Source organism: Rhinolophus hipposideros (genome assembly GCF_964194185.1).
Source record: "Rhinolophus hipposideros genome assembly, chromosome: 24".
Classification (NCBI taxonomy): domain Eukaryota; kingdom Metazoa; phylum Chordata; class Mammalia; order Chiroptera; family Rhinolophidae; genus Rhinolophus; species Rhinolophus hipposideros.
The window spans coordinates 4,468,022-4,607,705 of record NC_138070.1 but is presented as its reverse complement, the minus strand read 5'-3'; the positions used below and the strand labels follow the sequence as shown (position 1 = coordinate 4,607,705).

The following is a 139,684-nucleotide window of genomic DNA, read 5'->3' as shown; positions in this document are numbered from 1 at the left end:
TGAAACGTCAGCCCCTGGCAATATGAAAGAGCATAGATCATTAGGAATATACGACATTTAGGGAAGTGCCAACTGGATGGGGGGGCGGGGCACGGACAGCCAGAGCGTCTGTTGCTCCGACAGGATTTTAGTGCCCGTCTCCAGCGGCACTAAAGCTCACACACCACAACTGAAACAATCTAAGTGAAGCATAATGCAGGCTGTATTTAAACCTAACAGTGAATGCCTTCAAAACGCAGCCACGCTTTCTAGTCGCCACAAAATATCCCCTCAGGCTTGAAGAAGCCTTGCTCTGCAATTTAAAACACTTCCCTTTGCCAATTTGAAAAAAAAAAAAAGCCTCTGGTTCAGGTTGAGAGATTCTATGCTGTAAAAGGCCTGTTCCATTTACCGTCTCATCCTAGACCTATTGAGACACATAATCATTTTGATCATAAAAAGGTAAAACGTTTCTTAGGCTAATGGCCAGTAACAATTCACTTAAAGTTCTTGAAATAAGACCCCGTTCACTTGGCAGGATGATCTAGTATTAACGACTATCAGTAGTCTTTCTGAAAAGAGAGCACGGCAAATGATTAGTGTTTGCACTTATTCTATCGGGCACTGAGTACGGGCTGTGTTAAGGCACCACCATCTCACATCAACACAGCGACACATCAACTCCATGAAATAAACATAATCACATTAACCTTCCCCAGCAGACGCTCAGAGAGGTGAAGTGACTTGCCTGGGACCACACAACTGGGAGTGGCCAAGGTCAGCCCTGAGCGTATGATGTCAAAGCCTGAATGTTACTTTAACACCGCATCCTAAATGTTCCATTTGGTCAAGAGCGGACAGTTCACAAAGTATTTCCCTCTGCTGCGTTTTATAACCACCCCAAGGTAAACCAACGCACAACAATAACAGCTGAGTGAAACTATCGTAGCCAAAATTTCCGTTGTCGCATTGTACTCCTTCCTTCAGAAGCACACTGCACATGACCGGGGCAACAGGATTTGTGGAGTGTGACCGTGGCGGGGTGAGCTGCCTGGCTAAGGTATTCTGGTCTTCACATTCAGTTTCCTTGTTTTACTTAAAAGCACTACACCCCAAAGAACAAACTACTGCTGAGTTATTAACTTGAACTATGTGGTCCAATCAAGTGGAGCCAGTCAGCCCTCAGTATTTGTATAGAGGACTCTGGTATGAAGGTCACCTTTACTAAAAAAAAAAAAAAAGTCCTGCTAGATTAATTTGCCTTGCCCCTTATGTAATAACCTCCAGTTTCCTAGATAGAGGAAACAAATGAAGATGCCCTCACAGCCTCCATCAGCAGAATTACTTGTCTCTTGCCACAATCTTCCCTCCACCAAAAGGCAGTTTCTTTCCATTAATGTTCCACCAATACAATTACAGCACGCTGTTGTTACTGAAACGGGGTAGTCACATATAGTAAAATAACTTGCAGTGTTACACATTAGAAAAATACACCTATCATTTTGTTATTATACCAGAAAGATGCCTGCTGGCAATCAACACAAGGTTTCCTGGCAACCAAAAAAGCAGAGAAACTAAGCAAAGATTTTCTTTCTTTGGAGACACGAAACTCTCATTCAGTCCAGAAAGATGGATTTTGTCACTTATTATTCTCTAAAATAGAAAGTGCCACATGGAGACCATAAATGGGGTAAATTGCATCTCGGAGCCGCGTTATATGTGCCAAGTTACAAGCCAGTGAATACAAGGGGTGTATTTAATGGAAAGACTGATACCATCTTACTACAGTGGCCTCTCTGTAGCTCGGGACAATGATCTGTTGAGGGTTTTCCAGAGATTTTGAATGTGCAACCTCCAGACAAGCCCCATTTTAAGGGGGCTGGCTCAGTGCTGAATAATCCCTCCTCCGAATGAAAGCCAAAAGCCCCCACACAGGCTTCTGGGTGAGACGCGCAGCCACAGAGGCGTGGGAAGGCTCAGACTTCAGAGACAAAGGAGCAGGAGTGGTAGGTGGGCCGGAAGGGCTGGGATGAGCCTGGGTCCATCTGCCTGGAGAAGACCCAGACCCATAGGATCCGACTTTCAGAGAAAGTTCAGAAGGTTGGCAGAGAGGAAGAAAAGGGAGCACAGCACACGGATGAGGCTAGTTACCCCGAGAGCAAAGCAGCCAGAAGGAAGGGAGGTAACCTGACGGGGCGGGCACGCGTCTCCCGCCCTCTACTATCAAGGTGGGGGGGGGGGTTGTTGGCTGTCAACCTCCAACCCCCAGTGTATCTTCTCCCAAAAGGCAGCCCCAGGAACTCTCCTTGTCCCCCAGGGGTGTGGGACACAGCGGGGCAAAGCCCCCGTACTAGAATCCCACATTCCCTTCTTCCAGGGAAGGGCTACTCACGGAGAACGGGACCCTGGCAGCACCCTTAGGCACACCCCCAAGACCAGCGAGAGGTGCCCCCTGGACTAACTGTTAAGGCCACTTCCCACTGAAGTCAGGGGCAGCAGTGGGGGGCCCCTGGCCTCGGGATCCCTCGGACACACGGACACGAGTCACGTGCTGCGCCCAGAGCCGGCTACAGGCGCTCGGCCCCCACGCCCGTCTGGGAAGCCCCCACATGCTGTCCTCAACCTCACATCCAGCTCGTCCACTCGGCCCCTCGACACCCACTCTCAGACCCCAACAACTGCCTCGCCTCCCCGGACCCCTCCGCCTGCCCCCTCGCGCCCCCGGCCCCGCCCAGCCCTCGCCCGCCGCCCCTCACTCCGCTGTGTCAGCCCCAGTCCCCCACTGCGGTCCCCTCGCCCCCAGCCTCAGGCCCCCAGTTCCGTCCGCGCCCCCAGACTCCGCCGCAGCCGTGTCCGCCGCAAACGCCCACCGCGGCTCTCTGGCGTCCGCTCCACCCTCAGCCTCGGGTCCTCGGCCCCCAGAGCCCGTCTCAGGACACACTCAGCCCCCCAAGCATCTCCAAGGACGCTTTCCCCCCGCTCAGACCCAGTGTCGCTCCCCTCGCCCCCGACCCGTCTCCAGCGCCCCCGTTTCCCGTCCCAGCCCCCTCAACCCAACTTGGGGCACCTCCAGCTGGCCGCCGGCCCCCGGCCCCGCGCGCCCCCTCGAGGCCCCGCCGCCGCCGCGAGCCCCGCTCGGCTCACCTCCTCCATCTTCTGCACCATCTCCGTCAGCTGCCCCTCGTCCTCCAGCAGCTCGTTGAGCTGCACCAGCGACAGCCCGGCGAACCGAGCTTCGCTCCCGGAGCCCGCCATCTCCCCGTCGCCGCCGCCGCCGCCGCCGCCGCTCTGGCCGCCAGGCTCCGCAGACCGGAAGCACCGCCTTCAAGGCCCGCCCCCTGCGGGGGGGCACGTGACGCCAGCCCTGGGGCGTGACGTCATCCCCGCGCGGGCGGGCGCATGCGGCCTAGTGGGCTGGGCAGTTGGGGTACCCGGGCCGGGAGGTGTCTCAGGGCACCCTGGGGGCTTCCAAGGGGAGGGACTTAGGGACAGACTTGTGACGCCGCAGTTGGCGGTGATGAGGTCACTGCGGCCCAGGAACGTGTGCCATGATGTCATAAGAGCCTTTTCCTCCAAAGAAATGCTGAGATCCAAAGAAAGTAGGCAGAGGTCGGGAAGTTACTGCCGCCTACGTCCAGCCGGGCCCGCAGAACCCCGAAGAAGGGGGCTCTACGAGGAAACAACTTTAGGTTGCCGACCTGCCGAGTCATTCCTTAAATATTTACTGAGACCTACTGTGGGGACGGGGCATTGGGGGCACGGTTCCGAATAGAACAGCAAGGAGGCCTGCCTATACGGAGCTAGGAGACTGACAACAACAAGTCAGATGGTTGCAAATTGAGAGAGGTCAGAGACGGAAGTGAAGGCTGAAATCGGAGGATAATGGCGAAGGCGTTCTTTAAAGAGAGGAGTAAAAGAGGCACCTCTCAGAGGAGGTGACAGCTGAGCAGAGCTAACGGACGAGAAGGCAGGAGCCAGCCACCGGCCTTGGCTGAAGCCGGGGGCGCAAGACGAGCACGTGCAAAGGCCCCGAGGCAGGACTGGCGTGGCTCCCTCAAAGAACGGGCAGAAAGCCGGACGGCTGGAGCATCGTGGACAAGTGGCCCCTTTGCACCAACTCAGAGGAAGGCGCCCAGACGTCCACGGAGGCCAAACTCTGCTCTTTCAGAAATGACACAGTTTAGGGTGCAATTGCTCAGTCTCCCCAGCTCTCTAGGGGATGGTCAGGATCTAGCTCAGTTTTCTCGAGATTCAGGAGTCTGGGAACTCATTATCTTGCTTTGGAATCTGCCACCGTTCTAGTTGAAAGCAACCTGAGTCTGAGGTTAACCACTACAGGCCCCCCCACCCCCCAATTTTACACGTAAAGAAACTGAGGCCCTCGGAGGAGGAAGTTTTTGGGTTTTTTCCAAAATCAAGTCATTGGCAGGTCTCCCGGCTCCCAGTCTCGCATCCACCATGCTGGCATCATACCACACTGAGCTTGTCGCATAACCCAGACTGAACAGTCGAGGCATTCAGTAAACTCTTATTGGCTGACTGGTGAGCTCTGTGTATGAAGACGATGCGTCTGCTCCCCCATCTGTACAACATAAGGTCTGAGTTGTCTGCCCACACATTAGACTGGGCTCCACTGACCCATTCTCTCTCCTCCTGACCCCTCGTGACTAAGGGCACACATTTGTCGAAAAATGAGAAAAGTTGGAGGAAGCATTTCATGTTACCTGTAAACAAAAGGGTTTTATGAGTTCACGTGGAACACTCGATAGTTTTCTTCATTTGAACTTGTTACATACTTGGTGAAAAAAGGTGGTTTTGAGGAAGAAAGACCACAAGAAAAAGAGGAAGTAGGAAGTCAAATTTATGGTCAGGATCCAGCTCAGTTTTTTTCCTTTCTCTCCAGGAAAAAAGAATGGAGGATAATAGCTACATTTCCAGAAAATTCTCACCAAATTGACAATAACAGCTATGTTTCCAGGAAATTTCACCTATGAGGCTTAAGATGTCCAGAACGTCTTACAGTCCCCACAGAAGGGGAGAATAAGGTTAGGAGCTGGAGAGCTCTAGGTTAGAGAGGGATGAAGTGCCTTAGCCAAGAACACACACCGTGGACAAGCCGGGTTCTGAATGGCACAACTGTATATGGTGAGCTCAAATACCACTCAAGTGCTCGGTGGAAACGAGGTTCACAACTCAGCTTAGCCCAGTCCTTTTATGACTCTGCTCAAACCTGTTTTCTGCCGCCAACCTATTCAAGCACACGCCACTTCCTTTGTCAAACAGGGCAAACCACAGAAATATCTTGTTTTTTGCTGTTCTAAACACTCCTTGTTGGCTCTTAAAAGTGATTGTAAGAAGGAAAGACACATCAGAAAAATCCTTTCATTGGTGTCAAACCCATTGATTTTAATACGTGGGTGGACTTGTACATTTGTTTCTCTTTTTTCTGGTTGATTGGTAACTGTATTTGGGTTTCTCTGTGCACCTACGTCTGTCTGTAACTTTTGCAGGTTTACTGAGGTTTTGCTCTGGTTAATCAAGGGTAATATATTTATGTGCCAGGGCTTCTGTCTCAATGGGAGCATTGTTACCCCAGAAATGAATATCCTGTTACACAACATCAGGAATTGTTTGGAAAGCACACTTCAAAAAAAAGAAGAAAAAAGAAATACATAACCTTCGCATAGCTGAACCTTAAAATCTTCTAGCCTTGAGATTAGAATTCTTTCTCTCTGATGCAAGTTCGTGGAATTACTCATAAATGTTTTCCAGTTTGAAGAGCTGGGAGAAAACGTGTTGACCTGGTAGCCATAGCATATGCTATGGGGAGCTATGTGTGGGCAGGGGAGGAATTACTTCCCAAGGTGACAGGTGGAACAGCTACGCCTCTCTCAGGACGCACAGCCTGATGTCACCACCATTCTCATTGCCGTCTACTGATATCTAAACACCCAGCATTACTTAAGCACCAGTCATCCAGAAGAAAAATACCATTTTAGACACACCCTTCTTGGGAGAGTGAGAGAAGGTGTAAAAATATAGAGCAGTATTTTTAAAATTATAATATTTAAGGTCGATATTATTTTGGTGTCTTATAAAGGTGGAAATGCAGGAAGCTTGATTATTTTGATTTGAGGTTTGGTTCTTTTGGTTTTTGGATTTTTTTTTCTCCCATTTGGATTTAATAAACTATTTAAAGCATGAGAGAGGGAGAGAGAGGGAGAGAGAGAGAGAGAGAGAGAGAGAGAGAGAGAGAGAGAAAATATAACAAATCCTCATGTACTCACCAGTTTAAGGAATAAACATCACAGACATAAGTGAAGCCCCTTGTATCCTTTCTCCTCAATCTCATTTCCTTTCTCCCTCTCCAGAGATTAGCTACTATCCTATTTAATCATTTTACCATGTACATCCATAAACTTAAGAAAAATATTATATATACAGATACCTTTGTGCTACTTGCTTTTTTGGGTCAACATTAAGGTTCCAAAATATATCCTTGGTGATTCATTTAGTTTGAAACATTCTTTTTCTATAACTGTCAAGTGTTCCATTTTATATATATATGACCATTTAAAAAATCCTTTCCTTTGTTGTAGGAGGTCAGGGCATTACATCTCCAACTTTACAGGATATTGCCAAACTGCTCTCCAAAGTAGTACCAATGGTTTTTGTTTTTGTCGTTTTCTTGTGATAAAATGTATGTAATGTAAAATTTACCATCTTAACCATTTTTAAGTGCACAGTTCAGTGCCATTAATTCCATACACGTTGTTGTGCAGCCATCACCACCATCCATCTCCAAAATAGAAACTCTGTACTAACTAAGCAATAACTTCCATTTCCCCCGCCTCCAGGCCCTGGTAACTACCATTCTACTTTCTGTCTATAAATTTGACTACTCTAGGTACCTCACATACGTGGAATCATGCAGTATTTCTACCTTTGTGACTGGCTTATGTCACTTCCCTGTCTTCAAGGTTCATCCACGTCATCGTATATGTCCAAATATTTTTCTTTTAAAGGGTAAATAGTATTCCACTGTACATATGGACCACATTTTGTTTATTCATCTGCCGGTAAATATTCGGGCTGTTTCTACATTTTGGCTATGGCGAATAATGCTGCTGTGAACATGGGCGTACAAATATCTGTTTGAGTCCTTGCTTTCAGTTCTTTCGGCTGTATATCCAGAAGAGGAATTGCTGGATTATATGATAACTTCAACTTTTTGAGGAACCACCAAACTATTTTCTGTGCAGCTGCACCATTTTACATGCCCACCAGCCACGCACAAGGGTTCCAATTTCTCCATGTCCACATCAAACTTTTTGTTTTCTGTTTTATTTTGTGTGTGTTTTTTAATATAACAGCCATCCTGGTTCTTTGTTTCTTTATTTTTTTAAAAAAAACATTAGTGTTCCTTGTGTCAAAAAAGTGAATTTTGAAAGATGTGCATTATCTCATTTTTCAGGTCAGGTGCAAGATGTCTGAAAAATTCCAGAAACCAATTATTACCCATAAAGAGTAACTTTTCTTTATCCCTATAATCGAGGAAGTAGGATATAAAGAAAGTTTTGGATGAGTAGAGAAACAAATGTATGCGTATAAAGGATGTGGCTAATTGTTCCTGCAACAAAGGTCTTTGTGGATTAAGAAAGAGAATTTGAAAACAATGAAAGAAATGGGAAACAGATGGTGTGAGAGATCTGAAAGTCCCCGGGGGCAGCGGGCAGCGGGCCTTCTGGTAGTCACACCCTCCAGTAGCCTCTTCTGTGGGACCCGGGCTGGTCCGTGTGATCACTAACTAGAACATGGAGGAAGTGATGGCACATCATTTCCAAGAGTAGGCTTCTATTTTGCACGCTCCCTCTCTCACAGGACCAGCTCTGGGGGAAGCCAGCTGTCAGATCATGACAGTCAAGCAGCTTAGGAAGAAGTGTGACTCCAGAACTGAGCCCTGCCAACCACCAGCCCCAGTCGAGCCTCAGACGACTACAACCCGGAGCCAGAACCTCTGAACAGCTCAGAACAGCTGAGCTGCTGTTCGATGCCAGACATTCCGAAACTATGCAAGATGATGTTTGCGGTTGGTAAGCTAAGTTTGGGTGTATTTTGCATTCAACAACAGATACCTCATGCTATACCCGCAGAGGGGTCATTGGAGGGGAGAGTGAGTAAATGACTATTATTAGAATTTCAATGACCAACCTGAGGGGAATGGTTAAGTAAGCTGTGGTAATTTTGATCCGTGGTATATTTTTAACCAATTAAAATAAGAAGCAAAGACTATGAAGCAACATAGAAAAACCAATAGGAGTTCATATTAAGGTACAAAGGCAAAATACAAGTGCGTGTGTGCGTGTGTGTGTGTGTGTGTGTGTACTGAGATTATAACCATCCACAAGTCATGTCTATATATAAACAAAAAGTAGAGACACAAAGTCTTTAAGTTGTTGGTGGTCAGGACAGTAGATAAAATTCTTTTATTTCTGTTAAGGTTAAAACGAGGCTTGTGAATTTTCACTAAAATAAAAGGATGAAAACTGATGTAGATTCATTTTAGCAGCTGCTGACCACCTCAGGAAAAAAATATTGAACATTAGTGCTAAGACCAAAATAGTCATCAAAAAAACAAAACCAAAAAACAAAAACAAAAAATCCCCTCCTTAAACCCTAAGTTCATATACTGAGCAAACCCACAAAAAGTAAAAATGTGTTGGAGCATATCCCATGAAACAGGAGTACAAGCTTTCACAGCCTGATTTCCTTTAAACTCCCTACTTTCATGTTGCTGAAATTTTACTCTTCTTACTAATTACTTAAAAGAAGAGAGTTTCTTAAATGTTCGCTTTGCTTTTTGTATCTCTCACCAAAAACAGTTCTGTTTTCCACCATTATTTCCAATAAAAACAAGAGGTGATAGAACCATTTTTTCCTCTTTAGCTGATCGACCAACCCCATTTCACAGGGAGTCTCATCTGTAAGATTACTTAACTTTTGCTTCCCTGAAGAGCAATTTCACAGGTCGTCCCTTGAGAGGACCCCAAATGTTTTCAAATCCCAAAACTTTGTTTTCATCATCAAAATAGCCTTCCGAAAGTGATCCTTCAATATTTTGGCCTGTTTCGTACAGCCATGAACAGTCTGTTCTGTGCTTGTATTTGTTGCAGGAAGCCCGACAACTTCAAGAATATTAAGTTCGCGCACCAAGAAATTAACTCAGCTCTAAATTTCACTTCCAGGCCTGACAAAGTCTGCAAAAGCTAACATCTGAGCAGTGGTTATGACAGCCGAGTTGACTTACACGTAGGTAAAACTAGACTAACGTGATTTCCAGGCACTGGGCTTGCAAGCTCTCTAGGGAGAAACTGAAACTTTCTCAAGGTGGTATTTTAAAAAGAACCTTAATAGGGCTTCGGTTTTTCTTTTCTTTCTTTCTTTTTCTTGTTTTGTTTTAGAAGTAATTTGCATCTTTCATTTCTCAACTGGGTGACATTATTCTCTATACCTTTTGGCAAAGCTGACGTATTTCGGATCAAAACCCTACAGATTAACATTCAAATACTTAAAAATATTTGTTTGTCCAAATAGAAAAGACATAAGCAAGCTGAAATGTTAAAGCCGAATCCAGTTTATCTGATATCCCAGGGGTAACCACAATGAACAGTTGTTTCTCTTTCTAGAAGTCTTCTAAGTCTAGATAAACATGCATATATGTCAATTTTCCTTTAGCAGCCCCAGGGTCTTACTGCTCGGTAATTGGCGGTTCAGTACTTCTAACTCCACTGAATTCTTTTTCACTGCTACATGGTACTCTAGGGTGTCTGCCTGGGGAATTTGGTTTCCCGTTGTCCGTGCTGTATGAAGCAACGAACACTCTTGAGTACACTTCTCTGCGTACCTCTGTGAACACATATGTAGGATAATTTCCTCAAAATGGAATTGAACCACTTCATTTTTTTAACAGATTTTGTTTTTTTCAGATGTTTTAGATTTACCGAAAAATAGAGCAGAGAGTTCAGAAAGTGCCCAAATAACCTACCCCTCCCCCCTCACCACACCACAGTTCCTGTTATTCACATTTTACAGTAGTATGGTCCACTTGCCCCAATTAATGAACCAATATCAATGCATTATTATTCATTAAGGTCTAAGCTTTATTCAGATGTCCTCAGCGCTCCCCCCAGTGCCCCCTTTCTGTCCCAGGGTCGCGTCCAGGACACCATGTTACCATCTGTCGTCCTGTCACATGTCTCCTTCGGCTCCTCTTGGCTGGGGCGAGTCCTCAGATGTTCTTGTGTTTGGTGAGCTGGCCGGAGCTCAGGCGCACTGGTCGGGGACTTTCCAGGTTGCTGTCGGTGGGAATTTGTCTGGTGTTCTTCTCGTGACCTGACTGGGGTTGTGGGTTTCGGGAAGAAGGCCACAGAGGCAAAATGCCACTTTCTATCAAGAGGATATGGTACCAAACTTGGTTCATCACTGCGGATGTTGGTCTGGACCACCTGTGGAGATATGTCTGCCAGGCATCTCCCTGGACGGTCACTCTTTTCCCCTTTCCAGACCCTTGTCTTTGGAAGGTCACTAGGCACAGCCCACACCTAGAGAGTGTTCTCCTCAGTTTTTAATTTTTAAAAGTCATACAATGGTAGTAAATTAAATTCAAACAGCAAAGAAAGAGGTAAAACAAAAACCATTGTTAGTAGCTTCTTGTGTTGCCTTCCTGGAATTTTTTTCAATGCATATTCAAGCAACTGTGTTCGTATCCACCCTCCCACCCACTCAAAGCAAGAGGGATCATATTCGGCTTACAGGGAATGTGTCATTTTGAAATCATGTTGCTAAAGAAGATAAATCAACGGACTCCTTCAACACATTATTTCACCCTCAGACCGTTACAAAAACCCTGGACACTCCCTCAGCAGACACTGCCTAAGTTAACATTTCCTTGGTTCAGACTGAAAATAGTTTGAGTTGGGTGTTTTTCTTTTAATTCCACGCAGTTTTGTGTTTGTTTTTTTTAAGTAAAGATTCTTCTCAGCAGAAGGTGTTAATTCAGGCACTAAATCTGGAACCTTCGTATCACTGTGAAATTTTGCCTGTCTCATCTGAGGCAGAAAACGTGTGAAGATGGGAGTGCATCTTGCTCACACCTCGCCACCCTTGAGCCGGCTGCACGTGCTGATGGCATGACACCATCTCACATGCGGCTCACCCCCCACCTCCCCACCCTCAGGCTCCCAGCTTGTGTTTCCAGACACCCACCTAGTTCACTCTCTTCTTTCAGGAGGGGCTGCCTTATCTGATCGACCCCCAAGTCTGCTCCCTCCTCCCAAGGCTCTCCCCTTTTATTTATACTATTTGTGTCCTGTTTAATCGCACTATTTAATTAAAATAAGACTATATAAATAATTGCACCAGGAACGCATGAATCCATCTGTATTAGTTTCCTACGGGCTGCTTTAACAAACCATCACAAGCTCAAGCCGATTTATTCTCGTACCATTCTGGACGTCCGGAATCGGACCCCTCATGTGAGTCCTGGCAGCACCGGTGCCGTCTGGAGGCTGCGAGGGCCAGGATCTGTTTCCTTGCCTTTCTGGCAACTTCTAGACGCCATGGCAGTCCTTAGCTGGGGGCTCCCTTCCATTTTCAAAGCACTTCACTGGGAGCCCTGCTTCCATCACATGTTCTCTCTAACTCCAACCCCCCTTATAAGGACCCTTTGATTCCACTGGGCCCACTGGCTAACCCGGGCCACTCCCATCTGGGGACCCTTAACCGAGTCACCCCTGCCATGCCCCTTCTGCCACATGAGGCAACACCAAATGGTGCTGGGGATTTGAGTGTAGATTTTCTTGCGGTTCTTATTCGGCCGGCTACACCATCCCCCTTTAAAACAAAATAAATCACAACCTAAGATCCCCTTTGACCATCGAACTCCATCTATCCTTTCTCCCAGAAGTGACCACTTGTAGCTCTCCTTGGGGTGTATTTTTTCCAGGTCATTTTTGTTTGTTAACTTATGTACATATAAATACATAGCATATTTAGGTTTTGGGGTTTTTTTTGTGGATTATTTTTGTAGAAAGAAAAATCCCAAACTCAAATGGCAACATATTATGCAACATCTTTCTTTCGCTGTGTTGAGATCCATCTCTATTAATAGAGAGCTAGTTCAGCTACCACTTTTAAAAAATACTTGTGTATGGTAGGAAACTATACATAACATAAAATTTACCATTTTAACCATTTTTAAATCGGCATTAAGTACATTCCCATGATTGTGCCGCCATCACCACCATCTGTCTGCACAACATTTCATCACCCCACACTGAAACTTGGTCCCCATTACACAACACCCCCGTTTCCCCAACCCCCCAGGCCCTGGCAGCCTCTATTCTACTTTCTGTCTCTCTGAATTTGCCTGTTCTGTGTAGTTCCCATCGGTGGAATCACACAATATGTGTGCTTTTGTGACTGGCTTCTCACTTCACGTAATGTTTTCAAGGTTCGTCCACGTGGTAACGTGTCATCAGGCCGGGCAGACCTCAGGGATATGGCGCTTCTGTTCCACCTCAACAAAGCCAGTGGTAATCTTTTGGCCGGTGGAGGGCCTCGTCTTCAATGTGTGGAAAACGCAGCACCTGTGGAGCACAATAAAGCGAGGGGGCCCGTGCTTCACCTGGCAGCCCACTGCTCCATTCCCTCTCCACCAACCTAGAGCTGTTCGCGTTCTCTCTTGCAAGTCACCTGAAACCTTTCCCACCTGGGTTTATCTGTCCTTGCCAATTAACTGCAAACTCCTAGGATCAGGAAAACCAGACAACTGTGCCCTGCAGAGTCTGTTGGCACATTTTGTACCCAACAGGAACTTGATTCGAGGTGGCAGGCGATGACGTGTGGTTTCAATGAAAAGAAACTGCCTGGTCTGGATCACCAGAGAACCTGGGTCCTGGCAATCGCATCAGGGAGCAAATTACTTTGCTTCTTGGACCTCTGTTTTCCTATCTGGAAAATGGGGCTAATTCCTGTCTCAGGTCCTTCACTATAGACATAAGGCATTATATGTCTAGAAAAACATGCACGGTGTGGATCGTACCACCTTGACAAGCCAGCCCCTGGCAGCCTGGTCTGGGTGGTGTATGGTCCCCTGACGCTGCTGGTGGGGGCACCAAGAGAGAATGACAACAGGAACCTTTTCTAACCCTGTTTCCTTCTTCCCTCTCGGACAGACGGAAGGGTACTGGGTGGTTTTTCTGCGTTTGAAATGTTTCCTTTTGTTCCAGGAGAGAAAGACTGCTAAGCAGGTTTAGCCATTCCTCTTCCCTGAGGGGAAAGTTCTGGAGACTCTGGGGTTGCAGGCTGGGCTTGTCACAGCTCAGTAGCTGGGCAGCAGCCTGTCTATTTTAAACCTCGCTGATAACTAGGGAGACAGGGCACGACAACAAAGGCTGAACAGTGGGTGAAGGACATCTGGCACAAGAGTTGGCCAGCTGACAGACTTTCAGCTACAAGCATTGGTTCCCACTGTGTACAAAGCCTGGGAGAGAAGGTGGGGGCTTCCCACCCTCTGCTGTTGCCCACATTTAAGGGGGAGGGAAGGGGCAGGTCACACTTATCACAGAATCTTTCATTTACTGACTCATTCAGCAAATATTTGGCCTCTTCAAATCTGTAGGTTGACATCTCTTCATCAGTTCTGGATAATTCCCAGCCAATTATCTCATAACATGGTTCTTCCTCCCCATTCTCTCCAGCCTCTCTGTCTGAAACTCCAAATATATAATAAAACTTCTCATGCAAGCTTCACATTTTCATTTTCTCTCCTAGGTATTGTCTTTTTTTTTTTTTTTGTCTTGTCTCTCTGTGTTGCATTCTGGATAATTTCTTCTGATATCTCACTAATTCTTCTGCTATGTTCAATCTTCTGCCAAATGCACAAGTGAGGGTTTTTTTGTTGTTATTCTTTTTAATTCTAGAAGTTCCTCTTTTGTTCTTTGTCAAATCTGCTATGTTGCTTTTTATAGCTTCCTATTCCTTGTAAGCATTTTCAAGCTGGATGATGATTTTTTAAAACAGGAAAATCATAGCTGTTTTCAAGTCCTGCGTTGGATAATTCCAGTGTCTGAGCTCGATGTTTCTGCTGGTTCTTGCTCACGGTGCCCTTTTTCCTTGTGGGCCAGGTTTTCTTCAAATGCGTGTTGGTCATTGTCCTTGGAAAGTTATTTGGGAGGATTCTGTGAGGCCTAGCATGAATGATCATCCTTTGAAGATTTGTTTTTGCTTCCGCCAGACTTTCCAGGCTCCACCAGCCAGGGCTACCTCAGAGCAAGTGCCCAGCGTCAGTTCCCTGCACCCAGTTGAAGTGTGTCCATGGGTGAGTGGGCCTGTGATCACAGCTTCTCAGGAATTGTCTCTTCCTGTTCCTTTTCTTCTCCAGCTTGCTCAGCGCCAACACAGACTTTTTTACCGTCCCCTGGGGTTGGGGTTGGGGAGTCCCTCAGCGGCGTCCTGGTAAATGTTTGGCAATTGGCTGCCAGGGAGAAGAGGCCCTGACTTGAAGCACCACTTCCTGTCATATAGACGCTCCCCCCACGGTGGGTTTCAATCTGCCAGTGTGAGGTCACGAGCGTGGAGTTTGGAAGGCACGATGGCCCCTCGCGAGCCTCTATGGGCTCCAGCACGTCACGTTTGCTGCTGGTTCGTCTTGGCTGCTCTCTTTATAGGGCCACTACACTCACTGCAATCCGAGAATGTGGGGTGGCAAATGCCTTCGGGGACAAAAAAGGCTTTGGCGAATGCTTCTGGGGTTCAGAGTTTCTCCAGGATCTGTCCTGGATCCCCCCAGGGAAGTGACATTTGAGCTGAGAGAAAAGAAGCCAGCCAGGACAGGACTGAGGGGAAGGGAGTGCCGAGGGGAGAGCCTTGCACAGGCCCGGAGGTGGGGACAAAGTCGGCATGTTTGGGACAAAGACAGAGGCCAGTGGCTGGAGTGTGCTGAGTGAGGGGGATTGCCTCTCTAGGAGGTGGGGTGGTCAGCTTTATTCCAAGGACAGGAGAAGTCGTCACAGGGTCTGAGCCAGAGGAGTGAGAGGACCTGACTTATAGTTTTAATCATCTTCACGGCTCCCCACTCCCCGGATGGAGGCTGTACACAGAGGCTTCCTCCCAGAGAGGACAGTATGGAAAGTGGGGAAAAGAGTGACTTCACAGTGGACAAACCCCACCGCCACGGCAATCAAGGTCATCAGCAGTGGTGATGAATCATGTTGACAGTATGTACCTTTGACATGACATGATGAACATGGCATTTTGTCTCCCGCCTTCCTCCTCAAATCCCACAACCCCATTTAGGTCACGAGAAGAACACCAGACAAATTCCCACCGACAGCAACCTGGAAAGTCCCCGGCCAGTGCGCCTGAGCTCCGGCCAGCTCACCAAACACAAGAACATCTGAGGACTCGCCCCAGCCAAGAGGAGCCATAGGAGACATGGTGACAGGACGACAGTCGGTAACATGGTGTCCTGGACGCGACCCTGGGACAGAAAGGGGGCACTGGGGGGAGCGCTGAGGACATCTGAATAAAGCTTAGACCTTAATGAATAATAATGTATCGATATTGGTTCATTAATTGGGGCAAGTGGACCATATTACCTGCGGCGGGGGAGGGGCTGGGGGGACTAGGAACCCTGTACCACCTTTGTCGTTACTCAGTAAATCTAACACTGTTCTAAAAAAGACAGTCGTTACACAAGAAAGATCTCGCGGGATGCTGTGTGGAGAGTGGATCAGAAGGGTGGCGCAAGATGGGAGCTGGGAGAAGATTATTGGCGCAGCCTGGAGGTGATACGTGGGTCTCGGGGCAAAGACGAAGAAATAGAAGCTGACTCAGCACGTCGAGCTGAGAGTCACACCGGTCTCGCCAAGAGATAAATTGTAGGGGCTACAGAAAGGGAAGGGCCAGGTATGCGCTCAGATACAGGGACTTGAGCAACCGGCAGATGGTGTCATTAACTCAAAAGGACTTGACTGTGAGAAAAACAGGTTTGGGAGGAAAATCTCCAGAGGCTGCACTTCCGCCACGATGAGTCCGAGGTGACTTTGGGACATCAGAAGGGAGATATCAGGTAGGCAGGGAGATGCATGAATTTGTCTGGGTTAGGGTTACCCTGTTTCCCTGAAAATAAGACCCAGCCGGACCATCAGCTCTAATGCATCTTTTGGAGCAAAAATTAAGACCCAGTATTACATTTATTAATTATATTATATTATATTATATTATACCCAATCTTATATTAATTTTTGCTCCAAAAGACACATTAGAGCTGATGGTCTGGCTAGGTCTTATTTTCGGGGAAACACGGTACAGCACCTACTATGAGCAAGTGGTACACCTACTATATGGGGACCCCGGTCCTGCCTTTAAGAAGCTTCCAGTATGTTTGAAGAGCAAGCAACACACACACCAGAGAAGCAGTGACAGGTCAAGTCAGTAAGGATGGAGGAGACCGGCGGGGGTAGTGAGAAATCAGGGGCGTCTGCCTGGAGGCGGTGGGGCACAAAGGATGTCCCCTAATCATCTACCTTCCTGTTCTGGGAAAGCTTGTCCTTGACCACAGCCACTGGCACATCAATCAGTTCCGGCTCCCAGCCAGGCTCCCATTTGGAAAAAGCCTTCCCTTTCTCGAGGCCATTGTCCTGAAAAACCGGATAATTGAGGGTCAGAGGTCAGGGAACGCACATCTGGCCGCTGACCGCTGACTGGGTCTTACATAACTGCCCTGAGTCAGTTCCCGGGTCATGGAATCTCTAAGTACCCTGGGTGTGTCCTGTATGGGTCTGGGGCCAGAGAGGTGAGGGCCTCTTGTGCTTTTCCATTGCTGCCCCAAAGCCCTGTGGGACTGGCAGCTTTGCCACAGGTGGAACATAGAATTTTTTGAAATGTTTCCCAGAGCACTCCGCACTCCATGGGCCCCTTCAGTTATAGGAAACAGCAGGAGCTGAACAAGGGGTTGAGGGAAGGCCTGATGACGATTGCTACACCCCTCTGGCAGGCTGCATCTCCTCATCCACAGAGTGGGATGAGCCCAGGCCCCCCCGTCCTCGGGTGGGGCGTGGACTGCGCCTGCTGCCTCTCTTGGCCCTGTCCAATCCTGTATGTTCCCACACAGAGCCACAAGGATGGGTCATGTCACAACCTGATCAAAACCCTGCAACGCTCTCCAGTCTTCATGGAGTAAGTCAAACACCTTCCTGGAAGCTACAGACCTGTCCCTGTTCTCTCCCTCCCTCCTTCCCTTCTCCTCCTTCTGTCCCAGTGCCTGTTTCCAAGCTTCTGCCTGTGCGTGGCCTATGCACTTGCCACTCCTTTGCATGGATCAAACTTTTCCCTTTCCTTTTTTTTTAATGAGGTGAAATTCACATAGCAATTAACCACTGTAAATACAAATTCACTGGTGTTCGTGTATTCACAATGTTAAGCAAACACCAAGTCTCTTGAGTTTCAAAACTTTCTCATCAGCCCATAAAAACACCTCTTACCCATTAAAGCAGTCCCTCCCCTCCCCACACCCTGCGACCCTCCAACCTGCTTTCTGTCTGGAGATGTGTCTATTCTGGATGTATCACATAAAAGGAGGCCTGTAGATGTGGCCTTTTGTGTCTGGTTCCTTTTACTGCCACAGTGTTTTGCAGGTTCATCCACATTGCAGCATGTCTCAGACCTTTTTCCTTTTTATGGTGGAATGAAGAGTCTGCCGTAGGCATGGACCACACTTGGTTTATCCGTTCATTCGTTGATGGACATGTGGGCTGTTTCCACCTTTAGGCTATTGTGCACAGAGCTGCTACAAACATTCGCGTACAAGTTTCTGCGTGGAGATATGTTCTCCTTTTGGGGGTCTACACTTAGGTTTGGGGACCGCTGGGTCACATGGCAATTCCACATTTAGGTTCTGGAGGACCCACCACACCAGCCCTTCCTCCTCACTCAGCCCTCAGCTCAGATGTCACTTTTCAGATCACCGTGGCTCAAAGAGCACCCCTCTCCCAAATCACTGTCTTTTCACCATGTGGGGTTCATGGTCCCTTAGAACAGAGGCGACCCGTATGTCTTCTTTTCCGTGGTGACCCACAGCGTCGCACAGTGCCTGGTACACTGTGGGCTCTCAGCACGCGAGAATCTCTGCTGAATGCTGCATCTCAGGTAAGGAGCTGCAACAGCAGGACATCTTAGGTTGCTGTTGGGACTGCCCAGGGATGACTCAGCTCTTAAGAGGACTGCTTCCTCCTGGCCTGAGGGAAGAACAGAAACGGGGAGGGATATCGCTGCTGTTCTGTTTCTCGATCCTTCCCTGAGTGACTCAGCACAGATGTCTCTTCAGCAATCCTCAACTCCTCAGGCTGGAACAAGTAATTTTTAGTGACTTATGGCACAGGAACCACAACAACAGAGAAGACGACGGTGGAAAAGAATTTGGGTGGGGAATCAGAGGCACACATCAGCTGTAGTCAGCCAAGTGCAGTGGTTAAGGGCTCCAGTGTGGGGTTCAGGGGTTCGGGCTGCCAGCTTTGTCATTTATCTGTATGACTTCTTGCAGATTACTCAATCTCGTTTTTCTTTTTTAGAAAAATAGGGTTAATAGTAGTAGCTCCCTCATTAGCTTGTGAGGCTCCAAAGGGTTAATACATAAAGTGGTTAGATCAGGGCTTGGAGCACTGAAAATGTTTTTTCCCCAGAACAATCATCCATCTCGGTGCTAGTACCTGCAGGCTGGTCACTCAGCCCAGTAAGGAGATAATAAATGTGCTTTTCAAAAGTTAAAGGAAAATTGTGAATGAATTTAATGCCCCTGGGTAGTACAATTCAAAATGATTAAAAGGGTCAATTTTATGTTATGTGTATTTTACCACAATTAAAAAAAATCAAACATGAAACAATTAAACAACCTCTTTCTGAGCCCCCTGCAGAAAAACAGAAAAACAAACCCCAAAAAAAACTCCCTAAAACTAAAGAATTTTTCTGCATTATTATTTGAAATTATAATGGCTCTCCTACCTGGGGCCAGAAATAACTTAGCTCAGCAGTAATGGCTGTGTGGATGCTGGATTCTAGAGTCCCTGCTCTGTGGTATTTTCTAGCATTTCAGGCCCAGGAGGAAGGCAGGGTTAGAGAAGAGGTTCTCCGGGAGGGTGGAGGATGAGGTGCCCCCAGAGACCGCTCAGATCCCAGAGAGCTCCTTGGCAGAAGCTGTTTTCAGTAACTTCTGTTTTCAGTAAACAGGAGTCAGACAGCTAGCTGCTTTCCATCTTGCCCCAGGATGTCTTCCCAGGACCCATCATGCTCATCCCGGGAAGGTTGGTTTCGTGGGTATGGAGTCTTTCATTCCGCCACCCCCTGGGGGAAATTTTAATGCCCATGAATGTGCATAAAATAATATAACAACCCACAGATGTTCACCGCTCAGAATCCACCATTGTCAACGTTTCCTTCTATTGGCTCTGAATCTACTTGTTCCTAACGAAAGAGTAAAGCATTGCACAAGTGTGTCTGCCCCTCGGTCTCCAATCACGAGTGACAAACTCCAACAAGAATGGAGTGTGTAGCCTCTCAGCCTAGTTTTAAACTTTACACACGTGTTTACATATCCAAGAAATATATTTGATATTCTTTTCTTGGTATTCACAAATTAACTGCATCGTAATATGCTATCATCTTGCAGTGTGCTTTGTTTCTTGTTTTTATGTCTTTGAGATCTTTGCATGTTCATACATGTATAGATCCAATGTATGCCTTTTCCGCCCACATAATAGTCCACCGTATGTCCTGTACCAAACGTTTAAAAACCAAATTACAGACATGTTTGCAAGTGTAGTCCAGTCGTGCTACAAACATCCAGAGTAATTGCTCCACAGCAGTGTTTTTCAAGCTGCCTGAGGCATTCATGGGTCATGAAATCATTTTTTTTCTCTTAGAAAATGTAGGACGTTTTAAAGTTAAATACTTTAATTTTCTTTGAGAAGCTTTTGGTGCGCGTGCGCGCATGTTAGGGAGGTAATGTTTTTCTTACTAAGGACTCCAATGAAAACAAGGTGTTTTTTTAAAAAAAATTTTTTATTGGGGGAGGGGCACAAGACTTTATTGGGGAACAGTGTGTACTTCCAGGACTTTTTTTTCCCCCAAAAAAATCTTTTATTGGGGGAGGGGCACAAGACTTTATTGGGGAACAGTGTGTACTTCCAGGACTTTTTTTTTCCCCAAGTCAAGTAGTTGTCCTTTCAGTCTTAGCTGTGGAGGGTGCAACTCAGCTCCAGGTCCAGTTGCCGTTGCTAGTTGCAGGGGCGCAGCCCACCATCCCTTGGGAGAGTCAAGGAATCGAACTGGCAACCTTGTAGTTGAGAGCCCATGTGGGAATCAAACCGGCAGCCTTCGGAGTTAGGAGCACGGAGCTCCAACCACCTGAGCCACTGAGCTGGCCTGAAAACAAGGCTTTAAAAAACGCTCCTTTCCCAGCAATTCTAACCAAGAGAATTAGACAGACCCACCAAAACTTGTACACAAAATAACATAGAAGCTCTATTCACAACAGCCAAAAGGTGGAAGCAACCAAAATGCCCAACAACAGATGAATGGATGAACACACTGGGCTCTGTCTGTACAACAGAATATTATTCCACCATAATAAAGGAGCCTGACACAGGTTCCAACATGGATGAACCTTGAAAACATCATGCTAAGGGAAAGAAGCCAGACACAAAAGGCCACATGCTATATGATAATATTTCCATGAAATGTCCAGAATAGGCAGCTCCATAGAGACAGAAAGCAGATGATTGGTTGCCAGGGACTGAGGTAAAGAGAAATGGGGAGTGACCGTAATGGGTACGATTTCCTTTTGGGGTAGTAAGAATGTTCTGGAACTAGGTATGATGATAGTCTCACAACACTGACTGTACTAAAAGCCACTGGATATACATATAAGCCATTCTATGCTTTAAAATGGGTTGAATGGTGAATTTTATGTTCTGTGAATTTTACCTCAATTTAAAAAAAAAAAAAGAACCACTCCTCTCAGGTATCTGAAGAGCAGAAATGCGGGTCATAGACTTTGCTCATCTCAACGTTTTTACTTGACGTGGCAAGCTGCTCTCCAACGTGGTTGTGCAATCTGCATTCTCCCAGCATCTCCCCGCGGCCACACCAGCACTTCGTACCCAAGAGAAAAACAACTGAGAGAATAATGCAGAACTGAATCGTGGGTATAAACTAGAGGTTCACATCCCAGAGGCCCAAGGAGTTGTTTTGTTTGGCCTGTTTGTATTTTTCTAAGTTTAAATTAGATGCCTACAGTTAAAATGGGGAGATTACAAAATGTGGTTTGCCAACTTCCTTTGAAAAATTTGGAAACAAACAAACACAAAAATTGGGAAACTGGGCCCCATTTAGTCACATTTCCTTGTGGTAACAGCTGGCTGAGCTGAGCAGCAGGTACCCCCTTTAAAGGAAGAACGAGGTCTCCCCGTCACTGCAGTCCCTACCGCTCCCTGATTTCTTACAGCTGGTCCCCTTTACACACTTATGTCCCCCTCAGGCCTGTGTGCACCCACCCTCTGAGTGCACCCACCCCAGTGTACAGCTTGGAGCTCTGGGGTGTGAATGGGGGCTCAGCCTCCAGGTGAATATCCTGGTACATACACAACTGTACCAAGTAGCCCTGATGAAGAGGAGGAAGACAGATGGATTTCTGAGCCCATTAGCTATGGATGCTTCCTGAGGTAGGGAAGGTCTTAGCCAGATTTGGGGAGAAAACCAGATTTCGGGGCTTGAGGGGAAGGTGGAGTCAGAGCCCTGGCACAGCCACCCTGCAATGGGCTGGGAACACGCCGTGGGGGGACCATCATTCCTGCCACTCAGGTGAGGATGCTCGGCCTCAAAGGGCCCGCCTTCAGGGTCCTCTTTACCTCTGCAGCAGAGGAGCAGCCTCTGGAGGTCCTGGGTTTCTGTCCCCGGAGCTGTCAGCTCTGTGACCCCAAATCAGATTAGCAGACACCCTCTGGGTCAGAGTCCGCTGAGGCCAGCCACTTCCCATCTGCTGTTGCCTAACGTACTAATTCAGCTTCAGGGACCAGGTTGGAAGAGGGAGGGGCAGCGGGAGGGGGGGGTTGCCTGAGTGGTGAGACACGCCCAGGGAGCCAGTCTGGGGTGGGCATGAAAGTGCTGGTTACAGAATTCTCTGAGCCCCTCCCCCAGGTGCCAAAGACGCAGCTCTGGGGACAGGCACCCCAGGCCCCTGCCTTCAGCTGGCACCGCTACCTAGGACCAACTCCGTGATACGCAGGGCCTGGTGCACAGTGAAAATGCCAGGCCCCTTGTTCAAAAACTAAGAACTTCAAGACGGTGGCCGCAGAGCATAAACCGAGCGTGGGGACCTTCTGAGCACAGAGCCCAGTGGGACAGTGTGGGTGGCACGCCCGTGACGTGGGTTCTGCCTGTGTCCTCTCCCTGCTCCTGGACCCTCACAGCAGGACAGACCCTCCTCTAGGTCCCCGCAGCCCCCAGGCTCGTCTCCATTCTGTCTCGTGTTTTCCTGTCTGTCCCCGCAGCCAAGCCGACCATGCGTCGTCTGAGCTCCCACCCAACTGCAACAGCTGCCCAGCGCGGTGTCTGGGACCGAGGAAGGCAGTCATATTTGCTAAATCAATGGTAACGGAGAAAACAGCAGCTTTACAAAATTCATGGCTGTCCACTTCACACCCACTAAGTTGGCTATAATTTGAAAAAAATAAATAAAAACAGAAAATAGCAAGTGTCGGTGAGGATGTGGAGAAACTGAAACCCTAATACTTTGCTGGTGGGAGTGCAAATGGTGCAGCTACCATGGAAAACAGCTTGGGGGGTCCTCAAAACATGAAACAAGGAGTTACCATCTGACCCAAGCAATTCGTCTCCTAGGGGTACACCCAAAAGAATTAAAAACACATGTCCGTAGAAAAACATGAATGTCCATAGCAGCACTCTGCCTAATAACCAAAGGGTGGAGACAACCCAAGTGTCCATCAATGGATGAAGGATAAACAGAATGTGGGTTGTCCCGGAGGTGGAATATTACTCAACCACAAAAAGGAACAAAGCAGGGCCGGCCCGGTGGCTCAGGCGGTTGGAGCTCCATGCTCCTAACTCCAAAGGCTACTGGTTCGATTCTCACATGGGCCAGTGCGCTCTCAACCACAAGGTTGCCAGTTCAATTCCTCGAGTCCCCCAAGGGATGGTGGGCAGTGGCCCCTGCACTAAGATTGAACACGGCACCTTGAGCTGAGCTGCTGCTGAGCTCCCAGATGGTTCAGTAGGTTGGAGCGCATCCTCTCAACCACAAGGTTGCCGGTTTGACTCCCACAAGGGATGATGGGCTGCGCCCCCTGCAACTAGCAATGGCACCTGGACCTGGAGCTGAGCTGCGCCCTCCACAACTAAGACTGAAAGGACAACTTAACTTGGAAAAAAGTCCTGGAAGTACACACTGTTCCCCAATAAAGTCCTGTTCCCCTTCCCCAATAAAATCTAAAAAAAGAAAAAAGAAAAGGAACAAAGCGCTGACACACACTATACAACATAACGCTGAGTGTAAAAAGCCAGACACAAAGGATACGCAGTGTGTGATCGCATTGATATGAAGTGTCCGGAACAGGCAAATGATAGAGACAGAAAGCAGATGGGTGGCTGCCTGGGGCTGGGTGGGGGGCAGGGACTGGACGGTGACTGTCCATGGGGGTGCCGTTTGGGGGGATGATGGAAATATCCTGCAAGTACATAATGGTGAGAGTCGCACTACTGTGAATGAACTAAATGTCACAAACGGTAAATTTCACGTTATGTGTATTTTACCACAATAAAAACAATTTTAAAAACAAACGAGCGTGGTGCCCTTAGTTGGATCCTGGAACTGAAAAAGGACATTCGTGTAAAGCTTGGAACTTTTCCCTGCCAGCGTTGGCTTCTTAGTTGTGACAAATGTGCCACGGTCACGTGAGATGCTAATATAAGGGGAAACTGGGCGAGGGTTATAGAGAGGAACTTTTCTGTAAATCTAAAATGATTCCAAATAAAAAATGTATTTTGAAAAACCATATCTGCCTTCTAGCATGGTCTTTGGAACCACTCTGGGTTTGCACACTGGGGACGTGGAGCTGACTCTGACGAGAGAGACGAAGAAACATCCGGGATCCCCAGCCTGGGAGGGGAGGGATGAGGTGGAGAGATAAGCAGATGGAAGGGGGAAAAGAGGAGGCGGGGCTAGCATGGGTTGGGTTGGGGGCTTCCTGAACAGGAATGTCCAGCGTAGACATTACAAACTGGTGACCCGCAGGCTGAACTCTGCCTGGAGATGTGTTTTCTTGACCCTCCATTTCGTAAGAATCATTTGAGCCAGTCTATAGAAAGCAGTTGGCCTCACATTAACATTGGAATTTCCAACTTCTCTGGAAACATCTGAAGATCTGCTAACCCACCTTCCAGCATGGCCCCAAGGGGCGGGAGCCAAGTCCCAGCCCAGCTTTAAGCTGAGCTCTCCTGTTGGCCACCATCCCCACCAATTACTATTGTCACCAATTACTGACACTGAGCCTTGGTTGCCATTTATCCTCAGGCTTGCACCATATTCTATTTTTGATGGGACAGAAAGATCTCTCTGCACCATGTCAAAAGTGGCAAAGCAAAAGAGAAACCCAGAGCTTTGTCTCGTTTCTCTAACAGCTGGCTGGCCGCACTCACGCTGCCTGCCTGGTTCCTGCAGGCACTTAGGTCTGAGAACTCATCTAATACTTGATCTGTATCTTTGTTGCAATGTCAGCATGCCTTCCCCAACCCACGCCCTTCAATCTTCACCCTGACACAGGTGTTCTGTGCTTGGGGTCCTGCATACATGTGCCTTTTGGGTGTGAACGCTGGTTATATCCTTTACTAGCTGGGTGGTCTTGGGCAAGTCACTTAACTTCTCTGTGACTCAGTTTCCTCATCTGTAAAGTGGGCATAACATTGTATGTAATCTTTGAAGAGTTTTATGAGGATTAAGTTGACATAGTTCATGCAAAGTGTATAGACCTGTGCCTGGTCTATACAGAGCAAACAAGGCAGAAAAAATTTCAGGGGGGTGACAAGTGCTGTGATGATGACAGATCAAGGTGCCTGGGGGAATCTCAACATTCATGACTTGTCGAGGAGGAGGGGACACGTGAACTGAGAGGAATGAGGAGGAACCATTTGGAAACCAAATGGAAGGAACAGTGTGTCAGGCAGAAGGAACAGCCAGTGTAAAGGTTCAGAGGCAAGAATGAGCTTCACTTGCTGAAGGACCAGAAGAAAGAAGGCCGGTGTGGCTGGAGTAGAGCAACTGAGGCTCAAAATGTGAGGATGAAAGGTAGGCAGGGGCCCTGTGGCCACGGGGAAGTGTTTGGATTTGATGCACTGAGATGCTGTGGGAGGGGTTTCTGCAGCCAAAGGAAGAAACTGATTGACAAAGGAACAAATGTACGTGGCAGCAGGCCAGTCCAGCCCAAAGTCTCTACTTTGTTTCATAACCCCTTTCCCAACCAAGCTGGACCCTTCTGGCCCTCGCAGCATTTAATCCCTCACCCCTATAACCAAGCAGGAAGTCTTGAGGTGGCCCTGAGCCAAGGCAGTGGTCGCAGAGAAGGGAGAGAGCAACGGATGAAAAGCCACATGGATGAAGGCTGCAAGTGACTCCCTGAAAGAGACCCACGTCAATCCCGGAAACTGTGAATGGGGCCTTATTTGGGAAAAGGCTCTTTGTAAATGTGATTCAGGATCTCATGATGAGATCATCCTGGATTATCCACATGGGTCCTAGATCCAGGGACAAATGTCCTCATAAGAGAAAGGCAGAGGGAGACTAGAGAGACAGAGTCACAGAGAAAGCCACGGACACGGAGGCTGACACTGGAGTGATGTGGCTACAAGCTGAGGGACACCAGAAGCCACCAGAAGCTGGAAGAGACAAGGCAGGACCTTCCTCCAGAGCCTCCAGAGGAGCCCGGCCCTGCCGACACCTTGCTGTGGGACTTCTGGCTCCAGAACTCTGAGACAATAAGTGCCTGTTTTAAGCTACCCGGTTTGTGGTCATTTGTTATGGCAGCCCAGGAAACGAATCCACCCTCCTCCCAAGGGCCCCCAGCTCCCCAGACAGGGTCCAATTTCTCTTTCCATCCTTGCAGCACATCCCCTTTCCCAGGTAAGGACACAGAAGCCCAGAGAAGGGAAATTCAGTGGGGAAACCACGTACAGCTGGCTTTTTTCCTTCTGGCTGGGTCTAGCTAACCTGTGTATTTTGTCAAGTTTTTGCAGCATTTAAAAAACATGATTTTTGTATATTATGGAATGGTGCAAGCATAGTAAAAGAGTCTAGATAACATAATACCCCACAACTTTCTAGTCCCTATTTTTGTGGGTTCAGCCTGTGGGGTCTTGGCTGTGTGGCGGAGGATAAAGCAATTAACCTCTCTGAGTTTTGGATTCCTCAATTTTAAAAAGGGGAGAAAGCTGGCTGTTGTGAGGATTAAACGAAAACGGACACTGAGTCCCTGATGCCTCCAGATTCCACCTGGAAGCCTAACCTGGGCCCGAGCACACTCTTGCTGTGGGACCCAGCTCTAAGGCTCATACTGACTTCTTCAGGGAGGGAACCAGAGGGTCCTGCATAGATAAGATGCTCAAGGCAGATCCAAGCCCCAGACGGGAAGCAGGGGACCCAGCGGGCCACAGGCTGGGTCTTGGGCCTCAGTTTGCTTGGTAGGGAAATGGGCACATGGCTGACGTTGAGCTGGCATATGCAAGTGACTGGAACAGTAGTTAAAATACTGAAACACTTCCCTACCAGTTGGTAAAAAGCCACTGCCCCAGCCCTCTCCCCGGGACCCCAGACTTCTGCACAACGCAGTGAGTACAAAGAATCAGCACAGAGGTCTTCCCCTGCCCAGTCCTAAGCTTCTCTTCTGATCGAGCTGTTCTCCTGGGTACTAGTTCTCAGCTCCATGGGCGGGAGTGAGTGTGGGGTGCCTTGTCCTTGATGGAAAAGAACAGGTGGCATTTGCTGGGTCTCAGCTTTCCTGGGAGGCACAGAGGTCTTAGAGGAGAGAGGCCTCTATTGCCCAGCTCAAGGCTGGTGGAGACAGACAGCAGATGTGAACGTCTGTGCCAGAGATCCCGGGGACATGAAGCGCACCGATGGGGGCTGCCAGACACTGGGGGTAGGGCCGAGACCACACGAAGTCTCTCCACCACTGCCCCAGGCAGGGTCTGATGGAAAAAACCTAACAGGTGATGGGGCAGATGGCCCAAGAAGAGGTCAGAGGTCAAGGGTCAGAGGTAGTACACTTTATTGACCGGGTTCTCCCAATATCTCACAACCTCCTACAAAGCCAGCCCCTGGGCTTTGCCACCATCCCATGCACCGATTAGGGAGGAGAATGCATCTCCCAAACAGCCAAAGGGCCTCAGAACAGCAGAGGGGCAGAGGTGGGGGTGGGGAAGGGGGTTGCCAGCGGGGAGGGTGTGGGGAGAGGAGCTAAAGCTGGGTGTTGGGCCGGGGGCACCCCGAGGCTCCACCAGGCCTCGCCAGCCCCTCACTCCCCTAGTTAAGGTTCGTAGTGGTTCACAGTGAGACTGGCTTAGATTTGTCAGGGCAGCAGGGCCTCCCCCTCTCCCTGCCCACCCTGGGCCAGACTCACGAAGCTGGGCAGAGGGAGAGACAGAAAGTCCCCTTCCCATGTCCTCCCTCGGAGTCAGGGAAGCCCCTTCTCTCGAGGGGCAAAGGGCAGAGGCCCTGACCTCCCCCAGGCTGTTAGGAAGGGCCATTCACTCCTGGCCCAGAAGTTTCCAGAACATCTCAGGGACCTTGCTCACCATTACTCCCAATTAAAAAAATGTTTTTGTAATCTAGGAGTTGACTAGAGCCCATCAAACCAAGCAGTAAAAAACCTGGTAAGATCTTGGTTTAAAAAAGTAGTCTACCTTCTCTTAGAAGCCTTGAGAGACCAGATGGAGAGACCAGGGCTGTCTCCACTGCCCAGACTGGAGGGAGTGGCTCATGGCGGCAGGGGGCTGGTGGTGGCCCTGGGAACGGGGTGGGAACCAGGGGCAAGATGCAGGAAGCAGTGACATGTGGTTACATGGCAGGTCGCCCTCCAGAGCTGTGGGCCTGGGCTCGCAGGGCAGCCGGTGGGGGCTGCCCCCATGGGGACATGTGCCAGGAGGGCGCCAGAGCCTGTGTCCCACCGGGAGAGGAAGGGCCGACAGTCAGGCCTTGTGACAGCCGCTGGCCGACGGCTCGTTGTGGCCGGCCGTGCAGTCCGAGGAGGGCTCGAGCCCCAACATCTGCCGCTGCACTAGCCTGGCGTAGAGGCCGCCCTGGGCCAGCAGCTGCTGGTGTGTGCCCTGCTGCACCACGCGGCCCTTGTCCAGCACCACGATGAGGTGTGCCCGCTCCACCGTGCTCAGCCGGTGCGCAATGATGAGCACCGTGTGTTTCTGCAGGCTGCCGTGGATGGCCTGCTGGATCTGGGGAGACAGGGGGCCGGCTCACGGGCGCTGCCTCGGACACTCAGACACACACATGCACACGCATGCACGCACACGTGCACGCACACACACACATGCACACGCACACACATGCACATGCACACACACCCACACGCGCACGCACGCCCCATCGCTGCTGGCTGCCCAGCTCTCCCACCTCCTAGGGGAAGCACCTGGCAAGTGACAGACGGGCCCTAGCCTGGTCGTCTTCTGGTCTTCCTGCTCCGTCCTCTAACCTTGGCCTAGGTTGACGGTTGCACCATCAGCCCCAAAGCTCACACCAGAACAAAACCATGCCCCTCAATTCTTCATCTTTCCCTTAGGGCTTGACTCCGACTCTGGCAAACCCTGGAGGCCGCGTGTCCCCAGCTTACCTCACTCTGTCCCATCTCTCCACCCGATCACCATTACTTCTCACCTGGACGCTGCGACCTGCCTGCCCTGCTCCCTGTTCTCTTCCCCACACAGATTTAAACATTTGTAATCAGTTCTCATCGAACTCCTGCTCCAAGCCCTCCAATAACTTCTTGTCCTACTTCAGATAAAATCCAAACCGCTGGGGGAGTTTTAGGGTCGTGAAACGAATCTGTGTCTATGACGGTGGGAGCACGGCATGCTGCATTTGTCAAAAGCCGTAAAACGCACGACACAGTCACTGACCTCCAATGTCAACCATAGACTCTAGCTAGTAATAAGGCATTCTCATTGGTTCATCAGTTGAAACTAATGCACAACACCAATGCAAGACGCTACCCATAAGGGAGGCTGTGGGAGGGGAGGGGATATATGGGAACTCTGTACTTTCTGTTCAATGACCTAAAACTTCTTTGAAAAATTAAATGTATTAATTGCAAAGAAAAAGTCCAAAGCCCTGACTAGGCCCTGAGGAGCTGGCGTCTCCCTCTGACTCTGCCCTCGCTTCCCACTGTCCTTCGGGCTTGGCTATGAACCTGCTCTGGGCCTCATCACCCACTGCGCCTCTTCCTGGGGTGCCCATACCCCAGAACTCCCCACGGCTGTCTTGTTTTCTTTCGGGTCTCAAACCAAATGGCCCCTGGTGACCCTGGCTCTACTGGTGAGGACTGCAAACTCTGGGCGCACATGACTCCATCCAAACCCTGCACTAGGCAGCCATATGCCAGCAGGGTATCTATAGCACATGGCCTTGTCCCTAGGATGACCCAGCCCCCCTAAATGCTCAGGAGAATCGACTGTTTGTTCTAGCCAACACCTGACAGCAGGCCCCTGGCCCCCCTCTCTTAGAGCATTTACTTAAAAGGGCTTGTAGTTCTAAATCCTTCCTCCGTCCCTTTTAGATATATGTATGAATCTCCTAAAATTCAGGGGGGGCTTTCTCAAGGACCTGGAAGCCATTCCTTTGCAATGTCATCATCAGGAAGGAGGGGGTATCCGGGTCTCTGTGGGAGGACAGAATTCTAACTTCAACAGCTGCCAGGAGCAGACCCAGCTGGATCAATCCATTCACACTGACCAACCCTTTGTAAGTTTTCCCCCGAGTCCACTCTCTCCCCCTCCTTACGCCCTCATTCTCCCTTTAAAGATACCCAACCCCGCTGCATGGACTGCAGCAGAGCTCAGCTCTTTCCCTCCTGTCAGTGGTTACTGAATAAAATCTGTTTTTCCAGCTTTAACTAATGTCCGGCTGTGTTTCTCTTTGACGACGGTCACCCCTCTCAATCTCCCTGTCACATGATTGTTTCATTTTCTACGGGGCAGAGGCCACGGGTTGAACTCATGCTTGGGTCCGTTTGGTGTCTGTCTTCCCCCTGGAATGAAGCACCATGGGGGCAGAGGTCAGCCTGCCAAGGTAACCCCAGCGCCTGGAACAGTGCCGGGTACCTGGGAGGAGCGCAGTAAACACCGGCACCATAAATGAATCAATCCATAGAGAGACTGAGGTACAAATACGTGACCGGACCCTCTTTACCAGTGAAAATGAGACGCTGAGAGGGGAAGGGACCGGCTCAAGTTATGCGCTGCAGCACAGAGCTTCTGCTCCGCGTCTCCTGACTCTAACCCTGTATCGTGTCATCTCAGCTCACTGAGAGCCAGGAAGCCGGGCCCAGAACGCCCAGACCCTGGGCGGCGTCTCCCCCAGCTCCCCGCCCTCAATACTGGCACACCGCAGTCTAGGAAGCTGAAGTCTGGGAGGGCCGCTGTGCCATTCCCAAGTCCTGCCCAGGCCTGTCCGCTGGGCCGAGGGGCTCGGGGCCCCCCCGAGATGCTCCCTGCTGTAGCATCACCCGCCACCCGCAACTCACCAGGTACTCGCTCTCTGCGTCCAGAGCACTCGTGGCTTCGTCCAGGATGAGGACAGGTGGGTTCCGTACCAGAGCCCGGGCCATGGCCACCCGCTGCTTCTGGCCGCCTGACAGCTGGGCACCCTTCTCCCCCGTCTCTGCGTGGCAGAGGCACAGGGGCAAGTGAGTGGGAGGTGCGACCGGGGCAGCCCTCGGGGTGAGCGAGAAGCCCCCTTCCTCTGCCTGTCCCTGCTGCCATGGGAGCTGTACTCTCGTGAAAGTGTGGTTAAAAGGGCCATCAGCGGAGACTAGCAACAGTTCGAAAACTCATGAAAGGGTGCTCTCCGCTCCTGTTCAGAAGAGGCGTGCAGATTACGACTAATGCAATGGGTACCAAGGTACCAATTTTTACCCATTGAGTTGGCAAAAATCCAAATGTTTGATGATGCACTGTACTGGTGTGGCTGTGGGGACAGCTTCCTGGGGCACGCAAAGTTGGGACGGTCCCTAAGGCCCCCAGTCATGGGCGGCAGTACCTCCACCTCTGTGTCTGTTGGCTTGGACTAGGCAAGCCTATGGATCCCAATTACAAATGCACAACCCTTGTGCCAGGAAATCCACCTCTGTCATTTTCCCTGCGGGTCATTTCCCATCCTCAGTGACGCAGGCACTATTGGTGGTGTGTGACTCACAGCACTGTTATTGCAAAAAACAACAAAGATGAAAAACCTACTCAAATGTCCACAATAGGAAAGTGAACAAATATATTATTTATTAAGTAAGTTAATCGAAAGCCTATGCACTGGAATACCATGCAGCAGTTAAAAAAGAACACAAAAACCAAAGTAAGTAGAAGGAAGGAAATAATAAAAATCAAGGAACTATAAAGATCAGGGTGGAAATAAACAAAATGGAGACTAAAACAGCAATAGAAAAGATCAATGACACTAAGAGCTAGTTTTTTGAAAAAATAAACAAAATTGATAAACCTTTAGCCAGACTCATAAAGAAAAAAAGAGAGAACCCAAGTAAATTAAATCAGAAATGCAAGAGAAGCTACAAATGACACCACAGCAATACAAAGGACAATTCAAGAATACAATTACTGTGACAAAAACTGCAACAACCCAGGAGAAAAGGATAAATTTCTAGAAGTATACAACCTCCCAGGACTGAAACAGGAAGAAACTGAAAATCTGAACAGACAGATTACTAGCCACGAAATTGAAGCAGAAATCAAAAAAATTCCCAACAAACTAAAGCCCAGGACCAGAGAGCTTCACAGGTGAATTCCACCAAACATTTCGAGAAAAATTAATACCGATCCTTCTCAAACAATTCCAAACAATCGAAGAGGAAGGAATGCTTTCAAACTCATTCTACAAAGCCAGCATTACCCTGATACCAAATCCAGACAAAGACACTACAAAAAAAGAAAATTACAGGCCAATATCCCTGATGAATAAATGCAAAAATTCCCAACAAAATATTGGCCAACTGGATTCAACAGTACATTACCAGGGTTATACACCAGGACCAAGCGGGATTTATCCCAGGCATGCAAGGATGGTTCGACAGCCACAGATCAGTGTGACACACCACAACAAAATCCAAGATAAAAATCATATGATCATCTCAACAGATACAGGAAAAGCATTTGACCAAAAAGTACAAGGAAGCTCTCTGGGCACCAACATAAAGATCACTAAGATTCTGTGTTAAGTTTAAAAAGTTAGGTGCAGAATATAAGGTGCTGTTTCTGTTTTTGTAAAAGGGTGGGAGGAAATAAAAACATATGTTTATATTTGCATAAAGAATCTCCAAAAGGACATGTAAGAAATGAAGAAAAGAAGTTTTAGTGGAGGCAGGAGGAAACTGGGGGTGGAAGAAAGGGATGGAATAAAACTTCACTGTATATCATTTTATGTATTTTTTAGTTTTAAACCATGTGAATAGCCCCTTTTCAAGAGCTAACATTTTAACGTATATTAAATATAATAAAACATATAAATTACTATGTTGTTAAACTTATCAAATGAAAATATTAATTTGTTAATCTAAAATTGAGTAAAGTAATTAATACAATACATATATATTCTTTTTAAATCATAATGTTTTGGAACTTAATAGAGATGGTGGTTGTACTCATACAGGATCGTGAATGTACTCAATGCCACTGAATTGTTCACTTGAAAATGGTTATATTTACGTAATGTGAACTTCACCTGAAATAATAAAGGGCAGCTGACAGAGGGCAATGCATAACTCAGAGGGTCGCATCCTTGAGGGTGCAGCACTGGGCACGGTGGAGGTGACGTGCCTGGGCTTGGTACCTGTATTGTAGCCGTTCTGAAGCTCCATGATGAAGCCATGGGCATTTGCCTTCTGAGCAGCTTCCACCACCATCTCGAAGGGCACGGTGGGCAGGCCGTAGGAGATGTTGTCTGTGATGGACCGGGCGAAAAGCACTGGCTCCTGGCTCACCAGGGAGATCTGCGGAAGAGGAGGAATGGGGCATGAGAGGCCAGGAACGCGTCCAGCCAGCTGCCACCAGGAATCTCGCCAGCCCCGGGCCCAGCTGACGCCAAGGGTCTCGGGTCTGAAATCTGATCAGGGCCTGTGCCTGGCAGCTGCATTCAGCTGTCTGTCTTCCTTGCAAACAAGGGAGTCCACTTTCTGCACAAGCCCTCGGCCTCCCTGGACCAACAGACTAGGGCCTGCCAAGCTCGCCGCCCTGGGCTAAGCCAAGTTCCCTGACCTCCAAGAGAGCTCGCTGTCTGCCCTGTCCTAGAAAAAAGAAGAGAACGTGAAAGAGACGGTAGCGTGCAGCTCTGTGGGTAAGTCTGTCGGTGCCGGCATGCAAGAGGCCGCAGCAGGCCCCAGACCACAAAGAGAACAATTTAAAGGAGCTGCTGTCCGATGGCCCCAGTAATAGGAATTTGGCCTGCAAAAATAATATTATGGAGGGATAGCATTACAACATTGTAAATAGCAAAAAAAATTTTTTAAATTAAGAAAATAAAAGCAATAATTTAGTTGCCCATAAATTGGGGATTGGTTAAATAATTACAGCACATCCATAAAATCAAATTCACACACACGCGCACACACACACGCATGATTCTATTTTTGTTTAAAAAAACTATGTATGTGCCTATATATAGCGATATATTTATAGAAAGAAACAAGTTGGAAGAGATACTTACTAAACTGCTAACACTGGTCACTTTCATGGGAGTGGAATTCAAAAGGTGAGGTGGAGGGGAAGGAACTCTTTGTCTTAGTTATAAAGTTTTCTGAATATATGGGAACATGATTACACTGTTGCATTTTACTGTTTTGAAAATTAAAATTTTCAAAACCTGGGGGTCACACACCTGAAACAAGTTCTCAGCCACCTACCCCTGGTTATACCCACATGGGGGGGCAGATTTTACAACCTGTGGCCTTCTGCCAACCATCTAGAATTTGCCTGAGAGTTCTAGAATCTCTGTGCCAACCCTCAGGCTCTCCCATAATTTACTGTATGTTGATGATGTAAATGGTGCGGCCCTAATAGTTGGTGTTTGTTGTGCAGTGTACAACCTGAACCACCATACAGGGTATCTCTGTTCTTATGCCAGCACAGGATCTGGTGTTGAAGGCTCCTTTTCTGAAAGGATTACACAGAACCGTATGGTCCTATAAGTACTGGAGATGATTTAGCTGTGGACCCACTGGAACTCTCATCCACTGCTAGTGGAATGTAAAGTGGTACGACCATCCTCGGGGCAGAAACTGTTGTGGCAGAAACCACTAAAGTTGGGGCTAGACTTCCACTCTAGGAGAACATACCTGTGTGCACCAGGAAACGGACAAAATTGTCCACGTCAGTATTGCTGGTAACAATAAAAACCAGGAAATAACCCAAATATCCATTAAGGGCAGAATGCGGAAATAGATGGTGACATGTTTACACAGTGGATTATAATCTAGCAAAGAAAGCGAAGGAAAGACAAGCAGCCTCCACCGGATGACTCAGACAGTGCGAGTGGAAGAAGCAAGACCCAGAAGGGTACCGCGTTATGATGCCAGCCAGAAGTTCAAAACTAGGCAAAACACAGCTGTGCCCCCTGGGGAAGTACAGAGAGATGGTGAGATGAAAGAAAAGCAAGAAAATGATGAGCATAAAGGTTGGGCGAGATGTTGCTTCTGGGGGGATGTCTGGGGCACTGGAACATTCTGCTTCTTGACGCTGGTGATAATTCTTGGACGTACATGTATTTTAGGCTCTGCACTGCATCTGTGCTACAGCTCGCAAGAGAAAAGCGTAGACAAAGAGCGGAGCAGGGTAGCAAAGGCCCACCACATACCACTCGGTGCAGGAACTTGTGGTCATAGGCACTGATGGGCTTTCCGTCCAGCAGCACACGGCCCTCCTCCAGCGGGTAGAAGTTCTCCAGGATGTTGACACAGGAGCTCTTCCCACTACCTGAAGGGCCCACGAGCGCAGTCACTTTTCCTGGGGACAGGCTGAAGGACACGTTCTGCAAGGGACACGCACACATGAATGGTATGGGGCCACTGGCCCAGATGCTTTGGCCACAGACATAGGTGGGTACCCTCCCCAGCCCGCCCTGTGCCCCTTTGCCATGGTTGAGCACTGCCGGCTCCCTGAATGCTCTCTTTTCTAGGATCTGGCAGTTGTTTTATACTTGTTTCCTTTGCCTGGAGTGTTCTTTCTGCAGACAGCCACCTAATTGGCTCTTGCTTCTTGTTCAGGTCTCAGCTCAAATGTCACCTCCTCTGAGAAGGCCTCCTTGACTCCACCCCTAAAACTACAGCCCTCTGCTACTGGTGTTTCCCCGAAAATGAGACCTAGCCGGACCATCAGCTCTAATGCATCTTTTGGAGCAAAAATTAATATAAGACCCTGTATTATGTTATATTATATCATATCATATCACATCATATCACATCATACCCGGTCTTACAGTAAAATAAGACCGGGTCTTATATTAATTTTTGCTCCAAAAGATGCATTAGAGTTGATAGTCGGCTAGGTCTTATTTTTGGGGAAACACGGTAGTAATCTGTCTTCCCGACCGGAACCCAGACTCCCTGAGAATAGGGATTCTGTCTTACGTGTCCCTGGTGTTCATGGCCTGGCATGCAGGTGTGAAAGCCGGCATGAGGGAAAGGGTGACCTGGGCAGAGCCCCCGCCTCACCTGCAGGACCTTCGTGTGGGGCCGAGTGCGGTAGGTGAAGGTCACGTTCTCAAAGTCCACGCGGCCCTCCAGGTGGTCAGGGGCCAAATTCCCATCATGCACCATGGTTGGCTGCCGGTCAATGAACTCAAACACCTTCTCAGCCGCTCCCACTCCTTGCATTAGGCCGCTATAGACAGAGCCCACGGACTGCAGGGGGAGGAGACACACATTGCCGTCCCACTGACACCCCACTCCTGGGACTACCCCCTCCCCAGTCCCTGGTGCCAGGAGATGAAGGGAGTGTGGAGAGAGCAAGGACACAGCAACAGTTCTGGGCGTGGGGGTACGGAAGGCTGCTGGGGCCACCCCTGCTAGTACAGCAGTTAATGACAGCAATGAAAAAATGGGGACAGCAGCAATAAATACTGATAACATTGGCAGCCAGCACCTCACCGTCATCATGGCTAAACCCCAAGAGCCACCCAGCAGAGAATGTGTTATCACCCCCAAGACGAGGAAACAGAAGCACAGAGAAGTTAAATGAACCAGCCAGAATGTGGTAGAACAGGAACAGAACCTTCCTCTTGAAGCTGCCACAGCATTTCTTAAATTTCAGTTTAAAAAAACATGGGTCTTAATTTATACTATGTTTTCCCTTGGGTAGAAAATATATGCAATATAAATGAGACAAATGCTGACGACTCATTTTATTGAGCACTTCACTTTGTGTATGTTACAAGGTAGGTTCTATCATTATCTCCTTCTTCACTGATGAGGAAACTGAGGCCCAGAGGGCTCGAGTAACTTCCCCCAGGTCACACAGCAGGGAAGTGGCATTGCCAGGGCTTGAACTCGAGCTTCCCAGTTCAGCCCCCTAGGTGCTATGATTGAGCCCCAGTGGGTGAAATGGGGGTAATATTAGTACCGGTGTCGTCATTCTGTGAAGACAGTGCTCGGCACAAAGTAAGACGTCGACACAGCACAGCGCGACGGTTACTGTGACATTATTGGTAGTAAGACACCAGTGCTGTGTAGAAGTTGCCCTGCATGCCCCCTCATCCCAGAGGCGACCACGGTTCCCCGTGTGCTGTATCTCCACCTGTGCTTTCTCTGTGTGTTTACAAACACACGCACGTATATAATTACTTTTGACATTTAAAAACTACAAATGGGCTCAGTCCATCCCTACTGCTTGGGGATTTGCTTCTTTCCACTGAACAGCGTCTTCAGGGTCTTTCCATGCAGGGCGCAGAGAACGATATTTCTGTAGCTGCGGCCTGGTCTGTACGGGACAGATGGACTGTCCCTGGAATACAGGTATTTCTCCAGTCCCTGGCCCGTGGACATGTGGGGTGGTTATAACCTTTCACTGTCATAAACAGTGTCGTCCTGACTGTCCTGGGACACACATTTCTGCCCGCTGGTGTGGGAGTTTCTGAAGCATGAACTCCTGGAAGCAAGCTGCTGAGTCAAATGACACTGCAGGTGTGACTGTGGCCAATGCAAAGTGCCATCTGTGGCAGATGTTAACCCCCCCACTATAGAGCACAGAGGCCCAACCTCAATGTCTGAGGGCCTTGGGGGTGGGACGCAGAGCGTGACACCCCCACTCCAAGCATTCTCACGCAATGACTGACGGCAGCTTGAGCAGAGACGCCCCAGCTCCCTCTCTCAGGCTCTGCTGGTGGAGGAACCCAAATATAGACATAATCTAAAACAACCCTGGTGTTTTTCCGTAGTTCTACGCTTTAAAGTGGGTTAAAATAAAGTCGGACTCACCTGCCTTTGAACCCATGTCCCCTACAAATGTGGAGGGGGAGTTGTGTAATCTCTCTGAGCCTCAGTTTCCTCTGCTGAGAAATGGGAATGGGCACAGCACTGAGACCTCTCATGGAGCTCTTATGTGCATTTCCCGAACTAGTCTTTGTCGCTGCCACTTGGCTCCATAAACAGAGTTGCTGCCACTTGTCGGTTTTGTTATCAGTATTGGTGTCATGATGTCTCCCTTCCCTGCTTGAGAAAGACCCCTGAGACCTCGAGCGCCCTGTGCAGATCCCTCTTCCGCACACTCCCCGCCAAGCCAGCTGCTCACCTCCATACAGTCTCCCAGGACAAACTCGTAGATAATGAAGGAGATGAGGTTGCCGCTGGTCATCTGCCCCGAGATGACGAGGTGGCCCCCGTAGTACAGGATGCTGACCTGGATCACCAGCAGCGTGAGCTGGGGACAGAGGGGAGGGGGCACGTGGGTCACAGGGGCCTTGGCTCAGACTCATCCCCCCGGGGAGGTGAGAGCAGCTCCACAGCCGTGAACTGAAACTCAGCCAAGGGCGGTGCTGTCCGCCCACAGGCGGGTGCCCGTCTGTCACCCATGCCCTGCCCCTCCCCACCCTGGAGTTTTCCCCTGCCAAGGCCCCCAGCTGGGGCGGGCCGTGGGCCTGGCTGAGAACAAGGCTTTCTTTGTGAGGCCCTGGCACACATGTGGGCCTGCAGGCCCTCAGCGAGGCCCAGTGGAAGCCATCGGTCCCGTCTACACTGGGAAGAGCACAGCTCCGCGAGCTTGAGCCACTGGCTGACGTCACACAGTGAGCCAGGCCGAGCAGGGCGGGGGACTCTGGGTTTTCTCAGCCCACCAGGCTCCATCAGGGAGGGGCTGTGTCCAGGCGTCCGGGTCTCCCTCCACCCCAGTGCCTGCGGTAGTGTTGGGGGAGGAGTGGAACGTGGGTACCCCTGACCGCCGGTTCAGGGTCCCCATCTGTCCTTCCCCACACCAAGCCCCAAAGGCATAGCTGCTGGTGGACACATTGCAGAGAGGCTTGGCCAGAAGGGGTGCCTTCTCCTCCCTGGCTGGGCACTTGTGAGGGGTGGCCTGCCCTGGGGGCATCTACATAGTTCCTGTCCCCTGGTTACCCTTAGGCCACCAGCTCCTTTCCCCCCTAAACTCCTAACCCTCGTCTTTCCTAACCCAGCTACTCCCCGACGAGCTCACCTCCCAGGTGCGGCCAAGTGCTCCCTGTTCTCCAGGGAGGGGCTGTGACTCAGCCCCCATCCCCGGGAGTGAGCCGGACACTAACAGGTGTGTGTGTGTGTGCGGGCGTGTGTGTGGTGGTGACATAGGACCGGCCAGAACGTGGCCCAGGTTGGGTCCCCGCTGGCCTCGGGGTGACTCCTCACCTTGGCAGGATGAGCGCTCCCCCCTGAGGAAAGGGGAGGCCCCTACGAGACATTCACGGGAGGCTTCTCTGTGGACAAGCAGAAAGCTGGCACAGCGCACGGTCAGGTGCACGCAGCCTGCCGCCCACACACAGGGACCTGCCCCCCACGGCCGGACCACATACCCCGCTGCCCCAGACGTAGTACATGTAGGCGGCCGCCTCCTTCCTGTTCAGCTTGTACACTTGCTGCAACTTCCGCGAGTACACCTCTGCCTCTTCCTCCTCGTTGGCGAAGCTCCGGACAGTCTTCATGGCGCTGATGGTCTCCTCGGCCGTGTTGCTGGCTCTGGCCAGGGCATTCTGGACCTCTTTGGAGAGTCTCTATGGGCAGGAGGGGTACAGGAAGGAGGAGACCCCAAAACAGGCCTACCTGAGTCCCAGGCCTCTCTGGGCTTGTCTACCCTTGTTTGGTGCCAGCTCTATGCAGGGAGCTCCAGGGACGAAAGGAGAAGACCTAGCTCCCCATTCTCCCCCACCTCCTTTTAGCTTGATTTGATGGACTCAGAGAACAGACTCCAGCTGGGATCTTGGGGTGAGCTCCCAAGGAGGGATGGGGGGCTGATCATGAAGTCATGTCCAGTAGATAGAGGAGGTTGTTGATGACCATATAGTTTTTGATCCTTTCAGAAAAGGAGTATCCACACCAGATCTTGTGTTGGCATAAGAACAGGGATGCCCTGGATGGTGGTTCAGGTTGTACACTGCACAAGAAACACCAACTATTTAGGGGGCACCATTTACATCATCAACATACATTATGTGAGAGTCTGAGGGTTGGCACAGAGATTCCAGAACTCCTGGCCAGATTCTCGATGGTGGCAGAGGGTACAGGCTATTAAATCTGCCCATGTCATGTGCATGTAATTGGGGATAGATAGATGGCTGAGAAGTGATGCCAAGCGTGTGACCCCCAGGCTGCTGCCCACCAGAGCTCTGGAAGCGGTCCCTGGGCAGCGCTGTTCAGGCTTTGCAATAGTCACCATTCTCAGAGTCTCAAACCAGCCAGGAAGACCAGGCCAGGATCACACACGGGCACGTGTCATGACCGGTGAGTCACGCCCAGCTGTCGGAAGCATGCAGTGTACACAGGCACCCGGGGCAGCCAGGCTGTACCCTGAGTCGTGTGGGGCCGTGGGCGGTATGTGTGGCTTGTGACAGTGACTCAGTGGCTGTATTCAACACATGCAGGTATGGGGAGAAGGCCTAAACAGAGCTTCCTTCAGGGCTGCCTGAGTGAACTTGAGGCTGGGCCTGAGGTGTGCAGAGGCGGGGCTGGTGGGGGAGGCCCAGGGTTTCCTGCCCAGTCCCAGGGGCTGGCAGGAAGGCAGGAAGGGTGGGGTGGGGAGCACAGGAAGAGAACTGGCTCCAACTCCAACTCCTGTATTTACTTTTTTAACTCTGGGAGGAAAACAGTGAGGCCTGTGACCCAGAGCTGCGGGGCAGAAGGCCCTCCTGGGTGGTGGGCACTTCCAGCAGGCAGCACATGGTTGTGGGGACTGGATGCATTTTGGGATTGGCCTCAGGTCACCGGTACTGAGGGTTCCTACTGAGCTGGGGACGCTGAGCTGATGGTGTGTCAAAGCCCCCCGCTCAGGAGGGCTCCCACCCCCATCCCCTGTCAGGTCGGGGTCCCCAGGGAAGAGGCCATCTGCAGCTGTCTGAACCCAGCCTGGGTCCCTTAGGGATCGGGGCACCCACCAAAGTGGGAAGCAGGAGGAGGGTGAGGCGGGGCCTAGTTGACAGGCCCACCTTCCCGGCAGAGGCAGCGCCCAGGGGTGGCCTGCCCATAACCGCTCAGGGGGCCAGAGCCACTCCTGCATCAACAGCGTGCTATGGAAAGAGAGCAAACTTCGCATTCAGAGTGAAAACCAAAGTCCTCACAAAGGCCTACAGTGCCTGGCCCCTGTCACCTCTCTGCCCGCATTTCCTTTCCTTTCCCCGCACTCATTGCTCCAGCCTCACTGGCTTCCCTGACACTCCTCCAACATACCAGGCACATTCCCACCCCAGGGCCTTTGCACAGGCTGTGCCCTCTGCTTGGGGCATGCCTCCCCAAGATGTCCAACTCTACTCAAATGCCACTTTCTCAGAAAGACCTATTTAAAATTGCAACCCCCCCCCAATCTCTCTCTTCCTGACTTCATTTTTCTCCTAAGCACTTACCATCTTTTACCACCTTATAGATTGTAACTGCTACCGTCTGTCTCCCCACTAGAGCACAAACCCCCTGAGGGAGGAGGCCTTATCTGGCTCACTGATGTACCTTGGTGCCTGGGATATCATAGGTGCTCAATAAATACGGACTGACTGAACGAATGAACACATGAATGAATGCAAACACAGCCTCACGACAAGGCCCTCGCCAGCCACCAGTGGCCGCTGAGTCCCTTCCGAGGGGTCACTCGGGAGCTGCCCATGCTCACAGGGCCCAGCAGGGACTGGCGGGCCTACCTTGTAATACTTGCCGTAGATGTCAGACACCGTCATGATGATGGGGAAACCCATGAAGGTGACCAGGGAGAGCTGCCACGACAGGCTGAACATGAAGACCACCACACCCGTGACCTTGACCGCGTTTCGCAAGAAGATGTTGATATTCTGGGAGACCAGGTCGCTGACCATGGTGGTGTCCGAGGTGAGGCGGGAGATGAGGTCCCCTGGAACACAGGCAGCTCAGCTCCCACTGCAGCCACGGGGCCACGGCAGGTGGGGGCAGGGGACACTGAGGGGCAGCGGGAGCTCAGAATTCCCCCACCTTCTCTGGGAGGTGGAGAGGGGAGACCAGATCTCCCCTTGAGGGCTGCTCGGAGCCCAGCCCTTGTCACCAGCCTCTTGTGACATTCCATCCATAGCCCAGACGAGGCGGCTGGGACTCAGAAAGGGGAAAATGTGTGCTCAGCACCCACAGCTTGTCCATGACTGAGCCAGAACCAAACCCGGCAGCGGGGGTAACTCTCCCCTTCCCTCCTTCCCTACGGAAATAACAGTGTGGGCTGGGGGAGGAGGAAGGAGCCGAGCCCCTTTCCTCACTGGCCGGATACCGGGCCAGCGCTTCACAGCCCCTGGGGTGGCCACTACTGTCCTGTTTCAGAATGAGAAAACGGGCTCCGCGAGCTGAAGTGAGGGCAGTGGGACCAGGGTGTGGACCTGCCAGGTCTGTCTCAGAGCCCGGGATCTCGGCTGGATATTACTGGTCCGGCCTTCCCAGCTCTGCCCTGCACCCCACCCTGCTCCCGCTGCAGGAGCTGGGCCCCTCAGACCACAGGCGTGGGTAGTCCTGGCCTTTGTGGCTCTAGAGGGCAGTGGGAAGCGAGGCCTTGGCTCCTGCAGGGACCTTGGGTGGCCTGGCCAGGGTCCTGCATTGGCCACAGCTCACACCAAAACCTCAGCCAGCAGGCCAGCTCCTCAGCGCGCAGGCCAGCCCCGAGGCCCAAGCCAGCCTCCTGGGGTAATTGCAGCCTGAACAGGACGGTGGGAAGAGGCAGCGGGGCTGAGACCGTGGATATACCCAATTATTTCCTCAGCTCGAGGCAAACCCACCCTGGCTGGGCAGAGCCCCAGGCACCCAAGGCCCCAGGAGGACCAACCTGTGCGATTCTCATCAAAGAAGCTCGTCTCCTGAGATACCAGTGAGCGGAAGAGACGGTTTCGAAGGCGGATGTTCAGTCTGGCAAATATGAGGGTAAAAATGCCGCCCCGAATACCTGCGGCAAACGAGCTAATTGCAGATAAGAGATGTTATACATAGCAGGCTGTCCTTCCAACAACCAACAACGTCACCCGGCTGCCCCCTCCCACTGCTGGCAGACGTGCACCGTTCACAGGGCGGAGACAGGGCAGGACCCCAACCTCGAGCCCACTGTCCAGGGCTCGTTCCCCAGCTGGAACCCCCAAGGGGACAAAGAGGGGGCTGTGTTCCCTGGGGCTGAGAGCCCCATTTCTGCCAGCCAGACCCCTCTCCCTTCCGGAACAGCACAGACAAGGCTGGCCCTTGTTCCCCACTTGGAAAATAACCAGGGAGGGTGAGAGGGGGACCCTGGAGGACGGAAGCCACTTTTAGGGACAAGAGGGAGTGGCTCTAGGCTTGGCTTAACCAAATGGACATCGGTCCTGAGCCCTTCGGGTGCTGGTGACCACGGTGACAGCTGAGGGACAGGCCCACCAGGGGCATTTCTTGGGTATCCCTGGCCCATTTTTCCCTTAGGAGCTGGCCCCAGCCTCCCTCCCCTGCTGCAGGCCTGGGGGGCAAGGTTCGGGGTCGAGAGCCGGCTACCTGCCAATGGCCAGCAGACACATGACAATGACGGCCGTGGTGAACTGCTCCATGCTCTTCTGGATGACAATGCCATCGATGGCCCGGCCGGTGTAGTAGGGGAGGAAGGTCTCTCCTGCCGGGAGACGAGGTGTGCTCAGGGGGCATTTGCAGCCAGGGGCGCCCGTTCCCTTCCTCCAGGGCCCCAGGAAGCCCACCCCCACACTGCCTGCTCTGCTCACCCGATCAGGGGGTAGGGAGTTCTTTGTTGGCAAATACCTCTTCTCACCATGTCGGGAGGTGGGGTAGGGGCCCTGTAGTGCTTAATGCCGCCCACTTTTCAGAGAAGAGGGGCAATGGTGTCTACAATCTGTGTAGGCTGGGTCAGTATGAATAAGGCTACTAGACATCGATCAGCCCAGGCGATATCTCATTCCCTCCACGCACTCTGAAGCTGGTCCTGTCATCACCCCATTTTACAGATAACGAAGTGAAACAGAAAGATGAGATGACAGCACTAGCCCAGGTTGAATGACACCAAAGTTTACATTCTTGTCATTGGTAGAGGGTTCAGAATTCACATTCTAGAACCTCAGAAGTTGTTGATAACTTGGTTCCGAGCAATGCCAGAAATTGCCACCCCACCCCTCTTGGTGGGGCATGTTACAGTTTGCTGGATTACATCCTACCCATTTGTCTTATTGTATCTTCACAACAATCCTGGACGGGGGTGAGGAAAGGGGACCCTCACCCCCATTTCACAGGGGTGGAATGGGAGGCTCAGAGAGGCTGAGCAACTTGCCAGGGGTCACACAGCAATTAAGATGAAGGGCCAGGACTCAAATCTGAACCAGCTTCCACTGTGGGGGCTCTTTCCTTGTCCCTTCCCTCCCAATAATCTAGAATGCCCACTCTCATCTTATGGACATGATGGACATAGAATGGAGTGTGGTCAGACCAGACTGTGTCCCATTTTCATTGCAGCTCTTTCCACAGGCCACAACCTGGCTTGGGGTTGGGCATGCAGTAGGCGTTGAATAAAGGCCCCTGAATGAACCTGGGCTTCTCTACAGGATGGCTCAGGTAGAACAGTGAGGCCTTCCGTGGGGTTCTGGCGCCCTCTGCTGGTCTTGGCACAGAGACTACAAGGTCTAGAGGGCCTGGGTCCCCACGGTTCATGGCCAGACGGAGACTCCAACTCCCATTGTGGAGTTCCATCGCAGCTGCAGCTCTGCCGCAGTTTACCCACAAGGGAGAGAAGGGCATCAGAGAGCTCCCGCAGCATTTTAACCCCAGCAAGCACCAATGATAGTAACCACAAGAGACATTTACTGAGCCCTTCCTGGGTGCTAAGCACGTATGCAAACCCTCGTCGAATCTATACGAGAACCACATGAAACTCTCCAATGCATCAGCAAATCCTGCAGCTCTGCCTTCAAAATATTTGCAGAATCCAACCACTGTCACTGCCTCTGCTGCCCCACCCAGGTCCAAGCTGCGGATCTTACGTGCACGACCTCAAGTCACAACTCCTGGTTCTGTTCCCACCCTTGTCCACCCATCAGCCTCTTCACTCAGTCAACAGTGGGAGCCTGTGAAACTGAAAACAGATCTTGTTGTCCCTCGGCTCTAAACAATCCAGTGGCTCCCATCTCGTCCAGGGTAACAGTCGACGTCCTTACAGCGGCCAGGGACGCCCTGCACGGTCGGGCCACTGTGACTGACCTGACTTCATCTTCTACTCCCCACCCCCACACTCCGCTCCAGCTGGGCTGGCCTCTGCTTTTCCTTTAACAACCAGGCAACTTCCTGCCTCAGGACCTTTGCATGGGCTGTTCTCTCTGCCTGGAATACTGTCAGCCCAGATATCTGTTCCCTCATCTTTAACGCCTCCCAATAATCTTACAGGTATGGTGTTATTATTTCCATTTACCAATGAGGAAACTGAGGCTCAGAGAGGTTAAGTCACTTGTCCAAGTTTAGGCAGTTGGGTTGCCATGAAATCCATACTATAGATCTCGGAGGAAGGTCCAAGATGGCAGAATAGGTAAACGCTATGCCTGCCAGCTCCCATAATCAAATTAAAATTACAACTAAATTACAGAACAATCAACCTTGAGAATCATCTGAAGATGAGCTGAAGAGAACCACCCCCATAAGTAAGGATTTAAAGAAGAAGCCACGTTGAAACTCCCCTTTAAAAAAAAAAGAAAAAGAATCCCAATTTCATAGGAGATACTCAACATTAAAACTAACCTTTTTTCCCAATGGGTGGTCTTTCTTTTAGACTATGAGCTGTCAGAAAAAGCTGGGCCCTCCTGGATGTTTGTTGATTGAAAAATGATTATTAATAATCACAGCCCCTAACATATAAAGTATTCAGTCTTGCCAAGCATCCTGTTGCATCTTATCGAATTCTCACAATAACCTGATGACGCCCCCATTGCAGGATGAGAAACTGGAGCGTGGCAGGTACACTCACTTTAAGTTACCCGTCAAGTTGGGGTCCTGACCTCAGGATAGAGTCCTTGCCCTCTCCCCAGTCTTGCAGGTGGTAAAATCTGCTCAGCTGTATTTTAGGACACCTGCTGACAACGGCCTGGCAGGCCGAAGAAATGAGGTCGTAGGGTGACATCTGCCCACACAGGCAGGCGGGTCATTTGTTCGTTCATTCATTCAGTGGGCTTCCTCTGTGCCAGGTATCAGGGGACCCAGGGTGAGTCAGACCTGGTCCTGTCCCCCAAGGGGCTCAGAGCCTGGTAGGGGAAGCAAGAGAGTGAATGCATGGTTTTCATGTCACCAAGCTATAACTGAAGTGCAGACAAAGGGCCACAGTCAGTAAAATCTGTGAGGGCTTCCCCAAGCAGGGGACATTTGGGCCTTGAAGCCTGAGTAGGAACAATGATCTGGATAAACGGAAAGGGTCGTCCCAGGACTCATAGCTGCTAATATCCATCGGGAGCTTTTTAATGTACCAGGAGCTGTCCAAGGTGTCTCACTCATATTAGCTACTGACCCGCACAACTCCCGACATGATGGGTACTTTTACTGTCCCATTTTCCAGGCGAGGAGTCTGAGACAGAGAGGTTAAGGAACTGGTCTAAAAATCACACAGCAGTTAAGGGGCCGGGACCGAGAGGGTGGACAATGAGAGGAAAGGGGCCGCAGCATCGAGGCCAGCTCGGGGGTGGGCGTGTCTTCTTTGAGAACACTCCAGCTGTGTGGCCACTCCCAGACTCTGTCCCTAGGAGTTAAATGTGTAACAACTCCTAACAGCCAACATTTCTGAGCACTTACCACGCTGTGCCAAGTTCTGGACTTATCCTTCTCCTGTTTTTATTCAAGCTTTTTACAACATCATGATATAAGGACACCGACAATCCCCGCTGCATAGAGGAAGCAAGTGAGGCTCTAAATGCTCGAGAACTTGCCCACGATCATGCAGCTAGAACTGGGTCTGTACCCAGGCCTCGTCGCCCCCAGAACCCACTGAGTTTCCACCCTGCACTGTCGCCTTCCCACCCACGTTGCAGGAGTGGTGCTTTGAACTGTGTAGAACCAGACCCACAGTAACCGATACATTTTACATCACCGAGGAGAACACATACACACATAACTAAAATAAAAGTTTCATGTAACAATACTTAATCTTACCACAGACCCCACACTACTCTGAGGTCTCTATTCTATTCTCCTCATTACAAAAACGTGCTTTGATTCAGAGATCCCACTCCCGGAATTTATCCTGCAGACATACCCACGTTTATAAGAAATGTGTATGAATGAGGTTACTTATTATAAGAGAGAAAGATTCAAAACAGCCCAAGAGTCTAACATCTAAATAATTGATGGTATAACCACAGAGGGGGATATTATGCAGCCAAATAAAACATTCCAGAATATATTGTTAAGTAAAAAAAAAAAGCAAGACACAAAATAGAACATAAGCAATGGGGCAAGTGGCGTGTTCTTATTTGCTTGTAGCTGCGTAACGAAACACTGGAAGCATATAGAAGAAACGAATAAAAGTGGTTTCCTGCCCACTTAGAAGTTTCCGGAACCTTTTCCTATAGTTAGCCCTGGGAGGTCAGGGTCGTCAGGGGCAGAGCTAGGAGGGAAACTCTCAGGGAGGACCATGCAGTGAAAGGTAACACTTTTCGTACCAATGGAATGTATGAACCATGTAAATGTTAAAATGTGAGAGGAAAGAAGAGATGGCTATGCCCCCTACGTTGATTTCCGGGGTGCCTGCTGGGCTCCGCGGGTGCTCACTCACCCAGAGCTGCCACGATGAGGAAGAAGGAGGCTGCCACGAGGAAGACGACGTCGGGCTTGGTGTAGGACAGCAGCTTCTGCAGCGTGGCCCCGGACGCCTGCTCCGGCGGGCGCTGGTCCACCCCAGCGAAGCCCTCGGCCTCGGCACCTGCCCCCGGCTCCAGGGCCTTGGCATCCGGCCGCACTGTGGACAGCAACCACCAGAGCAGGAAGGAGGCCACGAGGGAGATGTAGGTCCACACGAAGAGGGCCCAGAACCACGGGTCCCGAACCGGCTTGCGGACCTCGGAGAAGAGCAGCAGTTTCACCATGGTGTAGATGCCCGCGAACAGGCAGACGAGGGCAATGGCCGTCCGCGAGGCCCGCAGCCGCCGGGGCCCCAGGGCGCTGTTCTTGGCCACACCGATGGTGGCCCCCAGCAGCAGGCAGCTGCGGTACAGGCAGGCTGCCCAGAGGTCCAGCACCGAGTCAAAGATGTTGAAGTGGCGGATGTCCTCCAGCAGGCTGCGGTCCAGGTGGCTGAAGACGTAGATGGTGGTGGTCATGCCGACGTCCATGCTCATGAAGGCCAGGGTCACCACCACTGCCTTCCAGAGTTGCATCCTGGCGGCTGGCAGTGGGTAGGCGCCGAGGGGCAGGCTCTAGCTCACGGGGACAAGGCCATTCATTGTCTGCAGGGTAAGGCCAGACCTGTCAGGGCAACAGGGTGAGGGATTAGGTTTGCCACCTGTTGGCTGTGTCATGAATTTGGGAGAGGTGCTTCTCCAGGGCAGAAGTGGGGCTGGGCTGAGCTGTGCCCAAGTGCTGCCTCTTGAGTTGAGTCTGTCCCTTTCTCTCCCGGGGTCTTTACAGCCCATCTGCAAAATGGGAAAAGCTCCAGAGTCCCCAAGTGGAGGGCAGAGGCATGGACAAATAGGAGGGGTGACTCTGAGTAGTGACTGGAAAGGGGGGCCAGCCCAAGACACCCTGTCTCCCATAACTCTGGTGCCCACAGCAAGGCAACGGACCTCATGTTTGGGAGTGACAGAAAACCCACACAACTCCATGAGGCCGGTATTTCCACATTCCCATTTACAGTGGGGAAACTGAAACACAGAGAGACAAAAGCATGTGCCCCATATCACTCTGCCAACAAAGGCCCAAGCCAAGACTTGAGTCAATATGTGAAGGATCCCAGAACCTGACTCAACTCCTGTACCGCGTGCACACAGCGGGTACCAGTAACTACAGCAAGCAGTCGTGTGACACAGCCCTTCCTATAAGCCCAGCCCTTTATATACACCATGTACTTTGCCTGTGTTCTCTTACTTAATCCTCCCAACAACTTCACAAGATTCACACTATCATTATCCTCATTTAGCAGGTGGAGAAACTGAGGCCCAGAGAAATTAGTAACTTGCCCAAGATCACCCAGCTGGTGAGTAGCAGAGCTGGGATTGGAACCCAGAACTGTCTGGCTCCAGAATTTGGGCTCTAAACTGCTAAACTAAAATTCTTGTCAATGTAACAAGTGCTAACAGAGAGTGTTCATCTAAGGAAAACAGAGTCTATACCAGAGGATACTTATTGAAGTGAATGTGTGCCTGGCACTATTCTAAGTGATTTACAATCATCAATCCTCACAAGAATCCTGTCAGGTAGTTTCTATTATTAGCCCCATTTTACAGTGGAGAAAATCGAGGCACAGAGAGGTTAAGTGACTTGCTGTAGGTCACACAGCTAAGAAGGGGCACAGCTGGATGTGAACCCAGGCCATAGAGTTCCAAAGTCTGTGCTCTCAACTCCAAAGCCCGAATCCTTCAAACAGCCTATCCATGGGGTTGGCAAGACCTCTAATGATGCTCAGAAGGGGTCTGAGATGCAGAAAGGAAGGACCCAGGGGCATGATGGTCCCCAAGCCTTGGCCTTGCCTTCACCCCAGCACTTCCAGGCAGATTCAAGTCTGTCCCAGAGAAGAAGGTTGCCTTGTCAGCATTTCCCCTCCAAGGGAAGCCAAGGTTGAGTGGACCAAGGGCAGGGGAGGGACCGGGGGTGGGGATGGGGGCAGAAGAGACACCCCCTGCCCAGGCCCCTTGCTCCACCCCCGCCCCGCTGGGCTGCCAGTGCTGGCTCCTGCCTGCTGCAATGCAGAGGCCTTGGGGAGCCAGTGAGTGGGTGAGCATGAGTCGGAGCCCAGAGAAGGATGCTCTTGGCTGGGTGCCCCACCACGCCTCCTGGGCAGGCCAATGCCAGCTGCCCAGGCCCTGCCAGTCACCTCAGCCGCCGTGCCCCTCTCGGTGGGCACAGGGAATCCCTCAGCCCCCAGAAAGGAACTGGGGTTCAGAGGTAGGACAGGAGGCAGAGCTGCCAGCAACCAGCCCCGAAGCTTGGCTGGCTCTCCCTGCACCTACTCCGAGTCACTGGAGGAGGAAAGGGGGGTCCTTCCTGACACCCCTCCACTTTGGGTAATGTCAAGCCCACTGGACAGCCACCCACTTGGGAGCCCCAGTTGTTTATCTTCACTGGAATAAACAAAATTTTGCACTCTAGCATCATAGACTACCTGAACCATGTTTTACGGGCGGGGAAACTGAGGTCCAGAGAGAGAAGCTATGCCGCTTGTCTAGGGTCACCCAGCAACTGGAGGCAGAGAAACAGCACCAGGGTGCCCAGCTCCCAAGAGCTGAGTCTTCTACTCCAGGCTTTGATGGAGCAGAACCAACTCAGGTCGGGTTACAGCTCTAGGAGGGGACAGGCTACGCTCTTATTTTTAAAGTTACTGAGCAGGACGGTGAAGGGGACAAGCCCATCGAGCTGCTCGGAGGCATATCCCTGCTTTCCTTCTGCCTGACATGAAGGACACCGCCGGGATCGGCCAGGTGAAGCTGGAGGGCAAATTGTGGACACACGGATGACATGTGTGGCCTGAGAGACAAGGTGGCAGCCAGAGGCCAGTGTAGGCGGTGCCAGGCCTGACACACAGCCCGGGGAGACAGGGGCACCTCGCCCGACCCCAGATACTAAGGCATGGTACAGGGTAAGCAAGTGGCCCCAACCCCACGGAGGTCTCGTCAACGGCTTTTCTTCGCAGAAGAAATGGTGGTTGGGGCATCGCCAGCTGTTAGGTGCACAGCACATAATAAATTATTATTACAACCACAACAGCTACCATTTATGGAGTCTTACTAAGTGCTAGACGATGTGCTAAGAGCCCTGCACCACTCTGGGTGGGTGGGGGTCCAAGCAGCCCAGTGCACCCCCAACTTGGTGAACTTTTCACTGCATAGTGGCCATTCATTGCCAGTGGTGGAAAGGCCCACCCACTACTTAGCAAACACTGCTGACTGAGGACAGTTCTGTGACATAGTGTCATCGCGGGTCTCCAGAGGCAGGACCAGGGTTGGGTTGGACCCACGTTGTTCCATCCTGACTCCCACCCTTGTGGAGCCCATCACATCCCATGCTGGGACTTAGGAAAGTGGTTCTAGGTGAGGTAAACTGGGGAGCTACCCCTGCCTCCCTACAATCCTCCTCTGATCACCTTGCACCTGCCCCATCTGAAGCAGGGGAATGGGCGCCAGCCTTTCTCCAGGGGGTGGGACAGTGGGCAGAGGGCAGGAATCCTGTAAGACCAGCTTAAAGCTGTCTTAACATCAAACCTGGGCAAGTGGCACCTGTTTTAGCAGAGGCCCGGAAATAAGGGAGGGGCCCTGCAGGCCTAACTGCCGGGGTGGATGCAAGAGGAGTATCTGCCCGTCCACCAGCTGGGGAGACTGAGGGAAGGGATTTGCCAAGGTGGACAGGCCCAGGAGGCCCCCAGGCTTCTGCCACAGCCAGGCGCTCAGCTTATGTGGGCAGGCCCCGCTGTGTGGCATGGGGAGCCAGTCTGAGCCTCGGGGGAAGGGCAGCCATTCAGGATCCTTCTCCAAAGGCACCCCTAACCATTGTCCAAGAGGCAGCGGCGCCTGAGGGGTTAAAAAAAATGCAACATTTGCCCTGCGGGCGTGGAAAGGATTCTGCAGGGATGGGGGCGGGTGAAGGCTGCGGGCGCGGGGGTACAGGGATGGGGCCAGAAAGGCTCCCAGGAGGCTCCCACCTTCACTAGAGATGCCTTCTCCACCCGGGGCGCAGGGGGAACCAGAAGCCCTCCAGCGTGCGCCCCGCTTGGCACTCAAGCCTGGGAAGGACCCGGGTCGGGAGCGGAGGGCGCCGCGCTTTTACCTCTTACCTTACCTGACATCAGGTGAGCCGTAGGGAGGGGGCGCAGCGGGCTCGGGGCTTCAGGGCCGCAGGCTCCGCGCCGCTCATTGGAGACAGCCGGGCGCTGAGCTAGCTCGGCTCCTGCGGCCGCTTCTCCCCGCCTTCCGCCTCGGCTGCGCTTTGACAAGGTCGGAGCGGCGCTGGCTCCTAAGCCAGCTGACTGGCGGGGCGGGGCCTCTCGACGGGGCGGGGCCTCCTGGGGGCGGGACCAGAGCTAGCCGCTGCCCACCTGCGACCAGCCCCGCCCCCATCTGCCCAGCCAGGCCCTCCGCGCACAGAAATGGCCTCACCTGCTGGCTCTGCTCTTTAACGGCTGTTTTGATTTGAAGGATGGGGGCTATGATCCTCATTCATTCACTCATTCATTCATTCAACAAATATTTATCCAGCACCTACTATGTGGCGTGCACCATTCTAGGCGTTTGAGATGTGACAGTGAACAAAACAAGGTACCAGCCCTTCTGGAACTGACATTTTACTGAGGGAGTCAGGCAACACACATAACAAATAAGTAAATTATATGTGTTGTAAGGGAATACATTTTATGGAGAAAAACAGGCAGCAATATGTACTGAGTGATTGCTAGGTGTTAGGTGCTAGGTGTTCAGAATATAGCCATGTGTGCAAAAAAACCCAGAAAACTCCCATCTTTTTGAAGTGGGGGAGACAGAAAATCAACGAGTAAATACATAGGATAATATCTGGGAGTGGTAAGTGTTGTAAAGGAAATAAAACTGGGTGAGGCAGTGGAAAGTGCCATGGGGCTACTCAACTGGGAAGGGCTCTCTGAGAAAGGTGAAGGGTGAAAGGTGAGAAGGAATAAGCCACAGGGCGGACTGTGGGACAAGCATTCTAGGCAAAGGGAACTGCAAGTTGAAAGGCTCTGAAGTGGGAACTCGCCTGGCTGTTGGAGGAACAAGATGGGGTCAGTGTGGCCTGAACCAAGAGCTGGGGAGAGTGGGTCACGGCCCAGAGGGGCAGCAGAGTGGGGCCCGATATGTCCACATCCTTCTGTTCTTCAGTCAGAAGTTTAAAACAGCCTCTGATTTTAAAACAGCCTCTGCTACTCACAATAGACAGCCTTCTTCAAGGGGAATTTGGCAAAATTCAGAATTTAAAACGTACTTTTTTTTTTTTTTTATCCAGTAGGATTTTCTTCTATAGCTAGACAGGTAGAGGGGAGCAAAGATACTAGTTTGCAGATAGTTACTGCAGCAGCAAAAGTCTGGAAATAACCAAATACCCTGCCATAGGGAGCTGACCAAATAAGTACAGAGCGTTGCTCAACAGAATTCCCTGTAGCAGGGGAAAAGTGATTTATGTACCTATCTATACACAAAGTTACATAAAGGTATGGAATGACCTCTTCAAACACATTGAGTAAAAAAGAGGGACAGAATAAAGTATGTTACTGTTTGTGCAAAAACAAAAGCAAATACATGGTTGTACCTGAAGAGCATATTGTCGCGTCCAGCACAACACAGGCAGTGAAGGTGCGAGAAGGGGTGGCTTTGGGATAAGTTTTAAGAAACATACAGAGACTTAATGCAGTTAAATCTCAGAAGGCCAGGGGTCTCACAGTCATGAAAGACTGGAGCCCAGAATAAAGCCAACTGGAAGGTTTGTATTGATAAGTATACAAGGGAATAGCAGAGTTTTGGGCACGGTCTGTGAGACTCATTTATCACGTTATAGAAACAGCCCAAACCAATTATGTTGATCTTCAAACAGCCGAAGCAGAAAGTCCTTGAGGTGAGGTATGCAACTCTTTTAAGGGACATATATCACATGTTGAAATTGTTTCACAGAGCTTAATCTTATCACTCTCAAGACTTTTCTCCCAATTAGGTGAGAGGGAAAAGTCAGAGCCAGCAGCGCTTTTCCCAGGCAGGGGGAAGGAGAGACAAGGCCCCTTCCCAAATCTTTTTAAGGCAGCTCATCAGGCGTCTCCATGGGGTTCTGCCTGGCTTGAGTTGTCCACCTCCCCCCACCGTGAGGAATCTTACTCGTCATTAGCTGCAAACCCTCTTTTGGAGACTAAATAGAGAGAAATATACAGTCCCAGAGATGCACAGTCTCACGGACTATTCTTTCCTTAAGGAAAGACACGGCGGGGGCGGGAGGAGCAGTCTGCTAGGCTGTTGTGTGACAACAGCATATCTTGGATAGATTATCCAAAAGTTAGAGTGACTCAGAGCTGGGTTCAAATCCAGCCTCTGTCATTTTTGCTGTGTGAGAATAGCCAACAAAATAGTGAAGGAGAGAAACAAAGTCAGAGGACTGACACTGCCTGACTTCAAGACTTACTGTAAAACTATCGTGTGGTGCTGACCAAAGAAGAGACAGATCAATGGAACGGAATAGAGAGCCCAGAAATAGATCCGTATAAATATAGTCAACTGATCTTTACAAAGGAGCAAAGGCATTACAATGGAGCAAAGACAGTCTTTTCATCAAATGGTGTTGAAAAAACAACATGCACATGCAAAAAGAAGAAGAAGGAAAAGGAGAAGGAGAAGGAGAAGAAAAAAACAGACCTTACATCTTTCCCCAAAATTAACTCAAAATGGATCATAGAGTTAAATGTAAAACGCAAACTATAAAACTCCTAGAAAATAACACTGGAGAAAAAAAATCTAGATTTTCTTGAGTATGTTGGTGAGTTTTCAGATACAACACCAAAGGCACGATCCATAAAGGAAACAATTGATACGCAGGACTTCATCAAAATTAAAAACTTTCTGCTCTGTGAAAGATACTGTCAAGAGAATGAGAAAACAAGCCACAATCTGGGAAAAAAATATTTGGGGGGGGTGACGGGGGCAGGGAGTGTATGGGAAATCTCTGCACTTTCAGCTCAATTTTCCTGTGAACATAAAACTGCTCTAAGAAATGAGGTATATTAAAAATTGGTTAAAATGGTAAATTATATAGTATGTATATTTTACTGCTATAAAAAAAAAGAGCAGAATGCTCATAGCAGCTTCATCCATGACATCTCCAAACCGGAAACAATGCAAACGCCATCAACTGTAGAATGGCCGGAATGGTCCCCCACTGGAAGACTGTGCGGCCAGGAAAAAGAACGACCTGCTGCTACACACACCACAGATGAATCTCAACAACATAGTGTCCACTGCTGCGTGACAGAAACAGTACACGAAGTAGTGATACTACATGATTTTATTTGCATCAAAGTCAAGAATAGGCCAGAGGGGTCTTTGCTTTTAGGACCCTTGGGAGATGGGTAGTGACCGAGAGGGGGCTTCTGTGAGGAGGGAATGTTCTGTTTTGGATCTGGGTGCTGGTTACATGGGTGTTTAGTTTGTGAAAATTCACCAAGCTTTACACTTATGATTTGTACCCTTTTGGTATGGGTGTTCCATGTTAATTCAAAGGAATGTGACATATACATATACATGAGTACACACACACACACACACACACACACATACACACGGCTCTCTGGAACCAGACAGAAGAATGGGTGTTTTAATTCTCACTAGGTTTATGACCCTAGACAGGCCCCTGAACTTTACAGAGACTCATTTTCCTCATCTGTAAAATAGAGATAATGGAAATACCTCATGAAATCAAAAAAAACTACGTCACTTCTGGCTGGCGGTCACATTGATTTGTGCTTACTATTAATATTCTTCTTGCTGCTGTTCTCTTTAGTGACTGAGCCCACGCTGGGCAGGGTGGCGGCGGGGACACTGTCTCCAAGGAGGAGGGGGGGCCATGGGGAAGGCCAGTCTAGGTTGACAAGCAGAACATGCTCATCTTGCAAACTGCTGTAACGGGAGAAACCTGAGCGGGTGAGCTGGGGAAAGGCCGCACCAGTGAGGCCTGCACAGTGGCAGGCTGGGGAGCCGGCCTGCCCTGGGCCTCCTGGAGGAGATTGGCAGTTAAAGGGGTACTGAACATCGAGCTGGGGAAATAGATCTTTTCCTGGATAGCAGGGCCCTTCACTATCGCTGGGCAATCAAGACGCCCATGAAACTTGAAACACCTTCTCAGGCCACACAGCTCTGGGCCAGTCTTCTCCTTAAGGAAGCCTGGTAGCTTTTATAAGGCTCGGCCCAGGGTCCCCATGTCCCAGTGACCTTGATTTCATGCCTGAGTCGGGAGGGGGCACCCATGGAGACCTGCCTGTAACTTTATGAACAAGCAAGCAGAGTCAGACTTGGGTTCCACTCCAGACTCCATCGCTTACGAGCTGTGTGACCTTGGGTGGATCATTCAACCTCTCTGACCCTCATTTGTAACATCAGGATAGTTCCTACATCATAGGGTTTGTTGTGAGCATTAAACAGCCCCCCTGTGCACAGAGGGTAGAATTCAAAATGTTAACTGTGGCCTCCCATGCCCAGTGATTTGGCTCTAATACCACCCGGCCCTGTTCCCTGTGGCTCACCCTCTCATCTGCGTTGCCCATTGCAGAGCCTCTGTACTTTCAGTTTCCCTGCCTACAATTCTTTCCTGCCAGATCTTGCTGCAGCATTTAGGGCTCAGCTGAAATGCCACTCTTTGGAGGAACTCCCTGTCATGTCGAAAGGGGACACCTCCAGGCACTTGCCATCCCATCACCCACTTCATCTCATAGCACCTTCAACTGAATGAAAATGACTTGATCATGTAATTGTTTCCTTCCTTGCTCCTGTCTCCCCGCCACTTGACTGAAAGCTTCAGTATGGTAGGGACCTTGTCTGTCACTCAAAACACACTTCCACACGCACACGTCACACACTCATACACACTCAGGAGGTCTGACAGCCCTGCCCAGTCAGTATGAAAAGCAATCAGGCTGTTGGTGTAGGCTTTGCCCAGAGAGCAGGGGCCCATTCCTGGACCCCCGAGGCACTGGGGAGAGGCGGGGAGACTGATAGCCGGAGCCATGGACCCCCAAATGTGCTGCTGGAGACAGCTGGGGAGGATGTCCTGGAACGGGACCATGGAACATGAAGGTCTCTCATCTCCCTTCTGGGCCGTGGGGCCCAGTGTGTGGGCCTCCCAGCTCAAGTTGCCATGGAGAAGAAAGGCTGCTTACGTGAGTGTGAACAGGTGTGACCATGTGTGGGCTGTGACTGTGGGTGAGTACGCGTGAGGGTGTGCATGAATGTGTGTGATACTGGGTGTGCAAATATCTGTGCAACCGTGACTTTATGTGCATGAGTGAGGGTGTGTATGTGGGGATGGGTTGATGGCACGTGTGGTTGTATGTAGATGTTAGCCTAAGTATGTGCTGGAGTACACGTGTGCACGAGTGTTGGTGCGTGTCTGTGTAGGATGATTCGCATACATGTGACAAGTACAGACAGAAAAGTCAAATTCCCTCATAGTCTCACCCTCCCCACTGAACCCCTGCAGTGAACTGGGAACTCAGAGGCCCGACTACTGGGTTCAGACCCGGTGTTTGTCCCTTACTGGCGAGTGACGCGGGCGGGGCAGTTTACTGCACTTCTGAACCTGCTTCCTGTCTGTAACATGGTGATATAACAGTACGCAGCTTACAGCTGTGCTGTAGGGACGAAAGGAGATAAGGAGGCCAGGTGACAGAAGCACAGGTCCAGTAGAGAGGTGGCTTGGTCAACAGTTGTCATTTGTAGTCAGTCACCTGTTTACTTATCTGGGGTAAGGGCTGGAGTCTTGAGACCCCAGGGTCTTCCTCCCATGCTGAGCTATGGAGGGAACTCGAGGGCAGGGGCAGTTCCAGGGGACACGACTTCCCCCCCGCTCCACGCCTTAGTTTTCCCATCTCAGTAATACGGTTGCCTTCCATGCTTCTTCACCGAGCTCTACAGACCTGGGCCTGCGGGGTGCACGGCGGACCACGATGAGGTCCCAGAGGCAGGGTTTGTGTGTGTTGTGACAGGTCTCCCCGAGGCTGCGACGCACGCTCCATAAGAGAGATTCTCAGCTCACACTGCGGCGGGCAGAACCCGAACCTATTCACGGAGGTGTGGCCACGGAAGACCACGCCCACTCCCCGCCCACACTTGAAAGCAGCGGGAGCGCCACCGGAAGTCACGTCGGACGGAGAGTTTTCGCAGAGACACTCACGGGGCCATCAGCGAATCCTGAGACCGCGGCGGTGGCAACCGGAGAGCGGAGCAGGGACCTGGGGAAAATGCTGTATGCAAGCTCAGGCGCACAGAACTGGCCGGTGCATAGCAGTTGGCGGAAACGAGATCGGATCGCAGAGCGCCTTTAACTGTCCTCGTGGGGTTGGCTGGTTCTTCAAAAACTCTGAGCAGAAAAGGGAGGCGGGGAAAAGTCTTGGGGTTCCGAGCCCCTGACTCTTCATGTCCCCTGAAGGTGTGACTCTCAGTTCACCTACCTATAAAGTGGGGCGATTCACCTCCGCCTGGTGGGTGGGGACACTGCGCGGCGGAACGAGAAGGCCCCACCCGGGCCCCGGAGCGTTGTTCTGCACCGCAGACCGTTTGCTGGGGCGGAGTCTCCGTTCCTTCCTGCGCTTGGAAATTTAGAGCGGACCCTTGGCCGCAAGATTTTTTCGTTTGTTCCCCCCCCAACCCCCGCCACCCGTTAGAGGGGCGTGCCCGGAAGTGCTCCTGCGGCGCCCGGCGGGCCGCGCGCGCCTCTTCACCATGGCGACGGCCCCGCGGCGCTTTTTCCGCTGCGCTTGCTTCTGCTCGGAAAACCTGTACGTGGCGCGCTACGGGCTGCACGTGCGCTTCCGGGGAGAGCAGCAGCTGCGCCAGGACTACGGCCCGGTGAGCGGCCTCGGTGGGCTCCGCGGGGCCGCGCGGGCAGCGGGGGCGGGGCCTTGGTCCCGGGTCGTTAGCTTTGCCCGTGGCGCGCACCGCCTGCTCCCATCGGGCAACAAGAACGACTTCACCTCTCGGTGCCTCGCTTTTCTCCCCTTAAACGGGGATCACTATCTCCTTAGTGGGGTTGTCGTGAGAAAGGAGTGAACTAACATGTATGTAAAGTGCCGGGCTCTGTGCTTAACGCGCTTGTCGCATGTCATCTTCAATCCCGTGAGGTCGGGGCTCTCATCCCCGTTTTAGGAGGGGCAGCGGAGGCTGAGATGTTAAGGACTGGCCCGGGGTCACACAGCCGTGCTCACCGATCTGTCTGCTCCCAGGTCCTGCGCAGCCGAGGCTGCGTCAGCCCCAAGGACTTTGAGCAGCTGCTGGACGAGGTAACACTCGGCCCCCCCCCCCCGCCACCCCGCGCACCCAGCACCCAGCACCCAGCACCCAGCGTAGGCCTTCTAGTCGGCCAGATCCCAGCCGGGCTCCTTAAACCCTCCCTTCTCCCTTCCTGTCGCCACTCACCGCAGCACCTGGGTCCTGACACCAGAAAAAGAGACAGAGGGAAATGCCAAGTTGTCCACTTCATGCCCTTCTGAGCCCAAGACACTTGGGCTCAGAGGGGAGTCACTTGCCCAGGGTTTCACAGCAGCTGGGACTGAGGTCCCTCCCAGGGCTGCCAAGCTCCTGGCTATCCCAACCCCGACTGGCACCAGGTTAGGCTGGCACCAGGGCTGCTGGGCTCCCCTTCGTCCCTCACCTGGGGGTGAGTGGTGGGAAGCTTCCCAGGAGAGCCCTCTGTGGCCTCGGGAACACAAGGTTTGGCTGGGACTCTGTTCCCCTCCCTGAGTGGGCCCAGCTGGCTGAGGTGCATCTAAGCGCTCTCCTCCCAGCCACGCTCAGGCAGCTGCAACCCAGAGTGGGATGGACCCCCTTCTGGAAGGAGTTCCCTTCAGCTCACAGCTTGGCACCTGCAGTCGACCCTGCCAGAGTCAGGAGTCTAGGGAGACTTGGCTCCCAGTCTGGGCCTTGCTCTGGCCTTCCTGACCTCAGTTTCCTTATCTGTACAATGACCTTGGGGACTTGGGGGAGGCCCTGTCCTGGTTAAGTGGGCCCTGTGCCACCCCAGCTTGAGCAGGAGGTGGAGCGGCGGCAACGGCTGGGGCCCGAGTCAGCTGCCCGGAAGGCCCTCATCGCTAACTCTTACCGCCCGGCGAGGCTGGAAATCTACAACCCGCTGCAGGTACCCAGCAGGGGCAGGTTACTGGGAAGAGGAGGCATCCAGGTGGGGGGCCTGCCTGTCCCACAGCTGGTGTGTTCTGACCCTAGGATGTGGCTCTGGCCCCCGAGTTTCTGGCTGCGGCTGAGTACAGCACATTGCCGGGCGCAGACCTCGAGGGCCTGCTCCAGCGGCTGGAGACAGTGTCGGGTAAGGTCAGGGCTCCGTCACCTGACAGGACTAGAGGGTGGGAGACTGGGGTTCCTCTGCCCATCGTGTCTGCCTCCAAAAACCAAACCATCAGGAGTTAGAGAGTACATGGGCGGGGCATATGCATTCATTCACTCACTCGCCCAACAGGTAGTTATTTAGTGCCTTGTACCAAGCATGAGCCAGCTGGGGGTGACTGAAGAGCTTAACGAGGACAACTGAGGCAGGTAGAGGCTGGTTAAGGGATCAGCAACGGATGGTGAAGGGCCCCTCAGGCTGACAATAGCGGGGAGCAGTGCCCGTCCCTAGACCTGAAGGATTGGGCAAGAGTGAAGTTTCTTGAAGCTGCTATGACCTAGAGCTGTGGGAGACGGGCTGCCAGACAGCTGCCGTGGCCCTGAGCAGAGGCACACAGCCACACCCCACTCCAGAACGCTCTTCACCTGCCCTGATGTCCTACCTGGTTCTGCTGGCTAAACCCTGTTTCCTCATCTGTGAAATGGGAGTGATAATACCACCCATCATGAAAGTTGTGATGGTCAAGTGAGAGGCAATGCCCCGGGAGGGCTGGGGGCATAGTAAGTGTTTTCTAGTCTTACAATTACTGTTATCCCCGGTCTGGGGCATACTGTGGGGACACAGATATAAAAACTGCTCCCCATAGGGAACCTGCACCCTGTTGGGAGCAAAGGGTGGAATGTGGAACGAAACCCCGCTCCCAGTTTCAGGGGAGTCCCGCATTGCCTTCCATTCCCCAACAGTTGAGATTGTAGAGGCTGGGTGGGGGCTGGGCCATGGCTATGAGTTGGCCAAAAATGCGTGTGGGGGCACAAGCCCTGCACCCTGCCAAGAAATGTCCCCATTTCCATTCTGAGCCTGGCCTTGCCCCACTAGGTCCCTGCAAGAAAGAGCAGCCTCTCAGCCTTCCTGTGTGGGAAACAGGCTCCAAGAGACATCTGAGTTGGGGTGCAGACTTTGGTGGCTCAGGGGGTGGGGAGGGTACAGAGAGAGGCCGCGGCTAGCTCTTTGGTGCTGGCTTGGCTCTATAGCTGGCCTGCTGGGTGTCCTTGATCTAATCCCTTCCCACCTCTGGGCCTCAGTAGGACTCATGTCTGAGTCTGCAGGCTAGGCCTGTGGGCACCCGTGAGAGGCCCCAGGGATAAGGGGGGGCGTCCGAGAATAGCCCTCCCCTGCTGCACACATGATATATCATTAGATCATCACCAACAGTCCCGAGAAGGGAGTACCCGCATTACCCCCATTGTACAGGTGAGGAAACTGAGACTGGGGGGAGGGATAAGACATGCCCAAGCTCACACAACTCATGAGGAGACTGAAACCCACACCAGAGCTCCCAGCCGACAAGATTGTCCGTTCCCTGCAGAGGAGCAGCGGATCTATCGACTGCCGGTGTTTACGCCGCCGTTCTGCCAGGCCCTGCTGGAGGAGCTGGAACACTTCGAGCAGTCGGACATGCCCAAGGGGAGACCCAACACCATGAACAACTATGGGGTACGTGAGGCTCCGCCTGGTGGGCCCAGGGGGCAGGGACCCTTAGGTCTGGGGAGACTTACCTGCAGTGCTCCACCGAGCTGTGTGGCCTCTCCGTCTGCAAAATGAAATCACAGAAGGATTGTTAGGAAGTTCAACATGTCAAGGGACTCCCCAGGGTCCCAGGGTGAGGCTCCACCAGTTTCCCTGCCGACCCTCGGTGGTCCCCCTCCCAGGTGCTGCTGCATGAGCTGGGACTGGATGAGCCGCTGGTGACGCCGCTGCGGGAGCGCTTCCTGCAGCCGCTGATGGCCCTGCTGTACCCAGACTGTGGCGGCGGCGGGCTCGACAGCCACCGTGCCTTCGTGGTCAAGTATGCACCGGGCCAGGACCGTGAGCTGGGCTGCCACTATGACAATGCTGAGCTGACCATCAACGTGTCCCTGGGCAAGACCTTCACGGGGGGCGCCCTGTACTTTGGGGGCCTCTTCCAGGTTAGTGTGTGTGACCCATGGGCAGGGCCTGGTACAGCCGGGAGTGCCCAGGCCTGAGTCCAGCTGTCTGCAGGCACCTTCAACCCTGGCCAAACCGCTGGAGGTGGAGCATGTGGTGGGCCAGGGCATCCTGCACCGCGGTGGCCAGCTGCATGGGGCCCGGCCCCTGGGCACTGGTGAGCGCTGGAATCTCGTCGTCTGGCTCCGGGCCTCTGCTGTGCGCAACCGCCTCTGCCCCATGTGTGGCTGCAAGCCCGACCTGGTGGACGATGAGGGCTTCGGCGACGGCTTCACCCGAGAGGAGCCCCCCACAGTGGATGTGTGTGTGCTGACGTGAGCCTGCTTGGGACCTGTGTGGGGGTTGGCACGACAGCAGAGCACTCTGCCACCTTGGGCCGGGTGGGGCAGAAATAAACTCCCTGCAGCCCTTGACACTTCTTGTTTCAAAAGGAGAAGCAGGCTTCTGGGTCATTCTTTCAGTAGTCTGGCTGGCTTAGGTCAGGTTTATTAGAATCAGAACCTGATGGGGATTCCTCTGCAAGGGGTTTGTCGAGTAAAACCCTCAGCAGAAGGGAGTCAGGGAAGCAGGACAGGGCAGGAAAGAGCTGGACCAAGATGTGGGTTTAGATGGCGTTTCAACTCAGGCCAGTCCCATGGGAGCTCTGGAGCATGAATCTACCAGTTTGCCTCCAGCATCAGTTATTGGCTACAGGGTGTGTGGGGGGGTGGGAGTACGAATAACTTCCCAGACAGCCATCTCCAGGACAGGTGGCTACCAGTGGCCAAGGGAATCTTCCAGAGAAACGTCCAGGTGTGAGCTGTCAGCAGTGGACATCACAGCCGGGGATGCGTGCCTCTGTCTATAAAGGGGACTCGGGTGGGTGACCAGTAGCATCTTGGAGATGGTGTTGAGGGGTTACCGCAGAGGGGTTAGGAGCAGGTACTCGGGAGCAGACTGCCTGGGTCCAAATTCTGATTCTGCGACTTCCAGCTCTGTGACTGTGGCTAAGCCACTTGACCCCTTTGTGCCTTAGTTTCCTCATCTGGAAAGTACCTATGTCCTAGAGCTGCTGTGAGAATGAAGTGATACATAAAGTGCTTTATAACAGCCCTCTGAGTTTGCTGCTATTATTATTACTGAAAAGTTTGCAACTTGGCCCCAAACTTGGGTGAGAGGTGCAGCTGTGCACACTGGGTTACACATGGGAAAACCAGGGATTTCCGTATTGAAATCACGAGTTCTGGCTTCCCTGGGAAGGTGGAAGTTCTGGAAACTTAGCAGGCGCCATCCCCACACTGCAGAAATCAGCTGGAGCAGTGTCAGCTGCCCAGTCTGAACAGACCTGTGGTGCAGCCCCTCATGGGACTTCCTCATTCTGCCATGCTCTCTCCGGCTCCTTATGGACTTACGAGTTTGAGACCTCCGTGTTACTGGCTGGGGACGTTGGAAAGACCGGGGCTTCTCAGCCCTGGACCTCACGGCCTTATGGGCTGGACAGGTCTGCAGACGACCCAGGGTGGAAAACGGCGCGCAACAGGGTCGCCTTTCCTGGGACGTCAAGGACGCTGCGCGCGCTGGAAGGGCAATCCTGGGAGAGGGCACAGCTGTGGCAAAGGGCCTGCGCGCTCCGGGACTGGCACCGGGCTGGAGGCGCGTGTCTCGGCCAGGCGCTGCGGGCGCAGGCATGGCCTCGCACCGGGCTGGAGGCAGAACCTGGGTCCCCAGCTTGCGTCTTCCGGAGGTGGGCGCGCCGGGCTGTTTGTCCGGCTGCCCCAGAGACGGAACCGGGCGCGCCAGGACGCAGGGCAGCGGCGCCCCACTTCGCGGCCGGACCGCCTTCCCGAGCCCCGCCCCGCGCCGGAAGTCACCGCGCCGCCGCTTCCTCCCGTGAAGGACTAGTGCGGGGCGGGTGGTCCGGCCCTGTGGGCGGTTGAGGAGAGAACGGAGTAGCCCGGGGGCGGGGGGACCTTCCTTAAGGCAGCGGGGCCGCAGAGGGCGCGGGGGGTGGGGCGTCGGAGCGCACCGGACGGGCTTCCGAACGCACCTGGCAGCTGGGGATCGCGGGGTCCTAGGGAGCGGAGCCGCGCGCGCAGGCGTGGAGCGCCCCAGCGGGGGCGGGTTCTTAAAGGGGCCGCAGCGGACGAGCGGGGAGTCGGCGGAAACGCGGGGTCCCCAGGCGTGGGAGTGGGTGAGAACCGTGAGGTTGCGGCGGAGTCCCTGAGACCCCTGCCCCGGGGTGGGGGTAGGTACCGCGGCCGCGAGGACCTCGGGCCGCAGCCTGAGGGCCCACCCGAGCGCCTCAGTGGAAGCGCCCCCCGGCCCAGCCCGCGACGCTATGGCTCACGTGGGCCCTCGCAAGCGCTCGAGGAGTCGCAGCCGGTCCCGGGGGCGAGAGTCGGGAAAGAAAAGGAAGAAGAGCAGTAAGGAGGCTCCGAGGAGCTGCTCGGCTTCCAGATCCCATGGCCGCAAGGCCAGCGCCACGTCCTCGGGGGCGGAGGGTGAGGAGCGGAAAGCTCGGGCCGGGGTCGCGGGGAGCGGTGGCTGAGCGGTGCGCGGGCCGGGCGTGGGGGCCGGGTGGAGGGGCCCGGGGTGCAGGGCCCGGGCCGGCCGCGGAGCGCTCCGGGGTGCTCCCCGTGCCCCTGGGCCGGGGCTGCGGGGCGGCCGCCCCGCTCCAGGTCGGACCGTCGCTGCTGGAGCCCGAGGGCCCCTCCCCCGAGAGCTGCCCCGCGCCCGGCGGCCTCAGCCCTCAGCCCTCCGTGTAGGCTGCGCCCGCGCCGGCCGGAGCGGGGAGGCGGCGGCCCTCCTTCCCCCCGGCCTTCCAGCCTCACCTTCTCCCTGCATCACAGAGAGAAGCAAACACCAGGCCCGGAGGAGACCACGCTCCAGCCCCTCCTCCTCCTCTTCCAGTTCTTCTAGCTCCTCTTCCTCCTCGTCGTCGTCCTCCTCCTCCAGCGATGGCCGGAAGAAGCGGGGGAAGCACAAGGACAAGAAGAGGAAGAGGAAAAAGAGAAGGAAGAGGAAGCTGAAGAAGAAAGGCAAGGAGAAGACGAAGGTGCCGCCGCCCGAGGCGCTGCCAGGACCCTCGCTGGACCAGTGGCACCGATCAGCCGAGGAGGAAGAGGACGGCCCAGGTGCTGTGCTGCTGGGGTGCAGGCGGGGAGGGCGTCGCTGAGGCCTGACCCCCCCTCCCTCCGTGTCTCCTTCCAGTCCTGACGGACGAGCAGAAGTCCCGCATCCAGGCCATGAAGCCCATGACCAAGGAGGAGTGGGACGCTCGGCAGAGCGTCATCCGCAAGGTGGTGGACCCAGAGACGGGACGTACCAGGTGGGCAGTGCCTGCTGGGGTCCAGCCCCAGCGCTGCACTCGGGGGCGGTGGCTGCGGCTCCAGAAGGGCCAAGGCTGGCGAGAAAAGAAGTCACTTGTGGATGGGACGCTCAGGTCGTTCCTCCCCATTGCCTAGAGCAAGCAGTTGCAGGGGTGGAAGGGCCCCGAGGGTCCTCCAAGAGCCACTGTTGGCTGCCGTGATGGCCGAACCCACCTGGCCACCTTTATCCCTGTCCTGAGGCCTGGCACCCCTCTGCTGGGTGATTGTGGTTCTCCTGCTCCTCCCCCAGGCTCATTAAAGGAGACGGCGAGGTCTTAGAGGAAATCGTAACCAAGGAGCGCCATCGGGAGATCAACAAGGTGGGTGTCGCCCCTTTGCCCAGGGCCCACCCTCAGCTCTGTTTCTGATGTGTCCCCTCCTGTGTGCTTCTTACCAGCAAGCCACCCGAGGGGACGGCCTGGCTTTCCAGATGCGAGCAGGGTTGCTGCCCTGAGGGCCCCGTTAGCCGAGGTCCGTGGACAGTGTCGGTGGCATGACAGGGTGGGCAGCAGGAAGCCCGATGGGTGCTGTTTGCCTCTTCTGTATACTGGCCTCTTCTCAGATGTAGGGGTGGAGGAGGGGTCACTGTCCTAATCACTCCCCCATCTCCTGGAAGAGTGCACCTTCCCACGTATTAAATGGACCCTGGTTGGAGACTTCCTCTGTTCTGTTGCTTTTTGTGCTGAGGGGAAGGATGGGTGCTCCTGGACTGCCAGGGGACACACAAGGGTGCAGGAGGTTTGCGGGGGAGCTGGGGTGTGCCCTGGTGGTCATGCGCATAGGCCAAATCAATCACCTTTGCCCCACTCATCCCTGAATCAGCCCGCCTAGAATGACCCCGACCCCCAGCCCAGCCAAGTCCCAAACGCAGAGACTTGGTTCTTAAACCCGTCTCCCTCAGGCTTGGAGGGGGCTGCTGCCCTTCCGTGTTTAGTCTGCAGATGACAACAGTGCAGGCTCCTGGTGCTGGGGCCAGGTGGCCCGGGAGAGAATCCTGTCCTGGCTTACTAGCTGCGTCCTCTGTAGAGCAGAGACTAGAGCACCAATGTCCCTGGGTGCTGTGAGGTTGAGCCAAGCTCACACCCAGGAAGGGGCCAGAAGGGGTCAGCACAGCGTAAGGCCCCTGTGTCTTGGTGCTACCGTGAGCTGCTTTTCTCGCAGCTGTGATGTGTACTGGGAAGGAGCGCTTCTCCTCCCCACAGGCCAGGCCGGGCCTCCACCCCCACCCACGGCTCTGATTGCTGGTGCAGTAACGAGACCCAGAAGGAAGCCTTACTGCTTCTTTAATTCGTGACAGACAATTACACTGTATACAGAGCACACTCAGGCCTGATAGTGCGGGGACAGCAATGGTGGGTGGGGCAAGTCAGGACGCAGCTCACACGTGACCCAGACAGACGGGAGGGGGCCGAGACGTGAAGACGGACGTGGCGGGTGGGTGGGCGGCTCAGCCCGGGCTGGGCAGGGGTTGGGGTCTCTGCTGAATCCCTCTTTAGAAATCAAAGAGAAGGCAGGTGGTCGGATCTGAGGGTGGCGGGCTGAGGCTGAGTCCTGGGGTTTGGGGGTGGGAGTGGGACTAAGGCTTCTACTCTAACAGGCCTGGGTGGGGGTGGCAGTCGGCAAGGCCTGCCTCACCCTTTGGTAATGACTGGTCGGGCCTGAGCCATGCAGCTCAGCACCCAACTCTGTAAACATTTTTGGTATTTTTAAAGGACTCTGCCCTCCCTCTCTTAGTTACTGAAACACTGGCGCTTCCTCAAGAGGAGACTGTGCCAAAGGAATGAAGGGCAGCAGGAAGCAGACCTGGGGGACGTCCACAGGGAGGGTGGGCTGCCCATCTCACCATCGATGGCTAATGGCTCCTGGGAGAGGCCCAGGGCACTATTGCTGTTGTCCTTGGCATGGCTGGCGGCTGGGCAGGAAGGTGGGGAGCGCGGAGCTGTGGGGGCGCCGTGCGCCAGGAGAAGCCGAGCCCACTGCTGCACGGCTTCCGGGCCAGGAAGCCTCCTAGCCTTTATTGCAGGCAGGCCCGAGACTTCCAGGTGCTTCTCCAGATGGCTAGTCATCCAGGCGGTAGGCAAGATGGGGTGAGATGGGACCAACAGAGAAGGAGGCACTGGCCACAGGGGCCCCTCAGCGGGGCTGTGATTGTCAGCCGAGTGATTTCCCGCTGGGGAGCAGAGGGGAGTCAGATATTGCACTTTTACTGCAACAGTTACATTAAAACTTGGTCCATAAAATAATTGTTGCTTTATACATAACGCCTGAAACAACAAAAAGCTACATCTTAAATAGGAATAAACCCTGAAGGTCCCATCCCTTCAGACGTTTTTCTCTGCACAAAATAAATAGCTTTCATTCTGTATAGACCCACTTTGGCAGAACATTTACACGACCGTTCGGCTGTACATATCTACACACGGGAAGAGGTTAACATCCATCGGTGAGCCTGCCCAGCCCAGCCTGTGCGGCCGAGGCCCTATCCAGGTTGGCAGCAGCTTGGACATGGAGCCTGGTCGCTGGACGGCTGTCCGAGGTCAGGCAGGCTTCCCCACCTTGAAGAAGGTGGAGGAGAGGATGAGGGGCTGCCTGGAGCCAAGTGCCACAGCTGAGATCAAGGTCGGTTCTGGGGAGGGAGGGCTGACGCTCAGACCCAGCGTGCAGGACAGCGTGGTCCTTACCAGGTAGGAAGTGAAGCCATGGCTGCCTGCCTTTAAGCTAACGCCGGGAGTTGTGGCTTCTTAGATTCAGCATCAGAACGGAACTGGCATTTAAAAAAACCTAAGTGTGTGCCCTACTCACCACCCCAGAGTAGAAATTCAGTGGAATTAACGGGTAAGGTGAGGCAGGGAGCCCAATGCATGGGCAAGGGGCAGGGCACCAGGACCCAGAACCAGGCTGGACTCCATCACAGTGCTGGGTGTTTTCATGTGGAGGGGCTGCACTTAGTACTGAAAGAGTTAAGAAAAGGAAGCAGCCAAGGATTGCTCATTTAGAAAAACCTCATAGAAATCAGATCGGAGTAGAAAGGTATAGAAACGCAGGATGGCCCAAAGCGTGGGGCCTAGACTGCCGGCAGGCAGGCGAGGAGGAGGAGGCATCCAGGCCTGGCCAGGCCCCACAGGCCAAGGCAGGGCTTTGTAGGAGCCTGCTCTGGGCTTCACCGGCCTCACCGCCTGGGAGGTGCCCACAGCCGCACTAGGCTCCAGGTTGGGCAGATGGGCAGGGCTGCAGGGCTGCCATGGCACTGGTGGGCCAGGTGGAGCTGCAGAAATTAAGCTATGGCCTTTCCTGCTTGCACAAGGATTTGCCACCTTGGAGCCTTCTGCGTGGCAATCGATCCAGCAAAAATTGACTTCATGCATGTCAACGAGTCTGTAGTCACAGGAGATGGTAATGGGTCTCCACTCTCAAAATCAGTGCAAAACCAGTGAGGTTGAAGAGTTGACAAGAAGCTGCTACCAGGTGGGAGGGAACCTGGGGGAGGGCGAACTACTGGCTGGGAGATGGCATGTTGGGCCCAGGCCTGGCGTCGGGGTGCTGCAAGGTCAGCACGGGGCAATCGTCCAGGAGTACCCTCCAGGCCCGGCCACGTGGTCCCCATCCTGGGGCTGGTCATCTGTCAGCTTCCGTGACAGGCGGGAACCTCTCAGATCCTAGGACATGGTGCAGGGCTGGGAGGGCTGTGTGAGGCACAGCCGGTGTCCTCCACTGGGTCCTGGGACAGCTTGTCTCCAGCCGATGGCGTGTGCCCAGGCCAGGCCCCCGGCGGGCTGGCCACCTGGCCTAGCACCATGGAGACCACAGCGCCTCACTAAGGGTGCCCTACTTGGGGCCCGGGGCTGCCCCTGACTCGAGCCGGCCAGCCATGGTGCGGCCCCAGCAGCCGGCCGCCACGCTCATGCTGCGTTGGCCGCGCTGCTCGCCGTCAGGCTGGCTCTGCGTCCGCTCGTGCCGGAGGCCAGGCCCGCTAGGCTGGGCCGAGATGGTGCGGAGCAGGTGGTTCCGGGAGCGCAGGAAGTCGCCCTGGCCAGGCAGGCCGAAGCTGCCTTTGCGCAGTGCCATGCGGGTGGCCGTGTTGCGGGCCGGCCGTGCCCGGTGGTTGTACTTGAGCTGGGCCAGGTGGGCCGCGTAGCCGTCAGTGATGAACTGCAGGGGAGGGGCAGTGAGGGCGCAGCCGTCAGGGCCCGGCCCCCAGCCAGGGCTGCCCACCTGTGCCGCGCACCGCGCTCTGCCCACCCACCTGGCACTGCTGCTGCAGCTTCTTGGTGGGCCGGCCCACAATGTAGATCTGCGTGGGGGACAGGCTGATGGCGCTGTACACCGCCACGTCCTTGGTGGAGCCGTAGGCCGCGTGCACACGCAGGTGCAGCTGTGGGCGAGACCGGCGTGGGCGTGAGCACGGCACGGCCCTGCCCCCGGTCCCCACCTGTGCGTCCCACTGGGACCCACCTCGGAGATGAGCAGCTTCAGGAAGTTGGCCTTATGGCGCAGTGGGTCGTGCACCAGGCCGTCACAGAAGGACACCACGCCGTGGGGGAAGTTGTGCTGGGCCAGCCACGCCACCACCCGCTGCTTCTGCATGTCGGGCCGGCCCGTCACGTAGATGATGAGGTAGCCCAGGTCCTGCCAGTGCCTGGGAGCGAGGGGCAGGCCTGGGTGTCCCACGGCCACCGTCCCTCCGCCCGGGCCACCCCATCTCCTTGCCCCGCCAGCCCCCATGTGGCCACTGAAATGTGTATTTCTGATCAGGCTCCAACAGTAACAGTAGCACCGATGACGACGGCCCCTACGTGGTGGGCACGGCCTCAGTCCCAGGCCCACAGGCGCTCGGCCGCAGGTGTGACTTTCTTGTGAGGACCTCACTTCCCAGTTGGGATGGAGGCATCAACATCAAGACGTTAAGTGAAGGTCACACAACTAGAAAGCGGTGGTGCCAGCTTCTGAAGCCCCAAGGCCCCTGCCACACGTCCCCTGCTCTGGCACCCCGGGGCCTCCCCACCTGGCCTCCAGGAGCCTCTGGCGTCCAGGCCCGCCCACTGCGCCCTCGGGGCCACTCACCGCACCACGTCCACGGCCCCAGCCCGCACTTTGGGGTCACTGCCCATGATGGACACACTGGCAGCAAAGGAGCCATCGATACTGAAGACCACGAACTCTGTGCCCCTGGGCAGCACGGTGATGTAGCTGTCTGCAAACGTGTGGTCTCCCCTGCGGGGACAGCTCATCAGGACCCCCCAGAGCCCCTCCCGCCTGCCCAGAGGAGCCCGCCTCGGCCTGCGCGCCCCACAGAGGCACCTACCTGACCACCATCTTGACGGGGTAGACACCCACACCCAGGCGGTGAGTCTCAGGGATGGTGTAGGAGACGCGCCCGCTGCTGTTGGTCACCAACGTGTCCAGGTACAGCCACTCGCCCGAGGGCGGCTGCGTCATGATATGCACGTCCACCTGGGAGACCGGGCAGGCTGGTCACAGGCGGGCCATATCCCTGGCCTCCCCCTCCCACAGCCCAGCCAGAGGGACGTGAGGCCAGGGCTCCTGCCACGTCCCCGTGTCCTTACCTTCTCCCCCGTCAGTGTGACCATGTCCAGGGGCCCGTACATGAACCGGCCTGCCAAAACCTGTGGGCCATCCTCATTGGCAAGTGCATCGTTGATCCGGTGATTGGCGGTCACGTTCTGGGAAGAGGAGGAGCGAGGCTGGGTCAGGGTGGGGGGTGGAGGGGCGGCTGGGGTCTCCTGGACTCCGCTCAAGCCTCGCGTGGGCCTGTGCGGTGAGCATGAGCTTACGGCCAAGTCCATCTTGGCTGCTGAGCCACGGGGCCTCGGGGAAATTAGGAAGCCTGGCTGCACTTCCCTGTCTGTAGTTGGGGTAATAACTCCAGCCTCACAGACTGAGAATTACATAAGACAACACGCTTCCTGCGACTCAGTTTCCTCATCTGTAAGATGGGTCATCTTGTAAGCATTCAATGGGACAACAGGCGTGGGCCTGGACACACAGGATCCCTCACCCGCAGCTTCACGTGGGTTCTCTTGCGCTGCCACTTCTCTCTTGGCTTTGAGGGGGTAAACACTGAGACCTCCTTGCCGTCCAGCTCCAAGATGCTAGAATTGTCGTGTCTCATGACCTGGGGGGAGGGCAGAAGCAGGCCATTGGGCAGGCTCAAGCCTCCCTCCTTTTCTGGGAGGGAGAGGCCAGCAGCCCTCTCCGGAGGAGCTGGAACTAGGAAGCTGTGACGGTTTAGGGGGCACTCTTCAACCTTCTACAGTTCACCCTCTGGGCCCCCCAAATCCACATCTGTCCCATGACTGCAAATACATCCACTCCATCTCTACTTCCCCAAGGGTTCCTCCATCCTGCTTGCTCTGGTCCAACTGGATCTCATTTATGGATCCACTATCATCTATGAAATGAGTCCGTATCAGCAGCGGAGTCACTTGGAAGCTTCCTGTGAGGCACGGGTGTTCCTGGCAGGGGGACCCTGGGTACCTGTCTCAGCAGGAAGGAGACCACATCCGTTGACTCCCAGTAGCTGGCGTGGAAGAGGTGGGGCAGGGCCACCGTGGGGAAAGCTGTCAGGGCGTCGGGGCAGTACAGGGCGTAGTCAATGCGCTTCTGGCCCCACCACTTTGCAGCAACTGCCAGGAGAAGGGGCTGTGACTGGGCTGGGACCCCAGCAGGTCACCTGGCCCCTCAGGCCTGGCTCAGCCCAAAGACGAGACCCTCCTCCGATCAGGAAAAAGGGCAGCAGTGGAAGCGAATGTCCTCCCGGGCTGGGTGACAGAAGGGAGCAGGGGGAGGGACAGGAGGCCAGGAGGGGGGTGAGCAGCCAGAGTCCCCAGGACAGGCCCTCAGTGAGATGTGAAGTCAGATGGGGCGAAGACAAGCGGGTTTGGAGGCAGGACTCGCTATCCCTGGTCCTGTGACTGATTCCATACCCTGGGTCCCCTCATGCCCTCACAGGGCCCTTCATAAGCCCCTCACGGATGTAAAAGGCTTCACGGGAGTAGAGTTACAATTCCTGAACCCCAAGGCAAGGCCTGCTGTCCCCCTCAGCACCTGAGAGCTCGGTGAGTTCAGACAGGCTGAGTGTGAATCTCGGCTCCCACTCAGGCGGGGCTGGGTGATGAGGCTTGTAAAGTGTCTCCCCAGTGGCCCACACAGATGCTCAGAAAATGGTGCCTCCTGCCCTCGGCTGACAGCCTGCCTGACCCACCACCGTTGGTCCCCCTAGCCCCAAACCCCAGCCAACTCCAGCCACTCCTGCCTCCTCCCTGGATGTCTGAGTGCTCCCAGCCCAGCTTCTAGCTCCCAGTTAGGCCTCAGCGGGGACAGCGAGCAGGAACTGGAAGTGAGACATGCCTGGAAACAGTGAGTGACCCCAGTGAGAGGAGGCGGTGAGTGTGGGTAGAGGGCATGTGATGCCCGGTACCTTCTCTGATGTTCAAGTCGGGGAGGCAGGGGGCCCTCTCCAGACTGGGGTTCGCCCGCCTGGCCTGCGGGCGGGAGCCCGAGGTGGTGGGGGGTGGGGAGGGCAGGGCGAGCAGGGACAGGCGCCTGACGCTGGGGGTGTAGCTGAGTGGCACTGGGGTCTCTGAGAATCAAGAACAACGGGAAAGGCCTCAGCCATGCTGGGGCAACCACAGGCCGGGAAGGAAGCTGGGAAGAGAGCCAGGCCTCCACTGCCCTCCTCACAGGAGGGTACCACACCAGCCTCAGGCCCGGTACTGCCCATTCTGACAGGCAGCCTGAGAACCGGTCCTGTGGGCAGGGGCAGCAGGCTGGGTGGGGGGAAATGAGAAGGGGTGACCCGGACTACACCCAGCAACAGAGAACCATCTGAAATGGGCAGAAACCACGGAGTGAAGGCAGCCACGGGTCTTCTGACCCCTGGGGTGGCAGGAGAGGCCAGTGGCCACAGTGAGACCACCCCTCTGGCTGGTCCAGCTCCCTTACTTGTTCAGAAACAGCACCCCTCAGGGAGCACCCTGTGCCCCCACCCCACCCCCAGGGCTAGGACCCCGCCATGCAGGCAGGCCTATCATCTCCCAGCTTTCTGGGACCGTGCCAGCCCTCCCAGTACTCCTTCCCTCCAGAGCCCCCTGTGGGCCTGTGGGACTGGATCACTCCCCATCGCGGCATCCTGGGTCCTGCAGGCTGTCGGGCAGCATCTCTGGTCTCTGCCTACCAGATGCCAGGAGCGCCCCCTCCCCAGTTGTGTCCAGACATTGCCAACTGTCCACTGCTATGACAGAAGGGCACCGCCGCACTCACTTTGGGCAATGCTGGATGCCGTGTAGCTCTCGGCCATGCCGGACACCTGGCTGGCGATGCTGATCTCGCTGGCTCGGCGGAAGCCTCGGGTGGTGGGGGCCGCGACAGGCGACGAGGGGGCCACGTGTTCTTGGAAGACGGTGCTGTGGGTCTGGAGTGCATCTGCTGCAGGTGGGCAGGGGTTAGAGACCCGGGGGTAAGAGAGGCCCTGTTCAACTTGGGCTGCCAGCCCCTGAGCGGGGGGAGGGAGAGCCCAGGGTGGTGGCTGTGCCAGGCCAGGCTGACACCTCCAGCGGCAGACGAGCATGGCATCTGAGCAGAGTTGGCAGTGAGGATGTGCCCAGGTGTGCTAGGACCAGCCTGCAGGACACAGAGCTGAGGCAGGGGAGAAGGGAGCAGGGCAGGAGTGGACAGAGGACTGACACAGACACACTGGGCAGGAGGCAATGCAACCAGGCCACACCCTCCCCCACCCCGGCCACCCTTGTTACTCTACAACACTGCTCCCGTCTAGCAGCCTTCTTGGTCTCCAGGGCCCATGGCAGCCGGGTTTGAGGGGTGCCAACAATAGGAGCCTGGGAAGCTTCTCGGGATGCCCTACACTGAGGCCTCACGCTTGCCCCCCCCAAATGGACCACACTGACAAAGGCAGGTGCTGAGGGCTCGAGCCAGGGTCCCCGGGGCCTGGGCTGAGGAGAGGGCAAAGCGGAAGAGCAGGGCTCGGCTAGAGGACAACATCTAGAGGGGGTGCAGGGGTGACTGGACCTCCTCGGTGAGGAAAGGAATGGGACCCTGAGAATCCAAGCCCTCGCCAGGACTGAAGGCTTCTCCTGGGGAAGCAGGTGAGTCCTGGAGGCTCAAGGCCTCACCCCATCTCCTGGCTGCTCCCGCCACCCTCACTAAGGGGTCAGAGCTCTTGGACTAGCACCTGTGCTAGGTGACCCTGGACAGCTGTTCCCCTCTCTGGGATCCTGGGTCCCCTTTGCTTTGGGGCCCCTCCTGGCTCTGCCCTCGTGTGCAGAGAGGGGCACCAGGACCTGTTCCTCAGGACCTGTCCTGATGGGTCCCTTCCTCGTCACCTCGTCACACTCCAGGTGGCCAAGGAGAGCATAGGGGCGGGGTCCCTGAGGAGCAGCAGTTAGCCAGCGAAGCAGACGCCACCACGAGCAGGGGGTTTACACACACTCAGCACAGCCTGGGCTCGGGTGGGGACCGTCTTGCCAGGTGAGCGCGGGAACTGGGATACTGGTTTCCAGGAAGCCATCCCCGGGCGGGAGAGGGGCCAGGGGGCCGCCCTCCAGGACCAGCTCGGGGTTTCTCTGCACGGTCTCGACTAGAGGCAGACGGGGAGAGAACAGAGAGGACAAGAACAGACACTCTCGTGGGCCATCTGGACAGGCTGCGACACAGGACATGTGGGGCTCCTCAAGGACCAGGATGTGACAAGACACCAGGACACACGCTGGGGTGGGTGGGACGGGGCTGTTCCCAGGGAGGGCTGAGAGGGGATATCCAGAAGCCTCCACACTCGTCCTGCCCAGACCCACTCTGTGGCCCCCCATCCTGTGACCCCGTATCTGGGCTGGGTGCTGGGGACCCATCACAGGCCCCCTCGGGTCTTCAGCTGTGCCAGGGCAGGCAGTGGGGAGGGCAGCCTGGCCCCGTCTGCCCCCTGGCACTGGGGTGAGGCCATGTTGTCATTCCCACCTCGCTGGGATCAGCGGGGCCTCAGGTGTTCAGTGCAGGTTGCCCCCCACCCCTCACCTCCCCGCACAGGAGGCCCACCCCTGCCTGGAGCCCCCAGGAGCTGCGCTGACTCCCATCCTCCCCCAGGGCCGGGCAGACCACGGGGCCCTCACCCAGCAGCGTGGAGCAGCCGTCCCCCAGCGGGTAGCGCTGGTAGCGGGGGATGCTGAAGGGCGGCAGGGTGTGAAATCGCCGCTCCAGCAGCGGCTCTAGGCGCGAGGCCGAAGGGTCCGCGGGGTGGAACAGGTTGTAGACTTGCTGGCAGGCCGGCCGCAGCTGGAAAACTGAGGGGGGACCAGGTGGGAATCGCAGAGGCTGCGGTTAGCTCCGCCCTGAGAAGGCGGGGCCTAGAGCGGGGCGGGGCCTAGAGCGGGGCGGGGCCTAGAGCGGGGCGGGGCCTAGAGCGGGGCGGGGCGGGGCTGCCCGAAACCAAAAACCCGAAAGTGTGTCTATCAATTTGGGGCCTCTTTGGGCCATTGTCCCTTTATTAACCCAATTTTTCTAATTGAAAAAGTTATAATGATCATGGTAAAACTTTTTACGTACAAAAGTATACGATAAAAGACTGGAAGGATGCCTTCTACCCCTGAGCCCCGCGACTGCAGCGACACCTGTATGTTAGGAAGCCTCGCGGGCGCATGTGCTGCTGAGCAGGTGTCACCCACCTACGGGGATGCGAAACGTCTCCTAGGCCGTCAGAACCACTTCACATGAATGTGACAAGGTCAGTACAAGTATCCTCCGCTTTCCGAAAGTTCGCATTTTGTCACTTTGCTTTTAGCAAAGACCTATATTATTAGTACAGATACTCCCGACGTACCATGAGGTCAGGTGCCCATAAACCCATCTGAAGTTGAAAATATCGTTAAGTCAAAATGCATTTGATACACTAACCTACCGAACCTCCCGGCGTGGCCTCGCCCCCCTTACACGTGCTCAGGACGCTTACTTGGGCCTACAGTTGGGCAAAACCATCCATCACAAAGCCTGTCCTGTAAAGCCCAGCATCACGAGAGAGTGCTGTACTGTACACCGCTAGCTAGGCCGGGCAAAGATCAAAATTCAGGATCCTGTTTCTACTGAACGCGTATTGCTTTTGTACCATCGTCAAGTTGGAAAATCATGTGTCAAACCACCATAAGTCAGGGCCCTGTTTTCACTAACCAAAGGAAATCTAAAGAACACTTTCGCTTTTAAGAAAAAAGGCAAACAGCGAAAGTGGCGTTTGTTTCTCGAGCTGTTGCAGAGGCCCCCGCGCACCTGAGCGACCCCACTGAGTGGCCCCACCGACGGCCCCGCCCAGCACCTTCCCGGAACGACACGCAGCGTCTCAGCCTCCAGCCACAGGAGCTCTGAACTGTGAGCACCTGTGCTTTATCTCCATTCGTTCTGTGCAGCTACTAGCAAGATGTGTCCTACGGTATCAGAAAAGCCTCACAGACCTTATAAGGATGTTACACTTATCGTAAAACAGCGTAATTAAGCAGATTTGGTAGGTCATTTGGGGTCTGGAAACACTCAAAAAATTTTCCATATAAATTAATGGTAATTGCTTCTTTGATTTATGCCATTTCAGCTTAGGAACGATTTCATAGGAACACTCTACTTTTGGATAGTGAGGGAAACCTGTATAAACTATCAGTAGTATATATCTCACTTTTAAAATGCATCCAAGGAGGAACATATGCTATACTTTTTGAACTTTGCTTTTTTTCCCCATTTAACACAAAAAAATGTTGGAATCTTTCATATCCACACGTGTAGTTCCTCCCCATTCTTTGTAACTGTCTCCACAACTTTGTGCACTTATATGTAAGCCACTGCTTATTTGCTCTTGGACAAGTGTCCACACCTCTCTGGGCCTCGGTTTCCCCCTCTGCAACCTTGGGACATAACCCGGGCCCTGCAGAGTGGGGATCAGCAGGCAGGGACCACTGCTCTGACAGGCTCCTCGGTCCTTGAGTCACGTCGCCCTGATTAGACTGGACCAGCGAGGCTGTGGAATGTCCAAGGCTGGGAGGCCACCACACCTGGTAGGCTTTGGGGATGTCAGGCTTCAAATTTCTTCTTTTTGGAAAGACCTTGGGCTTGGGAGACTGGGTCTATCCCCATCTGACCCTGGAAGGGTCCCTTTCCTATCTGGACTTCAGCTCTTAGGGGTGCCTTAAAGATGAAATGAAACAGCAGGTATTGGGGGCCAGAGACTAAGCTGCTGAAGCAGGGGCATGGGAGAGGGATGGGCCCTTAGTCGGGAGGACAGAAAAGAGGTGGACACAGGAAGGGACCTGGGACTCGGCCACGGCCTCATGGCAGGGGTCCACTGAGACCCTCTGCCCCGCTCATGTACCACCTGCCCCACCCTGCCCCTGCAGGGCTCTCACCATCCAGGGTGGGGATGACAGTCTTTCTCAAGGCCAGGACCAGCCCCAGTGGGCACCCGAAGAGGAAGAGGTCGGTGATCTCAAAGTCGAACTTGCCCAGGGCCCCTGGGCCATCCAGCATGGTGGAGCTGCTCGAGCGGCGGGAGCTGGGCTCATTCCTCATCACACCTGCGTGGAGGCTACAGATGGGAGGACACACCAGGTTACACCATGGCCCTTCTCGGGGATGGCCTAGCCTCAGCCTCCTGAAGAAGGCTCCTCAGGGGTCATCAGGCCCAAATGAGGCTGGATCCCTGTGCTGTCTTTCAGGTGCAGCTGCCTAGGGCCTGCTGGGACACGTCTGGTGACAGCAGGTCCCAGCCTCTCAAGGGACATCCCTGATGGGGACCATGCTTCTCCTGGTCAGTACTGTCCCCCACCCCACCCCCGACAGTCTGTTCCCTCTGGCTCAAGATGGCCCTCGGCATTTACAAGACCACAGCCTCATCCTACAGGACACTTTGTCCTGGCTGCAGAGCTGTGGGCCCAGTAGCGACATCCCAGAACCAGGGCTGGAGGCTCTCACATTGGCTGTCAGCCTGACAGTCCCCGGCTGACAGCTGTCCCCATTTGAGTCCCCATCCTTCCCTGGGTTGGGCCTCATGGTCTGCCCCCCAGGTCCCCGTGGGCACCCCCACCTGGACAGGAAGGCCTGGTGCTGCTGGATGGTGTCCAGCTCGTAGGTGGACGAGTCGCTCCTCTTGCGGGGCAGCTGCCTCTTGGGGTCCTCAGTGCCACTGCTTCGAGGGATGTCGACATTGCTGCGGCTGAGGTGCCGACTGCTCTCCAGGCTACTGCCACCGCCACCACCGCTGCCGCCGCCACCGCTGCCGCCACCGCCACTGCCGCCGCCACTGCCGCCACCGCCGCCATGTGCCGCGTTCACCAGGACGCCCGGGGACAGCAGCTCAGTGTCCTGCAACAGCCCCATGCAGGCTTATTGCCGGGTGGCCGCTGGCCTGGCCCTCTCTGCAGTATCTTTCCTCCTGACCACCGTCCGGCCTGCCCCTCAACCGAGCCAGAGGAGGGAAAACCCTGTCACCCCCCCACCCGTGTTTCCACTCTCCCCCCAGGCCACTGGCCAGGTTCTCACAGCCTTCATTCCTGGCCTGGTCTGGCCACCTGGACCCTGGGGATCTCCCTCTGACCTTGCTCCCGCCGAGGCCATACGCTATCTGCGGCACAGGGACCTCGGGTCCTGCCACACCTCCCAGACCCCATTCCCCACAGTGCAGGCCCTGCTTCGTCACCTGCTGCAGCTGCTCACTGCCCCACGGACCCACCTCATCTCTCTGGGCACCTGCACTGGCAGCCTTTGCTCTTCCATCACTTTTATCAAGGCCGGGGGGTATTTGGAGCCAAAGGGAGAGACAGTCCCCATCCTGGAGGGGGTCCTGCTCTGGGGGCCGGGGGAAGCTGGTACCTGCACGCTGGCCACGCTGCCCCTGCGGCTGCTGCTCTGACTTTCAGACACTGGCTGGTGGCTGTAGCATAAGGCATCAAATGCCAGGATGCCCCCGACACAGTCTCCGATCAGGCAGACCTGGAGGGGGACAGGCCGAGGGTCTGAGTGCTGGCCCTGTTTGCAGGGCGCGGGCTGGGGAGAGCCATCACTCCCTGCCCCAGCTGGGCTGGAGGTCCAGGCGGGTCCACCCTGCAGGGCTTCTGTCTTCCCTTCCCCCAGCGCGCGACTCACCTGCCCATTGAAGGTCACGCCCTCCTGGGACTTGATGAAGTCCCCATAAGCGAGGTTGGCCCGCTGGATCACCGTGGCAACTGCCTCCTGGTACTGGGGCGAAGAGGTGGCCAGCAGGGGCAGGGCAGCCAGGGGGATGTGGTCCTGGCTGTTGGACAGACAGCCTTCGTCGTGGCTGTAAGGGCTGAGGCTGGGGGAGGGGGCCCGGTCAGAAGAGAGCAGGTGGTCTCAGGTTAGCCCCAGGGACCCATCTCCCCTGTGCCAAGGAGCAGCAGGCTAGGAGCCACCTGCCACCCTAAGCACCTCAGCCATGACTCGGCAAACCTGGTGGGGACACTTCCAGGCCAGGCCCTGGGCAGGCTCGGGAGCAGGGCCAGGGAGTAAGGCCCCGTATCTCCCACCCCCATATCACAGGTGGGGAAACTGAGACTCAGTCTTGGCTCCTGGCCCTCCTGACTCTCTGCACAGCCATCTACACAGGTTTTGCTACCACTGGGCAGAACGGGCTGGCTGGTAGGCAGGTCTGGATGTCTGGACGGGTGTCTGACATGGGGGGTGGGGAGGTGGGGGGTGTCGCCTAGCCCTCAGGGAAGGTGGGGTGGGCGGCCGCAAACCAGCACACTCACTTGGAGACCAGGGCGAAGGCATCAGAGCAGACGGGTGGGCAGGGCACCAGGCGGATGGCAAGGCGGCCCAGGGCACTGGGGTAGTGCACACGCATGACGGTGTCGAACACGGTGGCGATGGTGTTGGCGTCGCCCTGCTTGGAGCTGGGGTCCCCGGCGCCCGTGTCCAGGATGGTGCCTCCGTGTAGCACCAGCAGTAGCACGTGGATCTTGGAGGGTGGGGCGGCCAGAGGGGGGCTGACCTCGTCCTGCGCAGGGGGGACGGGGTGGGGGGAGGGGCGGGCATCAACTCCCCCGGAACTCAGCTCCTGGCCGAGGCCCCTGCCGCCCTGCGGGGAGGCCTGTCAAGGCCCACTCGCTCCCTCTGAGAACCCCTCCACCAGTTCCTCAGCCTCGTGTCAGCTGCCTCAACCCCTTCCCCTGGGGAGGCCACGCTGGTCCTTTTCCTCCTTCCACATGCAGCCCTGCTGGCGTCTGCCAGTCTGACCAGGGCACAGGCGACACGGAAGGGGGAGGCTATTCCCCTGAAAGCACACTGCACTTGCTGTTGTGGGGCCCAGAAAGGGCTACTGGGGCTTCTGGCCTTGGGGAGGCAGAGGCTCAGCCCTGTCTGGGCCTCTGGGACTGCCTGCCCGCTGTGGGTCTGTGTGTCCGTTCAGGTTTGGGTCTGTCCCAGCTCGAGCAGGCAGGGTCACAACCAGCTCAAAGTTACAGGTTCACTTAAGAGGGACGGGCCACTCTGCCAGCAGCTCTGAGCTCTCCCTCCATCTATAGAGCCCCCAGCCCTGCCCGCTGCTCCCCCAGGCCCTGCCATTCCTGGACTCTCAGTAAGACCAAGGTCCCAAGGGCAGAGAGGTCCCAGCAGCAGCAGAGCCCCACCCAGCCTTTTAAAGCTGGGAGGGCAATGTCCACCTGAATTCCCCTCATTGTGAGGGATAATGGCCCCACCTCCAGCTGTCAGGCCTGCTTGTAAAGTCAAAGTGAGACCTGAGACTTGCACACATTTGCACTTGGCACTGTTCTATTTAGAGGTGGGGTGGCCCAGAGAGGCCAGGGACTTATCTAATGTCACACAGCGCATTGGTGCCAAAGCGGGACTGAAACCCAGAGCTCCTGCCACCAGCTCGGTGCTCTCCTGCTAACCCAGGCTGTGGCCCCATCCCCAGGGGCCTCTCCCTGTGCCCAGCTTCTGGTGTGCGACTTGGGGAGGCCAGGGCCCCAGAGGGGCCACTAGTGTGCACTTGCTGTGCACTTGCTGTGTCAGGAGGCGTGGGAGGTAGGAAGGGGCTGAATGAAGAGAGGGGCCTGTCCCCCAGGAACCAGGGAGACACACCAAGGGGCTGAAGCCATTTTGAGGGCCCATGTGGGGGCAGCTGGCCCCGAACTGGACCACCAGTGGCAGCAGGTCTCAAGTGTCAACACAGAGCCTGGGAGAGGGGCGGGCAGCGTGGGCACGGACCAGGGGCTGGCGAGGCTGCCAGGAATGGGCTGGGTGCCACTGACCAGTAGAGGGCTTTGGAAAAGTGAGGCGGGAGGAAGGCTGCTGGGCTGTACCCGGCCGCCTCTTCCCCGGGAGGGGACTGGTCATTGGCCAGTGCTAGGCCGCGGGGCCTGGGAACGACACCCAGCAGAGCTTCGGGAGTGACACCTGTCCCCAGGCCACCGAACAGGAATGAACTCTCAGGCCAGGGCAGGTCGGGGCCACCAGCCGCCCAGACCACAGGCCAGGATGGAACCGCCCCGTGGCCCCAACAGGGCCAGGCTGGGGGCTCACAGAAGCAAAGCCTTACAGGGGGCATTGTCCAGGGCACGGAGTCACCGGCTGGGCAGACTGGCAGTGGGGCACTGAGGGAATGCTGCCTGTGCGCATCTGCTGGGACTGTTCAGAGACCCCCAGAGGCCAGTCGGAGACACAACTTCACCCATTTAGCCTGCTTTCTACGGGGCACACCCTGTAGGAACCCAGTGGGAACACAGCCCGTGGGAGGTGGGGCGATGGGGCCCTCGGAAGCCAGGGGTCCCCTCCGTGTCTCCATAAGACCGACCCCGCTTCCACAAGGCCGGGAGAGAACGTTCCGGTTTGGGGGCTTTTGCGAGCAAAAGGAATCTGACTTTGGATGGCAGTGCCCAGAAGTGGGGCTGTGTCGCAATGCACATCCGTCAGCAGATGTGGCGCCCAGGCCCCTTCTGCCCCTCCAGGGGCCATCAGAGCTGTGTGCCCCACAGGTGGGGAGGGGACCGTCTGCTCTATTGCCTTTAACCAGCAACTGGATCTCAATGCCCTGGTCAGCTCCCTCAGACCTCAGAGCAGGAAACCCCAAAAGGCGGAGGGCAGTATGGAAGCTTTTCCTCCCCACCCCACCCAGCCAGACTCCCCAGGGCTCCCGAGTCCACCTTGGGCAGCTTGAGGCCACAGCCATGCAGTGACCACAGCGTGTGATAGCCCCCTGAGCCCTAGCTCCTGCCCTCACAGCAAACAGCTCTGACCGCCCACAGCTGGGGGAGGAGAAGGGGTGTGAGCTCTGTGCAAAGAACCCCCAAAGCAGACACAGGCGCTCTGCCAAGACAGCTTTATTGGGCACTGAGAGCTCCACCTGTCCCCAGTGGGGTGGCGGCTGCCGGCCACATCACTTCTGCCTAGATGGCTTTCGCTTCCTCCCCTTCCATCTTTTTTTCTTCAGGGATTGCAGAAAGGCTAGGCCCAGGATGAAGATCTTATGTTTGTTCTGGAATTTACAAATTTCTTACTTGACTTTCCAGGGATGGAGCTGGGCTAGGTCCTTCTTTGGGGGCCATCTGCAGTGCCCGCTGGTTCTCAGGGACATCAGGGGAGGTGGGCCCCCGGCCTCTCTCCCATGGGGCCCAGGCCAGGGCAGACATGAGGCTGTGGGTAGCCCCCCTGGCACTGGTCCTCTGCACCCTGTCCCCTCCCCTGGCAGCCCTGGGGACCAGCAGCCACACAGCCCCGGCCCTCTGCCCCCCAGACACCCACCTCGATGTTGTTCAGCTGCTCCACACTGGAGGCCACCCTGAACTCGGGGCTGCTCCGGCGGTACAGACCGTCTGTAACACAGAAGCGGTGGATGCTGTGAGCAGAGGGGCAGCTGGGCAGCCCAGGCCCACCGGACAGGTGCTGTGACCAGGACAAGGGCCCAGGGTGTCCCTTAGCCCACCCACCCTCCACGCCCTGCACTGGGCAGGAGCTGGGTCAGAGAGGAGAGGCTTGGCCCCAGGCCCCGTAGACCCCCACGCTGGTTACCCTGCGTGTCCTCCGGCTCAGGGCTTTCGATTTTGTCCATGAGGTCATTGGAGTTCCACTTGGTGATGTCCTTGGGGAACATTTCCTCAGAATCAGACAAGTCCTCTGGGGAGGAGAGACGGGGGCCTCAGCACGATGCTTGAGGGCAGGGACTGGGGATTGGGGGGTCAATAGGAGGTCTGCTCTCGGAAGTGGGGGGCTAGGAATGGCGGCTCTGGGGGCTCCCGTGCTTCTGTGGCTAATGTGCCCCTCTGTGCTTAGTTCTGCTCTCTTTCTTCCTTAAGTGGACAGACACATGGCCGCACCCCAACTGGGCTGCTGCCTGACCTTTTTCTAAAAAATTTGTGGTAACATTCACACAATGTAAGGTTCACCATTTAAACCATTTTAAAGTAACATTTAGTACATTCACAAAGCTGTGCAACCATCACCTCTGTTTAGTTCCAGAACATTTCCATCACCTTAAAAGGAAACCCCAAACTCATTAGGCAGTCACTCCCCATTTCCCCTCCCCCAGCCCTTAGCACCCACCAATCTACTTCCTATCTCTGTGGATTTGCCTCTTTGGGACATTTCCTAGAAATGGGATCATGTACTAGGAGTCCTTTTGTGTCTGGCTTCTTTCACTCAGCATATGTTTCTGAGGTTCATCCACATTGTAGTATTTTAGGTCGAAAACTAGTCCATTGCATGGACGGACCTCATTTTGCTTCCCCTCTTGTCAGCTGATGCTCCTGACCATTTTCAATGTCCACAAAACTAACGGCTTAGTGATAAGTGCTGCTGTGAACAACTCCATCCACGACCTGTTTCTGCTTTTCTGCAAAATGTTACCCATGACCACTGGGTTGAGGCAGCTGTCTGGGCTCTGCATTTGCTGGTCCCTCCTCTCACCACATGATGGGTCATTGGGCCAGTTTCCCATCCCCTGGTTTTGCTGTCTCTCCTCTTTTCTGGCTTTTTCTTAAAGTTTCTATATTAGATGGGTATTTTTCTCATGTCAGGGGCACAAAGCCAGGAGGCGCCCAGCTTCTTGGCCTGACTGTGTGTGTACTGGGGGGTGCGATGCCCAAAACACTCTTCCCCACCCTCGGGGAGGCCCCAGGTTCAGAGGCCGGCTTAGGAACCACATGTCACCTGTTCCAGGTCCCGGCCACCAGGCCAAAACAGGCACTTCCCTTTGCCTGGACACTGATTTCCCACGTTCTTTCCCTCGAGGGTGGCAAGTTAACTAAGATGCCATAATTAGGTGGCTTCTCTGCCAGCTCCAAGCCATGGTGGAGGGAGAGGGGTCTGGCCCTGCCTCCGCCTGCTGTGCGCCTGTAGGCAAGTCCTAGTCCCTTTCTGAGCCTGTGTCCTGCCTTGTAAACTGCAAACTGGAAACCCATCTGCCAGACCTGTCTGCAGGCCCCTCCTACTTCCTCCAGAGGCGTGGCCAAGGCATGAAACAAGCGAGTGTTGTGTACTTGTGTCTCCCAGCACAGGCGGCTGGCTGTGGGCTCAGCGCTCATGTCGGGGTCGGTGGGAAAATGGGCACTTCACATACTTCCTGCTTGTTTGCATCTTCTAAGATTTCTACATTAGATGTGTGTTAATTTAACCAAGAAAAAAAACACAAGGTAATCACAAAGCAATTGGAAAACGATAAGAAGTTACGCTTTTACAAAGCTTCTTATGGAAATCAATTCACGTACAGAAAAAAGGCCTCCGTGGATTGAAAATCCATTTCTGGGGGGTTCAAGAGAACAGTGCCTACCTGTGAGGCCCAGTGCACATACTGATGTCTGGTTGGGGTGAACCTGAGACCCCAGACTGCTGGTGACATCACTCACCTCTTCCCAGTCCCCATACTGTACCGTTTACTCAGGACTTTCCATAGGTAACTGCCACTTCAATCCACACCCCGCACATACCCCAGAGTGCTCCCCGAGCCTGCCTACCATGAGCATCGAAGAACTCGTCATCTGAGCTCTCGTCTGAGTCCCGGGCAATACTCTGCATCCTCCATTCTGAGATGCTGTGGCGGGAAGGACTGGCTGGAAGGCAAAACCCCAGACTGACCCAGCAGGATGGGGCTGAGGGGCAGAGGGCAGGCAGGGGTGAGACGCTGGAGGAAGGGCCATGAGGGCAGGCAGGGGTGAGACGCTGGAGGAAGGGCCAGGAGGGCAGGCAGGGGTGAGACGCTAGAGGAAGGGCCAGGAGGGCTTGGGAGAGAATGAAGTGGCAAAACGAGGGGCGGAGCGGCCCCTGGCTCATCTCAGTGGAAGCTCCTGGAACTTTCACATGGGCCCCTTCCAGCCCACCTGGCACAAAGCAGAGGTGTCCGGGGAGGACATGTGCTGGGAGGATATCGGGAGGACATGTGCTGGGAGGATATCGGGTGTAAGGCCGGGCCATGCAGTCACACAAGCCATCATCTGCTCCTGTGCCTCTGACCTGGGCCTGCCCTGGAGTGAGCTCTTTGAACTCTCCTGTGGCAGAGCCGACTGGGCGACGCAGGGCAGGGGAGGGAAGTGAGTGAGATAAAAGGTATCCACGCATATATTTGCACAGACCCCTTCAGCACAGAGACACACAAGCCTGGCGTGGGAAAAGCTGGATTTGCAGTGGGGACTCCTGGCTTCATAGGAGTGGCCCTGTTTTTTCACAAAGGCCATGGCACATTCACAGAAGTTCCCCTAAGAAAGGCCTTTCTCAGGATCTGAAGCGTTTCAGGCCCCTTGGAGCAGAGATCCCTTCTGGGTGTGCTGGGGGGGGCACCCAGACCCTCCTCCTCCTGCAACCCTGGCTGCTGCCACACGGCCAGCCTACCTGCCTTACCTGGGCTGTGGAGGTGAGCCTGGGGGAACCTGCTGGGGGGGGACGCCCCAGGCTGCTCCTACAAGCAGGAGACCAGTCCCAACTCCCTGCAGCTGTGGTCCACAAGGTCTGAAAGCAGGCGCCTGTTCCTGGCGCTGGAATTACCTGGCAGTGGCACGGGGCTACCTCGGGAGGGGCTGAGGGCTGTCACTGGGGTGGACAAGCAGAGGGTGGGGACACTCACCTCCCCGCTTGGACGACCGAGAAGATTTGGAGGATGTGGACCACTGCTTCTTCAGACAGCGGCCAGCCAGGGGCTCGCTGCTGCTGCCGGGCTGCGGGGGCTCCCCGGGGGCCTGGTCCTGGCCGCCTTCGCCCTTGGCCAGCTGGGCGGCCTCGTCGTCCTCGTTGAACTGGGCCATCTTACGGGACAGCATGAGCTGCGCCTCCTTCTCCAGCTCCCGGATGTTTTCCATGCTCAGCCCGTACCACTCGTCCTGCCAGCACCAGGCCTGCCGGTGTGCCCTCACCATCACCTTCCGCAGACCTGCGCCCCGGGGGTGGGGGGACGGAGAAGAGAGGCGCCATTAGTCCGGTCCCACAGGCCCCCGGGGCCAGGCCTGGGACCAGGAGGTGCCCCGAGGTTGCAGGTCAGGCTCTAACGCACACTCACTGTGTAGCCGCCAGCAAACCATTGCCCCGGTGCCTTAGTCTCCCCACCTGAGAATGAGAGGTCTGCCTCACAGATGACCTCACATGTTCACAGGGGCTCTACCACTGGAATAGACGGGCCTCCCAAGGCAATGTGTCTGCTCAGAAGCCACACTGAATTTGGGGGGTCTTGCCCTGGGGGGCACGCTGGAGGAGGACTTCTGTCTCAGCGTCTAGCACACTTTTCCTGTCGAATTTCCCGTGGGAAATCAAGTTCAAGTCCAAAGCAGCTTGGTCCTTCTTTTTAAAACAGAATATAAATATATATAAAACAAGATAGCTTTAAGGGTAGAAAGAATAAAAGAACTATAGAGACAGAAAGAGGATAGGGGTTGCCCTGGGCTGGGGTGGGAGTGAGGATGACTGTGAACAGGAACAAAAGACTCTGAGGGGATGGAATGTTCTAGAACTGTGCACACGACTCTGGGAATATACTAAAACTTACGGAACTGTCCTCTTAAATGCACGGTGAAGTGTATGGCATGTAAAATTAGGCCTCAGTAAAGCTGGTTAAGAAACCACTAAGCAGAAATAAAGCATCGACAGCCCCACCACCCAGCAGGGAGCAGGCACGGAGCTCGGGGATGGCCTCTCGGACTCATCTCCTCCCCCCGCCCCAAAAGAATCCATTTTGAATTTTGTGTCTATCACTTGTTTTTCTTTCTGCTTTTAATACACAGGTGTGTTTTTCTACCCAATATGTTGGGTTGATTTGCATGTTGTTGACATTCCTATGTGTGTGTCGCACTGCGTGTATTTTTTTGCCACTTGCTGTTTTTTGCGGGGGTGAGAGGGTGTTTGAGGTTTGTGCCTGTATGGTATCTATTTATTTGGTTGAAACACCACATTTAATTTATTCCTTTTCCTGCCAATGGGCTTTTGGCTCACTTTCATTGTTTGTTTGTCCGTTTGCTTTGACAAAGCTGTTGCTGTGACAAAGCTGTTGCTGTGAACGTCCCAGAAGGTGCATGTGAGTTTCGCCAGAGGACAGACTTGGGAGGGACGTCACTTTGTCTCAGGGAACACATCTTACACTTCCCTAAAGAAAGGCCACTGAGCCTCCCCAGCTGTCCTTTCTAACTCTCTTCATTCCTAAGGGCCCGCCTAGGGAACCCCTCTCACCCCTGCTCCTGCGAGGGTGCCCTCCTTTAGCCCGGACTGTCCGTGCCCCACCAAGCCCCGGGCTGTGGCTGCAGGCATGCCACACCGGGCTCAGCCAGCACCCATGCTGAGCAGACCGTCCGATGAGAGGCCCCTGCCCGCTGGTTCAGGATGGGACATCTGGGTTCAGACCCAGCACTGGGCCTCAGTGTCCTCCACAAACAAGGTTGACAGTGGTCACCCTCATGGGTCATTGTGAGCTGACAATGACATGTGTGAAGCACACTATCAACAGCATGGCTCTGTTCATGTCTAAACTAAGTCTCTTTGCTCTTGGAGTCAAAAGGTGATGTCCAGGTGCCACTCCTGGATCACCAGCCTTGGGCTGGGACAGGCGCTTGGCACTGAGCTCCAGCCATGACCTGGGGGACAGGTAGACAGCTGAGGGCTGTAGGGGAGCAGGAGTCCGATCAGCAGGAAATGGGCCAGGAACGCCAGGTCACCTGTTGGTCCACCTGTTCCCTGGGCACCTGCTCCAGGCCAGGCTGGTGTGGTACAGAGACACTAAGATGACCAAGAGCTCTGCCCCTGGTACTTCCAGCCCAACGGGGAGGCAGAGCTGGGGCAGGGCCTCTGGTGCGGAGAGGTCCTGATGAGCAGCAGAGAGGCTGTCCCCTGGGACTGTTTCCCTACAGGGCGTGGCACTACATGTCACAAACACAAACTGGTCACGAGCATCTGGGGGGCAGGGTCTTGGATTTCCCTGGGGACGACATACACTGCCTGCCATCTGGAGGGGCCTGACAGGTGTTTACAGGTGGTCGAGACAAACCAGGTGGGAAGCTGCACGTGGGCTTTGGAATCAGCTTTGGGGAGTAAGACAGAACGCAGAACTGACAGGCACAGAGTGGCGGGCAGGCGGGGACGCAGGTGCTCACCTGTGTCGTGGATGAACCTCTCAATCTTGGACTGCATGCCCCAGTAGCGGAACTCCACCTTGCACAGCTTGTAGGCGCACATGATGGGGCAGACCTGCCGCTTGTACTCCTCGATCCAGTTTTCAGACAGTGGCCCCCTCTGGGTCTTGATGGAGTGGAAGAGCTTGGGGTCCTCTTCCGTCCTGTACTCGTTGGGGGGCACGGGGTCCTTCACAATATCGATGAAGTCTGCAGAGAGAGCCTGCGAGTGGCCACTTCTGCCCCAACCTCCATCCCACCCCTCCCTGTCTGTCTCCTCCCCATGTCCCTGCCACCGCCAAATCCTGGCAGAGCCTGACATGGGGCTGGGCTCTGGGCCACTCTGACCTCGAGCTCTCCTGACTGCGAGGCTTGTGTCTTTCCTCATTGCCCTTTCAAACCATTTCAGCAAACCCCGTGTTTCCTGTGCATTCTACCACTTTCCAGAGCAGATGAAGAGCTGATGGAGCATGGGGGGTGTGGGGTGTGGTGGGGGATGAGAAGAGAGGCCAGGAAAAGCTTCCCAGAAAAGGTGGCATTTCAGCTACAAGAGTAGAACTGGGAGGCCGAGACTGTCCCAGAAGCGTTGATTTTTGACCGAGATTGAGGGCGCCACCAGGGTGTCCACGCGGTGGGAAGGAGATGGGGATATGTCGGCCATTTCTCACCAGGCTAAGTGCCCGGATAGTGCCGAGGGGGAAGTGGCACTGTATCCGGTCTTAAGTCAGGCTGGCCTGTAGGAAACCCCGCCTAGACAGAAGGGAGGAGACCGGAAGGGCCATCTGAAGGGACTGGCAGGAGGAGGGGCCCAGGACGGGCCTGACAGCAAGTAGCACACACCATAGGGCTGGGGGCTGGAAGGACCTGGGGGAAGAGTGGACAAGAGGAATGGCAGCCACTGGGAAGGACGTGAGCCACGCCACCCCTTGTCACTTTCCTCCTCCCCCCAATCAAAACCATCTGTTGTGCTGGCTCCTGAGGCCCATGCATTAGCAGGGCTGGGACACACGTGCTGAGAAGGAACCCAGGACACGGTTTACGGCTCTGAGCCTTTCTTTTGGATGTGTGGGGATGATGGCACTAGGGCAGCTCTGCCCCAGCCGGCCCTGGCTGCCTCATCTCCCCGGCTTGCTGTAACCAGGTCTGGGCTACAGTTTGCAGACACAGATATTGGCTCCACCAAGACCAGTGAGGGGTCAGGGGCGGCCCGAGGGCAGTGGCATTCAGGGAGGGATGAATGTCCTTCGAGAAGCAGACCACATACCTCGCCTGCTCAGGCAGAAAGACCACCAAGGAGAGGGCTGGGATTGGGGACCCTGGCAGGAGGCCTCCGGAGCGAACCCCCGGAGCTCAGGCCAGGGCTGATGCTGGCCAGATAACAGATGTCGGAGGACCTGCGTCATGCTGGGTCCTTCCTTCCTGTTCCGGCTGGAATGTGTTGTCCCGCCCCCCCCATCCCCCACCGCCCCACAACTCATATTGGAGTTGCGAGTCCTGACCTCTAATACCTCAAAACAGGACCTTATTTGGAGATGGGTCCTGTAAAGAAGTAATCAAATTAAAATGAGGTCATTAGGGTGGCCCTTATCCAATATGACTGGTGTGTGCTTATAAAACGAGGACGTGTGGACACAGACACGCACACTGGGGGAGCACCATGTGGAGATGAAGGCAGAGATTGGGGGCATGTGTTCACAAGCCAAAGAACCCCAAAGATTGTCAGCAGCCACTAGAAGCCAGGGGCGGGGCCCGGAGCAGATTCTCCCTCAGTGACCCCAGAAGGAGGCAGCCCTGCTAACAGCTCCCAGACGCCCGTGGGGCTGAAAAACTCTGGCAGGAGGGAGGGGGTTGGGGGGTCTTAGGAAAAAGCCTTTCACTCCCATCAGAGGCTGGGAGTTCGCTCCTGGGCGCTGGCAGCCACCTCTCCATTGCCAGCCGTGCACCTGCCCAAAACTCCTCACGTGACTCGCTCCTTTGGGTCTGAGACCCCGAGCTGCAGAACGGGGGCTGCTGGAGCTGCATCTGATCCACAGATGTGTTTTGTTTGGTCACTGTACGTTTCTTCACAAAGATTTTTAATGAGTTGTCAACATTTAGGAATTGGGAGATTTCACATGAAAATCCTGATTTCTGGCCTCTCTGAAAAAAGCAGATTTAAAAATGGGGCCGTTTCCTGCATGGCATGGTCAGCTGGAGGGAAGTGGAGTAGAGGCCACCTGTCATTAAGGGGACACAGGCCCCAGCCAGGCCCACTGCACTCATGCATGGCTGTCAGGCTGAGATGGCCCCCTGAACATATACATGTGTACCTCTGGGGATCGGGGCACCTCGAAAGGACAGAGGGAAGGGTCTCAGGGTGGGAAAGGCACTTCGCCTCAGTGTGTATGTCAAGAAAATGGGGTCAAGAAGACCTATCGTGCTTCCCCTGGCACTCCCTGAGGCTTGCTCACCACTCTGACTGCCTCACCCAGGACAGGAGCGGGTCTGGTACCTGCCAGGCCAGGAGATGAGGGGCAGAAGCGAGGGGCGCATGGACAGGGAAACCCACAACATGGCCCTGCAGGGTCCTGCCCTTCCCAGGGCAGGGGTGTCACAGTGGACAGTTACCGATCACCAGCTGGTTCCTTTCCACCGGAGACAGACTGAACACGTTGGGGTTTTCTCCAGCATCAGTTTTATAAAAGGTTTCAATGTCGATGGAGAATTTCTCCACAAAAGGGCAGGTAAACCTGTGGGGGAAGGAAGCAGCCCTCAGCTCCGGCATTTGGAGGGGGTGGGTGTGGGGCATGCTGGGCAAGGGCCTGCCAGACCCCCTTGGGCAGCAGACAAGAGCCCCCTGTGGGGCCCAGGTGGGAGGAGAAGGAGGCTGGAGTGGTGGCCAAGACTCATCTGTCCCGTCTGCCTCCTGGACCTTCACGTTGTCCCAAGAACAGTCCAGGCCAGGCTTGGAGGAGGGAGGGATGGGTTCGGGGGAACAAGAAGATGTTGCAGGAAGTTGCCGGAAACCCTGTGTCCATCGTCCATGTATGTAAGGCATGGTGTGGACACAAGCACAGCTATGGCGGCCTACTGCTAAGCGGGCTGAACGTGGGCGAGCACTCGTGTGACATGCCACTCCCTGACCCCCAAGGAATCAGGACTGGCAACAAGGGAATGGCCCTTCAGCCCCTCTCTCCTGACTGGAGATGAGCCCAGCAGCCGTAAGTGGTGCTGGAAGGACAAACAACCTCCGTGGATCCTTCAGGAAGCTCTAGGCCCTCACCACGTGTGGAGAAGGAAGCCCTAGGAGACTCATGGGAACCCTACCTGCGCAGCAAGGGGGCAGACAGCTGGGGGCAGCCCCCATCTGTTCTAACCCAGGTGTGCTCAGCTACATTGGGTGGGGTGGGGGCACAGAGTGAAGAACCCCCTACTGAGGGGAGGCTCAGTATGGGGTGTCATAAAACATCCTCGGAGCGGAAAGCCTCAGAGTCGGACAGGATCTGGGCCGTCTGGTCTACTCTCCTTCGTGCCTCCTCCCAGCCAGCTGACTGTCCTGCTTTTTCAGGCGAACATCAAAGTGGGTTTGCATTCCCTGAGCCTTCCCAGATGGCACGGGGGTCTCAGATGGCCCTCACTGGACTCACACCTTCCCGGCCCCCTCCCCTGGGCAGGCTGGAAGGTATCCATGTGTGCCTGCTTCCTCTTCCTGCCTGTTCCCTGAGGGGAGCCCTGGAGAACCTTCAGGCTGCCCCCACCTGGAACGGAGGCTCAGCCCCCCAGAAGCCTGGGCTCCTTGAGGGACAGGGGCTGAGCCCACATGGAGGGCTGCCCCTGGGCTCTACGCGGCAGGCGCTCCCTCCAGGCTCACCTGGTCCGCGTGTAGGGGTAGGCATTCCAAGACTCCTCCACCACTCGCAGGGCCGCCTTGGGCAGGATGGAGCGGAACCAGCTGGGGATGTGCATGCCCACATGGTACACCTTGTGTGTGTATTGCCCGGAGCCGCCGGGGCCGTCCGTGTACGGCCGGTTCTCCAGGATCTCCACGCCGCTGCCCTCACCGTACGTCTCGTTGCGGCTCTTCTTCTGTGGGAACAAAAGCACCCATAAGGTATGGGGCCAGAGCACTGCAAACAGGAAGGGGCTCAGGACTGGGCCGCCAGGTGCTGAAGGGAAGGCGGGGCTTTGGCCAACCAGCCTGGCTCCTCCTGTTCACCTCAGGACCCCCAAATCCAGACCCAGGCTCCACATGCCCTAGCAATTTTGAAGGAGACTGAACAGGCCACAGTTCCCACCGAATCTCAGCATTGCTCATGCAAAGTCTTCCATTCTGACTCCTGCCTGTCCCGGGATTGAAAGTGTTCCCAAAGTCAGGAACAAGATGAAGATACCCGCTTTCTCACCTCTATGCAACATTGTACTGGAGGTCCCAGCCAGGTAAATTAGGCAAGAAAAAGAAATCACTAGAGGCATCCAAACTAGAAAGGAAGAATTTAAAACGATCTCAATTTGTCAATGACATAATCTCATATACAGAAAAACCTCAAGAATCCCCCTAAAAACCTGTTAGACCTAATATATGAATTCAGCAAAGTTGTGGGATACAAAATCAACATGCAAAAGCAACGCACAAAGGAGTGGTCGGTTAGCTCAGTTGGTTAGAGCGCGGTGCTCTTAACAACAAGGTTGCTGGTTCAATCCCCACATTGAACCCTCCACAATGTGGAGAGTTGCACCCTCCACAACTAGATTGAAACAACTACTTGACTTGGAGCTGATGGGTCCTGGAAAAATACACTTAAAAAAAAAGCAACGCACAAAGAAAATCAGGAAATTATTTCCATTTACAATAGCATCCAAAAGAATAAACACCTAGGGATACATTTAACCAAGGTGGTAAAAGACTTGTATGCTGAAAACTATAAAACATTGCTGAAAGAAATGAAAGACCTGAATAAATGAAAAGACATCTGTTTTCGTGCACTGGAAGATTTAATATTATTAAAATGCCAATACTCCCCAAAGCAATCTATGGATCCAATGCAATCCTTATCAAAATCCCAGTGGTCTTTTTTGTAGTAGAAATGGAAAAACTCATCCTAAAATTCATATGAAATTGAGAGGGATTTTAAATAGTCAAAATAATCTTGAAGACAAAACAAAGTTGGAACACTCACACTTTCCTATACCAAAACTTACTACAAAATAAATACAAAAATACAAAATACAAAAATACAAAATACAAAACTTACTACAAAAATACAGTGATCAAAATGATGTAAGCATGCCATAGCATAGACAGATCCATGGAATAGAGTCAGGACTCGATATAAACCCACATATCTAGAGTATACTATACAGATACATTAATTTTCAACAAGAATGCCAAGACCATTCAATGGAGAAAGAACAGTCTTTTCAACAAACGCTGCTGGGACACTTGGCTATCCACATGCAAAAGAATGAAGTGGGACCCCTACCTCACACCATAAGGATTAATTCAAATAGATCAAAGACCTAAATATAAGAGCTAAAATTATAAAAGTCTCAGAAGCAAATGTAGGAGTAAATCTTCATGACCTTGGATTTGACAATGGTTTCTTAAATGTGATACCATAAGCACAAGCAACCAAAACAAAATACAAAAAAAAAACAACAAAAAAAGATAAACTGAAACTGGACCTCATCAAATTTTTAAAACTTCTGTGCATCAAAGGATACTATGAAGAAAGTGAAAGGACAACCCACAGAATAAGAGACAACTTCTGTAAGTAACATATCTGATAATGGACTTGTATCCAAAAACTACAAAGAACTCTTACCACTCAACAAGGGAATAACCCAATTCGAAAGAGGGCAAAGGACTTGAACAGATATTTCTCCAAAGAAGATACACAAATGGCCAACAAGCACATGGAAAGATACTCGACATCACTAGTTATTAGGGAAATGCAAATCGAATCTACCATGAGACACCACCTCAGACCCATGAGGATGGCTAAAAAGAAACAATTAACAAGTGTTGGTGAGGGTGTGGAAAAACTGAGACCTTCATACATGGCTGGTGGGCATGGGAAATGGTGTAGTCGCTGTGGAAAACAGTTTGGCGGTTCCTCAAAAAGTTGAAGAGAGCTAACATATGACTCAGCAGTTGCTTCCTTAAGTATACATGCAAGAAAATGGAAACACACACCGACACACAGAAACTTTTACATGAATGTTCCCAGCAGCACTACTCACAATGGCTGAAAGGTAGAAACGACCTGAATGTCCACAAACTGAAAAATCGACAACCAAATTACATCCATACAGGGGAACATCACTCAGTCATAACAGGCGTGAAGCACCGACATGCTACGTGCGACAGCCTTGAAATCATGACGCTCGGCGAGAAGCCAGGCACGACAGCCCACATATTGTGGGATCCCATTTATATGAAATGTCCAGAACGGGCAAATCCATAGTCAGAAAGCTGATTGTTGGTTGCCCAGGGATGCCGGGGGAGGGAGAAATGACTTCTTTTTGAGGAGGTGAAAATGTTCTAAAATTGGCTGTGGTGATGGTTTCATAACTCTGCGGCTATACTAACACCCACTAAACGGTACACTTTAAGTGTGTAAATTGTGTGTGGGTGACTTACATCTTGATAAAGGTGTACAAAACAAACCAAACAGGCACAAAAACCAATCCCGCCTCTTGTCCTCACTAAGATTTCAGAGGTCGAATGTGGCGGGGGGGGGGGGGGGGGGGGCCTTGAGGCACCGCCCGATAGCTACGACACCTGAGCCACCTCTTACTGCCTCTCTGTCACGAGTGTCCTTCCCAATATCCAAAAGCTCAGGTTTCTGCTTATGCAGCAACCCCGTGGCTGAGATGCTGGGGACTCGAAGGCCAGCATCTGTTTCCAGGGTGACGTGACCACATCGCCAAGGCCATTTTCAGTCAGCTTCCTGAACAGGAGGTGTGCACATGCTCACACACGCACGCAGGCACAAGGCACTCCCAACAGCCCTGACCTTCCCTAGGGCACGAAGATATGCTATGTGTCAGTGGCCCAGAGCCACTAGTCTCCTTCAGGAAAAGAAAAAAAAAGCCCCTGATTGAGGCCCCAGATGGAGGCCCCGTCCCTCACTCCTTAAAGGAGCTCCTGGAATGTGGCCCAGATTCCGTAATGAAAGCAGCAACCATTTCCTGGACACTTTCTCAGTCAGCGCCTGCCTCTTCCAGTCACTTCATTAATTAGTGGTTGTGCTAAGTGCTGTACCTGTTCTTTCCCCTTTTGTTATTGCAATGACCCCCGGAGGCACGACTCTTACCCCCAGTTTACAGATGGGAAGGTGGAGGCCACGAGAGGTGGAGTCACCTGTCCGAGGTTACTGTCACTACGTGGCAGGACCAGGATTTGAACTCAGCACCTGTTTGATGCCAGGGCCTGCTGGCCCACAGCATGTGCTCCTGAAGGAAAACAACTCAGCACACAGTAGGTGCTCAATAAATACAGAGAGTGCCAAAAAATGTACACACATTTTAAAAAAGGAAAAAAAACTGTATTAAGATTGTCATACAATGAATGACGCTAGCATTCATTTGATTAATGCCGTCTTTTGTGTGAACACCATACTACACATTGCTATGTAATTCAAGTCAACTTCGAAAAGTAACACACAGATAACATCTCTTAAAATGTGTATACGTTTTTTTGGCACCTCTGGTATTTACAGGGCAAATAAGTGCATTCTAGTTCTAACTCTATGACCAACTCCCTCTCATCCTGGACAAGTGGCTTTTCTCTGGTCTCAGTTTCCAAAACTCTAAGCGGGGAGGGTGCTTCCTATCTGCCCAAGCCCTGGTATAATGGTTCGAGTACTGCAGCATCTCCCCAAATTTGTGTCCACTCGGACCCTCAGATAGTGACCCTATTTGGAACTAGTCTTTGCAAGTGTAACGAGTTAAGGTGAGGTCCTACTGGATTAGGGTGGGCCTAATAAAAAGAGGAAACAGAGACACAGACACACACAGGGGGAAGACGGCACAGTGACGACGGAGACAGAGGCTGGAATGATGCAGCCACAAGCCAAGGAACGCGGGCGTGGACCAGAGGCTGGAGAGGGAAAGGTAGGAGCCTCCCCTGGCATCTTCAGAGGGAGCGAGGCCGCGCTGACACTTTGATTTCAGACTCCCAGCCTCCAGAGCTGCGAGAGAAGACGTTTCTGCTGCTTTAAGTCACCCAGTTCATGGCGCTTTGTCATGAACACATCTGGGGTGCTGGGCGGCTCAACGAGAAGAGGGTGAGCAGGTGTGAAGGCCAGGGCCACGTGGAGGGGTGCCCAGCCTGCCAGGGAGCCCAGAGTGGGAAGGGACAGGCAACTGGGGAGGGAGCGGGGTGGGGAGGATCCCTCGCACCTGGCCTCAGGGGCTGCACAGAAGCCCCTGCCCACTCAGGTGACCTCAGCCTGAGTCGTCCTCAGACTCCCCTCCCGGGAAAGCCAGCAGGGCCACCGTGGCAGCTCTCTTGGAGGCTCCAGGGGAAAGTCTGTCCTGCCTCGTCCAGGTTCCACCGGCCCCAGGAGCTCCTTGGCTTGTGGCCGTGTCACTCCAGTCTCTGCCTCCATCACAGGGCCAACTTCCTGTCTCTTTCTGTCCTCTTCTTATAAGGACATCAATCGTCCGATTTAGGGCTTACCCTAAATCCGGAATGATCTTATTTCAAGATCCTTAACTAAGTACATCTTCAAAGACCCTATTTCCAAATAAGGTCACAGTCTGAGGTTCTGGGTGGACCTGAATTTTGGGGGAAACTAGTCAACCAGCTGGGTGAGCGCCCACCATCACCTCCTGTCAGTGAGCTTCCGTCTGCCTGTGGGGAAAATGGGAAGGCCCCCTACGATCCCACATCTACCTGCCAGACAGGTGAGCCCCTCGCCACCTCCTGCCCAGCCCCACCCTCAGCCCCACTGCAGGGCCAAGCCCTTAGCCACACAGCCTTTTGCAAGCAGCACATTTGCTGGCATGCAGCTGACCACACTGACCTGGCCTGGCCACCTGCAAGGTGACCTCATGCAGATAGGTGTGTGTGTGAGGTGAGGAGTGGGGGGCTGTGTGGGGGCAGGGGAGGGTACATGGGCTTTGGAGGCTGTGGGGGGTGAGGCATCTTGCTCCATCCCTCAATAGCTGTGACTTCAGAGAAGGTCAGAGCTGGGGTGGACTAGGAAATCTCCAAGCACCATGGAAGAGGCAGCCAGCCACATCTGCAGACAAAGCCTGGTCGCAAAGGGCCTGCTGTGCGTCCTTGGGCAAGTTCCTTGACTTCTCTGTGCCTCAAATTCTCATCTGTAAGATGGGGACACATAATACCACTCTACAGGTATTATGAGGTATGGTGAGGATTAAAGCAGGTGACTTATGTCAGGCCCTTGGCACCCACGCTACCATCATTCCTTGTGGGGGCGATGGCTGCAGTCACTCACAGGAGATGGATAGAGCGGCTGCTCAGGGATGCAGGGGTCACAATTAGCGGTGGCAGAGCCGCTGGGACCCAGACTGGCCCCAGCCAGTATCGCCACATAGCACTTTGGTACCTCTACACAGCAGGTGTTCAGTGAAAGATTGGGCAGGTGAATATACGGATTCTGGTCCTTCCAAGCCTGGGTGCCTCCCTCAGCCTGGGAGCGGGCAGCCCTGAGGGCTAACCGCTGGCTCCCCACCAGCGGTGACATGAGGGGGCAGCTCTCCCCAGCACAGCTGTGACTGTCCGTCCCACCACTCAGGACCAAGCTCTCTCTGCCAGCCATTCCTGTAAGCCATGCCATGGTGCCTCTCGTGGAGATGGCAGACGAGCAGCAGAGACAGGCCCGGCGCCCCAGGGGCACTCACGCCTGACCCATGAGCCCTATCTGCTGTGTCTGCAAGGGCGGGGTGGAAACCCTGCCGTCTCCCTCCCCAGGACCTGGGGCACCTGAGGCCGGTGCAGAGAAAGCACAGACCGGATGAGGTCAGGACCCTTCAAACACAGGAGGCTCCCAGGGTGGGCGGGTGGAGGAGCATCCCCGCCAGACACGCTGGGGCTGATGAGGAGGGTTAGACCGGCGAAGACCAAAACCCCCACAGCGGCCGCTCTCGGAGCTGTCCAGGGTCCTGACCAAGAGCCTCTGCCGGCTCGTGCTGAGTTAGGCATTTGCTGGGCCGCTCCTGGGGTGGAAGGCTCTCTCCCAGCCAGGCCCACTGTGTTTGTTTGTTTGTTTGTTGTGTAAACCTTCAACAACACGTATATTGAGCACTGGTCAGGCACAGTCTGAGGCACGTGAGCGTATGCCATCTTGTTCACAACCTCACCGAGGAGGCCGTGGTTCAGACCGTTCTTAGCTGCGAGCCCAGCTGGTAAATGAGACTAGTGGGAAATGAACTAAGGTCTTGATCTTCTTCCCACAAACACGGAGCTGCCTGCCTTGAAGGCCTTCTCATCCCGTAAGGCCCAGCCCAGAGCGGACACACTCCAGGAGCACTGGCCCGAAGCCCGTGCGTGTCTGTGACCTGTCCATCTCCCGGAACTCGCTGCCCCCGCAGGCCTGTATGCAGTGGGCTGCACACGCTCCCATCTCCCCCTGTGTGGGGGGCAGGAAGCGCGTTCCATTCAGCTCTGATACCCAGCCCTCGGCCCAGGCCTGGCACAGAAACGTCTGGTGACTCGAACTTATCTTTTCAACAGCTCTATTGCAATCTGACTGACAGAACAAACTGTATAAGCTCACAGCCATGAGCTCTGAGGTACGTTCACCCCCGTGAATCCGGCACACAATGGAGATAACGTGCTTATCTGCCACCCGCTTGGTGAATGGAGACCCTGGGAACTCGGGGCCCGAGGCAGGTGAGACAAATGTGGGAGCAGGAGCAGGGGAGGTGGGACTCGAGAGGCAGGCAGACATCAGTGGAGAGTACACAGGTAACCCTGAGCTCACAGGAGGTACCACGTAGAGCCCACGGAACGTCTTGCATTAATTAGCGGCATAAAGATAGATGTTAAAATACAAACAAACAAAAACCCACCTTAAAAGAGGGGGTGAAGATGGCAGATGGTTTTGAAGAGCCCAGAGTTAGAGGTGAATAAAAGAGCTTGGCTATCCTAGAAGACGAAAGCCAGTCCCCCAGGATGTCGGAGCCCCCCACCCTAGCAGGCCATGTGGAGCAGAGGGGCTGCTTGCTGTGGTCTGGGGCTCCCCTGGCTTGAATGAGAATTAGAGATGCCACAGGAGAAACAGTGGCTTTGACAGATCAGCCTAGTCCTCGAACAGGCTGAGCGATTTCCAGGGTGCTCAGAGCTGGGAGTGGGGGGGTGGGGGTGGATGCCTCTTCTTTTCTCCTGGCTCTCTAGGAATAATTATGGGGTAAGTGGTTCAAGAGGGAATTGAGTGGTGCGTCTGAAGCAGCTGGGAGCAAACAGCCCCCCAGAGAGGCTGAGTTTGCCTTCTGTTCTCGTCTCAGTCAAGCTCCCATGTTGGGAACCTGGTCAAACCCCAGCAGCTCCATCGAGCTCCTGCCAGGAGGGAGCTAGGGGCTGGAGATGTGCAGGGAGCTCGTAACTAACTCCCAGGACCTGGGCTGAAGGGTGGGAGCACCAAGCAAACCCAAGCCTGGAGGTGGAGGCCCTGCCAGCCCAGGCTCTCCCTTCCCTCACAGCCCCAAAAGACGACCCTGAGACTGGTGGGGGCAGCACGGCCAGAGGCTGGAAGCATCCACATGCCCAAAGGAGCCAGAGCTGAGCTGGGAGCAGGTTCATAATCAGACCTTCAACTGGAAGGGAAGCTGCCAGGTCGGGCAAAGGGCTGGGGCACTGGGTATGAGCAAGAGGCAGGCAGGGAAGCTGAGATGGGGGCCGCCACTGAGCAGGACCCCAGTGATTGGGTGCAGGGGGCATGTCTAGGCCACAGTCAGCCAGATTCGGGGCTCCAGGCCCCATGTTCCAGGTTAGACAGGCACGGAGTAGGAGGCCAGCAATGTCTGGGCTGCAGTGGGTGGGTCCTCTGCCCTGTCCCAGGAGGCTGTCATCCTCAGACTCACTCGTGACTCTGTAAATGAGCCACGACGCTGCCACTGCTGTTTCACAGGCAGCCCAGGTTAGTGAGGAAAGTGTGGCCCTAGAGCTGGGAGGCAGGCTGTGTGCTCCCGGAAACGTCATTTAACTTGCCTGCATCTTGCACCTCCCTGTCTGTCGAATGGGTTGTTACGATTGAATTTCTCTATCCCCACAAATTCCTACAGGTGAAGCGCTAACCTCCAATGTGATGGGATTAGGGGGCCAGGCTTTTGGGAGGTGATTAGATCACGAGGGTAGCACCCCCATGATGGGATTAGCGTTCTTATAAAAAGAGACCGCGAGAGCGCCCTCACCCCTTCTGCCATGTCAGACACAGTGAGAAGACGGCTGTCTGCAAGCCAGGAAGGGGGCCCACACCAGACACAGTATCTGTCAGGGCCTTGGTCTCGGGCTTCCCGGCCCCCAGAACTGTGAGAATGCCTGTTGTCCAAGGGCCACAGTCTGCGGTGTTTTGTTACAGCAGCTTGCACCGAGCACACATGAAGATAATATCTGGATCAGTGAGATGACGGGTGTTCAATGCTGTGAGTACGGCACTGGAGAGACCATCCAATGCCACAAACAGCGACTGAGCACCACCGTGTGCCGGCGCCATGCTTGCCAGCCAGACTCCTGTGCAATTCAGACAGTTACCAGGAGCCCGCGGGGCAGACACGGTGCTGTGAGGGCCCCGACGCCACCCCACCCCACGCGTGGGTCGAGAGCCCCACAACCCACCTGTATCATGTACAGCTGGGCAATGCGGTACTCCTCTACGGTCATCGGCAGAGGAATCCGATATTCCTTTATAATCATCTTGGAGTCCAAGCCTTCCCGTCGATGGGGAACTGCGCGTTGGGACTTCTAGGTGAGGTTCCTTAAATAACCATGACAGAATTCACCAAGGACCCCTGAGAGAAAGACAGAGCATAAGAAAGTCACTTTCCGCAAAGGCTGGTGGGTTCAAGAGCATGGGGGGGGACACCATGTGACCATGAGCAAGTTCCCTCAGCCCCCCAGCCTCCATTTTCCTGTTCGCTAAGCAGTCCTGTAGAGAGGAATTCGTAAACTCTCCGCCACAGGGATATAAAGGATTGTTATTCTCCGAGTGAGGGCCAGCCGGTGGGGGGGCATCACATCTAAGAGCAAACAGCGCCATGCTCTTGTTTTACATGCAGTTCTAATGAGCCCCAGCCTCAGTTTCCCCCGCCCGGGGCAGCAGCAGGGGGCTGGCTCGGTGACAGCAACCAGTAACGATGACTGGCCATGGGAAAGAAGGTAGGACAAGTGAAACTGAAAAATCGATGTGAGAAATTTAAACATGAGCAGTCTGGCACACTACAGTGCCGGGACAATCTGCTCCTGTCACTCGGTGCAGATGGCGTCACTACTTCCTGAAAGAAGATTCTGAGTTATCCCAAAGGGGGGATCTTAAGTATGCTTTCAGTCCAATCCAACAACAGCTATTACCACCTTATTCTAGTGCCGACGCTGGGCTTAGTCTAGGAGGTACAAGAAAGAAATGAGATAAATGGGTAGACTGCATAGAATGTGAATTACATGTCAATAAAGCCATTTAAAAACTAAACAGTGTACTCATAGTAGCTTCTACTTAAGATGGCACAGGATATATACGATGAACACTTGCCCCTCAAGCCATCAATTTTTTTTTAAAATGTAATTCTTGAAGGAGGCATGCTCCCAGTTATCTGGAAAATAAAGTCATCCATCATAATCTATCCTCTAGATGGCGGGGCCTTCGCTGTAAATATATTTGGCTAACGGCCCCCACCCCCCAAGAGATTACATTCTATTAACTGGCAGCTGGGTGAAGGGTTCCAAGACAGGTAGTGGCAGAATCAGAATTGCTTTTTGTATTTCCGGAAGACCGCACTGGGGACAGTAGTCGGTGAGCGTTCACAGCCATCAGAGGCAGGACACGGGCTTTGTGATGAGCGGGGGCTGAGCAGGCAGGCAGCCTCCCTGGGCACCGTCTGTAGGAGGCCTGCATACCCCCCAGGCACTAATGCATTACTGGATGTCTAACGAGATTGGGGAAATCGAATATACCAGAACTGGGGACAATCAGTACACAGGGCTGAAAGAAATTCTTTAATAAATCACCTAGGAAGAGACACAGAGGGTGGGGGACTTCACATAAATGGGCCAGAGACGGCCCCTCTGGTATCAGCCTAAAACAATGCCCTGTCGTTGACTTCTTTACAGCAGGTAGAACATAGCTCAAAGCTCCCGACACCAAACTCAAATTCTCACACACCCACTTGCTTTAAATACAGTCCACATAAACGTCTTTTTATCCAATTAGAGTTCATCTACTTTACAAACATGAAACTGAACCCCACATCGGGAGCCATAGCTAAGTCAACACCTGTGGCCATGAAAGACCCCAAACGAGGGAGTTCCGTGACCCAAAGCTCGCCATGGTGGTTCTGAGCGATGACACCCATACAGGTCAGCCTCCTGCCCGACGCCCCCTCCCCCTCTGGGTGGTGGTCCCACATCACTGTCTCCGGGAAGGAGTTTCCCTGTCCAAGTGCCACCCAATAATGCCTGTCGTTACTACCCCTCCTGGTTCTGTCCTGTCTCTTCCCTGATCAACCCGAACCCCGAACTTATGACAGGAGTGGCTGTGCTCTCCAGAAGTCATGCTCAAGTGCACAGAAGTCGTCACTAACCTTCCTGTAAGGTAGGTGGGTCCCGCACAGCGCTGAGGGCACGTGGGTTTGGGGCCCCAGCTGAAACTGTGCAGGAGGACAAGAAAGCAGAGGCTGTGGGCTGTCCCCACTCGGCTCTGACACCCACCTTCTCCAAGGCCCACAGGTCCCTGCTCAAGTCTGGCTGGGGGCAGACATCATGGCCCTGAGCCCCCAGAACGTCACCTCCTCCCTGCGCTTGGCTGGGCCAGCAAGGCTTCCAAGCTGACATCTGCCAACCAGCCAAGAGAGGGGTGCTGCCCGCTCCCCGCTGAGATGAGCCGAAGAGCCACCAGGTGGGAAGGGGCACAAACAGACAGAAGGAGAGAACAAAATGAACAGCTTCGTCCAGAGCTCAGTGCATGGTGACTAACAGGAGAGAGGACTCAGAAATCTAGGAGTGACACAAAACAGGACAGCAGGTGGCGACGGTGACGCTGGGGGTGCGGGGTGGGAGGTCACTCAGTTGTGTATCACGCTCCTGCCTTGGGGCTTTGGCTCGTGCTGTTCCTTCTACCTGAGCGTGTTCTCCTCACACCTGCTCTGCTGAGCGGAGTCCCACTGAGGCTGGGAAGGCCGGCTCACGTCGTTTTACAGCTCCTCACCCACAAAGCCTTTCCCAAGTCCCCTCTGGACTGAGTGACGAATGCCACCCTGGCAGGTGTTCTCCTCTCATCTCAGTGACACTCGTGGTAACTCTGGACGGCAGATGGTATTATCCCATGTGATGTAAGGAGAGACCGAGGGTCCAGGGGCACAGCGGCTGCTCCTGGGGGCGGGGGGCGGGATCACACTGCTGGTAAAGGCAATGTCAGGGTTTGAATGTGGATCTTGGCGTGCAGTTCCAGACGAAATGAGGAAATTGCTAAACCCCAAGCACAACCTGGGAAGGACACCAGCCAGATACCATGAAGCCTGCTCTGGGAGGAAAGAACAGGCCGAGAGCTAACAAGGGCCCCAACACCAAATAAATACCACCTCCTGAAGGGCACGGCCATGTTCCTCCGTGGGAATGATGAAATCTTGAGCTGTGGAGGCCGCCCGAGGGAGGAGAGGCATATCCCTGCTTTTTAACTTTTTATTTAAGTATCACACACATATAAAAAAGGGCACAGATCAAAAGCAGAGGTGTGTTTTCACAAAGTGAACACACCCATATATGGCCAGCACCCAGATCAAGACACAGAAAACGAGCGACCCCAGAAGTCCCCTTGTGCTCCCTCCTAGTCACATCTCCCCAACCTCGAACAACCCCTGTCCTGCCTTTCACCTGTTTTTGTCTTTGATATTTGGTTGAGGCCTATGAATTGCCAATATCAGATTGTCTTTCACCTACAGAATGAGCAGCTTCATACGGAATCATACTGTGTGCGCTCCTCTGTTTCTGGATTCTTTTGATCAAACTTATGGTCCCGGGATTCCTCCAAGTTGTTGCACATGGTTGTACATTGTTCATTCTCATTTCTGTCTAGCACTTCCTTGGGTGAAAATACTATAGTTGACTTGACTGTGCCTTTGTTGATGGGCCCTTGCTGCTGTGAACAATTTAGTATGTGCAGAGACACGAGTTTCCATTGCGGAATGGAAGCAGAGGAAGAGCTAACAGAAAAATCACACCAATGGGCCGTTTCTATGACAGAAGCTAGTTTTCCCACTAAGGGAGATCTGGGAGTGAAGTGAGGCTTGGGAGCGGGGAGAGGGCGTAGCAAGGGGCTGGTCATAATGCAGAGTCAAAGGGCTAAAGAGCTTTGCTACGAGCCATGACGAGCACGTGAAGTCTGACCCCTGAGAGATGGGATTCCAGGGCACAGGATAAACAACAGCTCTGGGAAGAGAGTCTTCCAGAAAATAAATAAGCCCATAATGCATCTGCAGGCTGCTCTAAATCAGTCCCTACATTTTCCACACACTGTTATTTAGAATAATAATCAGAAAGGAACCCACATAGGTCCTATGAATTAAGAGCCGGGGGCACATGAAGAACTTACATCACAAGAGGAATCATCCAGAGAAATACAGAAAGACTTCAGAAAAATAGTTCTCCATCAACTCAGAGAAATTAAAGATACAGTTTCTTAAAAACTAGTCAGGGCAAAGAGATGGAAGAAAGGAGATACAGAAACTTTAAAAAGAAATTATTGGACAATAGACATGAAAGCTGACAGGTGAGCTAGCAGAGCTCAGGGGAAAAACAGGAAAGAAAAATAAATACATCACATATTTTTTTAAGAACCATATTATAAGCAATGAATAAATAGACAAAGCACAGCATGACAAGTAGAGAGGTGGTGGGCAGGCTCAAGGGAATCACACAAAATTAAATGGAGAAGACTAATAAGACAAAATGACAGCTACAGGAGGCAAAAGGAAACCCAGTATGTACATAATCGGTGTGATTCTTAAAAAAAAGAAAAAGATGCTGGAACGAGAGAATAAAATATTCAACCATAGAATGGAAAAATCCTCTGAAATAAAAAAAAGACTTGGCCCTACAGATTAACTGCCATTCTGTAGCCCAGGGACAGTGGATGGTGTAACGAACAGCAAGACATCCTTAAAAAGTTACTGAACTTAAAGGACAAAGAAAGAACAAGATAATTCGTGGGTATAGGGAGATGGATTGAGGAGAATCGGAGTCCTCCGGAGCAGCACAATTTCAGAAAACAGTGGCACCATATTCTACAAAATTCTAAGAGAAAGAAATTATGAACCAGGAGTTTGTATCCAGCTAAACTGTCCTCTGAGCATAATGTTAATAGATAAACTGAAACATGACTTTACAAGTAGGAGCTTAGACATCCATGAGGTCTTTTAAAAAATTATCTGATCCTACCAAGCAAAAGATCAACCCAAATAAGTTCCTCGAGGCCGGATGGCTCAGTTGGTTAGAGCGAGTACTTAACAAGAAGGTTGCCGGTTCAATTCCCACATGGGATGGTGGGCTGCGCCCCCTGCAACTAAGACTGAAAACGACAACTGGACTTGGAGCTGAGCTGCGCCCTCCACAACTAGACTGAAGGACAACAACTTGGAGCTGATGGGCCCTGGAGAAACACACTGTACCCCCCCAAAAAAAATTTTTTTTAAAGTTCCTCAATGGAGGAATCTTGGTGAATAATGAATTAATATTTTTGAAATTGGGGAAAACATGATTATTAGATAGAATATAAAAACCTTGACTGTATATACAAATAATACTATAACAAAAACTGAGAGTGGAAGAACAGAGGTGGACGATAATTTCCTCAATTTCCATTGCATGGGAGTTAGTTCATTACGTATGCATAGGTTAAAAAATGAATGAGGAATGACTTGTTGAAGCCCAGGACTTTTTAGGGCAGTGGAACTACTCCATGTGACATGTCATTACACATTTGCCAGAGACCAGAGAATGTGCAGCACCAAGAATGACACTTAATATAAACTATGGACTTTGTGTGATAATGATGTGTTCACACAGGATCATCAATTGTAACAAATGTACCACTTGGGTGCCAGATGGTGACAGTGGAGGAGGCTGTGTATATGTAGGGGCTGGATGGATATGGGAAATCTCTGTACCTCCCTCTCAATTTTGCTGTGAACCTAAAACTACTCTAAAAATAAAGTGTATTAATTTAAAAATTAATGATTTCAACCTTTTAAGAGCTTTTTTCTCACAGAAAGTAAATTAGAGGTTACCAGGGCGTGAGGAGATGGAGGAATGAGGAGACGTTGTTTAACAGTTACTCAGTTTCTATTTGGGTGATTAAAAAGTTTTAGAAACGGTATAGTGGTGAGGCTTATACAACATTGTAAATGTACTAATGCCACAGACTTGTGCATTTAAAAATGGCTAAAATGGAAGTTTTTATATTATATATTTACAACAATTTAACAAAAATTAGTAATGTAATATACCAAAACCCATTGAATTGTACATTTTTTTAAATGAATGAATTGCACGGTATGTGGATTATATCTCAATAAAGCTGTTTAAAAAGGTTTTCTCTTTTTCTCCCTTAACTTCAACCTTTTAGGAACTGTTATCACATATGATGAAAAAATGTTATTCGGAAGTTTAGCAATTTCGTTTTGCTTTACTGTAGATAAATGCAAATGGATGATTTGTCTTTGGTTAAATTCAAGAAAAATAAAATTTGGGTTTTATTTTTTAAATGCATGTAGAGTATGACCCACTTTTTTTAAAGTTATTATTACGCTGATTACATATGTCTGTGTAGAGTCTGGCAGAATGTTCACTGGATGCTGCTGAGGGTTATCTCAGGTTGGTGGCGTTTGGGGCAACTCGTACGCGCACTTTCCCATACGACTTGACTTTTCACAAGGGAGCAGAGGTAGAGTTGGAGCAGCACGTGCATAACCAGCCTGAGAAGGGCTGATTAGTGTGGTTGTTAAAATCACGGACTCTGAGTCAGCCAGAGCTTCCTCGGACTCCGAGCTCTGACCGGGAGCAAACGGCTTCATCTCTTTGAGCTCTCATTTTTATCTTCTACGAAATTGTCACATAACGCACGTAAATGCTCAGCCCAGTTCCCACCAGCGCTCAGCTAGCAGTCAGCAGGTGTGCTGTGCTGAGCAGGGTCTGGAAGGCAGGTGTCAGCCTGGATATAGCCCAGCGTCCGGGCTGGGCTGCCTCCCCCAGGTGCAGACGCTAAAACCACTGCACCGGGAACTTCACTACCCAGGGTACGACGTCGGAAGGCTGCATGGCACCTTGGCAGGTGCTGCTTGGCTTTGCAGCCAGAAGGTAGATCTGGTGAGCATGACAGGGGCCTCTTGCTTTCTTCCTGGAGGAGCCTGAAGCAAGGGGCCACAGGCAGACCCCAGCCCCCTCGTGAGAGAAGGCAGTGTGACTTGTGTATCTGCCTGTCCCCAGAAACCCCTCACCCAGCAGCTGAACCCTCAGACAATCTTATTATACTCATTACGGCTGCCTGGGCGCGTGTGAGCCAGACACACATTTCATCTCCAGCCCTGCTGGAGTCGTGATGGGTTATACAGAATTACATTTTACTGCTTTCCACAGGGCAGCTCACACAGGGTCCTGGCCCAGCGAGAGGGAGGAAAGAAAAACACAAGTCTCAAGGGGCCCTTTTGTGAGGAAAGGCAGGAAAGGAGACTGAGTGACCACTGCACACAGCCCCCAGCCAGGGAGGACAGGGATGGACCCTCCGCTGGGCCTCAGATATGGCACCTGGCTGTGGTCTGTACAAAAGCCTTGGGCTTCCAGAACCCCTGTATTCACAACCCTAGAAAGGACCCCCAGTCCCCACGTTCATTGTATCGTTGAGAAAACAATAGGGCGTGACGACATCAGAGTGGAGACCACTTGGCAGGATGACCCGGGAGGCGTGGGGGTTGGGACCAGCCCTGGACAAGGTGCATGGCCCACACTGTATCCGCCTGTACCTGGAGCCCTGGCCTGGACGTGGGAATGAGGTCACCCTCCCATCCTCAGGCAGCATGCCCAGCCAGAGCCCACACGGGAAAGACAGAGGCGAGGCCTGCAGCTGACTGAGAACGTGTGGTTCTGCCCGAGGAGTCAAGTGCCGGAGCCCAAGGTCATCGGGGACTCTCTGGGCATCATGGGGAAAAGGCACCATCCAGTGACAGAAACAGCTTCAAGCTCAAAGGGGCAGGGTGGCCAGGCTAGAGGGACTGCGGTGACCTGCAATCAGAAGGGTGGGCGGACAGCACAGGCAGGAAGGTCAAATAACTGCTTTGGGCGGAGACCCTGCCTGGGAGGGGAAGCAAGAGAACAGTTTATAGAACCGAATCTGTTTCCACGATTAGCTGGGGTTTGACGTCACAGATGGAATTTAGGAGCGATGCCATGGGGAGACAAAGGGGGACGGAATGCGTCCAACGCACTTCAGCTGCATTCTGGCCATTAGGTCTGGAAGCGACTCCGACTCCGAGCGGAGCCGGACCAGCAGTCTGCCTAGACGTTTGCAACAGCAGGAGGGCAGCTGGCAGGGAAGGCGGGGGCCACGGGCAGCTTCTGGGGACCCTGGTACACCTGCAACATCCCTTTTGGTTCCCTGGGGTCTCTCCCCCACTTTCTTTAGGAAAACCTCCTTCTGCCCTGTTTCCCCAACGAGCTGGTCGCCCATCAGGGGCCGAAGTGTGAGATATTAGAAGAACTTCATTCCCTCCCATCTGTATCTAGGGAAAGCAAGCTCCCGATGAATGGGAACGGGGGGGGGGGGGGGGGGGCAACAGGGCTGCAGGAGGGGAAAAGGGCGTTCTTTGTGCTCCAGGCCCAGCCACCAGGCCTGGGTAGGGCGTGGGGGGGGGGAGTGTGTGCAGGATGTTAACCATCAGCTGCCTCTGTCCCCTGGGCTTAAAGCAGGCAAGTGGGCACATTCCCCAGGAAAGTCTGAGTTGGAAGGAGCTGGCGGGGGGGGGGGGGCAAGTCTCTGCCCCCAGAGCAGTTTCCCCTTTATCTGTTAGACATTGGACCTCCACCAAGAGGAACTTTGCTCCAGTCCTAACGGTCACTTTATAAATGGGGGGACAACACCTGGATTTTGCCGAGCTGGAGGACGCAGTGCTCCCTCTCCCCCCCCACCACCCTCCCACCAGTGTCCTGGACCCCTTTGAGGGGGGACAGCCTCTCCCTGCACCCGGGCCTGAGCATTGAGGCCCCAAAGCCCTGGCCACTCCTGCAGTCCCTGACATCCAGGGAAGACCATAAATCTCATCATGTGCACCCGAGTGCCAAGCTGGGGATGACTGCCAAGCCACTGCGGGACTGTCATCAGACCCCACAGGACAGTGGCCACCCAGGGGCACCGCAGAGCCTGCAATGCTGTGCAGGGCTGGGAAGGAGGGATGGTCGGGGCGGAGCCCTTGGGAAACGCTGAGGGTCAAAGGGGTGGGGGCGCTTTTTATCTCTAAGGCACAGAGAGCAAAGCAGGCCCGGGGAGTGTTGGCGCCCTGCTCAGGGAAGCCCAGTTTGCTCAGCACCCGGCTTTAGGACTCCTACTCCCAAAGCTCCAACCTCGCTTGTCAGGAAACGGGGAGAGGAGAGGTGCGTGGGAGACCCAGATCCTCCAAGACAAGCAGGAGGGCCCAGCGGGAACTCACACCTGCCACGCACAGCCCTCTAAAGGACCCTGCTGGTCACCCCCGGCCTTCCTTCGGGGGCGCTCCCCACACTTTGACACTGGACGTTTAGCTTAGATGTGACAATGGAAACAAACGCAGAGGGGCCCTGGCCGGCCGTCTGGTTCTGAGCTGTGGCCTTCTATTCCCGCTTTCTGGTCACCTCCCCTGGGTGCCACCACCTGGCCTAAGGTCCTGCGGCTGGGCCTTCCAGGAGCTTGCTGGCCTTAGAAGTGAGCACCCCTTTGGGGGCAATGCGCCTAAAGTCTCCTGGGGTGGGGGAGGGCGGATCCCCCCACCAGACACCTGGAAGCGGGCAGGCATCGGGTCAGCTGGTGTCGGGCACAGGGCGTGGCTGCAGGTCCTGCCCCAAAGCACCTCTGCTCATCTGTCCCCCAGGGAAACAGAGCTGGGGTTTTCACCCAAACTTGTTATGATAATGATGATGCCGTCATGATAACATATAACAAACATTGAGACAATCCCAGCTCCTCGGGCCCACCTGGCCTCCAGGTTTTGACAGGACCCCTGGGCATTTGGCAGCACCCCCAACCCTGCACGTGCACGCCCCACTAATTATCTCCTACCTTCTCCCAATTTTTCTTCTCTCCAGCTCCAATTCCAACAGTCAAACCCACCAACCCACCGCTCCTGTCACTCCTGTTACCAGGCGTGAACATTTCAGCCCCCATGGGAGGCAGGCCTGCCAACCCCTCAACCTCTCATGCACTGGGTCCTATTCTTGTCACTTAAGACTCTTTTCCTGCAGTTAACTCTCCCCCAACAGTGTTTGTTCCTCTACTGGAGCCCCCACCCCGCAACCGTCATCACACAAAGGTACAAGAAACAGCTCCCTTACTTACAAAAACTGACAGCTCTCTCTCTCTCTCGCTCTCTCTCTGTCACACATACACACGCACCCTTCACTTTTTTGAGGTATAATTGACATATAACATATTAGTTTCATGTGTACACCATAATGATTTGACCCCAAGCTCCCCTAACCCCACTTCCCTCTTGGTACCACGCCGTTTCTCTGCTCCCCTTTAGAGCAAAGAGTTTGCCAATCTCTTTTCAACCCACCCCTCCAGTGAAACTACACGGGTCCAAGCCACCTGTGACCCCACGTGGCTACGCTGGTGGCCAGCTCTCAGTCCTTCTATCCCGCCCCTCGTTAGTTAATTCCTACATTTAACAAATAGCGATGGAGTGTGCGCAGCTGGTAGGCAGACAGCATGGCCCTCGAAAGGATTGAGGTTCTCCTCTCTGCTCGGCCAACACACCCACCAGCAAATGTCCACGTGGAGCTGGCCATGTGTAAGATTCCAGCACTGAGGCTCTGAGCCGTCAACCATCAGGTGCAAATAATGGTATTTTTTTGTCCCAAAACATGTTGTTCTGCAGTCTGCAAGTAGCCCTGTTGGGCTGACCTCAGATCTACAGGGGTACAAACCCCATGTTGGGGTCTTAGGGGGCCAGTATCCCTAGTCCTGCCCCCATACACCCACCCTCCTCATGGGACCCCAAGGCTCTGTGCCCTCACAGCTCCTTCTACAAAAGCTACAGCTTTGGGGGCACAGGCCCAGGGCTTTCTAGGTGTCACAATGGAGCATTGAAGCCCGTTAGCTCCGAGTAACTACCCATAGCGCCTGGTAGTGCCTAAAACTGTGTTTCCTAAACTTGCAGGAGGCCATTAACCCACCAGAGTGTCCTTGAAAGACACTCCAGAGCAAATAAAGGGTCAGAGCTTAGCCCCACCCCTCCCTGCACCCCAGTTCGTCTTGTATCCTATGAGGAAGGTGCAGGAGAAAATACACAGTCTGTCCAGTTCCGACTCTCCTGGAGGCCTTCCCAGGGTTTCCTCATACCCTCCACCCCCTACACGTGGAAAACCAGACATTCTGCTTGGTCCCTGGGCGTCTAAATCCTTAACATCATTTTACACACTCAGGCGACGCGAATAAATTACGAGTTACTTAATCCTCACAAATGCCTTGAGTTAGATATATGACCCCCACTTATCTATTTATCTATCTATTTATTTTATTGAGATGTAATTCACATACCATACAATTCACCCTCTTAAAGTGTACCATTTCGTGGTTTTTCGTATGTTTACAGAGTTGTGTAACCGCCACCACTATCTAATTCCAGAACATTTTCTCACCCCAACAGGAAACCTCATCCCCATTAGCAGTCACACTCTGTTCCCACCCCCTCCACCCACACCCCCTGCCACACGTTAATCTAGTTTCTGGCTCTATGCATTTGCCTGTTCTGGACATTTCTTTAAATGGGATCATACACTGTGTGTCCATTTGGGTCGGGTTTCTTTCACTCGGCATAGTGCTTCAAGGTTGACCCACTTCATAGTATGTGTCAGTACCTCCGTCCTTTTTGTGGCAGAATAATATTCTACTGTGTGGCTATTACGCCCATTTTCACGGCTGAGGAAACTATGGCTCAGTGTCACTAGGGTATCTCATGCTCGGTCACTCAGTAAGTGCTGGAGTCAGGTTTATCTTTCTGGGCAGCCAGGGTAGAAATAGCTTAAAAACTGAACAATCATTGTCTGCTTTTGTATCGCTTTATAAAAATACATATCCCGAGTACTGAGAATAGAATTTTATGGTTTACAAATGCTTTTAGCTTCAAAGTCTTGCTTTTTCAGATTAACCCTACAAGGTGGAAAAGGCTAGTGTGCCCCATTTTTGGAAGGAATCGAGAATTTACATGGTGCATTCAAGGCCAGAGATATTTATTGATGGGCGAATGGTGGCTGCACCCGAATCCAGATATAACGGGAGTGCACGAATAGCTTTAATGCTTTTTTGCAAAGATGCATGATTTGGAGAAATAATTTTTGCTTTTTTCTTCCAGATTATTTTGTAATGAGTGCCAACCTTGGAGCAGGAGGACAACCGTATGTAAACTCCGTCCAAGAGTGATTTCTTGGTTTTATTTTAATGTTTCTGACTGATCGTGGAAATAAAGGTTGATATTTCTTTCAAAGTAGACTCCCTGGTTCCAGCCCAAATCCTCTGCACTACCGAGGGAGGGGCCTGGGAGTTTGTATTTTTAACCCACTCCCTATGTGGCTGGTAAGAACAGGAAATTACCTCAGGGCCAAAATCTCAACTCCATAACCAAACAAATGAGGTTCTTAAATTCTAGTCTCGACAAGAAATCATATCCTGGGACCCCGCTGAACTCCATGCATTATCTGACAGTGCTCACTAAGCCAGATGTCAGGCTCTGCAGTGGGTACTGGGGTGCAGGGGACCAAGACAGAGAGTCCTTGGAGTCTGAAGGCTGCTGGGGAAGATAGGCGTTGTGTGAGGCGTCAAAGACCTGATGGGGAATATTAGTCAGCCTTCAAAAGGAAGGAGATTCTGAGCCCTGGGCCCTGCCTGCCTCACTACGCACCAGCCAGCTGGGCTGCTGCCTTTTCTCGGCATAGCTCCCGATTCCAGGCAGCTGCCGTGCCCATGAAATGCTGTCCCCCAGGCTTTGGCACAGCTGGTTCCTTGTCATGACCCAGGCCTCAGTCAAGATGCCACGCTCGCGCGGTCAGTGGAGAAGACCCATTGCCCTGGCCCAGCCTCCATGCTCTGGAATGATCTGACGCCCTTCCCCACATTGAGGGTGACCTACCCTGCCTCACTGGTGACTAGAAGAGTGCCTGGGCCAATGAAATGACAGCGAATTTATGGGATTCATCTTTTCATGCTCAGCAGATGCTAGGCGGCAGGGGGCTGGCTGGCACTTAGTAGGCATTCAAGAGGACCTGCTTGGCAAATGATCCCCAGACCGTCTCTAGGCAGACAACGCCTCTGAGCAGCCAAAGTGCTAATTACAAACTGCTCGGTTAGCTGTTCCTTAGAGCAGCTGAAGGATCCTCCAAGAATAGCGCACCCACCCTGCGCGTCCCCAGAATAACAAACCGGCTTCTTGAGAGTCTGTGACTCAAACTGTTCACGGAGTCAGGCTGCCCGCCCCCCCAAGAGTGTGTGCAGGGGCATAAACCTCACACAGACTGACAGACAGACAGACAGACAGACAGAGGGCTGCTTGTTGTTACCCACGGCGGGGCAGGGGCCTAAATGACACATGGCCATGAGGGTGGGCCAAACGACCTACGGGGGACCACTCCCCCCCTCAGATGTGCATTACAGTTTATCACACACAGAAAGTTCATGCTTGGAAGCAGCCAGGGCAAGGCGCGAAGAGGAAAGCCCCGAGGGGCTGCATCACTTAACGAGGCCACACAGCTAGTCAAGAGCAGAAGGCACTAGAATCCCCAATCCAGGGCTTGAGCTGCTGTGCCCTTGGGCAAGCAAGCAAGGGTCCAGGCGCCACAAGCCACCAACAATTGGGTACAAACACTCAACTCAGAAGGGAGCAGCAGGCTAAGCTGGCTGCTGGGCCAGAGGCCCTGCCAGTGTCCCCAGGGGGAAGTGTGCACGTGCAAATTCACATGTCCACACAACCTGGCCCAGGCCTTGCTCCATCTCTGAGTGAGTGGCCTCCCAGGGCTGCGGGGAACACAACATGCCTGGAAAGTTTCCCAGGTCACGGGCTCTTCTTTCCAGGGTTATTAGCTTCCCTTCATCACCCCGTAAAATCCTCCCACTGATGATGGATACCATCCCTCTCCAGTGAGAGAGAGAGGAAGGAAAGAAAACACAAAGGAAACCAAACCGCTGGTCAAACTTGGAAAGCCCCATGAGCGGGTGACTGGGGAAGAAGAGGCGTCGGAGGTCGCTGGGCGGCCCAGTTCAGCTGCCCAGGTTGTGCACTGCCCAACTCCTAGCAGTGAGTCTCATGGACCACCATAGGACTGACACTCCCTAGAGCTGGGCAGTGGAGGGAAAGTGCCCCACCGACTGGGGGCCATGTTCTCAAGGTCTCAAGCCCATCCATCAGGCCCATCCTCACACGAGCTGCTCTTCATTCTCAGAAACTGCCCATCAGCACTAACTTGTGGGGAGGAAGAACTGACCAAGGTCAGACAGAAGTCAGGGTCAAAGGTTTGGCATCTCCTGAGTCATTCTCGGGGCTGGGTTGGAATCTAGCTCTAAGCCCAGGACCTACAAGAAGGATCAGCCATATTTTAGGAGCTGAGTCTCATTTATGTCTCCATCATTTTCTCCCCCTCGCCAAATGACTGTCCATTCCTGCCTCTGTCTTTCATCAGCTCTGGAAAATTCTCAGCGATGATCTCTTCGAACGTGGCCTCTGGCTTATTTTTCTCTTTCTGGAATCTAATTAGATGAATGTTAGGTGTTCTCCTCCACATGTCTTATCTTCTCTACAGTTTCCTCCTCATTCCAGGGTTGTTTCTGGGCCACGTCTTCACCTCTGGCTTCCAGTTCCTAACCCTTCCTTCAGCGCTGACTCCTCTCCAATAAAAGTTCTGTTTGGTTCTTCTTCAAACCCCCGTCATTGCTTTTCACAGCTTTTTGTTCTCTGCACATATTTCCAGCCTCGCCTTTATTTATTTAAATGCAGTAAACTTAGTTATTTTATCAACACTGCCTAAATATTGCTGAATCTGACGTCCTGAGGGCTTGTTTCTGCTGTAAATTGTCCACGCTGGCTCTGGCAGGCTTATCTCCTCTTCTACTCAGTTATTTTTGACTACAAACTGCTCGTTTTCTGTGGGGTTATTTGTAGAAATCCTTCAAGACTTAGGAGAGGGTCTGTTTTTCCTGAAACGATGTATATCTGCATCGCCAGCACCTGCATTTCTACCCATGGTCATCTGAACCACCCTTCTCATTCTCCTTTTCTGTTCTTCCTCCCAAATAGATAGTGAGCGCCCTTGTTTCCTGGGGCTCATGTCACCAAGAACCACAAACTGGGTGGCTTCAAGCAACACCAATTTATCCTCTCACAGTTCTGGAGGCCAGGAGTCCGAAATTTGGGGCCTTGGTAAGGTTGTTACCTTGTTCCACAGCTTGCTCCTAGCTTCTGGAATTTGCTGGCGATCCGTGGCTGGCAACTAGGTCACTCTCATCTCTTCCTTTTGTCACATGGCCTCCTCCGCGTTTCTTTGGGTCTCTGCTTCTTATAAGTGACCTTCTTCCAAGAACACCAGTCATTTGACTGAGGGCCCTTCCTACTCCAGTAGGACCCCATCCTAACATCTGCAAAGACCCTATTTCCAAATAACGTCACATTCCCAGGTACTAGGGATAAAGGACTTTGACATATCCTTTTTTTTTTTTTTTTTGAGGTGTGGGGGGCACAATTCAAAGCACACTCTCTCCAAGTCTGAGCAGCTTGGATCTTACAATCTCTACATTTTCTTCTCAGCCTGGCCTGGCTTTAAAAATTCTGCTCTATCTACTACATTATACTGCCTTCCACTTGTCAGCCCAATCACAGGTCTTCCTTCTGTCACTCCAACAAAGGGGACCTGGCCCACTGCAATCCCACCTGTGAAATACACTCTGGGAGAGTGTGTGGCAAACGGCATCCATTTTTCTTGTCTAGGATGAGAACAATCTTAATTTTGAGTAACTTAACTACTGAAAAGAATTTAAAAAAGAAAAGAAAAATTGTCAATATAGTAAATCAAATGAAAAGTTTTCTAATACTGAAACTTCCTTCCAATCTTGGGATAAATCCTACTTGGTCATGATGTATTATTCTTTTACTATTGGGCTGAATTAAATTCATTATTTTACTTAGGCTTCTTAAAAAAGAATTTCAATTTTATTCAAAGGTGAGACTGGCTTGTAGTTTTGCTGAGTTATCCTTCTCTGATTTTGGTCCCAGAGTTCCTAGCAAGACAACTATAACATCCTTTTGTGCACTCTGAAAGCGTTAACACAATGTGAGAATTATCTATTTCCTAACAGTTTGGGAGAATTTATCCGTATTTTAGGGGCAAATTTATTTTTTTGATGAGCCAATTTTGGTTGTTTTGATTTACTTAGAAAAATCATGTATTTCACTTTGATTTTCTAATTAACTGGCAAAAAGTTGCATTTAATATTCTGTTCTTTTTAAAACCTCTTCTGTAGCTATATTCTCTTTTTGATTTGTGTCATCTGTTTTGTTTGTTTTTTGAGTTTTATCTCTTATTAGTCTTTTCAAAGAACAAGTTTTACACTCCTTATTGATGAATTCTGGCCCATTTTCTGATTTCTTTTTATTTCTTCTCACCTTCTTTGAGTTTATTTTTCTAGCTTCTTGAATTGAAAGCTAAGTTCAATAATTTTTCATTTTATTTGTCTCTTAATAAATGAATATAGGGTGACAATTTTCCTTTGAGTGTTGATTTGGTTTCATTACATAGACTTTTATATTCCATGCTCTTACTGCCATTCATTTCAAATACTATAGTTTAAAATGTTCACTTTGACTTCCTCATTTAATTTGAGAGTGATTAAGGTTTTTTTATACCTAACATACTGTCCTTAAAGAATTTTCTATTGAAAATTTTATTGAGATGATTGCAAATTCACATGCAGTTGCAAGAATTAACAGAGAGATCCCTTTTACACTATCCAGTTTCGCCCAATTGTAACAGTGTATACAACTATAATATCACACCCAGGAAACTAACATTGATACAATCTACAAATTTTAGTTACATTTCCCCTGTTTTACTTGTACTTAGGTGTATTTGCCTATGTGTGTATATGCATTAAGTTCTGTACGATTTTGTCACCTGTGTACATTAAGGTATCCACCACAGAGACACCTTAGAATTTTTAAAGCCCACCCTTGTTACTCTATATTTGTCATTTTTTCACTCATAATATCAACATTTTTTATTTTATGTATTTGAAACTATATTGTTAAGTACAGAAAGTCCATGGCTTTTAACTTTTAACTTTTTGGTAGAATATGCCTTTGATCAGTTTGAACAATTCCGTTATCCCTAAAATATTTTTCACTTTTAGTTCTTTTTTATCTGATATTAATATTGCTCTATTTCCTTTTTTTGCTGTGTTTGTTAGGGATTTCTTTCCTCACCCTTTTATTTTCATACCTCTTATGCTGTTTGGTTGGGGTTTTCTTTTCAGTCTCATTTAAACAAAATACTTATTTTGAGAGAGTATCTTTTAATTAGTGAGTTTAACTTCTTCATGTTTTTTGTGCTTACTGATGTTTAAACTAATTCTTATCCTTTTCTATGTAACATATTTATTTCTTTTCTCCTTTGCCCTTTATTGGATTCATTTACTTTGTTAGCCGTATCTTTTTTTCTACAGTAGGTTGGATGTTATGTTTCCTTTTCATTTTTCTAGAGCAGGGATCAGCAAACTTTTTGTGTAAAGGGCCACATAGTAAATATTTTAGGCTTGCAGGTCATACAGTCTCTATTGCAACTACTCAGTTCTGCTGCTATAGCAGGAAAGCCACCATAGAAAATACATTAACAAATGGGCATGGCTGTGTTCCAATAAAACTTTATTTACACAAACAGATGGTAGGCCAGATCTGAGCTGCAGGCCATAGTTTGCTGATTCCTGTTCCAGTGACAATCTTTAAATATTTAAACACACATGCTTAAACATGGAATTCTCTGGACTGCTTAGATTTAATAAGGGCCTTTCTTTCCTTCTCCAAGAAGAGATGAAACAATAGTTATATTCACTCGACTTCCCCATTTATCCCCCAAACTGTGTAGGTCAGCCCAGCACCCCATCCTGCTCCTCATACATCACATTTGGGCTTGAAGCTCACCTAGAAACCTCTTCCTTCTGGGTACCATTTTGGCCATGGTCTCTCCTTTTTCAGCCTAATCCCATTTTCACTCCATCTTTTGGGAATCCTTCATAGTTCCTTATGTACTGAAGGCATTTATTCACATGGATACTGAATAATATGTGTTCAGTCATATTGAGGGCTTTGGACCTGGAAGAGAAGGCTGTGATGTGCCCTCAATCTGTAAGCCGTGACCTCACACCTGCTTAAACTTCCAGAGATTTTTAAAAACTGTGGGGTGAAAGAGAACGTGAGTTGGTCCTTCACTAGTGGCAAAGGCTGTACAGTCAGCAGTCGTGTCCCCTCCATGTAGCCAGTCTGGGACAATGGAACTGGCACATGGACCTCACCAGAGCTGAGCACAAGGGCAAGTGCTGGTGGCGTTTGGATCTGCAACTCCAGCCGCTGCTGAGGCTGCCGTCCTGTCCTTCCCACGATGGTGGGATGCGCATGGCAGGCAGGGCTGCTTTGCGCCCGAGCCAGCTCAAACTGGACGTCTGCTACTCACAGCCAGAAAACTCCTGGCTAACAGCAGGATGATGCATCTTCTTTTGACCTTCTGCATGGTATTCACTTGCTGCTGAGCAAACCTTTGTCTCCCAAGGGCACAAAGATAAATTCCACTCTACTCCAAGGTCAAAAAATGACTAAAAATTCCAACTCAGTAAGGGGGTTTTTCTCTGTATAATCACCCTGAAATCTCACAGTTTACCTTCTGAGCTGATGGAAATCATGGAGAATTGATCCGGTCTTGAAAGGACGAAGCTGGTTGGGGGTAGAGGGCAGGGGCGGACGATACAAAGTCCAGTGTGCTGGATATGAGTCACCTTTCATCACGTGGAGACTTTATCCGTGAAACAGGAGCACTTTCTGTGAATCTGAGGCTTGCTCTGGGCTTCTAACAAGTCTGCACGGGGCCTGGAACGACCTCGAAGACGTCTCCCCTCCAGAAGGCAGTAACACCACCAGCTTGGCCCACCGCGTGTGCACAGCGCCACGCAGACTTGGTGCTAACCAGATACAATCCTTGGGACTAAAATAAAACCCAGCTCCATGACATGTTGACGCAGCTTTGCAGGAACAGCAGGCGCCTGTGTCCACACTGTCCTGTTCTGCACACCTATTTGTAAGTTCATCACGCATCAGCAGACTTTGCTCAGAGTCACACGTTTCTGGACCACTCTGAGGGGAGCTCAGGCTACGGGATCTTATGATCCCCTTCAAAACCAGACCCATCCTTCCAGCAGACCCTAGGTGGGAATTCTCCTTCTTGCCACACTCCTAAGTCTGCCATGTCTTGCTCTCCTCCGTTGCAGAAGCATAAAGGGCAGGGTACCCGGGGGAGGGAGACTCTCCATGAGCCCTGTCTACCAGTGTCCCCAATATACTAATATGATGGTTTTAAGACAGACACACACACACATGCTTGTCAGATGTTAGTAGAAGCTGTGTGAAAGCAAAATTAAAAGAAGTGGAGAGGAGGTAGTTAGAGAGGCACCTTTTAATTATGTGTTCACACCCCCACCCCAGCCCCAGCCATGCCTCTGTTCCCAGGTACACCTGACTTCTGGAACACTTCCCGGTCCCAAGCCCCTTGGAGCTTTCTTGAGTCAGCTCTGGGGTCCCTGAGGACTGAATCTCAGACTCTGGCCCTGAGGTCAGGGTGGTGGTAGAGGGTCAGACATCACATAACCTTGGCCTCAGGGTACCTGGCTGGAAAGAAGAGCTCACACCTGAACTTTACAGGAGCTCTCAGGCAGTGCTGGGTGCCCAAGAGGAAGCGTGGAGGCTGACAGCTCACGCCCACATTGCCTGGGAGACGTACTCCTATTTAGAGCTGCCCCAAAGTGCTCTGTGCCAGCTTCTCAGCATGAAGGCATCACCTGGGCAGACAGACGTGGGGACAATGCCCCTGTGGCCAGTCACCCTGGAGTGTGCCTTTGCGGGCCTGGGTCAGGTTCTCTGTGTCAGCAACTCCTGCAGACACCAGAAGGCCCAGCACCAGACCGCTGCCTCCTTCAACCAGACCCAAAGCGTGGAAAAATTGAACTGCCCTGCCCTCCTCTTCCAGAAAGTCCTCCTGGGTTGACGGAAAAGGCTCACAGTCTTCCCTCCCTCTCTGTGACATGGCCTCTGTGCCTGTTCCCAGCCTCAGGCCAGGCACTGGGGTAACTGCCCACCACCTGAGCCCCGCAGGTCTGGCTCTCCACATTCAGGCCACTTGGGGGGTCACATGCACTTCGTGCTCCCACAGGATTTCATCAAGAATGAGGCCAACCACTGGAGAGTGGAACATGCCCTGAAGTTTCCCTCCGGGGCTTTGTAGTCCCAGGAGTTCCCTGTCCACCTTGGCCTTGAGCAGGGACCAGGCAGGGGTAGACTGACGTCACTGCTCTCCTTGGGCAAGTCGGGGTACTCTGAAGCCTCAGATCCGAAACAGGGGCTGTGTGTGTGTGAGTCTCTTCCTAACGGGAACATTGGGAAAAGCAAAGGCAAGAATGTTCCTAAGAGTACAAGTGGTACCACCCATCTCTTCATCCTATAAATATTCACAAAGTGCCTTAGATAGACCCCGTGTAAACCAAGGACGGGCAGAAGGCAGGACCAGTGGCTCCTCTCTGCTGCCACCGGCAAAGAGCCCACACACTCGGAGGCCGTGGCCCTGGTGGCGAGAGCTCAGACTCCTGGATGCCCAGCTAAATGCACTGAGTCTCCCGGGCTCTCCACCCCCTACGCCCGCCCAGAGCTGAGAAACAAGCCCCAGAGACTATGGACGAGCAGCAGGGGAAGAAGCAGAGCCATCTGGCTTGTCCTGAATTACTAACCACGGGAGGAGGTGCAGGCGAGGCCGTGGGCAGACGTGGGAACCAGGTGTGGCCGCCCCCACTCCCACCCCGACCCACCTTCCCCCACCCCCATTGTCAGGGAGAGGACTGGGACCCTTTGCCTGTACAGACTCAAGGGATCCAGAGGTTGGGATGTGACTTTGCAGGCAGCTGGGCCATGAGCACCGGGCGCTCCTCCCATCAGGGCAGCAAAAACCGAACCACACCTCATCTCTGAGCTGTTACTCCTCAAAGCACTTATGAACCAACGTTCTTCATTACTTCCTCTTGGACATTCCTCAGAAGACTGAACCAAGGCCAATTGAGACCAGGCAGTTCAGCCAAGGTCTCACTAGCCAGGGACCAGCCCAAGATGGTACCAGGCCCTCAAGTGCCACCTGAGGTCCCGCTCTGTGGACCCTACAGCACCGCACAGCACCGAGGTCTTGCATTTGCCCACCTGTTGTCCCCGCCTATCCTCCCCCCACAGCTGGGCTTCAGGCCCTGTCGGCTCTCCCTGGGTGGCAGAATGGCTCCCTGAGTTTGGTGTCCCCAAGCGTTCCTTCCAGGAGCCGTCCGAGTGCATCTGGCCGCAGGACAGCTGCTTCCAGGCTCAGAGGCCAGCTCCCCAGAACCACACTCGAGGCCTCTCGACCTGCCATGGGTCCCCCACATGAAGCAGCATGTGCTCTGCCAGCCCCCCAGACCACTCGGGTGAAGCCGGGTGCCTGGTCCCTGAAGCACCTCACCTCCAGCTCACACCACAGCCCATTCCTGCTGTCTGTCCCCAAACCACGAGGCTCGAGGGCAGTGCCTGCTCCCATTCACTTCTGCATTTTGTGCCCAGCACACTGAGGGGCATTCCGCCGACCTCCCTAAACACTCGGGGAACCACCGCGCAGGGGTGGCAGTTCTGGGCAGGGAGAAGACAGCCGAGGAGGCACATGACAGGGCACAAACAGGCAGAGAAAGCTCTCGAGTCTTTGGGCCTTTTCTGGGGACCTTCCAGGAGACTGTCTAGAGGGCGGCCCGTCTACGAGTCATCTCCCCCGTGGGTCGGCCCCCGCCCCCTCCATCGTGGGTACTGAGCACTTAGCTTGAGGCCTGGTAGAGGGTCTACAAGACCAGAGAAAGCCAGGAAGGGGTCTGCCAGGGCCCCAGCCATTCCCTATGGCACCGTGGCTTGTGGAGCTGACTCTGCCCCCTGCTGTCAGGGGCACTGTGCCAGCCTCACAGCCACACACGGGTGATGCCCCACAGGTGGGAAGCTTGCCTCTCCCACGGGTCGAGCTCACTGCTGACCGGTGTGTCCCTCACAGAAACTATCTGAATGTCCCCCTTGGACCAGTGCAACGTGGCCACGCCAGCCAGGCTGGATGGGGCCGGCCGGAGGGCCACGGAGCCGAAAGCATAGGATGAGCTTAGGGCACAGCGGGGCAAAGCGAAGTCAGGCTGAGAGGCCCCCGGCGTCTGATGTACCTGTGATTCCCTCCGTGCGAAACATTGAAACCGGCAAATCTGTAGATCAGGACATCGGATGGGCGGGTGCCAGGGGCAGGGGGAGGGGTGTGGGGGAGTGCTAATGGTTCCTTCTGGGGGATGAAAATCTTCTGGAATTCCATAGAGGTAGTGGTTGCACAACACTGCGCATGTATTAAATTTGCCACTGAATTGTTCACCTCAACATAGTTTTACATGATGTGAATTTCAACTCCAAAAAGAAAAATTATTTTGTTCAGAAAAAAAAAAAGGCAAAACTCCGGTTATGACTTTCCCTTTCTTCACTCGAGGGAGCCAGGGCAGAGCTGGAACTGAAGCCCAGAGCTCTGCACACTGGCTCACAGCTGCCTTCTGAAAGCCCAGGGCGGCTCTGAGAAACCTTCTGACCCCAGAAGGGAGGTGAGGAGAAAGTGCCCCTAGTGGGGGCTGGTGCTGAGGCACCAGGCACCTGCCCCGGGCCAGTTCCCTGACAGCTCTGAGGGCCGCCATCCCACGCCCACCCAGCAGATGAAGAAGCTGTCACTGTCACAGGATCCTTCTGATGGCCAAGAGATCGCTTGCTCACTGTACTATGGCTGGCCTTGCAGGGCAGGTGTGGCTCAGGAGGGCGGGAGGGAAAAGGCTGAGCAAAGGTTCCAAGGCAGGGCTGCCTTGGCAGTGGCGAGGGGTCCTCGAGGTAACAGGAAATGCAGGGAAAGAGCATGGGGGTCCTCGAGGTAACAAAAAATGCATGGGAAAGAGCATGCACAGGGGAGCATGGACACCTGGGGCCTTCAGAGCCTGCACAGCTCCTGGCTGTAAAGGAGCCCCTGAAGGTTGTGGGGGGTGGGCCCCAAGAACAGCAGACAGATGGGGTTTGGGCAAAGCTCCGTGGTCTCCCCCTGTGCCTGTAGCTTCAGAGAGTAGTGCCGGAAAGATCCAAGAACCAGAGCGGCTGTGGGGAACAGACAAGGTGAAGGGAAGGATCCGTAGCTCATGCAAAACGGACCATCTGAGAGGCAGGAAGCACAGTGGGAGGCAGGTGGTGGGTCCCCAGGGAGGCCCCGCAGCTTCCCCCATCCTCCTCGCCAAGGGAGGGAGCTGGCTCGAGTCTGTTCTGACCTCCGTGCACACCTGGGCCCCTATGCTTGCTCCTGCCCAATTTCAATGTACTTCGCTACAAATCCAGGGGGACACGTTGCTGTGTCCCCAGACTCCCACCCAGACAGGCAGCAAGATGGAAGGGCAAGTGTGAGCCCCAGCAATGCCCTTTTCACTTCTTTATCCTTAGATATTATAAAACTCGGAGCCTCAGTTTGCTCATCTATGGGGGGGGGGGTAATACATCCAGCAAGGGGGTCAGATGTAAGTGTGGAGAGCACCCCACGCCATGCCTGGCAATAAAACTGTGTTCTGTCATCAGGGTGATATTAAAAATACCCAACCACTGGGCACTGCCAGGGCTGGTGTGGTGCTGCAGGTGGCATCGCCGCTTCAGCTCCAGGAATCCTCGGGGAGGGACGCTGTGGCGGGAGGGGGGCAGACGCTATTTTAACTGGTCCAAAAGCAGAGGCCTTGCCCTTGGGCCAGATGAGTGTCAGGATTCAGAACTCCCCGTACTTTCGATGGATAACACTGCATGTTTCAGGAGCATCCAATAATCACATACATTTCTGCAGTGAACTATGTGAAGGGAGATACATAAAGGCTATGAATAGCCTCACCCGGACTATAAATAGCCTCACCTCAGTTCAGGCGGGATTTTGCTGCCAACTGAGTTATGAAAAAGCGCCTCGTTTCCAGAGCTTGAGCTTGCTGGATTTGGGAATGGAGGACCAGGACTTGTGACTTGGCACGTCAGTGTTTCCCCTGCTCCTGCCCCCCTCCCGCCCCGCCACACACCAGGAAACAGCCATGTACCAGTCTGGTCCACCCTACAGCCGCCATGGTCCAGATGGGGGGGTGAGGTCACACACACCCCACCCCAAAACTCGCCAGGCCCTGACCCGGAGGACATAGTGCACGGACATCTGTCACAAAGCAAACCCAACGCACACGTGCACATAAACACACACAGCAACGTACAGACATGTGATGCCTCCAGCTACGGGCACAGAGGAAGCAACGGAGGAAACCCAGCTCTGGGGACGGCACCCAGCCCTGTCCCCACCGCACACACACCTCCCCAGTGACCACGGACCCCTGCTCAGGCCGACTCCTGCCCTCAGGTGTCCCCAGGCGGGCACCTGGACGAGAGGACGAAGGGGCAGGGAGGAGGGGCAGGGCTCGGGCTTGGCGGCCAGCACCTTCCTGTTTTCCGCACCCTGCAGGGGGCCAGCGAGAGCCCCAGGCAGACGGGGATGGAGTCCTGGCACTACCAGACAGGAGCCTGGTGCTGGGCACGGGCTCGCTGCCCGTTCTGTGAAGTTGTACAACATGAAAGGTAGGGCCTCCGTGGGTCTCTGTCCTGCACCAGGTCCCTGTGTGCACATAGACAGAACTCAGAGCCTGCCAGCTGTCTGTCTGCTCTGGGCAGCGCCCCACAGACAGGTATGGGGACCTGGAGGGAAAGGCCTAAAGCAGGGGCCCCCTGGAGGCGGGGGCAAGACCGCAGCGGCACAACTCAGGCTTCGAAGCGGAGCGGGGCTCCATGGCTCCACCCTTCCCTGGGGCCTGGCAAGTTCAAGTCTCCGAGCCTCAGTTCTTACACGTCTAAAAGCGGGTCCAATGCCACGTGCACATGCACCCCGCAGCGGGGAATAAATGAAGAGGAATAAATGAATTTGTAAAGTGCCCAGCACACAACACCCAAGAAATGTCAGCGGCTCTACTCTGCTGAGGACCCTGAGGAAGTGGGCGAGCAGAGGGCTTCCCTTTAAGCTGTGTCCTCACACTCAAAACAGGATTCGAAGAAATGACTCATTCCTATTATTATTAGCGAAGTTCCCACTGCCTGTTGGGACCTCTGCCCCCACAGTAGCACGAGGCAGGGAGGCAGATGCACTCTCCCACCTCCAACTGAAAAATTGAAACCCAGAGAGCAAGGTGCCTTGGTCAAGATCATCCAGCAATTCAGTAACAGACATGACATGAGAGCCTCTGATTCCAGGGTGTTAGGCTGCATCAAACCCAACCCAGCCAGCACCCGAAGCCGGAAGCCCACGGCAGCTTGCTGGCACTCCCGGGAATAATGCCACCTTTAGAGGCATCTGGTGGCCTGGGCTGGGGGAGGCTTGGGGCAGGAGAGCTCAAGGGGAGGGTAAGAAGAAGGGGGGCGGCTGGGGTGCCGGGAACTGAGTCACCTTCAGTGGGTCTGAGCCCATCGCACACAGTCTGGCTCTTCTATCTTTGGCAGGGAGCCCGCGGTTATTTTGGGAAGCTCTGCACACAGCCCAGCACTTCCCTGCCAGGCTGACTGGGTCAAAAAACAAAGCCAGCCAAGCAACAACCCCATGTCAACAGGGTGGGAAGTGAGCAGGCTTTGAACAGCCCCGAGCTGAACAGCAGTGGTGGGGGCAGGCGGGGGAGGCAGGGGTAAGCACAATTCCCCGCCCTGCGGAAAACAAAAAAGGCAGTGAGACACACACACAACTAGCTGGAGGCAGCAAGATGCCCTGGGAAAGAGCAGCTTTGGAACTAGACAGACCCCAACTCGCATTCAAGCTTTGTCTTCAAGCTAGTCATTTAACCACCCCAGGCCTCAGTTTACCTGTTTACAAGAACACCACCTGCCTCACAGGGTTGGGTGGGATTATGTGAAATAACACTGGGGCCCGGGTCACACAGACAAAGGACCTGTCCTTGGCCTGACACCTCCGGTCATCCCTCGGAGGCTGCTGCAAGCTACTTCTGCTGGGCAGCCCCCTACAGCCCGTCCTGCAGGCACCCGGTACCCACCCAGAGTAGGTGGTCAGCAACACCTGTGGATGGAGTGAACGTGGAGATGGGGCTGGCAGTACAGGTAGGAAGACCAAGGGCAGGTACGGCCATTCAGGGGCATTTCTGAGGAGCCAGGCACGGCGTGAGTAGCTGACATGGATCCCCAGGTGAGTGGCTTGTCTCAGACCATTCCGTCTTTCTGACAGATGAGAGGCAAGGGCTCAGAGAAGGGGGTGACATGCCCCAGATCGCTCTGGAGTCAGAACTTGCAGGAAGCCAGCAGGCTCCATCGAGGGCTAAGGGCCTCTGTAGGCTGAGTGTTGGTCTTTCGGGGGGGGGGGGGCAGCGAAGGCAGTGTGGCCCAAAGAGGAGGGTACAGGTAGTAAAGGGCACTGGAATGACCATCTTCCATGGGGGCCGGGGCTCAGGGCCTGGAGCTAATTGCGGGATTCATTACAGACGTACTGGGGATCGGAATCACCTGGTCAGACCCTGGCCCCGTACTCTTCTCACTAGACTCTTCAAAAGCCCCATGGTTGGATTCAACAGCCAAAGGTAGAAACAACCCAGTGCCCACTGATGGGTGAACTGATAAAGGTGGGCCATCCATCACAATGAAACGTGATTCAGCCTTAAAAAGGAAGGAGATTCTGACCCCGGCTGCTGCGTGGATGAGCCTGGAGAACACTGTGCTGAGTGAAAGAAGTCAGTGGCAAAAGGACAAACAGTGTCTGAAGCCACCAATACAAGACACCCGGAGGAGTCAAGTTCACAGGGACAGAAAGCAGAACGGGGGTCGCCAGGGGCTGGGGGAGGGGCCGTTAGCGGTTCACGGAGCAGAGTTTCAGTTTGGGGAAAGAAGAGAGCTCTGGGGCTGGACGGTGGAGATGGCTGCACGACACTGTGAATGTGCTTAGTGCCACTGAACTGTGCACTTAGAAGTGATCACGATGGAAAATCTTACGTTATGCATATTTTACCACAATTAAAAAAAACCGTCTCACAGAGTTGGGCACAGGGTCTCCTTTTGGGGAGATGGAAATGTTTTGAAACTAGATAGAGCTGGTGGTTACACAACCTTGTGGCAGTGCTAAATGCCACTGAACTGTTCACTTTAAAATGGCCAACTTCATGTTATGTGAATCTAACCGCAATAAAAAAAAAATTGTTTTAAGGTCCTGCGTGTGAAGCTCCAGGTCCCCTGGGAGCCAGCAGGGGACTTTCTCCCCCAGGGGACCCTATTAGTTATCCCAGAGCAGGGGGGTCTGAGGGACAGCCATGGGTGTGGGAAGGGACTCAGGCAGCCATGGGGACCTCAGGCATCGTGTCAGAGTCACCCCTCCATCCCCCCAGACGTCAGAGACGCCTGGATGTCAGACACAGGACACGTTTCACAGAGCTGCAGGACCCGTCTCTCCGTAGCTGATGGGGACACAGGGCTGGGCCTTGTATCCTCCGAAAACCTCCAGCCTGGGGTGTGTGGACAGGCCCTGGACACACAGAGACGAAGGCTCTTGCAGGGGCCAAGTGTCACGATGACACTTCCACAGGATGAAGTATGTGGTGAGGGCCAGGCGCTCAGAGAGGCAGAGCAGAGCGGACGGGCAAAAGGTGGGCAGGATGCTGAGCGATAGGACAGACAAGGGGCGGAGACCCAGCTACGGAAGTGGACAGGGAAGGGGGCAGAGGGAACGGTCAGCTGGCCTGCAAACCCACGAGCCAGCCAGAGGGTGGGGCTTGGGCACTGGGGTGGATCCTGGCACACCTCCTTGGCTGCCCTCGGTGGGGTCTCTGAGCTGGTCCTGTGGCTGTCAGATGGGACTGTCCATCCCTGAGACGAGCACAGGCTCAGAGCTCTCGGGGATGGCAATGCTCGCTGCATTATCCACCCTGCAAGGGCCACTGAACCACCTCCCAGGTCGGGAGGCTCACTACCTACAAAGTACTGCTAGAAAGTTCTCACACTGAGTAGTTTGCTTCCCTGAGACTCACCCTGGGGTCTTGGTTAGTTCTTCAGAGCCACATTCAGCTTTTCTCCTCCAGGTCACCTTAAAGTAGGTGTCCAAGTGACACAGCCTTTCCGGGGTGGTGTCCCCTCCGCCGCCACGTCCTCTGCTCTGGGCTCTGATTGCATTAACAGAGGAAAGCTGCCCTCCCTGACAACAGAGCCTGCGGCTGCAGAAGCCCCAGATCTGTTTCCTGGGACCAGCAGCCAGCCCACTGCCCCTCAGCCAGCCCAGTAGACCTGCCCTTTACCTGGTGACATTCAGTGTGCCGGAAGAGTATCCCCCAAAATTCATGTCCAGCTGGAACCTCAGAATGTGGCCTTAATTGGTAAGAGGGTCCCTGTGGGAATAATTAATTAGGGATCTCGAGATGAGGTCATCCTGGATTTAGGATGGCACCCAAACCCAATGATAGAAGTCCTTATAAGAAGAGGAGAGGAAACAGGGAGACCCACACAGAGCAGATGGCCATGTAGAGATGGAGGCAGAGAGCGGAGTGATGTCGTCACGTGCCGAGGGACACCTGGGGCCACAAAGCTAGAAGACGCAAGGCCGGATAGACCCCTGGAGTCTTCAGAGGGAGCGTGGCCCTGCCGACACCTTGATTTTGGACTTCTGGCGTCCAGAACTGTGACAGAACAGATTTCTGTTGTTCTCAGCCACCCAGTTTGTGGTCATCTTTGTTACAGCGGCCCCGGAAAACGAATACACTGGGTTTGCAACACCGGGAGGCAGGACATACCCTGAGCTGACCACCTGGACATTAGCCAGTGTCCCCCTGCTCTGGCCATCTGTGGGAGAAGAGCCCATGGCATCCTGGCTGGGAAGATGACAATGACGTCCAGGCAGGAAGGAGCAAGCATGTCACCAGGCTGTCACCAGGGCTTCAGCCCAGTCAGCTCAGGGAACTTGAGGAGCTGGCAAGAAGCCCTTCTGTGTCTGCTATGAAGACACTCGAGGGAAAGTGGCTGCTGGCTATGGAGCCGCCCGGCCTCCCTGCTCTCTGCTTCCCCACACCAGCATCTGGACAGCCATTTCCAGGCCCCCACGCTTGGGCAGGCCAGCCCAGCCCTGCCAGAGTTCTCTGGAGCACCAGCCATAGGCTGCTGGCCGGAAGCACTCCTGCGGTGAGGTCCTAACCCGTGACTGCAGGTTTCCCTGATGAGAAATGTTTGACCCCCACCCCGACCTTTGACTCAGCATCTCCTACCTATCTCCATTTTTGGAAAGTCTCTCATTGGGTGGGGAGGTGGCCAAGGCTTCTGGGAGCTTCAGGACTGAGACTAGGGTTTTCCTGGGTTCCTGCAGCAGCCGGGAGCTCAGCTAGTTCAGCCTCTGCGAACCCCTGTCATCCACCACCCCAGCTCCAAGGGCACTGCTGTACCACGGGACAAGGTCAGCACCGTCACAGGATGGACAATGTTGGAGCTCAAAGGGGGCCAAGATGGCCAAGTCTAACATTTGTGAAACTGAGGTACAGAAATGCAGATTCGTGCCCACCCCGCACCGTATCAGAACGTCTGTGTGGGAGGCCCAGGAGCCTGTGCTTCACACACCTCAGGATGAGAACAAGTGGCCCGTTTCAACCTCCCCGTGCAGGTGGAGACAGCAGACACAGGCTTGCCTGAGGTCACACAGCGGGGCCAAGACTAGAATCTGTCTCCTGGACCTGGCTGAGGGTGGGGGTGGGGCGCTGCAATCAGATGCCTGAGCCCCCTACGCTCAAAGCGCCCTGTACCCAGGTAAGCTCCCTGCGGGCCCAGCCAGCACGCAGGTACCTGCTGCTGCCTTTCTCTTGGCCTTTCCCAGACTGTGATGTCACTCACTTTCGAGCTCAGGCCCTGCGTCTTGGTCACAGAGTTCCCCAGGGCCCGGCCAGAGCAGTTGCTCAATAAAAGCAGGCACCTGGCAGATATTTGTTCTAAATGAGTTGAAATCCACACTCTGCCCAGAGCAACTGTCTGACCTTGGGAGGTTCACGCAGCTTCTGTGCCCTGCGTGGGAAAGATTCTGGTCCTCTGCCCTAACCACGTCACAAGGCGATAGGGAGACTCAGCTGAGAAACCAGACGCAACTCGCCACACACCCTGCAAAGCCGCCCTCTGCACCAGTAGTAACGCAACCATCCAGTTTTCAGGGATTGACCGGAAATGAGCTGAGGGTCCCGGGCAACGACTGCAGCAGACGGCAGGGGAGTTCCCATGCTGAGGCCAGTGGGGAGACGGGGCTTCAGAGGTTCTGCCCGCCTCCTCCCCAGCACAGTTCACTGTTCTCAGGGGTGTAAATCCTGCCCCAGCCCTGCACCCACCATGAAGATTGGGCCCAGGCCCTGAAAGTGACCAGGCTGCAGACAGGAAGTCACATCAATTAGTGCTACCCAGGCCCTGGGAGCTGGAGCAGGGGGGTCTCTGGCCCTCCCTGGGCCCCAGTGTCCCAGCTCGAGGGTAGGGGTGTGAGCCAGACCAATGCCAAGGGACCTGCGACTAGTGGCTCTGTGTCCTCAGGCCGCCCCACAGGTGTTCCTTCCTGAGCTCCCACCCACCAAGCGACAGGCCTCCTGGAGCCCAGGCTGGAATGTGACACTTGCCAGGCCAAGGCAGCAGCCCCTCCCAGGACTGCCAAGCGGCCAGAGAGGAAGCACAGCTGCCCATCAGACGCTGGGAACGCTCTCCTCTAAGGAACACCGGGCGGTGCTGTACATAGGCGGCACTGTACAGGCTGTACGTAGGCAGGCCGGCTGCCTCGCAGACCCTGCCTGCCTCGCAGACCCTGCCTGCCTCGCAGAACCCTGCCTGCCTCGCAGACCCTGCCTGCCTCGCAGACCCTGCCTGCCTCGCAGAACCCTGCCTGCCTCACAGACCCTGCCTGCCTCGCAGACCCTGCCTGCCTCGCAGACCCTGCCTGCCTCGCAGACCCTGCCTGCCTCGCAGACCCTGCCTGCCGAATGACTTCAAAGGGAACCAGTTCTTCAGCCGGGGCTAGTTGTGGGGAACGCTCGCTCGTAAGAACCCTGAATCGACATGCACCTTCCTGCATCAGCCCAACCCTGATGGATGGTGGGGTGAGAGCCAGCCTCGACCATGCCAGTGCTACACGAAAGGATATCACTGCGTTGCCAGCACAGCCCCTCCCCAGCTGTAAATGGGGGAGGGCACAGGGGAAAGGAAGGCAGAGCCCATCCCGCCCCAGGAGCCACCCAGCCCAGTGTGGCTCTGGTGACAAGAAAGCCCCTCTGGTCTCTGTGGCAGTTTCCCCATGTTCCAGGCCTGATGGAGAACTCCAGGGAACACAGAGCGCTTTGAGCAGGCTTACCCCTCTCCTCAGACTGAAGTGGCTACGTAAATTCTGGCCCCTGCCCTCTTTCTGGGTTCAGGGAAGGCCCCTCCTTGGTGCCCTGCCACACCCAGCTCTAGCAGTAAGACACACCCCTGTGCCTCGGTTTCCCCATCAGCAACACTGCTGTGCCACGTGCCCGTGGTTGGGTGGAAGAGCACAGCCCTCCGTCTTCCAGGCCACAGGCAGCTTAGTGACCACACCTCCGGATAGAAGGTCCCCCTGGCTGCAACACGGCACTGTTCTCCAAACATTTGAGCACATGAAAAGCAGCAGCTGGCTTGGCCGTGACCCTAGGATGGCTTTTGGTACAGAGTGGCCATTTGAAACCAATCCTTTTTTTAAGTCCTACACTGGAGGAGAGCCCTACACAACCATCACCCTGTCATCACACTCCCTCCGTGGGCCAGGCCAGGCCAGGAACACGGGCTCACATTCTCACCCAGGGCCCTGAGCGGGAGGGCGGTCCCTGTTCCACACGGGACACTCAGGCTCCTGGATTAAGCGACTTCTGCAGATCACACAGCCAGGACTCATACCCGAGTCCTCTGGCTAACAAGTTTTGTTTTTCCTGCCGCCCCAGAGCACCCCCCACTGCACATCTCCCTCCCCAGGAGCCTGGAGTCCTGGAGACAGGGCTTCAGCCATGCAATTCCAGGGGCCCGGCAGGTGAATGAAATCAGGCGGCAAGAGCATCTTCAGCCAGTTCCCTGTCTGCACAGCCTGACAAAGCCCGTTTACAGCCACAGGCTGCGGCCGGGCACTATCCACACCTAGAAAGCTGTGAAGTGCTTCGCAAGGGTGCAGGGTGACAAGCAAGGTGAGGGCGGTAGCACAGAACCAAGTACTGTGCACCCTGGCTGATGGCGGAGTGGGGATGGGGACTTACATTCGGCCTTCGCTCCCCCAAGCGAGTAAGCCATGTGCACCTTAGGGTGTAAAACAGGCTAGAGATGGCCCAGACGCTCCCAATGTCCTCTGGAGTGCCACCTTCTGTCCTCCCTGCCACCCTCCGAGCCGCTTTGGAGAGGAGATGAGGACCTGGTGAGGATAGTTCCTCTCGCTATGGCAACAAGGCAGGGAAACTGAGGCACGAAGTGGCTAGTGGCTGCAAGGTCGGACAGAACAAAGTGCTTTTGGGTGTCTGGTCTATTCAGTGCCACCGGCTCGGCTCTGTCGGGAGGTGATGGCAGCTTGGGGAGGTGTCCAGGGCATAGCGCTGGGCCCCATCTAGAGCTCGCTCCAACAACTGCTCAAGGCTTGGAGGTGGGCCGTGTACCGAAAGGGGCTCCCAGGAGCCCGGGTGGCAGCAGACGGCCACGAGGCTGACAGAAGCGGAGCATATGCAGCTGCGGGTTGGACCACAACGAAACCAGTGTCCCGTCAAGACACCAACGTTCTCCAGGTCTGGGGCAGGCAGCGGCCTCTGTCCTCTGGAAGGAGAAACTCAAGAGTCCCAGACAGAAGCCGTGGGGCAGACAACGCAGGCTGGTGACCGACCAGCGAGCCCAGGGAGGGCACTGGGCAGGAGCTTGATCTCAGAGGCTGCGTCCACCAAGAGCTGGGCCTTGGGACAGAGTCGGGCTAGTGGCCTAAAGGCCCCACCTCACAGCTTTCTCTCCCTCCAGGGCTGGCTGGCCAGTGAGTTTATCCACAGGGCTTCTTGTGGGCTCCTTAAGGTATAACACCTCCTCTGTTATCATTATTCTGTCCACCTTTTGGGAAAAACCCCTCAAATGTCTAAGTCTTTTTTTTGTTTGTTTCACATATTCTCTAATTTATGAGAAAAAATGGCAAAACACATAAGAACTCTGCTACACCCTCTCCCCAGAATCACTGTTTAAATCATTGGTAAACCATGGCTTTACCATTTGCATACTCTCTCTCTCTCTCTCTGTATCTATCTGCATACAATCTATACAGATGGTCCCCGACTTACAAAGGGTCAACTTAATGATTTTCCAACTTGACGATGGTACAAAAGCAATACGCGTTCAATAGAAACAGGATCCTGAATTTTGATCTTTGCCCGGCCTAGCTAGCGGTGTACAGTACAGCACTCTCTCGTGATGCTGGGCTTTACAGGACAGGCTTTGTGATGGATGGTTTTGCCCAACTGTAGGCCCAAGTAAGCGTCCTGAGCACGTGTAAGGGGGGCGAGGCCCCGCCGGGAGGTTCGGTAGGTTAGTGTATCAAATGCATTTTGACTTAACGATATTTTCAACTTCAGATGGGTTTATGGGCACCTGACCTCATGGTACGTCGGGAGTATCTGTATAATCGGCACACATACCGTCTTTTCTGAACCGGGTAATGGGAGGTCTAAGTGCCTGTCGACAACCCTACCACCCCCCAGATGCCAATCATGGGGTTCACTGCCAAGCGCCCTCACACCCGCCTCCTTCGTGCTGCTGTGCGGGAAGCAGGCGGTGCTACCTGCAGGTTACAGCCTAGGAAGCTGAGGCACGGGCTCCTAGTGAACCTCCTACCGCAGCGAGCCACCCACCTAAGTCCTCAGTATACAGCAGAGCCCCTGCTCTGCAGACTGTCTTCCTGATGACACGACAATGTCGGAATGCATTTTAAAGGAAAGTGAGCCAGGGGGCCCCCACGGCAGAAGAAAGAGCAGATCAGGACCCGGGTGGTCGGGGTTCCACAGGGCAGTGCTGACTCGTGCACTCAGGGCAGGAGCAGTGGGCTGGGGTGGGCGGGCAGGGAGGGGCTCCCCTCTCAGGCCCCAGGCTGCCCCCTTCGCCCAGGCCTATTCTTCGCTTCTTTCCTTTCCTCTCCTCAAATAGCTGGGGTGGACGAACTCCTCCCTGCGCCCTATGCAGAGCAGTCTGCATGTCTAACGATGAGTGAATGAGTGAATGAATAAATGAATCAGAGGTCTGAATTCTGGCTCTGTCTTCCCAGGGCGGGTTACTCAACCCCTCTGAGACTCAGTTTGCTCACATGTAAAATGGGACAACAGCAAGCACTTCTAGGGTGTTAAATTAGATGAGATTTGTGAGGGTGCCTGGGAGGTGGGTATTAGGTTCTAGTTCAGAGTATGCGGAGCTATCCTCTGGGGAATGAATCAGAAAATGGGAAGAAATAGATAGCAAAACTAAAGGTGCTTAAACATGAACAATGTGGGGAAGGAACACACACACACACACACACACGCACACACACAGCCTTGCAGCTCAGCACATCTTCAGCTTAGCAGTCTCTCTCTGACAACTCCCCTTCTTTTTGTCTTGAGACCCTCAGAAGCCCAGGATGGCAGGCTGGCACTCAGGGGCTTCCCCTGCAGACACAAATGTGCCACTCTCTGTAACACACCTGACAACACAGCAGAGCCTGGGGTGGGGGGCAGGGAAAAGAGGAACAGTAAGAGCGGGAGCAGCTCTTTCCAGAAGTGGACAGGGAAGGTCTGTCTCACTAAGACACTGAGCTAAAAAGCAGTGCATAGAAAGGGCAGCTGGACAATCTTACCGATACCGAGAACCGTTTACAGGAGATCGTGTTATCAAGAGCAGAATGCCAACTGGTTCATGCAGCCCTGACAGCAGGAGGAAAAACGTGTGTGTGTGAGAGAGTGTACACGTGTGTGCGCCTGATGCGTGTGTATGCGTGCAAGTGTGTGTGTGTGTTCGGGGACATTATAACAGGCAAGGGAGAGTTTAGTGTCCACGAGCGTCTTTCCTCCTGTACAGTTTCCTAAGCCATTCACGTAATGAAAATTCAGAGCCACCACCAACAGATCTCAAAGCTGGCCATGGGGCTTGGCCTCGCAGGCAGACGCGGTCCCTAGACTCCCTAACGCCCCGGCCAGCACCACCTGTCCCACCAGCCCAGGCAGTGGAGGCCATGTGCAGGACGGAGGTGGGGGGCGGAGAAAGAAATCAGACTTCCCCGTTGGAGCTTGGCGGGCTTTGAGAGGTCTGTCCAAACCACCCGGCTGCCCACCGCGCCCTTCCCTGAATCCCAGAGCCCCCTTCAAATCAGAGAAGAGAAAACCACTCACTGCCTGGAAGCCAGCCAATGCGGTGATGATTCCACTTTTCCTGGAATGAGCTCCCCACACTTTCGCCACCGGGTTGGAGCCATCGGCTGCCAGGCTGCCACCTCCGACCTGCTCTCACACCCCTCTGCAGCTCTTTACGAGGCTTTCAAGTAAGTCACCTCTACGCGAGATCACACTCAGAAAGGAGGCTGGCTCCTTGTGCTGGAGGACACGGCAGGGAGGGGGGCTGGCACTGAGCACTCAGGAGTCACTTGGGATGAAAGCTGGCGGGTTGGCGGGCCTGCCTCTCTCCTCCTCCAAGGCCAGCCCTGCTCTGCCTGCCTGCTTGCCGACTGAACACACTCAGGTGTCACCAAAGCAACCCCACCCCCGGCTGCACATGAAAGACCCCGGGGCAGCGTAACCCCAGCTGCAGTGGACCGCCTCCTAGTGAGGCTGAGAGTTCAGATGAGCACGGAGCCCTGCCACGCACAGGACTGACCTTTGACGTGTCACATCAGATTTTCCGTTCGCCAGCAAACCAAAACCAAACCAAACAAAACCAGCACACCGCCTCCCCACCCATCACACAACTTGTAAACCCATCAGAATTTACAGCAAAGCAACCCGAGTCCAGACATGGGTAATGTCATTAAGAAGCCTCTGCAGCGCCCAGATGCCAGGAGGGGCTTGGTGACAGACTCCAGCCTCAAAGCAAAGGAAAAACAAGACACAGCACAGATGTCTGCAGACACAAAAGCATTCTTCTCATCCTGCCCAACAGGAACTGATCTGATTATCAAAGGAAAGCACCCAGAATCCAGGGTCTACAGCAGTTTGAGAGCACAGGGCTCTGGGAGATGAACAAATGGAGCTCGGAGACCCAAACAGCCGCAGCCAGGGAGTCGTGCCCCGGGCTTCCTTTCAAGGCTGATTCTGTTATTAAAGTAATCTGTCAGAGGTAACGCCGGCACGAAATACATAATCCAACCAGACGCCCGCGAGCCTGACTCTTAAGACACAGACCTGAATGTCTACAGTTCCCTGCCCTGTTAGCCCCCCAAGTCAGGCGCCCCGTTCACAGTTGAGTGCTGGTTCCCTGATACCTGCACCAAACTCTCGAGCGTCCCTGTGAGTCAGACAGGGCCACTCGGTGCTCTCTTTCTATTTAAAGATCACACAGGACTTCCTCTCAGACACCACTGAAACCCATGGCTTCTAAGGACTGTGTGATAAATCTGCTCCCTTCGGGCCTCACTTTCCGTCAACACAGGGGACGTTCTGTTGACAACGACGGGCTCATTTTCCATCGTCGCTGCACAGGGGGTAGAGGTGACAGGGAGGGGGCAGCCTGCCCCTGGGCGCAGACCTGGGGAATGCCTCTTGGGACAGGTACCCTCATCAGTTCCCTCCAGGAAAGCCATCCTGACCTCCAAGTTTGGAGATGGGGAAGACACAATGGAGAAATGTCAACCCACTGGGCAGCGGTCTTAAAATCCTGTCTGAACCAAACTCTGCTGAGGGACAGTCCGCAGCACTCTGGGACGGCCGTGCCGACAGGACCGCTCCACCCAGAACCAGCCAGCAGAAGATTCTCCCTAGACCATTTTCTCAGAAATTCTTGGCTACAGGAACAAAACATGCCCCCACTGAACTCCATTTCCACGTGAGAGGATTACACAGGGAGACCTGTACCTGAGCCCCATCTGGGCTGCACACACATGCCTCTAAACGCCCCCCTCCCCAGACAGACCACGGTCCAGGAATGCAAACTGTCCCTGCTGCTAGCAATTCCACTGGAAAATGAAAGTGCACAGACAGCAGGTACCCGAGCACCGGGAGGCTGGAGCTGGGCTCGCACACGCTCTGGAGGAGAACCCCGCACCCAAACTTGGCCGTGCCCCCTCGGAGCTCCAGGGCAGGCCATGCCTCTCCCTGCCTCTCTCCCTCCATCCCAGCTACTCCGAGAAAACAAGCAGCCCACGTGACAGGACAGAGCCTTCCTGCCTAATAAACCCGTCCTAATGCTGTGACAGTTTTAGCAGAAAATTACCTTTCAGGAAGAAAATGTAAGGAGGGTGAACAAGGGGGACAAAGTGTTAGAGCCGGGAGCCGCACGCTGCAGGAGCCGGGCTGCCCCCCATGTCCGTGGAGGTCTGCCGTGTTCCCCATGCCGACGGTCTCAGGGCGCCACCCCCAACACGCAGCTGCACTGGCAGCTCATGCCTGGAGCAGGAGGTCCCAGGGACGCACCGACAGAAGGAGCCACGAGCCCTAGCAGGGATGAAGGAAGAAGGGAGGCCGAGAGGAAGGGGTGGGGAGATGAGAGGGCGGGAGGGAAGAGGGAGAATTGATTCTCTCTCCTCCACTGGGACCACTGAGCTAAGTTGCCATGGAGAAAGGGGAGCCGCTGGCAC

General features: G+C 53.6%; 5 protein-coding genes across 11 annotated transcripts in view; 2 read left to right on the top strand and 3 right to left on the bottom strand.

The window, feature by feature from the left end:
- VPS37B (VPS37B subunit of ESCRT-I) overlaps positions 1-3,307 on the bottom strand; it is a 23,208-nt gene extending 19,901 nt beyond the window's left edge. Inside the window, exon 1 of the mRNA XM_081036894.1 lies at positions 3,124-3,307. Coding sequence (XP_080893020.1) covers positions 3,124-3,234 — 111 coding nt within the window. The 5' untranslated portion in view covers positions 3,235-3,307. The remainder of the gene's footprint in view (positions 1-3,123) is intronic.
- Positions 3,308-27,348: 24,041 nt separating this feature from the next.
- ABCB9 (ATP binding cassette subfamily B member 9) lies at positions 27,349-52,121 on the bottom strand. Of its 3 annotated transcripts, none has more exons than XM_081037896.1 (12): positions 51,978-52,121; positions 47,767-48,455; positions 43,512-43,626; positions 42,826-42,956; positions 41,690-41,895; positions 39,362-39,559; positions 38,116-38,244; positions 36,042-36,230; positions 35,186-35,359; positions 33,167-33,326; positions 30,855-30,991; positions 27,349-28,551 (listed from the first exon to the last, which is right to left on the bottom strand). In XM_081037896.1, the coding sequence occupies exons 2-12, from the start codon at positions 48,365-48,367 to the stop codon at positions 28,291-28,293; spliced, it is 2,301 nt and encodes a 766-aa protein (XP_080894022.1). In that variant the 5' UTR covers positions 48,368-48,455; positions 51,978-52,121; the 3' UTR covers positions 27,349-28,290. The 3 variants fall into 3 exon arrangements, with proteins under 3 accessions (XP_080894022.1, XP_080894023.1, XP_080894024.1); XM_081037897.1 differs by having other exon boundaries at positions 51,973-52,106; XM_081037898.1 differs by having other exon boundaries at positions 42,826-42,942; positions 51,978-52,103.
- Positions 52,122-58,587: 6,466 nt separating this feature from the next.
- On the top strand, positions 58,588-63,312 carry OGFOD2 (2-oxoglutarate and iron dependent oxygenase domain containing 2). Of its 2 annotated transcripts, none has more exons than XM_081036890.1 (7): positions 58,588-58,741; positions 59,039-59,172; positions 59,913-60,026; positions 60,113-60,212; positions 61,597-61,724; positions 61,940-62,197; positions 62,271-63,312. In XM_081036890.1, exons 2-7 carry the CDS (start codon positions 59,059-59,061, stop codon positions 62,532-62,534), a joined length of 978 nt encoding a protein of 325 aa, XP_080893016.1. In that variant the 5' UTR covers positions 58,588-58,741; positions 59,039-59,058; the 3' UTR covers positions 62,535-63,312. The 2 variants fall into 2 exon arrangements, with proteins under 2 accessions (XP_080893016.1, XP_080893015.1); XM_081036889.1 differs by having other exon boundaries at positions 58,590-58,741; positions 59,116-59,172.
- A 457-nt stretch (positions 63,313-63,769) lies between these two features.
- ARL6IP4 (ARF like GTPase 6 interacting protein 4) lies at positions 63,770-66,219 on the top strand. Of its 2 annotated transcripts, XM_081036892.1 has the most exons (5): positions 63,770-64,696; positions 65,045-65,329; positions 65,406-65,523; positions 65,814-65,883; positions 65,961-66,219. In XM_081036892.1, exons 1-5 carry the CDS (start codon positions 64,534-64,536, stop codon positions 66,015-66,017), a joined length of 693 nt encoding a protein of 230 aa, XP_080893018.1. In that variant the 5' UTR covers positions 63,770-64,533; the 3' UTR covers positions 66,018-66,219. The 2 variants fall into 2 exon arrangements, with proteins under 2 accessions (XP_080893018.1, XP_080893017.1); XM_081036891.1 differs by lacking the exons at positions 65,814-65,883; positions 65,961-66,219 and having other exon boundaries at positions 64,053-64,696; positions 65,406-65,799.
- A 610-nt stretch (positions 66,220-66,829) lies between these two features.
- Positions 66,830-139,459, bottom strand: PITPNM2 (phosphatidylinositol transfer protein membrane associated 2). 3 transcript variants are annotated; one of them, XM_081036719.1, is made up of 26 exons: positions 139,321-139,459; positions 101,945-102,117; positions 93,008-93,222; positions 91,765-91,886; positions 89,140-89,367; positions 86,634-86,936; positions 85,531-85,626; positions 83,591-83,695; positions 83,324-83,394; positions 80,332-80,579; positions 79,706-79,895; positions 79,433-79,552; positions 78,648-78,925; positions 77,971-78,149; positions 75,703-75,873; positions 75,027-75,176; positions 73,844-74,008; positions 73,002-73,163; positions 72,059-72,207; positions 71,580-71,696; positions 71,128-71,244; positions 70,866-71,014; positions 70,625-70,774; positions 70,016-70,199; positions 69,807-69,935; positions 66,830-69,712 (listed from the first exon to the last, which is right to left on the bottom strand). In XM_081036719.1, the coding sequence occupies exons 2-26, from the start codon at positions 102,020-102,022 to the stop codon at positions 69,389-69,391; spliced, it is 4,200 nt and encodes a 1,399-aa protein (XP_080892845.1). In that variant the 5' UTR covers positions 102,023-102,117; positions 139,321-139,459; the 3' UTR covers positions 66,830-69,388. The 3 variants fall into 3 exon arrangements, with proteins under 3 accessions (XP_080892845.1, XP_080892843.1, XP_080892844.1); XM_081036717.1 differs by lacking the exon at positions 73,002-73,163; XM_081036718.1 differs by lacking the exons at positions 73,002-73,163; positions 75,027-75,176.
- Positions 139,460-139,684: the final 225 nt, after the last annotated feature.

Bases quoted from the DNA above. Each gene is read 5' to 3' on its own strand.
- ABCB9 (XM_081037896.1), bottom strand. From the start codon at position 48,367: ATGCAACTCTGGAAGGCAGTGGTGGTGACCCTGGCCTTCATGAGCATG. The intron at 42,957-43,511 runs GTAGCCGGCTCT...ATCTGCAATTAG, and splicing joins TGTCTGCTGGCCATTGGCAG to CTCGTTTGCCGCAGGTATTC. The intron at 39,560-41,689 runs GTAGGCCCGCCA...TCCTGCCCATAG, and splicing joins TCTACGGCAAGTATTACAAG to AGACTCTCCAAAGAGGTCCA.
- OGFOD2 (XM_081036889.1), top strand. From the start codon at position 58,616: ATGGCGACGGCCCCGCGGCGCTTTTTCCGCTGCGCTTGCTTCTGCTCG. The intron at 59,173-59,912 runs GTAACACTCGGC...GTGCCACCCCAG, and splicing joins TTGAGCAGCTGCTGGACGAG to CTTGAGCAGGAGGTGGAGCG. The intron at 60,213-61,596 runs GTAAGGTCAGGG...CGTTCCCTGCAG, and splicing joins GCGGCTGGAGACAGTGTCGG to AGGAGCAGCGGATCTATCGA.
- ARL6IP4 (XM_081036891.1), top strand. From the start codon at position 64,534: ATGGCTCACGTGGGCCCTCGCAAGCGCTCGAGGAGTCGCAGCCGGTCC. The intron at 64,697-65,044 runs GTGAGGAGCGGA...CCTGCATCACAG, and splicing joins CACGTCCTCGGGGGCGGAGG to AGAGAAGCAAACACCAGGCC. The intron at 65,330-65,405 runs GTGCTGTGCTGC...GTCTCCTTCCAG, and splicing joins GGAGGAAGAGGACGGCCCAG to TCCTGACGGACGAGCAGAAG.
- PITPNM2 (XM_081036719.1), bottom strand. From the start codon at position 102,022: ATGATTATAAAGGAATATCGGATTCCTCTGCCGATGACCGTAGAGGAG. The intron at 75,874-77,970 runs GTGAGAGCCCTG...GTCCCCCCTCAG, and splicing joins TGTCATCCCCACCCTGGATG to TTTTCCAGCTGCGGCCGGCC. The intron at 70,200-70,624 runs GTGAGTGGCCCC...CCTCGCTCCCAG, and splicing joins GGGGCCGTGGACGTGGTGCG to GCACTGGCAGGACCTGGGCT.